This window comes from Nannobrachium achirus, assembly GCF_963921795.1.
Source record: "Nannobrachium achirus genome assembly, chromosome: 4".
Lineage (NCBI taxonomy): Eukaryota > Metazoa > Chordata > Actinopteri > Myctophiformes > Myctophidae > Nannobrachium > Nannobrachium achirus.
This window is the reverse complement of record NC_137813.1, coordinates 65,372,103-65,499,022: the sequence shown is the minus strand read 5'-3', so window position 1 is coordinate 65,499,022 and position 126,920 is coordinate 65,372,103. Positions and strand designations below refer to the sequence as shown.

Below are 126,920 nucleotides of genomic sequence, written 5' to 3'. Positions count from 1 at the left end.
TAAATCAGCCATGCCCAAATATAGATTTTACGGGTTTACATGCTTACTCAGTTATTCGTTATGTGAAAGTCCTATGACGTCTATGATATCTGACATCATCATACATACATTCCCTTTTATGCCCATAAATGGAGATCCCCTCTGTAGAACCAGCCACTGACATCACTGTAATGTCAGGGGAACCAAATCCCTTTTATGCCCATATATGGAGATCCCTGTGATGCCAGGGGAACCAAATCCCTTTTATGCCCATATATGGAGATATGGAGATCCCCGTGTTGCCAGGGTAACCAAATCCATTTTATGCCCATATATGGAGATCCCTGTGATGCCAGGGGAACCAAATCCCTTTTACGCCCATATATGGAGATCCCTTATGTCATCAATATTAAGCCCATATCTGTGAATATCTTTGGGTACCAGATGTCTCCATATATGGTTAAATGGTCCGATATACATCACTGGCCAGAAGACCAAGAAATGGTGCAACCTCGCCCTTTGCTTTTCTCCCTATAGGCATCTTACTGGTAGGTAGTTTAATGAGGAATGCAGTATGGTGGTAGGTAGGTAGTTATGGCCTTTGATGTAAGATTTTCACTTTCTAGGATAACTATATTTGCTATTCCCAGATGATGCCCTTTTAGGGTACCCCTCATGCCCATATATGGAGATCCCCAGGCTTTACTAATTAACATAAGTTTTATGCCCATATATGGAGATCAGTGTCCCAATGTCATCAGATATATGGGCATAAATGGACACAGGCAAACTAGATGGGCTGTATGGATATCCAGATGTGTGATGTAAGTGTTTTATTCCAAATGTGGCACCCCACAGACATATTTCCAGAAACAAAATCCCTTTCATGCCCATATATGGAAATTTCTGATGTCATCAATCCCAGGCCCTGTAAAAAACATGGTTGCTATGGTATGAGCAACTTATGTCTCCATATATGGAGATTCAACTTCAATGAGTAACCATGGCAAACTGTCAACTGCCCGTATGTCTTGATAATTGGTAAAACAAACTTTTGGCCTATTTGTGGAGATAAGCGACCAACGGTCGCTTATCTCCCGATTAGGGAGTCTTACTGGTGTATATAATATTGGTGCACATTAAAGGGGAACACACACCGGACGGCGGACGCGGCGCGGAAGCAGTGCATCAAAACATACCAACGGCCCCATTATTTTCAATGAACTAACCCACACCGGCGGCTTCAGACGTGAGCAGCCGCGGGTCTGCCGCCTCGCCTGCCGCGCCGATACGCTGCTGTTCTATTTTTCCAGCGTTGCCGCGCGGTGAACATGTTCTCCCATGGTTCTCCCCACCGGGGGAAAAAGATGTGCCGTGTGGCAGCGCGCCGCATGCAGTTGGGGTTACCACGCGGCACTTAACGTGTGTCAATACTGCGACGTGACGCTGCGCAGCCGCCCGCGTCCAGTGTGTGCTCCCCCTCCCCTTCGGCTAACCAGTTTGGGAACCAGAGGCCTGTATCTAGCTCATACATGGGCAACTGTCGGCCCGGGGGCCACATGCGGCCCCCACCTTTACTTAATGCGGCCCTCAGGTAAATACCGGAATACTGATATTATAATTGATTTCAGCTGTTGCAATTACAACCATGACCTGCTTTAATTCCATCAGTCTATATTAGTAGCTTAATGACTAGTATAGTAGTACTAAAATGTATTTTTTTATGTCCAATGTATTTGTATCTAGGTTCATAAAGTTAACATGAGTATATCACTAAATGTGTTTGAAATTAAATGAAAATGTTACATTTCAGGATTCCAATTCAAAAATAACAAAAGATTATTGCTCAAAACAAAACGCATGTAGCAACGCAATGTAGATTTGCTATTTTTGCTTCTTTTGTATGAGATACTAGAATGACAAAGTAGAACGTAGCAACGTGCAATGTGGCCCTCTGGAGTGAAGGTGGAAATATAGTGGCCCTCGCCATCATCAAAGTTGCCCACCCCTGATTTAGCTTGTCCACCCCCCAAAGTCATTGTATCATCATAGAGATCATAGAGACTATGTGTACAACAAAGAAAGTACTTGTGTACAACAAAGAATACTTGTACTGTTCTACTCTTTTGTCTAATAAAATTATCCATACTGTAGCTTGCTGCCAAGTAGAGTGAAGGAAAGTGCCTTCTGCTATCTAAAACAAAAGTACAGTACTTGAGTAAATGTATTTACTTCACAACAATGGCATTGAGCCACGTAACGTTAAACCCCCGTAACTCTCAGTGTTACAGACCTATAAGGCAGGGGTTTTCAAAGTGGGTGTGACGGCATTCCAGGGGTGCCGTGAGATAATTTGATAGTATTTGGAATTTATTTGGAAATATTTAGTATCATTTTAAACTTGAAGTACAAAGTTATTTTCAGTCAGTTCTAACCAAAATGGCTATTATCTCAACGTTTTCCTCGCAACATAATCACTAAAATATCGTCACTGTCGGGGAGAAACCTCGTATCTCCAAATTTCCAATTTGTACGTCTTTTGGTAAAGCAAAGCCCTGCTTCATCATACAAGACTGTCACACAAAACTAGTGAAAACAGCCGATCTACAAGCACACAACGCCTCGCGATGCTAGGCGTCGTGTGCAATCAATTTAACTGAGGACCTCCTGGAACCCCCTCAAGGACCACTGGATGTCCCCAAGCCCCACTTTGAGAAGCACTGATCTACGCACAGTAAACATTTGGTTGTTGTTTAAGGAAATAGGTTACATTACCATCTGGAGGATTCTCATAACTGGGATTGCTTTCTGTATGGAAGAGAAAAGGTTCATATTATTATTGACATATTTTCAGACATTTGAGTTTGCATCCCACCAAGGGTGTCGCACCAAATTCTGGGCCCTGGGTACAAGGATTCACTGCGGGCCCCCCATGAACAGGTCCCCCTTGAACGAGTGCCGCGCTGTGAGCTTGTAGATCTGCTATTTTTGAAAAATCTTGACATTTTGTGCAAGTCTTTGAATATTTCAAATCCTTCTAAGGTTTTGTTTTTTTAAAGAAACCATGTTTCTACTAAACTTTTTCATATGAAGGACCCCCGAAATGATATGTGTTTGGTCATGGACCCCCATCTCAAAAAATATTTAGTTCCAGGGACCCCCCAGAAAGCAAAGTTTCAGTTACAAATGTTTGCTTAAAAAATACATATATTGAAAGATTTGCACACATTTTCACGGCTTTTCAAAAATAGCAGATCTACAAGCTCGCAGCGCGGTACTCGGTGCCGCGCTGTGAGCTTGTATATCTGCTATTTTTCAATAGCTAAAGTATAAAATAATTAAGGGCCCCCCCACCTTGGGCCCTAGTAACTCAGTCCCACTCCCCCCCCCCCCCCCCCCCCCCTTGTGATGCCCCTGCATCCAGCCAAACAAATGATAATCTTGAAGCAGATCACTGCAACCATATTGAAATATACCATTCAGCAATGAATGAATCGTATATTTCATAGCTTTTACAAGAAGGCGGATGTAATATAAATGTAGCTAGCAAAGAATAATAATAATGATAACTGACTTAAAGCTATGAAATATTAGCTTGTAAATTCGTTTTTTTTTCCCATGGTCATCTGAACAAGTATAAATTATGCTTAAAGCCAGAATAACGTTGTTATGAAGAACTACATACAAGTTGCTGGGGGGAAAAAAACATAGAAGTTGTTGAAAAATATCAGTGGTGAAAAAAGTAGTTTAATAGAGCTGAAATTGTAAATAAATAATTGCCTCTGAGATGTAGTGGAGTAGAAATAAGTAGGAGTATCGAAAATTGGGTCCCATCCTCTTTTACAGTACACTTTAAGACAGAATAAGACAGAATAAAGCCATAATAAGAAATAATGTGTTGGTAATTAGAGCTAATATATTTTATTAGACAGAAACAAAGACAGAATAGCAGAAAGCGAATACATTCTCTGGCACCGTCACCTGCCTCGGAACTGCAGCGGCAGACACTGCCGCACGACCGCTAGTTCGACCAGCAGTCGCACTGCATCGCCGGCGATATAGGACCAGCAGTCCCGCCAGTAGGACCGGCGGCCGCCGCCGCACGGACCGGCAGGTCCCGTAGCGGTAAACTGCCCGTCTGTGCGGTGGTGGCTGCCGCGGCAGTTACCAGCGATGCCGGTGCCAGATAATGTATTCGCTTTCTGCTATTCTGTCTCAGCCACCACCGCACGGACGGGCATGTCTTATTATGTCTTAAAGTGTACTGTAAAAGAGGATGGGACCGAAAATTGGACATAAAGTAAAGTTTGTGAACTATCCCTTTAAGCACAGTACTTGAGGAAATGTGCTTAGTTACTTTCCACCAACTGATTGCATACAAGTTGCTGAAATACAAGTTGTTGAAAAACAAACAACCCTTACCATTTTCTGTAGCGTCCACGGCGTCCCACTGCTGGGAGGGTATCCGTGCTGGGATGGAGGGTGAACTGATGGACACATGGAGCACAACGTTTAGACCAGAGACAAGTTATTAGCAGGGGTGTCGTTGGCTGGATTATTCACGAAGCTTTCCCGGAAGAGAAAGATCCCATGATTGGCCGCTAGTTGCGCTGTTTCCCCCCCACGAGGTACCAAAAAGATTTGTTCTCCACTGGACCCCATTCATTTTCCTCTTTGATTTTCTAACCTTAATAAACATCGTCATACATACTTTATGGTTCCTCTCGCTAGTGAAAAACTGCCTTTCAATTACCATGATATGCGTTTTGTGCAAATATGGTCCCATTTATGTTAAAATTGATGATAAAGTTGCGGGGGGCGTGGCCAACTAAACTGATACCAGCCGGCTGTGTTCTTCTTCGTGTGCTGTATTTCGGTAGGCTCCGACCACATTCTCCCATGTATCCCTGCGGTTGCACGTGACCGTTGGCAGCCAATAGCATTCCTTATGATTCCTGGGGTACCATTCAAACAATGATGGCGACACCCATTCAAGGGACAAAAAAGCGTAATTTTCGCCGCATAGAAACCAATGGCTTCGCACCGTCCATATTTTTTTACAGTCTATGGTTTCTATGCTGCGCAAAAACAGATTGTTTGGCCGTTGTATGGGTGACGCCATCATTGTTTTAATGGTACCCAAGGAATGCTATTGGCTGGCAACGGTCACGTGCAACTGCAGGGATAGATGGGACATTGTCTTGAGCTTGCCGAAAATAAAGCACACGAAGAAGAATCATCACAAGCCTATGATCGCAAGCCCCTCCTACAGCATACCCTGCTTTTACATCAAATCTAACATGAACTGGACCATATTTTCACAAAACGCAAACCATGGTGATTGAAACAAGGCTTTAAATTAGCGACAGGAACCATAAAGTATTTATGACAATGTTTATTGAGGTAAGAAAATCAAATGTAAAAGTGTGGGGGAAATGAATGGAATCCTATGGAGAACATGTTGTTTCTGGTGCCAGAACAGCGCAACTAGCGGCCAATCATAGGAACTTTCAGTTCTGTGTTTGCTTCATTTTAAAACCGGGACAACTACACCCCTGGTTATTACGCATTATTATTTTCAACATTCTTTTTTGCAGATACACAAGCTCACAGCGCGGCACCAAGTGCCGCTCTGCGAGATTGTAGATCTGCTATTTTTGAAACATAATGAAAATGTGGGCAAATCTTTCAATGTATCTGTTTTTTTTTTTTTTTTTAAGCGAACATTCGTAACTCAAATATTTGCTTCTGGGGGGTCCCCGATACAGAATATTTTGATGAGGGTCGGTGGCCAAATACATATAATTCAAGGGGTCCTTGACATGAACTTTGAGAACCACTGACATAGTTATATGAGATACTTAAAGTGTGGTTCCTGTGGAAATAAGCCTCGGCTTTCTAGGATCTCCTTTTAGTTGACCTTGTACCAGTGATTTGTACTGTCATGAAACTGTACTTTTTTCAATTGCAAACTTCTAATAAATTCTTCAATCAATCAAACATGCGTTTTTTTAAAAACCTTAGGAGGATTTAGAAGACATTTATAGAATCGGAAAACATTCAAAGACTTGCAAAGATTTTCACGATTTTTCTAAAATAGCAGCTCTACAAGCTCGCAGCGCCGCACCGCGCTGGTTCTCAAAGTGGATTCCAGGGACTCTGTGGGTTCCTTTAGATCAGGGGTCTTCAACAGGGGGTCCGGGACCCCTAGGGGGTCCTCCAAATCTTTGTGTGATAGTAACCTTTTTTATATTAACCACTTGAACCCTAGTGTCCAAATTTGGAGAACTTTAGCCAAAAATAGCAGATCTACAAGCTCACAACGCCTCGCGCTTGTGAGCTTGTAGATCGGCTATGTTCGGCAAAGAGGTAAAAAGAGCAGACTAAGTACAGAGTGAAAGGTCAAGTTTATTAAGTATTGACAGTTCAAGTGGTTAAATATCTGAAACACAAATTGACATGAATCCAAAACACACTGATGATCGTGCTGTCAAACGAAGAAACTATATGGAATCTATGAGAAGGTTGTGGGGGTCCCTGCTTCATCTCTCTCTCAACCAAGGAAGGGGTCCTTGGCCTGAAAACGTTGAAGACCCCTGCTTTAGATGGGTCCAAATTGACCCATACAAGTCTGTAACTCTGACAGTGTACAAAAGGGGAGACCTTGAAATGTAAAAGTTTGAGAAACAATGCACTGAAGATAACACCCCAGGTGTGTACGGTGCAAAGGTTCTTCCCAAACTTAACACCCAAGGGGCCAAACTCGTTCAGTAACGAGATAAGGCCACTAGGAGTCACTCTGCCAAAAGGAGTTGTGTCGTTCCTCAACGAGACAACAAGGGGTTAACTGTACAGCTCTGCGCGCATGCTGCGTGCCCTGTGAATGACCCTAGTCCATACGTCACACCGTAGCTCAGAGAGAGAGAGAGAAAATGGCGCGACCTGGCTGCATTGATTTCCATTCTAGGCTGAAACATAAAAAGGGCTTTATCTATCAGTGATGTTACTAGGTTTTCAATGTAATGGGTCCCGGGACCCACAGGTGGTCATTCAAATGGGTCCCAGAAAAGTTTTATGAGTCCTCGAAACAATGTTTTCGAGCGATGTGAGCTTGTAGATCGGCTATTTTCAAAATGTTTGCCTATTTCTTATATTTATTTTACAATTTGGCTAATGTTTGAACTTAGAACTAGGATTTCTAAATACACTAGGCTACAGACACCCATTTAATTATATTTATATCACTGGGACCCCAATTTATATTAAATGTTAAAATACTAGAGTACAAATGGAACAGGTCCATTTGGTTCCATTTGTTCACCGAGTTACAGACCCATAAAGTTCTATTTGGTTCCTAACTATCATTTATCTAGGGACCCCCTGGAACTCCCTCAAGGACCCAGGACCCCACTTTGAGAACCACTAGTGAAAATAGTTTATAGCTGTTCCAGGTTTAACTGATAATAAATCTTTACAGTGTTTATCTTACACAATACATTAAAAAACGAATTAAACTATCTAAACTAATATAGCAACTTAAGTAGAAGAAGTAAATTATTTTAACATGGACTCCAATGGAGGTCCCCGGGACCCCAGGACCATGACATGAATGAGTCCCTGGGCGACTTGAATGAGTTTTTGATGCGGGATGCGCACGTAATGACATCACTGAGGTGCAAAGAACGCCAGGGAAGCAGAGATCTGATTGTTTTCACGGCGACACTTTACCACGATGGTCGGCCCCAGTTTGGATTTTAGTTTCGCGAGCGTTTGTAAACAAATGGATTTTCTTCCTCAATCGTCAGTGGACACTCACGTGCACACGCACAAAGCTTCCGAGGCTCTTCAAAATTAAAGCGTGAGTGAACGGCGGCAGCAGCAACAGCTAGAAATGTTAGAAACCTTGGCTTCCCATGAGTTAAAGGCCCAGTTGACCTCTGGGACAACCGGATCTTATTTTATTGTTGTTTGGGACAAGATCAACAAAATCCTGAGTTATTTTTTGTGTTCAATCTGTGTTTTGAGATATTTTAGTATTTCAGCATGACTAGTGATGCATTTTGCATCATCAGTGATGCGTTTTGGCATCGTATGATCACTAGTCATGCTGAAATACTAAAATATCTCAAAACACAGATTGAACCCAAAAAAGAACTCAGGATTGTGTTGATCGTGTCCCAAACAACAATAAAATAAGATATGGTTGTCCCAGAGGTGAAGTGGGCCTTTAAACTGTTCAGGCTGGTCGCTGTCGGTGGCAGAAACCAGCTAATGCATCTCCATTTTTTAACTTTTATATTTATTTTTATATATCAGTGCTATTGAACACTCTTTACGTCTGTGTGTGTGTGTGTGTGTGTGTGTGTGTGTGTGTGTGTGTGTGTGCGTGCGTGCGTGCGTGCGTGCGTGTGTGTGCGTGCGTGTGCGTGCGTGTGTGTGACTCACAGTATGGGGTGAACTTGAAGGGAGGAGGATGGATGATGGATGGATGAATGGGCCGGGTCGATGGAGTGTGGATCTGTCGAGGGAAAAAAGAAAACGCCATACAAATGACTTACATCATCACCTTATCTAATGCACTGGTCCTCAATGTGGGGCCTGGGAGTTACATACAGATAACTCTCAAATACCTGGAACGCGCCCGAGTCTCGTTAGATTTGAACCACTTTGACCATTATTTTATGCTTTAACTATTGAAAAATAGCAGATAATATACAAGCTCACAGCGCGGCACCGAGAGCCGCGCTGCGATATCTGCTATTTTTTTTAAACCGTGAAAATGTGTGCAAGTCTTTGACTATCTTTGACCCGATCTTTGACCCGAGTTTGGCCCGTGTTTGGCCGCGGACCCCCATCTCAAAATATGTTGTTCCAGGGACCACCCAGAAGCAAATATTTGAGTTACAAATGTTCACTTTTAAATAGATATATTCAAATACTTGCAAAGAAATATCATGATTTTTCAAAGCAGATCAGATAGCAGATCTACAAGCTCGCAGCGCGGCACTCGGTGCCGCGCTGTGAGCTTGTATATCTGCTATTTTTCAATTGTTAAAGCGGTCAATAACCCTAGGCCTAAATGGGTTAATACAATATACACTATTTGAAAACAGCAGATCTACATGAATACATGTTTTTGTTTTTTTTTGTAACTCAAATTTTGCTTCTAAATATTTTGAGATGGGGGTCTGTGGCCAAATACCTATCATTGTGGGGGTCCTTCACATGAAAAAGTTTGAGCACCACTGACATAGCGTCCAAAAAACCGTAGAAGGATTTGAAATATTCAAAGACTTGCACACATTTTCACGATTAAATAAAATAGCAGATCCACAAGCTCGTAGTGCGGAACTCGGTGCAGCGCTGTGAGCTTGTATATCTGCTATTTTTCAATAGTTAAGGCACATAATAATTGAAGTGAATCCTTTTACATAGGGCCCAGAATTTGGTGCGACACCCCTGTCAGAACCATGTTCTAATTTTTTTATACTCACATTGATGGATGACCCTAAAGTTGGGTGACCTGCGTGAAGGAGAGAAGAAAGATGACTGTTATCATCTGTTATCATGTGTACAAGTGTTTTAAAAGCTTTAATAGGATCTAAAGCTTTATTCAGTATCAGCTACAGACGATTCAATGTGCAGCATTAGACACATGGCATGGACACATTTTGCATTGGGTAAACTCCCTTTTAATTAAAACAAGATCAAATTAAAAAAGATCGGATTTAGCGATCGGGTAATTTGTCCAATCCCCAATCGGGTCATTCGATTTTGAGCTAGTAGAGTGTGCTTGCTCGGGGGTTGAATTGAATCTTGACCATCAGGTCAATGTTTGTGTCTGTGAGACCTGACCTTTGACTTCGACACAATATATGTCACGGCCAGAGTTTCTCCAGTTTTAACCGTTTGTCCAGGTTGCCACTGTGTGTTTGGATTAATTAGATCCAAGGTGCCCAAGTGCCCAAATAATAGTGCTTCCGGTTTGGACCAATTGGATTTTTATCGCTGTCTTTTGTAATCGGCGAACCGACTGCGGCGTGCGTGCGGATCGTGCGCCAATGTGCATGCGCCCACGTTAAAAGGTATGAAAATCGTGGCAAGGATTTTTCAATAGTTGAAGCACAAAAATGCCTCCCTGTGAAGAACATTCATGGGGGGCCCGCAGTGAATCCTTATACCCAGGGCCCAGAATTTGGTGCCACACCCATGGAAGTGAGTTTACAGTCTACAGTTTAAAGTTTAGGCATTTAGCAGACGCTTTTAATCCAAATCACTATAATAAACAAGATAACATGTCAGAACATCAACAACAATATAACAAATGCATTTGAATATCAATCTATAAAAAACTATATAATCAGTAAAGAAAAAAGGATTCTAAAAACCGGAAAAAACTAAACAAATGAAAACCAGCTTCCTGTAAACACATTTCATCGTGAAATAAAATGGCATATAATTTATTAGAGGCAAAGCAGCAGTGTCATCCTATAGCTGGCTGACCTCCAATAGAATCCAAATGACAAAAAAACAGGCATGGCGACTGATACTTCTCCACATAATATTCCCAAATACAGGTTCCCAAACGTTTTAGCTTGAGACCAAGGGATTAGATTTTTGCCCGGGACCCAAACTATAGTGACAACAGCAGATCTACCTGTACAAGCTCACAACGCATAGCGAGCTTGTAGATCTGCCATATTAAAAATGATAGATATTTTGTATTATTCAATAAAATCTTGTTTTGAAATTTAAAACATTAAGGGACCACCCAGTGCTTGGAAACAGTGCCATATAGTGAAGTCTTACGTTATGTACTCCTCTGCATCCGTGGCCTGGCTGATGGAGGCTGTGTGAGGAGACAGAGGGAGAGAGGGAAGATGGCATTGTTTAAATTTGATACATTTTTCTTATTAACTTTTTTTTTAAGTTGCTTAAGTTGATTCAGTATTTATTTGATATCCATTTGCTCAGACACGGCCCCCTACACAACCATTGTGACTTCAAACTCCATTTGAAACATGATAGATTCATTGAAAACACACCTCCTTACTTCTGGTTCTAATGCGTGAGGGGGCCTTGTTTTTCCCCAAATCCCAAATTATTTTGGGGGGTCCTCAGATGATTAGCTCAATGTGCAACGTTGTTTTCTCACTCAACAGTAAACAAAGCTACATACAGTGTATTAGGGATGGGACGATACACAATATTATCGTTTATCGTGATAAAAAACACTCGCGATAATCGCATTGCGGAGAATTAATTTATCGTGATATCATGCTTCGTCACGCACTGGGATCAATTCACCTTTTATTTGCCGAGCTGCATATCCGGTACCATTTATTTGAAACCCTCTATAATTGGTAAAAGGTACTTATACGTACTTGATACAGTTTTTCTTTTCACTCTCTATCAAAGGTCTTTGCCAAAAAGTAGCCGATCTACAAGCTTGCGGATCTGCTGTTTTTTGGCAAATGTTCGTGGAAATATTGCTTTTCGAATGCACATCATTTCGACAAAGGAGCATCGGCAGGTAACGCTACTCACCCCACGGAGGTTAGGGTTAGGGTTAGGTTTGGTTGTCAAAAAGATGACTTGTAGAAATAACGACACGCTCCCAAATGTTTCGCCCCAGGATAATGGATCTTGATTGTCGCGATAATATCGTAAATCGCGATTTCTTTTGTCAAAATAATCGTGATATGAAATGTTCATAATCGTCCCATCCTTACAGTGTGTACAGGGTATCTGCACATTTCTGAAGTTACAATTGAATGACCTTTAAGACCTTTTCAATAACAAATTGGCGTGTGTGTGTGTGTGTGTGTGTGTGTGTGTGTGTGTGTGTGTGTGTGTGTGTGAGTGAGTGGGTAAATGTGCTGTGAGCTTGTATATCTGCTAGGACATTCACAAATAGTGATTTTTAGTATTCAAATTATTCGACCTCAAAGTATTCGAATAGTCGAATATTTGAATATTCGACAGGACTGGCCATGAGGCAAACATTGTGAAAATAGCAGATCTACATGCTCGCAACGCCTCGCAAATATTTATCTGCGGAACCGAGTTGCATTAAATGAAATACCTACAATTCCAAGTGCTTGTCAGGGTGGGGGTCCCCAGTTCAAATATGTTTATTTTGGGGGTCACTGCCTAAAAGGTTTTGAGAACCCCTGGTATAAAGCATTAGACAACTCATTCTTATGACTTCCTATCTAGCCACGCTTTATAAACTATATATTCTTTAAAGAGAAAATGAAAAGAAAAAAGAAAAAAAAAAGCGAATATTCGACTTGAACAACATCGAATAGTGACTTTGATATTTGAATATTTGAATATTTGGTGAATGCCCTAGTGTGTGTGTGAATGGGTAAATGTGCTGTGAGCTTGTATATCTGCTATTTTTCAATAGCTAAAAGTATAAAACAATTAAGGCCCCTCCACCTTGGGCCCTAGTAACTCAGTCCCACTCCCCCCCCCCCCCCCCCCCCCTTGTGTGTAATGTTAACTCCATAGACACATACAAAACAGAAAAGGCACCGCCTTTTTACAGCACAAAATGGTTGTTAAAGTGGGTCTATACTCACCCAGTGGGCCCTTGGTTCCACAGTGGAGGCAGAGGGAGGCGAGGACCACAGCGCAGACCAGGACGGCTCCACCCACCACCAACACCAACCACGCGCTCACCTCCATGGTGGCATCCACCCAGCTGCTGCAACCACACAGTTCACTGTTTATTGCGACCATTAGGTCGCTATGTAGCTCTGGTCCATAGCGTTAGTGGAGTTCTCCCTAACGCTATGTTCCTCTACCTCTGTATTCCTTGGCAAAACCGGAAAACACCGCCATCTTGTCCGAAAATAACAAAAACTGTTTCGCCCCTCACCAAACCGAAGGTATCAGTGGACAGTTGAAAGCTTACTCTACTTCATGCATGGGCAACTGGTGGCCCGGGGGCCACATGCGGCTCCCACCTTCACGTAATGCGGCCCACAGGTTAATATCGGAGTACCGATATATAATTGATTTCAGCTGTTGCAATTCCAAACATGACCTGCTTTAATTACTTCAGTCTATATTAGTAGCTTGATGACTAATGCCTCATTCACACTATATATAGTTGAACGTTTTGCTTGGTAATTCAATGTAATCTCAATGGAAACCAGCTTTAAAGGCTGGATTCCAAGGACAGCCGACACGCCCAGCCTTTAAAGCTGGTTTCCATTGAGATTACATTGAATTACCAAGCAAAACGTTCAACTATATATCTGTAGTGTGAATGAGGCATAATAGTCTTTTTTATGCCCAATGTATTTGTATTTAAGTTCATAACGTTAACATAAGAACATACAGTATAAATGCATTTGAAATTAAATAAAATGTTACTTTTCTGGATTCCGATTCAAACATAGCTCAAAATAATTCTGCATTCCAATTAAAACGTAGCAAAAATAGCAGATCTACAAGCTCAAAACGCGTCGCTGAGCGACGCGTTTTGAGCTTGTAGATCTGCTATTTTTAACTGTATGCATTATGGCCCTACGGAGTAAAAGTGAAAATATAAGTTGCCCACCCCTGCTCTACTTAGTGGATGCGGTCTGAGCCCCCCACCACACGATTAAAATACATTTATAGAGCGAAATGAAAAATAGTCCACCTCTTCCTGGTTGAAGACTGTTTTTACAAAACAGCGCTTCCAATGTCGCAGAGCTGAATAACACCCAACGAGACTAATGCTCTGTTAATGAGGTGCATTTCGGTCCTCTGACCTGCGCGGCAGTAGTGAGTTGGTGCCGCGATGGTGACGACAAATAGTAAAAAAACTAGAAGAAACAGAGTCTCCATCCGGTGAAATATTTTTCATTTTGCCCTAGAAATGTATTTTAATCGTGTGGTGGGGGGCTCAGACCGCGTCCACTAAGTAGAGTAAGCTTTCAACTGTCCACTGACACCTTTGGTTTGGTGAGGGGCAAAACAGTTTTTGTTATTTTTGGACCAGACGGCGGGGTTTTCCGGTTTTGCCAAGGAATACGGAGGTAAAGGAACATAGCGTTAGGGAGAACTCCACTAACGCTATGGACCAGAGCTAAGGTCGCTGTTACTATCAAAACCTCCACCGGCTGTCAGTCAGTCTGTCCGTCTGTCCGTCATGTCACACCTTTCCCCTACTCATATCTCCGCCACCGTTGCCCCTATCCATGCCAAACTTTGCACACACACCCCTTGGCTCATTTCTCACATGGCCCTCTTCTAGCCAAGTCTTGCAAAACACATTTTTGGACACTGGTCCTACAGATTTTGCCCTAAAATCACGCAAAGCGGTACACAGTATCTCATCACAGTCATGACATCAACATGGATCTGTCCCATTTCCCATATTCCCTCCTGATTGGCTACCATTGCCTTCTAAGGTTTGTGTATGCGACCTGACGGTCGCTTATCTTCCGATTAGGGACTCTTACTAGTTAGTGTGGCCGTAGGGCAACCAGACTATGGTTCTTCTTGTCTATTTTTCCTCATCATCATCTGATGTAACCCTTCAGACATCACAGCTCCCATTAGACCAGGGGTGGGCAACTTTGATGATGGCGAGGGCCATTATATTTCCACCTTCACTCCAGAGGGCCCCAATGCATATTGCTACGTCCTACTTTGTCATTCGAGTATCTCATACAAAAGAAGCAAAAATAGCAGATCTACAAGCTCAAAACACGTCGCACTGCATTTTTTTTTTCACTGCGTTATCTTCGGAGCGTCTGAAAGTGAGTTTTGTTACATGAAAATAGACAATAATACGTTGAGAGCTTGTAGATTGGCTATTTTGTTGGGGAGCAAAACTGCCGTGCGAAGAAGTATGATATTTTCTTAATTATAAATGAGTTTATTATTATTTATTTATTTTGTAGCAGATGTCACATGGTGGAAACCATGAGCTCCGTTTAATTTCCTCTGTCAAAGCCAGGGGCGTCAATTGGGTATGGCAGGGGTATGCAGCTGCCATACCCTGGGTCCAGGGGGGGAAATAAAAGTTACCTTTAAATATAAATCCATGAATGTCTCTTTGTCTATCTGTATTATGTTGTTAAATTACAGCACAATAACTACAAAAGTTAACAAAATGGTCTCTTTAACAAGGTATTGTCTCACGTTTAACATGCCAAGTTTAGCTGCACTTGAACAACCATTCCAGGCTGCCATATCCAGACCAAGAAACCGTAGAAACGGGGGGAAATAGAATGTACTTCTTAAGGTATGGCATGACTGGTGTCTTGCACGCGCGCAAAGGCGCGCGTGCAAGACACCAGTCATGTTGCCAGTCATGTTGCTTAATTATAATACCTGGTTAAAGTGACCATTTTGTCAAATTTTGCATTTGTAGTTATGTTAGTGTAATTTACCAACATAAAAACCCGCACAGATAGACAAAGAGACATTCATGGATTCATATTTAGAACTAACTTTTATCTCCCCCCCTGGACCCGGGGTATGGCAGCTGCATACCCCTGCCATACCCAATTGACGCCCCTGCTGCTTCTCAAACCCCTAAACAGCTGCAGCCTCCGCACGCACGCACGCACGCACGCACGCACGCACGCACGCACGCACGCACGCACGCACGCACGCACGCACGCACGCACGCACGCACGCACGCACGCACGCACGCACGCACGCACACACACACACACACACACACACACACACACACACACACACACACACACACACACACACACACACACACACACACACACACACACACACAGAGCGCATGGATTATCAACAAAAAAGGATCTATTTAACGAGAAATAAAGTAGGCTACAGACACTATTGGTCTATATTGGTATTTGCAGTATGAACATAAAATGCTTATTTGCGTGGCATAATACTCATAATACAGTTTTGAGGTATTTGTACTTTATTTGAGTATTTCCAATATCCAATACATTCACTTCTACTCCACTACATCTGGGATCCAAATATTGTACTTTTACACCACTACATGTTTTTGAAAACTATAGTTACTAGTTACTTTGCTGATATAAATTATAATATGTTAAAACATACATACTGTAAACCACTTTAGCCCTATTGTATACCTTGTCTATTTGAAAATAGCAGATCTACAAGCTCACAACGCGTTGCATCGCGACGCGTTGTGAGCTTGTAGAATCTGCTATTTTCAAACATTCTGTACTTTTACTTTTAGTACTTTAAGTACATTTTGATGCCTATATACTTTTGTACTTTTACTCAAGTACATTTAGAATTCGGGACTTCTACTTGTAACAGAGTACTTCTACAATGCAGTATTGATACATTTACTTAAGTAGAAAATGTGTGTACTTTTTCCACCACTGTTTGGAGCCAACATTCAACAAGAAAATGGTTGATCTACAAGCTCATAAGCTATAGTGTAGGTCGGCTGTGTTCGTCGGAAATATTTAGTGTAGAGCCTTGTGGGGAATCCAGCCAGCTCAACTCAAAGCGCATAGGATATAGAGCAGTGAAGTCATGACGTGACTCGCTCATCCCCCGGTTCACGGAAGTCATTTCTCTATGGAGAATAACATTGAGTCATCTTAAAATCGTCTCATATAAGCATTGTGGTCCAAAAATAAACAAACGGTCTGCGTGATATTGTCGGCGAGGTGGCTCTGTATGGTTTATGTAAGTTAGTCAATTTGATAAAGCCTGTTTCTAGGTTAAATGTAACTGATTCAGCGACAGTAACATTAGCGTTTTCTCACCATCAGTTGATTCTTCATATCCATATGAGTCAAACCGCTGAGATAATTTCTTTATGTTTGGAACACAGTTCATATATGACGCGATATGAAAAAAGACAATGATGATCGAAGGGGACTGTAGTGTACATAATATGTTCCCCAGGTTCTATGTTCCCCACTTACCCCAAAAAGGTCCTATGTTCCCCAGGTTCTATGGTCCCCACTTACCCCCACAAAAAAAGGTTCTATGTTCCCCGCTCAACTTGAAAAAGGTTCTATGTTCCCCACTCATCCAAAAATGCAGGAAACATTCATTTCTAATTATTAATAACAACTCAAAACACACAATAATGGGGAGAAATTACGAATACTAGTGGGACAGGGGTACCATGGACACCATACTTTTGTTAAGACTGGGCATCTGGACGAGTGGGCACCTGGACATCTGGGCAATAGGGACACGTGGGCATCTGGATGAGTGGGCAGCTAAACAAGTGGGCGCGTAGGGGTGGAGACATCTGGGCACCTGGGCAACTGGGCACCTAAATTAGGATTGTCCACATGTTCTTAGTGCCCAGATGTCCCACCATTTCCTGCATTTTTGTTTGTTTGTTTTTTGGTGGGGAACATACAGTAGATCCTTTTTTTTGGTTGAGTGGGGAACATGGAACCTTTTTGTGGGGAGGGTGGGTGGGGAACATAGAACCCGGGGAACAGAGAACTTTTTTGGGGGGAAGTGGGGATCATAGAACCTGGGGAACATAGGGTGGACCCCAACATGCAAGGCATACACGTCGACAAAGACAGCTTGAAATCAGGTATTGGTGTATGTATCAAATTAATTAACCCATTTAGGCTTAGAATTATTGACTGCTTTAACCAGTGAAAAATAGCAGATATACAAGCTCGGTGCCGCGCTGCGAGCTTGTAGATCTGCTATTTTTGAAAAAGTCGTGAAAATGTGTGCAAATCTTTGAATATATGTATTTTCAAAGCGAACGTTTGTAACTCAGATTTTGCTTCTGGGTCCGTGGCCAAAATAAATATCATTTTGGGGGTCCTTCACATGAAAAGGTTTGAGAACCACTGACATAGTAGTCTCTCGAGAACAGACTAACTGAGCTCCAGTCAAGTGAAAAGGACCTTTTCTTTGACGATGGCTGGCCAGATTGCTGACATAGAAACATAGGTTTTTCAAAAAAAACTTTAGAAGGATTCAAAAGACACTTATAGAATCGGGTCAAAATTCTAATTTTCACGATTTTTCAAAAATAGCAGATCTACAAGCTCGCAGCGCGGCACTCGGTGCCGTGCTGTGAGCTTGTATATCTGCTATTTTTTAATATTTAAAGCATAACATATTGCGTCATATTGTGTTCAGGCCTAAATGGGTTAATAAAATGGGTTAATACACACTATGCAGGCATGTTATTTCTTATTGTACTGTGCAATGTCCATTCATGGATATGCTATTCATCATCTGGGTCAAGCAGATCATATTGATATCGAGGTATTCAACAACGTCATCGAATAGCGAAGGTTTTCCTTATATTGCCCAGCCTTAATTCACAGCGTTAAAATGGCGAGCCATTTGTCAGCCCTGCGTTATTATGGATTGCACCGACGTTCTATAGGGTAGACCCGCCTTACCGCTGTCCGATTGGCTTCCAGTGGCAGGCATAGTTTTACTGAGGTTAGGGTTAGGGTTAAGGTTTAGATCAAGGGTCTTCAACAGGGGGTCCGGGACCCCTAGGGGGTCCTCAGAGTTACTAAAGGGGGTCCTCCAAATCCTTGTGTGACAGAAACCTTTTTCTCCTATTTATATTAACTGCTTGAACCCTGGCGTCCATATTCTGAGCACTTTAGCCAAAAATAGCCGATCTACAAGCTCACAACGCCTCGCGCTGCAAGAGGTTTGGTGTAGAGGGGAAAAAGAGCAGACTAAGTATGGAGTGAAGGGTGAAGTTTATTGAGTATTGACGGTTCAAATGGTTAAATATCTGAAAAACACAAATTGACATGAATCCAAAATGTGCTGTCAAACGATGCAGCCATATGGAATCTATGAACAGGTTGTGGGGGTCCCTGCTTCATCTCTCGCTCAACTAAGGGGTCCTTGGCCTGAAAACGTTGAAGACCCCTGGTATAGATATCGTTTTTGTGAGGTTAGGGTTAGGGTTAGGCATAGTTTTATCGAGGTTAGGTTTAGGGTTAAGGATAGGTTTAGGCATATAGTTACACATAAAAAAACGCTACTGCCAATCACAGCGACTACTGGCCAAACACATCATCCCTAAAAAAGCGGTGGGGGATCCATAAGGGTCGTGTCAGGCACGTGTATCAAAACAGCATTCCGATTCCAACAATGGAAGCTTGTGATTGGCTGAACCGGAGGTAGGGAGCGTTCCGTTGTATTCGCCTGGACCGCGCGGAGGTGCCGAGAGCTCACTCGTGAGTCGTGTATAGGTTATAGGTAATATAATAGGCCTACATGCGATGTTTCATAACATATAACACAAGAAATAATCATAAACATTCTATATTTATAAGGTCAAGTATTATAGGCTACTTAATAATTGGGACTTACAAGAAGTTAAGAACCATTATCATAGTTATAATAGGCCTACATTTACAGTAGTTTAGGCATTTTGGTTTGATGTGAGCAGAACAATTTGTCCTTTTGTTATTTGACTATTTTTACTAATCAAAGACACTTCATAGTGAATTAGTGATTATAATAAATAGCCTATGTCATGATTGTTGTTATAGCTAGATCAGATTGTGTTTATAATATAACGCCGGCGTGCCTCCGCCATCTCCACCGAAAACCAGTGAAAAATAGCAGATATACATGCTCACAGCGCGGCACCGAGTGCCGCGCTGCGAGCTTGTAGATCTGCTATTTTTGAAAAAGTCGTGAAAATGTGTGCAAATCTTTGAATATATGTATTTTCAAAGCGAACGTTTGTAACTCAGATTTTGCTTCTGGGGGGTCCCTGGAACTAAATATTTTGAGATGGGGGTCCGTGGCCAAATAAATATCATTTTGGGGGTCCTTGACATGAAAAGGTTTGAGAACCACTGACATAGTAGTCTCTCAAGAACAGACTAACTGAGCTGCAGTTAAGTGAAAAGGACCTTTTCTTTGACGATGGCTGGTCAGATTGCTGACATAGAAACATAGGTTTTTCAAAAAAACTTTAGAAGGATTCAAAAGACACTTATAGAATCGGGTCAAAATTCTAATTTTCACGATTTTTCAAAAATAGCAGATCTACAAGCTCACAGCGCGGCACTCGGTGCCGCGCTGTGAGCTTGTATATCTGCTATTTTATATCTGCGCTTGTTTTTTAGAAAACAAGCGCTCCCCCCTTGTTCCATTGTCGGAACCGGGATGCTGTTTTGATTCACGCGTGTCGGGCCTGAGTGGCAGGCAGCCATCTTGTCTGTGCCCCTTGACATTTTGGTCGGGTGCGCCAATGGCACACAATGAAAAGGTTAGAGGAACGTGTGTGTGTACGGTACACGGCTCTCTATAGTAAAACTAAAGGAAGATTATCGTAGAACGACAACAATTACGACCGCAAATCAATGTTTCAAGAAGGGATTCGAGAAAAAAAAGTGTGACCCAAGACAAAGACAAGACTCGAGAAACATTTCGCCATTTCAATTTGGTGCTTTAGGTTTTCACTTTGAGGCATTCGCCGGGTGGAAACATCGTACAGTATGTCCAAAACCGATACTTTTTCGGGGTTCAAATTAAAAAATAGCAAAAAGTAGCAGCAGATCTACAAGCTCAAAACGGATGGCCTCGCGGCGCGTTTCGAGCTTGTGGATCTGATACTTTTGATACTTCGTGTGACGCTGTAGCAGGCTGTTCATTTGGTAAATTTACTGGGAAAAAAACAACAAAATATGTCCAAATATGGAGTTAGGAGGTTTCTGCCCCGACAATACGGCAAAACTCCCCGATTAGAACAGTGAGAATTAGCACTTACCTTCACCTCACGTTAAAACTAGAGCAGGTTTGGAGCCTCCCTCGGCCCAGCGGGCCCCCAAAAGCGATGACAACTGCGCCGTTAAAAAAAACACCTAATGTTTCCTCCAAACGTCTGCCATCACCGTCTCCTCCTCAGTCTATAAGATCTCTCTCGTGGCGACTCTCCGTCTCTGAACCCGAAAGAAAGACGGAAAGAAAATCGAGGTAAAAAGTGTTACTCTCAAGCCTCTCTACATTTCCCCTCGTCGCCGTCTGAGCCCGGTGTGTGCTTGCTACCCCTCCCTCCTCCCCCCGTGTCAGCAGAGGATGCACACCCAACCACCAAACCAACCACCTCCAATCGGGCTGAACTCACTTCTTCTCATGCAGTCAGTGGCGTCAGTTCGGCGAAAGCTAGGGTATGGCAAAGATGGGAGTCCTCGTGGAAAAGAGGCTTTACTTTTTGTAAAGCCTCGCGCTGCGAGGCGTTGTGAGCATGTAGATCGGCTATTTTCACAATGTCTGAAAAAAAAATATATATATATATATAGTTTTGTCCGTTTTTTTACACAGGTTTCTAAGGTTTCTTGGGCTGGATATGGCAGCCTGGAACGGTTGTTCAAGTGCAGCTAAACTTGGCATGTTAGTAAACGTGCCACAATTAACGATACAAAAAATGCATTGCACCTATGCAGCTGACCTGCGGAACCTGGGAATATACCATTCTGTCAAGATGGGGAGAATAAAAGTGTGGAGAATACAAGTGTGGAGAATATGATTATAATACCTTGTTAGAGTGACCATTGTTACATTTTGCATTTGTAGTTATTTTAATGTAATTTAACATAACCAGCACAGACAAAGAGACATTCATGGATTTATATTTAAAAGCAACTTTTATTTCCCCCCCTGGAGCCAAGGTATGGCAGCTGCATACCCCTGCTGCCATACCCAATTGACGCCCCTGCATGCAGTCATTTCACCTCCCGCCACAACAGTGGCGTCAGTTCAGCAAAAGCTAAGGCATGGCAACAGGCCTGGTGCCTTTGCGCGCGTGCAAGACACCAGTCATGTTGCCATACCTTAGCAATAGGCATGATGAATGTATTCTAAGAAGTACATTTGATTTTTTACCCCTGTAGCCAAGGTATGGCAGTTGCCATACCTTGCCCATACCCAATTGACGCCTCTGCGCCACAACATTCTTCTCAGTCCCCACCTCTCCTTTTTTTTCTTTTTCTTTTTAAATCGCCTTAACTTAATTCTTAATTCGTTAAGACCCGAGGCCGATTCTACAAATTCGACAATTCTACAGATTCTTTTTTATTAAAAAATGACAGATCATATATTTTCGGTAAAGAGTTTTTGGTGTAGAGGGAGGTGAATGAAAGCAGACCAAGTGAAAGGTCATGTTTACTATATAAGTATTGTGGGTTTAAATGGTTAAATGTCTGGAAATACACATTAGCATGAGTCCAACATACATCATTCAAACAGGTCTACGGAAGCCAACTATGACATCTATGAAAAGGTTTAATCTGCAATACAAAGTGTAGTGGGGGGTCCCTGGCCCTGCTCCGTCTCCCCCTCAGCTAAGGGGTCCTTGGACTGAAAAACATTGAAGACTACAGCAGTGGTTCTCACACTTTGAAATTGGAAGGTCAAAGAAAAGATGAGTGTTAAAATGCTTTCATTTACCGCTTTCTATCGTTTTAGCGATTTTAGTGTTTTGATTTCAGTGGGTGGGGGCAGGCGTACAAGTGGCTAAATATGTCTTTTTAGACACAATAAGCCGGCAATTTCTTTGTTACTACAGTATTTACACCAGCCCCCAAAAGTCACATCTGCCCATGAAAGATTGCGGTGCATCTTGGGAATGGGCTTATTGTGTCTAAAAATATACATATTTAGCCACTTGCAATCATTAAAATCACTAAAATGATAGCAAGAAGTAAATGAAAATATTTTATCACTCATCTTTTCTTTTTTTTCCTCTAATGACTATCTAAACTAAGAATGAACCCTTGTTGTAAAAAAAAAACAAAGTTGTCCTTTAACTTTGACAGTGTACGGGTCCATTTGGTTCCAGTTGTACACTGTCAGAGTTACAGACTTGTAAAGGTCAATTTAGACCAGTGTTTCTCAACCTTTTTTCTGCATTTCTTTCATGTCCCAAGAATCCATGGGGATTAATACGGGGGTGTAAATATCGTCACTGTCGGGAAGAATACCTTGTATCTCCAAGTTTCAAATGTATATGTTTCTTGGCAAAGTAAAGCCCTGCTTCATCATACAAGGCCGTCGCACAACAGTAGTGAAAACAGCCGATCTACAAGCACACAACGCCTCGCACCGCGAGGCGTTGTGTGCTTGTAGATCGTCTGTTTTCACTAGTTTGAATCATTTTTAAAATGATAAATACAATACTGGCTTTCAAGCAGTTTCAAGGGGCACACTTGACCCTTCTCAGGGGCACACCAAAGGTCCCCAGGCACAGTGGTTGAGAAACACTGATTTAGACCCCCATAAAGGAACCTAAAGAGTCCCTGAAATCCACTTTGAGAACCATTTTGCCTGGAGTACATCAGGCTGAGATTACAACCAGCGAAGCCATCGTAACGTCATGGTGCCTGTACCCAGTGTCAAAGGTCTCCCAAAAGAGATGTTGGTAACCGCAGAAAAACAACACCATGGGTGACTAACGGATTGCCAGAGAACGTGCCCACTTCTCGAAAAAAGGTCAGATTTGTTGGTGTGCTGCCTCCCGAAACGCCCTCAGTGTGATGCACAGATTCTACTATTGCACCTCTGAGCAGGGGTGTCGCACCAAGTTCTGGGCCCAGGGTACAAGGATTCACTCACATTCTGTGCTTTAACTGTTGAAAAACAGCAGATCTACAAGCTCACAGCGCGGCACCGAGTGCCACGCTGTGAGCTTGTGGATCTGCCGTTTTTCAAAAACCGTGAACATTTGTGCGAGTCTTTGAATATCTCAAATTTCAAAGGTTTTTCAAAAAACGTATGTTTCTATGTCAGTAGTGCTCAAATCTTTTAATGTGAAGGATGCCCAAAATGATATGTATTTGGCCACGAACCCCCATCTCAAAATATTTCCAGGGACCCCCCAGAAGAAAAATTTTGAGTTGAGTTTGAGTTCGCCTGTTCGCTTGAAAAATACATAAAATCAAAGATTTGCACACATATTCACGACTTTTCAAAAATAGCAGATCTAGGCCCCTCTCCACCTTGGGCCCTAGTAACTCAGTCCCCCCCCCCCCCTTGTGACGCCCCTGGGTGCACATTAAGAGCGAAAAAAGGGTTTGCTGCAGAAGCGGCCTTCGAGCAAGAGAAAGAGAGAGAGAGAGAGAGAGAGAGAGAGAGATAGAGAGAAAGAAAAAGCGTTTGCTGTGCCTCCCGTCTCGACGTGTCACATCCTCCCACATACAAACAGGAAACCGCCGCACTTGAAGGAAGCTGCAGCACTCCTGTATCTGTATCTGGAGGGGGGGGGGGGGGGTCGCACAAACGACAGGAAGAGACGAAGAAGCAGTGAAATCTAGGGGTGTAACGATACATTTTAATAGCGATTCGATACATATCACGATACATGGTTGACGATACGATACATGGACGATATTGGTTCATTCATGGTGATACGATACGGTTCGATTCAATGATTTAAAATCGATATAGTAACTATTTAGCAAAGAAATTAAATCTGTGTGAAAGGTGTGGATAGTGCAGGTTTTTAAGGGAAACATGTATTATTATGGATACAAATAAGTAAACACAGTGATAATCTGCCAAATAGGACTTTGTATATTGACAAACCTTTATCGATAGACCAGTGATAGCCATATGGAGAGAAAACCCCTCCTTTTAAAATGTTCTTCTTAAAAATGCAAAATACAATCCACAAGTAGGTAGTATCCTTTGCACTGCCGATTCGATACGATACAAAATAAAACGATATGATCCAATTTTAGCTGTTTTCATTTCGATATACTTTTTATGTTAAAAACGATATTTCGATACAGTTACTATATTGTTACACCCCTAGTGAAATCCCTAAGTTAGTAGAGAGAGACAGAGCGCGTGCACGCACGCACGCACACACGCACGCACGCACGCTACTACACTATTCTCTGTGTCAGCAAATAATCTATAAAATAATAATAGTCAAGATAAGCGCTTATCTCCACAAATAGGGCAAAAAATTGTTTTTCCAAAATCTTCCTGATCCATGTTGATGACATGAGTGTAGACATACTGTGTAGTGATTTTCGTGATTTTAGGGCAAAATCTGTAGGAGCAGTGTCCAAAAATGTGTTATTAAAAATCGGCCTGAAGGTGGCGCTATAGGGGACAGATTCATGTTGATGGGATGAGTGTAGACATACTGTGTAGCGATTTGCGTGATTTTACAAATTAGTAAATAGTAAAAATATTCAAGGGCGCTGGGGCCTTTTGGCCCCAAAAGTTCTCCTTTGCCTACAAAATGATGTCAGACTTAAGAGCCCCATACTGTCAGCTTTATTGCGACCGTAGGTCGCAGTTTAGTATGTGAACGGTCACAGCTTGACCGTATCTCTGTCTGTCTGCTTGTCTGTCTAGAACGCCTGACACTGTGGTTCCCCTGACACACCACTGCAACATCACAGGTGACATCACAGTGATGTCAGATACTCGGAGCAGGGATCTCCATGTTATGGGCATAAAATGGATTGTATTTGCGATGTCATAGGAACCACTGTAAAAGAATCCCTTTTATGCCCATATATGGAGATCCCTGATGTCATGGATATTAAGCCCATATCTAACACGACTTCATATGGGAATGCCCATATATGGAGGAAGACAGCCCATATCTGTGTGTGGCTGGTTCAGACAGGGATCTCCATGTATGGGCATAAAGGGATTGTATGTATGATGTCAGATGCGATAGACGTCATAGGATTCTCACATAACAAATAACTGAGTGTGAGGGGGCACGGTGGCGCAGTCAGTAGTGCTGTCGCCTCACAGCTAGAAGGTCCTGGGTTCGATTCCTGCCGGGGGACGCTGTGGGTGCTGGGGGCGTGTTCCCTCCTCCGCGTCATCAGTGCCCACACCCTAGGTGGGGTTGGCAAAAAGGGCCTTTCTGTGTGGAGTTTGCATGTTCTCCCCGTGTCTCCTAGGGTAGATACCCTCACAAAAACATGCAGTAATCCTGGTCTCTATAATGCCTCCCCCTGGCCAGCCGGGGCGCCTGATGGAGGGGAATGTAACTGGTTGGAATAACGTGTTCCTTCCACGCGCTACGTCCAACCGGGGAAGCTCCCCCTGTCAGGTGACTTCCTCATGCACTGAAGGAAGCATGAGGTCAGTTCGGGGCCCTCCCCAGGTTGGCAGAGGGAGAGTAGAGCCCAGGATTACAGCTTAGGCAATTGGCACCGGGTGAAAAAATGGGTTACAAATATCGTGGGATAAAAATTAAAAAATAAATAAAATGAAATAACTGAGTGTGAGCATGTTTGGGATCTCCATATCTCCATGGATCTCCATATATGGGTACCAGGGGTCTCCATATATGGGTAACTGGTCCGATACACAACACTGGCCAGATGGCCAAGACATCGCCCTTTAGGGCAAGGTCGTGTGTCGCCCTGAGGCGTCTTACTAGTTATAAACTGTATGGTACTTAGTAATAGCCTGTTTATATTTGTCTCCTTTTAGGGAGCATCTCTGAGTATAAAGAGGTGTTGAAGACGACAACTGAAGGCTTTGAGCACAGAGGGGGTCTTTCGACTCCCGTGAGGCCATGGAGAGACAGAGGACTGGGCGAGCATGCCAGTCTGTTCTGTTTTGATCATGATCTTTCAATAACACTCTGTGCAACATATACACTAATATATGTTTCTGCCATATCAATTTGGTGTTTTAGGTTTTCATTTATAGGCATTTGCCAGGTGGAAACCACAATGTCCAAAACTGATACTTTTCAGGATTCAAATTCAAAAACAGCAAAAGTAGCAGATCTACAAGCTTTGCAGGCGCGTTTTGAGTTCGTTGATACTGCTACTTTTGATACTTTTTGTGTGACGCTGTAGCAGGGCGTTAATTTAGTCAATTTACAGAACACATATATACAATATATAAAAATATGGAGTTAGGGGGCGCCCGCTGGCCTGGTGAAGGCGCATACCATATACTAGGCTATGATGCCTGCTGGCGTCGCCGGTTCCATTCCCGATCTGGACGACCTTTGCCACATGTCATTCCCCTTCTCTCTCCCCATTTCCTGTCAGCCTACTGTCCTATCAAATAAAGGCATAAAAAGCCCAAAAACATATATATATATAAATATTATTTGGAGTTAGGAGGTTTCTGCCCTACATCGACAAAATATGGCAAAACTCCTCGATTAGAACAGTGAGAAAGCGCTTACCTTCACCTGATGTTGTGACGGCTCACGTTGAGAGCGGGTTTGGGGCCTTCCTTGGCCGAGCGTTGGATTCCCCGGCCCCAAGAGTGACGACAACTGCACCGTTAAACACCTATTGTTGCCACCAGATGTCTGCCATCATGGTCTCCTCTGTTTATGTTCTCTCTCGTGATGCGTTTGGAGCTTGTCGATCTGCTACTTTTGAATTTGAATCCTGAAAAGTACGTTAGACATAGCGAGTGTTCCACCACCCGACAGATGTAATGTAGACGCCAACCTGCCAAAATTGCAAGAAATATGCCCTCCGCCAGCAGTAGTGTAATCATAACTATACGTTTGATATGTGCAATAATTCAGACCGCTTGAAAATCGTGCAGACACCTCATGCTTGAATAGACATGGTACACATATTATAGGCTACTGTATGGGGCATGCATGCATTAGGACAGTGGTTTTCAACTAAATTATTTTGGAGGCTCCGCAGATGATTAACTTAATGTACAACATTGTTTTCTCACTCAACAGTAAGAGGGTATCTGCACATTTCTAAAATGAAAACTTTAGGACTTTTTCATACCTCTAAAAAGACAAATTAAACACTGGACAAATTGTCAAATATTAGAGGCTGAAATTGTGAAAATAGCCGATCTACATGCTCATGAATGTAGATCGGCTAATTTCACAATAGAACCATTATACAAAACGTAATGCTCAATTCTTAGTGCTCGTTGGGGTGGGGTGGGGGCAGTTAAAACATGATTATTTTTGATGATTATATAAATTAATTGGACATTTCTTACCAGAATTGTTCTCTTCTGGCGGTACCTGGCGCAAAAACTTTTCAGATGGGAGTCCTCGTCCAAAAATATATACCAGTAACACTCCCTAATCGGGAGATAAGCGACCGTAGGTCACTTATCTCCACAAATAGGGCAAAAATGTGTTTTGCCAAAATCTTCCTGATCCATGTTGATGACATGAGTGTAGACATACTGTGTAGTGATTTTCGTGATTTTAGGGCAAAATCTGTAGGAGCAGTGTCCAAAAATGTGTTTTTAAAAATCGGCCTGGAGGTGGCGCTATATGGGAGAGATTCATGTTGATGGGATGAGTGTAGACATACTGTGTACCGATTTGCGTGATTTTAGGGCAAAAATTGTAGGAGCAGTGTCCAAAAATGTGTTTTGCAAGAATCGGCCTCATGGTGGCGCTAGAAGAGGGCCATGTGAGAAATGAGGGGTGGGGTCTCCGCGCCGGCAAGGCGGACGAATAGGTACCGGCCCCGGCTGTCCCGGTCGCTCCTAGCCGGAGTTACGGCATTTTATGTGAGCTGCAGTGTAGGGGGTCCTCCACTGGGGGCGCCACCACTTTTGCATCCGTTCTGGAGCACCAGGAGTGGGTGGTCCCCGGGAATTCCCCGTGAGCAGCCCCGTGGGGGTGGTCATTTGGTCAGTTTAGCACATTTGGTCATTTTTTACATCTGGGGGTCCCCCAGGGACCTGGGGGTCCCTGGAGCTCCGGGGGTCCTTGGAGGTTGTAGTTTGGCAGGTAAGGAAGGTGTGTGCAAAATTTGGCATGGATGGGGGCAACGGTTGCGGAGATATGAGCAGGGCAAGAGTGTGACGTGTGAGGTGTGACAGACAGACTGACTGACTGACTGACGGACTTACACTTTGTGCAGGGTTTGATAGTAAATGCGACCTATGGTCGCAATAACTTTAATTACATTAAAACAACTTTTTAAATCAGGTTTAATTGAGGCTTAGACCAGGGTCCTTCAACAGGGGCTCAGGGACCCCTAGGTGGTCCTCGAAGTTAACTCTTTCAGCTACATTCACAGGGTCATACTGTAGGTAGGGCTGTCACCATTAGGACATTTTACATGACGATAGTTGTCACTTAAATAATTTGCGATTAACGACTGAATTGTGTTTTTGTCATTGTGACAATTACATTTCTGTTTGGCTTGTAGGCTTGTGCCTAAGTTGCACATAACTGGTAAATGGTGCTGTGTATAGATTGTACATTACATTCACCCATTCTCTCTCATACACACACACACATACATTCACCCATTCTCACACACACACACGCACGCACGCACGCACACCGATGATGGAGGAAACCATGCAACAGTTTAGGCACCAACCTCACCGGGAGAAATTAGGGGTTCAAGTTTTGCTCAAGGACTCTTCGACACCAACTCTGGGGGAGCCCGGGATCGAACTGGGAACCCTTCGGGAACCCTCCGTGTTAATGACGGTTGCTCTACGCCTGAGCCACTGCCGCCCCTGCATCGCAGATTGCAGATCCGCCCCCACATGGCAGATATGACACATAACCTAAATATACAAAGAGATGACTGACTTTGACAACTTTATACTTATAAAAGAACATTGATAGTGGAAATACAGTAGCCAATCTACAAGCCACAACGCATTGCATCGCGTTGTGTATTTTAACCCGGCATTTAGGCCTAGAATTATTGAATGCTTTAACCAGTGAAAAATAGCAGATATACAAGCTCACAGCGCGGCGAGCTTGTAGATCTGCTATTTTTGAAAAAGTCGTGAAAATGTATGCAAATCTTTGGATATACTGTATGTATTTTTAAAGCGAACGTTTGTAACTCAAATATTGCTTCTGGATGGTCCCTGGAACTAAATATTTTGAGATGCGGGTCCGTGGCCAAATACATATCATTTTGGGGGTCCTTGACATGAAAAGGTTTGAGAACCACTGACATAGTAGTCTCTCAAGAACAGACTAACTGAGCTCCAGTTAAGTGAAAAGGACCTTTTCTTTGACGATGGCTATAGCCAGATTGCTGACATAGAAACATTGGTTTTTCAAAAAATCTTAGGATTCAAAAGACACTTATGGAATCGGGTCAAAATTCAAATTTTCACGATTTTTCAAAAATAGCAGATCTGCAAGCTCGCTGTGAGCTTGTATATCTGCTATTTTTCAATAGTTAAAGCATAAAATAATGATACACAATAATGTGTACCCGTTCTGAATGGGTTAATGTAACCGATTTTGACGATTATGACAAAATAATTGCGATTAGATAATTATGTAATAATTGTGACAGGCCCAGATGTAGGCCTGAAAAACGTTGAAGACCCGTGCTTTGTTTAGACATCCCCATGTGCCGCCAAGAGTTTAGATCAGGGGTGCCCACACTTTTTTGACTTGAGGGCTAGTTTTAAAATGACCAGCTCGACATGATCTACCCACCCCAATAAAGATGTACCTGAGGTGGCTTTGTAATAGCGGCAATGGCGTTACATATAAGACAAATGTACTTGGTTAATAGTGGGGAAAAAGGTCGGGAGCGTGTCGCTGTTACTACATGTCATCTTTTCGACACCCGACTCTAACCCTCACCCTAACCTTCGTGGAGTGAAGTGAAGTCATCCCGTTCTGTATGGAAGTGGTATGTTTTGGGGGTTATTTGTAATGCTACTGACTCTTGAAAACAAAGCATTGGGTGGTTTGCTTACTTTAGAAGCCATGAAGGGAGCTGACAGGCCCCTTTTATGTCAATCAATCAGTCACCTTAAGTGACAGATGTGACAGAATTGTTCATAGATATTTTTCTTTACATTTTAATTAATATTTTTTAGGGGATGTCATGTGATCTACCTGCACAGCCTTTGTGATCTACTGGTAGATCACAATCTACCTTTTGGGCACCCCAAGAAGCAACCACAGGGAAAGCAGATCCACACACGAGCCAAAGTCATTTCTTACAATCATTCCCATTGTTTATTGTACACAAAAAAATGATCTAAAACAAATAAGAGGTTAACAAACAAGATCAAATATTAACAACTGGCAATCATTTAAAAGTTTTGTTTTATATAGAACATAAGCATATTTTTTTACATAACCATTATAATACATGTTTTAATTTTATTTTATGTAGAATGTACCCTAAATGTCTTCACTGGAGTTGACAGATTCTCCTCAGACAACTTGAATGAAGCAAACTAAAGACTAGAGATGGGACAATATGAACATTTCATATCACGATTATTGTGGCAAAATAAATCGTGATTTACGATATTATCGCGATCATCAAAATCCATTAGCCTGGGGCGGAACATTTGCCCAAAAATTGCAGATCTACAAGCTCACAACGCGTTGCGTTGCAACGCGTTGTGAGCTTGTAGATCGGCAATTTTTTGGGAAAGATATTTGATAGAGAGTGAAAAAAGACTGTATCAAGTACATATTATAAGTACCTTTCACCAATTCTAGAGGGTTTAAGTGGCACCGGATGTGCAGCTCGGCAAATAAAAGGTGAATTGATCCCAGTGCATGACAGAAGACGATATCACGATAAATAAAATCTCCGCGGTACGATTATCGTGAATGTTTTTTATCACGATAAACGATAATATCGCGTATCGTCCCATCCCAACTAAAGACCTGATATAACCGTCATCAACATCTCAAAACCTGGAAAAAGTCAAACGAAACCTGCAACAAAATCTACTTCTGAAAACCCTTTTTTTTGTATCTTTTATGAAATGTTTGAAGCGCTTTAAAGTGCCTTTAACCAGCCGGGTACATTTCACCGCCCCGCCAAGTCCAATGTTCTTCATGAAACTGACATAAACCTACAGTTTGCACACTTGTCATTCTCCAAATATTGGAAATTATTTTCGATTATTTGTGTCCGAGATCAAATGTTCAACAACAAAAGCCCAACCAGGATCAATGGCTGAAAATGTAAAAGTATGTGAAAAAAAAAAAGAAGTGAATATAACTTCATGTTTAGTTAAGAATGTTTGACATTAAAGGAGTAGTTTTTTCTATTGATAACTCATGCCATGGAGACTAGAGTTCAATAATATTTTTAGTTTTTTGTCGCATTCCTAAGACAAAAATTTGAATACATTTACCCCCATTCGTTCCGGATGGGGACCCGTTTCGAAACAGGTCCCCATCCGGAATCAATTGGGGTAAATTTACTCGAATCAAATTTTTGTCTTAGGAATGTGACAAAAACCAAAAAATATTATTGAACTCTACTTTATTGAACTACTCCTTTAACTCTTGTTACTTTCTGTATAATGGGTTTATGGTTAAAAACTGTCAAAACAATTGTACAACGTTGCTGTCAGACAGAAACCTAATTCGTTTAATTTCGTTTTTTTCGTAAATAAATACCGTAGTTCATCATACAGAGTGAAAAGTGAAAATTGCTGATCCGCTATTTTCACGATTTTCTTATTTTTCTTAATAAAAACAGTTTTGGACATACGTATAAGGTTTCCACCCGACAACGACGATATCTATTGAGGCTTAAATGTTGTTAAAATGAAGGAAAAAAACGACCTAAACACATACAAACATCGTTTTAGAAAGGAAATAATGATATAAAACTGCTTAAAGACAAACAGATACTGCAAAAAGGTTATACTGGTGATTACATGGGTTATTTATAGTAATTTATATCAACCACCGAAAACACCCAAAAAAGAAAACACATTCAAAACCGTTTCGACGATAGTAGATCTACACGCTCAGGGACGCGTCGCACCGCAACGCCTTTCTTACATCCTGAACACGAGCGAGCTTGTAGATCTGCCATTTCAGAAAGACAGAACGAAAACAAAATGATGTCCATGTTTGAATGTAATAATAAAGTTAAGAGGTGTCTCCCACAATGTCAGCATGTTTAGGGGCGTTCCCGTGTCAACACAGTGGCCAATCACAGCTCCCCACTGCGTCCTTACAGAGTCAGCATACTGGAACCCCAATTTACACTAAAAAAATTCCTCCCTTAAAGGAGAATTTCGGGGGAAAACAACCTTTAAAAGTATCTTTTTAGAACCTTCCAGGATGGTCCAGCAGTTATTTGTTCCAAAGAAGCAATATATTCAATTTTTTATCGCATTTCCTACCCGACCACGGCTCCAAACACAGGACCGCTTTATTCAATCATTAATCGCTCAAACATATTTTTTTTCCCGCTCCGTGTCAGCCACAAATACTCTTACTAACACAACCAAGCACTAGCATGTTCAGGAGCTCATTATTGTTTTGGAAACGGAACTTTCAGTTTCAACCCCCCGTCTCTCGCGTTACTTCTGTTCTCCAATGCAAGTGGAAGGGACGCAGACGAGCAGCGAGACTTGGCGAGTTTTAAGTTCATAATAATGGCCGCCTCCTGAACATGCTAGTGCTTGTTTGTGCTAGTAAGAGTATTTGGGGCCGACACGGAGCAAAAAAAACACACTTTCGAGCAAGAAACATACCTGGATTAACCATAGACCCGTTTCTTGTTTACAAACATTGAGACTAAATGCACAGGTGACTGTATCATGTAATCAATTCCCACCAATCCCCAAACCTGTTGTTTTGGGGAGCGCTGGTTTCATTGGCTAATTTTGGTACCGACCTGCGCGCGCATCTAGTTCTTATCAGTGTAACGTGGACCAGAAATGCGTCTATAGGCTGTATGCGCAGCAGCCATTTTGGAGAGAAGTTGGGTCTCTTCTCACTTCCTTCAAAGGTGTTACCAATGATACTAATGAAGGCTCTGTTCCATTTCATGTAGCACGGTGGTTCTCAAACCTTTTATTTCAAGGACTCCCATAACTCCGAGAGCATACAAATGGAACCAAATGGACCCTTTACGGGTCCATTTGTATGCTCTCCCTCCCTCAAAAAATGTATATATTGCTTCTTTGGAACAAACAACTGTTGGACCAACTTGGAAGCTTCTAAAAAGATACTTTTAAAGTTAGGGGGGTCGTTTTTTCCTCAAAATTCTCCTTTAATTGAACTTGTACAAATTGAACTAAATGGACCCTTCACTTGTACACACTCAAGAGTTACAGATCCCTAGGCGTCCATTTGGGCCCCTGGTGCCGTAATGAAAAGTCTCTCTTCCGTATCGGATATAAAGATAAACAGAGCCAGCAGTAGGCGCTATTCTGCACTTGTCAGCGAGTGGCTTCACCTTGTTAAAAAAAAAGAAAAGAAAGTGTCTATCACTCCGTCTATCGTCCACTTGTTGGCCAGGCTCTGCCTTTATGTCTCCAAATGGCCACCGGCCATGCTCTGCTCTGAAAACTCCCCCTCTGAATATTATTGGCAGGAGGCGGCAAGGTAAAAAAAAAGAATCAATAGTCGACTTGAGCGTTTAAAAATAAATAATCATAAAAACTTCTCTGGATGACTGGGTGGATGTGAGGGTTCCCGACGTTGTCCGCCCGTCCTTGAAAAAAATGCAGCCGCCTGATTGGCTGTGCGGAGCAGTCACTGTCCAACAGGAGCCCTTGGAGCGCGCCGTCTTCCGTCAAATCAGAACGCTCGACACTGGCACTCTGGTGGACCTGCCGCTCTTTGGCACCACGATTGGCTCGTCATCTGTCGAAAGAATAAATCAAAAAAAAGATTAACACTTTTAGTGCTATTCGTCGTCCAGACCCCATCCTCACAGCGAAAATGCGGCTAAATATAAGCAGACAAAAGCACAATTTTTTTCCGGTTCCAAAGTTACTTTTTCCTTCATTGAAGAGGGGCGACAATAACAGAAATCCACCAAACCAGGTAGGAACAATCATGATAAAAGGCAAATTAAGGGGGGAATATGGTTTAGCCTGGATGGTTTAGCCTAGAATTATTGAATGCTTTAACCAGTGAAAAATAGCAGATCTACAAGCTCACAGCGCGGCACTGAGTGCCGCGCTGCGAGCTTGTAGATCTGCTATTTTTGAAAAAGTTGTGAAAATGTGTGCAAATCTTTGAATATACGTATTTTCAAAGCGAACGTTTGTAACTCAAATTTTGCTTCTGGGTGGTCCCTGGAACTAAATATTTTGAGATGGGGGTCTGTGTCCGAATACATATCAGTTTGGGGGTCCTTCACATGAAAAGGTTTGAGAACCACTGACATAGTAGTCGCTCAAGAACAGACTAACTGAGCTCCAGTTAAGTGAAAAGGACCTTTTCTTTGACGATGGCTGGCCAGATTGCTGACATAGAAACATAGGTTTTTCAAAAAACCTTAGAAGGATTCAAAAGTCCCTTATAGAATCGGGTCAAAATTCTAATTTTCAAGATTTTTCAAAAATAGCAAATCTACAGATTAATAGCGTATATCTGCTATTTTTCAATAGTTAAAGCATAAAATAATGATACACAATAATGTGTACCCGTTCAGTGATGTTACTAGGTTTTCAATGTAATGGGTCCCGGGACCCACAGGTGGTCATTCAAATGGGTCCCAGAAAAGTTTTATGAGTCCTCAATACAATGTTTTCGAGCGCTGTGAGCTTGTAGATCGGCTATTTTCAAAATGTTTGCCTATTTCTTATATTTATTTTACAATTTGGCTAATGTTTGAACTTAGAACTAGGATTTCTAAATACACTAGGCTACAGACACCCATTTAATTATATTTATAATATCACTGGGACCCCAATTTATATTAAATGTTAAAATACTAGAGTACAAATGGAACAGGTCCATTTGGTTCCATTTGTTCACCGAGTTACAGACCCATAAAGTTCTATTTGGTTCCTAACTATCATTTATCTGGGGACCCCCTGGAACTCCCTCAAGGACCCAGGACCCCACTTTGAGAACCACTAGTGAAAATAGTTTTTAGCTGTTCCAGGTTTAACTGATAATAAATCTTTACAGTGTTTATCTTACACAATACATTAAAAAACGAATTAAACTATCTAAACTAATATAGCAACTTAAGTAGAAGAAGTAAATTATTTTAACATGGACTCCAATGGAGGCGCATCCCCGGGACCCCAGGACCATGACATGAATGAGTCCCTGGGCGACTTGAATGAGTTTTTGATGCGGGATGCGCACGTAATGACATCACTGCCCGTTCTAAATGGGCTAAGGCAAGCCTTAAGAGCCTCACACACTAAACGCGATGTTGGGTAGGATCAGATGTCGTGCCCGGGGGTTTATCGGTGTTCATTTCAAACGACAGCGATCCTCTGTCTTGCGATCGGGCCCGGTATATCCCGCTGTGCCAAGTGAAATATCTCAGACCATTACAAATGAGACCGACGTCTCGCGATTCTAGCCACCCACGATCTCGGGGGGGGTGGTGCCATGAGAGACGCGACTAGATGAAAATTCCGCCCCCTCAAGAGGGATAAAATCAAGAGTGTTTTTCTCTCTCTCTCTTTCTTCACTCACTTTTATTTTTTCTGGCAGTTGATTGAATAAAGAAACAAGGCTCCAGCCTCCACGGATTGAGAAAGTGGCAGCGGTTCTCAAACTATGTGTCCCGACCCAACGTGGGGTCGCGGATGGTGCCATGGGCTCGCACATTGCCGACCAATAGAATAAAAAATAAAGAATGAATAGGTCTATAACCAAGAAACGCTAAAAGTGAAGTCGTTGCGACCAGCGTGAAACGGACACGTTACCAGCCTACATATAGACCTACTGTGTAGGCTATAACGTGTATTTGCCCCTTTGCTTTTTTTTCCTTTTCTTTGTTTGCGCAGCCTCTTAAAGAGTTTTTTTTTTATATTTAATGGGCCCAACCACCCTATTCTATCACCTCTCAAAAAAGCCTTTCCCCACACGTGGGGATATATAATATCGTTATTATATTTATATAAGATAGGCTAATATATTTGGCTTGGTCGGAGTCACAACGGTGAGGTTTGGTCTGACATTTAATTACCTTGAGTGCTGCATCTGTGATGTGATGTAGTCCACATTTTGAAGAATTAATCCGGTTTTAGGTGATATGCAATACCCTGACAGTGTAATGGAACTAAATGAACCATACATGTCCATTTTCCTTTTTGGACAGTTGGTTGAAGGCTTGGATGAGGCGGTGGACCGACAGAGTTCAAGTTTATTAATCTCTCTCTCTTTTTTTTTTTTACTTGGCCTTTGAGCACGGAGAAAGGCTCACCTGAAAGCATTCTCACTGATTAGGCCTACTTTTACCATCACTGCTCAAATTAACTGTTAATCAGCGTGAATACTTTCAGGTGTGTATCTGATCAATAGGAAATTGCGCATTACATTCTGCATGACATCAAAGCGACATGTTGCGTGAGAGTTTGAACTTGAACATGAACGACGCGTCCTCTCCCTTTCCACACACACACACACACACAGACACACAGACACACACACACACACACACACACACACACACACACACACACACACACACACACACACACACACACACACACACACACACACACACACACATCTAGGTCTGTAGTCAACGAGCCAACGACCCAATTAGCGCAGAAGTCCTGCAGCTGCGGTGTTCTGACTCGCTGACATGACCACTCCACTATCCATTCCTGACATTAAACCATTATAGTATTGAGCCTTCTACATTCCCCTTGCACCTCAAAATAATGGATTACTTCTTCAAAATGCGGACTGGATAAAAAGAGGCAGCAACAGGTAATGAGTTATTCTGATCCAGCAGTGGCAGAGAGCAGCAGACTCCTCTCTCTTTTTTTTGGAGTCCTTTGGCAATCTGTTCCCCGACGCACGTCTGACTGGGCTGGGCTGGGCAGCATATACATTTTTAGAAGTGTCTGTCCACAGGGCTGTGAGCTTGTAGATTTGCTGTTTTCAGCGCATGCAACATATGACCCTAGCGACGCACAGTGAGTGCGGTGCGTTGCACTTGCAACGTGCTGTCACAGCACTGCTGTGAGCTTGTAGATTTGCTGTTTTCAGCGCACCACTGCCATGCAACATAAATGACCAGTTAAGTTGAATAAATAGCAAATAATACCAAACAACCAAACAAATAATAGCCCGGGCTCTTATATAAAACATAATAAGGATAATATTAATTGCAAATAAGAAATAACGGCCCAGGCGCTTGAACCGTGCGCTTATTTGAAACAGGCGTTTCAAATGGTGATTAATATTATCTTTTATAAATATAAAAAATATATTATATATAGCCTATATGGGGAAAGGCTTTCGTGAGGCGATAGAATGCACTGCCTTGTCGCCAAATGACTGCGCAGAAGAAGAAAAAAGAACGCTATAGGCTATAACGTTTTTGAACAAGTGATTACAACATTTTAGGGAGAGAGTAGGCTAAAGTAAAAAGTAAGTAGGCTAATAATAATAATAAAAGTGTAGGCTGTTCTATTGTGAGGTGACCGAATAGCCTACACTCTGCGCAGCCTAAAAAGGGAGGAGCTGGCTTCATATAATCTGAAGCAATCCCGTGAGCTCATTCAGACGACAATAACTGTAAAGGATTCCTACCCGATGACCCGACAATATCAAGCTTTTTTGATATTATCGTGAGTGCTCCCGACGAGTCCCGAGGTCATAAAAAAGCTAATTAACATAATCCGATCGTGTCGGGGTACTGTTCAAGCCCAAGACCGATTCCGGGGCCGACCAAACGATTTTCCCGGGGGGTCCTCCCGAAATCTTGTCGGGGATCCTCGGCCCCGGGTTCGGCTCATTGTGAACGGGCCCTTAGGGAATGAATTGGACGCTTCCCTTTCCACCATCCTCCCCGGGTAATTACCGGCGGTAATTAGGGCTGTCACGATTAGGACTTTCTGGAGACAATTAATCGTATACAAAATAATCGCGATTGACGAATATATCGTCTTTTTTTTCCTCCTTCATTTTATGCTACTATGATAGTAGGCTATGAGCTTTACTCATACTGTACACCTTGATGAAGAAGAGCAATGCTTTTTGAACATCAGTTCAGTGGTGTAAAGTAACTATTAAGTACATTTACGTGCAAACTTTAGCCCTATTATACAGTGGCTATTTGAAAATAGACGATCTACAAGCCCACAAATAGCCGACAACTGCAAAAATAGCCGACAACTGAAAATAGCGACAATAGCCCATGTTTATCACAATCCAACATCGTCGTCTGTGTGTGATCATTCATCATCATCCCCCTCCAGAAAAAGAGCAGCAGCGCTAAGCTAAAGCTGCAGTATCCAGTCCTCTGTTTTGAAACGAAAGTGAAAGCCTTTTTCTGTATCATATCAAAAGGAATATAGTCCCGGGATATGTATGGTACATGTGTCTGTACTTCCGAGCTTGGATCGGTTGAAACAAACTTTTTAAGCATGTTTAGGCCATGGCTACACGGAGCTGGATATTTCTGAAGCTTTTTTTGTGCTGTTGGGGCTTGCAGCCACATGAAGCTGGATATTTTGGCCGCGAAGCTGGATATTTTTTAAACCGGATAAATAAGTGAAGACATTGAAAAATATCCGATTCATTGGATCCGTGTAGACAGGGAACCTGGATACCTCTGAAGACTTTACTGTGTGTGTGTGCTTGTTAGACCTAGATATCTTTGTCGTGTGGACCTAGATATTTTTCTATATGGATATCTAAAAAACCTGGATATATGAAATATCCAGCTCCGTGTAGCCATGGCCTTAGTTAGCCAGCCAGCCTGCCTGTGTGACTGAATAGTGTGCCGTGCTGCTGTTGACTCTTGACTCTGACTGAGGAGTCGAGGACGAGCATTGCTGCGTTCACGGGGACGTGAGGAGGCGCGGAGGCGCATTCAAGAATGCACGTGTTGACGCGAGGACAAGGTTTAACACATTGGGTGCCCCTGGATTGAGACCCATTTATCCCCTCTCGCTGCCCAGGCCCACCACCATTGTATTGAATCCGGCCCTGCTGCGTCAATGCATGCGTCATGACGTCACTTGGTCACATGAGCGCAGACAGGATGTTGTTGTGTAACTTTCTGTATGGACCAGTGTTGATCATAACTGTTCATTGATCAAAATTTGGACATTTTGCCGCACCCCGCCACAGTTTTAGCCATAAAACAAACATCAGAGATAAAGGGCGTTAAAGATGGGGAAATGCATTGGAGTATATGGAGAAAAACGGCCGCGCGATGCTCTCAGCGTCGACTCGAAGCGACCAGCGGCTAATGGGCTGCATCCAGGCGTAGCCCCAACCTAACGGTGAGATTTAAAGTCGATACTGTAAATACAGTAAACACGTCAAAACGTCGTGGGCCTCCAGCGACATCAAAGAGTTTGACGCGTGGGCACCCGGTGAGTTAAGAATGGTGTTATTGTCAAAACCCACTACTTTTTAATGAAATTGGATAATTGACGATAATCGCGAATATCAAAAAATATTCGCGAATATGAAAAATAATCGCGAATAGACGATTGTGTATTAATCGCGACTGCCCTAGCGGTAACAACACTGTACCCCAATTTCGGCGCGTGCGCTTCGCCTCACCCGAGGGGACGTAGTTCTCGGCGCGGTGGCGGTCCTTCTCGATGAAGAGGGCGGTGGCCAGGAAGAAGGCGCCGCCCACCACCGCCACGAAGGAGCAGAGGAGCAGCGAGAGCTGCAGCGAGCGGAACTGCCACAGGTACGAGTCCGTCTGCTTCAGGCGGTCCGACACCTGCAACACACACACACACACACACACACACACACACCAAGGTTATTATAGTAAACGAAAACTAACTAAAAAACGAAAACTAGAATGGAAAAACATAAAAATAAAAACTACGCTTTTAAAAAAAAAACTAAAACTAACTGAAACGGTATTGTGTGAAAATGAACTAAAATTATAGAGAAAATCTCCTTAGTTTTCGTCTTTTGTGGAAATAAAAAATTAAAAAACACCAGTTGGTGAGGTCAAAGAGAGAAGTTGTATGTCTCAACATTCCTGCCACTCTCAACAATATGATGTTTTGTTGATTTTCTTTATTAGACAATACTTTTTTCCGGAGTTTTTTAATCTCACCCCTGACAAATACCCCATATTAGGTAAAAGACTAAAACTAACACTAAAACTAATCAAAACTAAACTAAAACTAAGCATTTTCAAAAAATAAAAGCGAAACGAAACTAGCAACCTCACTTTAAAAACGAATTAAAACTAAACTGTAATTGAAAACAAAACCTCAAAACTAATACAAACAAATGGAAAAATCCAAAATGACCAGTGTTGATTTCATCGACTGCGTTTTTTTCACTGACGAAAACAAAATAGAAACGAAATAAAAACTAAGCTGTGATGATTAAAACTAAGACTAAATGTATTGAAAATTTCGTCAACAAAATAAATACTAGACTAAAACGTTAGGGAGGGACTAGTGGAGAAGAGAGTCAGTTTATGTTTGGTTGCTCTCAGGTGTTGCGTGCTGAAAATAGCCGATCTACAAGCACACAACGCGTCGCGCTGCAACGCGTTGTGTGCTTGTAGATCGGCTATTTTCAGCACGCAACCAAGCATAAAATCAGCCATTACGATGCCATCAAGGCCTGCCAAAATACATTTTAGTTGACTAAATCAACTGTAGATTTAGTCGCCTAAAATCTTATCATATTTAGTCGACTAAAATTAGACTAAAACTAAAACTTTTCCTGACTAAAACTAAAATACATTTTATTTAAAAGACTATGACTAAAACTAAATCAAAATTTGCTGTCAAAAACAACACTCACACACGCACGACGCACGCACGATTATTGTGACCAAAGAAATTGCGAACATCCATTATCCTGGGGCGGAACATTTGCCAAACAAATTGCAGATCTACAAGCTCATAACGCGTCGCAACGCACCTTGTTGTGAGGTTGTAGATTGGCAATTTTTTTGGTAGAGTAAAACAAAACAAAACAAAAAAAGACTGTATGAAGTAAAATTGTATTCATTTATTTTGAGTCCTAACATGTTAGTCCATCAATGAATATTCTGAAGGAGACATTGAGACTGAGACTGTGTGTGTGTTAGGGATGTTCCTAGCGGTTAATTTCACCGACGTGTACACAACATTTTTCAAACCGAATATATTCGTATATCCGAAAAGTATTTTTTAATTGAAATGAACACCCATAAAATAGCCACAACTGAGCACATTTCGATTTATTAGGCCAAGCCTCATTTGAAAAAATATCAAGAGTATATGCAAGCCCTTTAAAAATGTTTATACTACTGGACTCTTGCTTCAAAATAATTAATTACATCTTGCCAGAAAGACGCAAATGTCAAGCTACCTGCATGGTGCGTGCACTGAGCGCAGGTCAGCGCGACCACTGACCAGTGGTTTACAAGCCGTTTATACGGATATCCGAATATTCGCGCACATCCCTAGTGTGTGTGTGTGTGTGTGTGTGTGTGTGTGTGTGTGTGTGTGTGTGCGTGCGTGCGTCAAACGTACCACTCCTATGAGGTAAGGGCTGCCTGCGTCTCCCAGCAGGTGCGACAGAACGATCTGGAAGGCCTCGGCCGTGGACCGCCGCGTGGGGACCACCACGTACTGTCAACACACAGAGAGGACCACACACAGCTGGTCACGACTGAACACTCACTGAACCAACCACGACAAGCATCAGTCAATCATGCAGGGAGTCCTTTAAAGGCAGGGTAAGTGATTTCACTTAAAGGCCTAGTTCACCTCTGGAACAACCATCTTATTTTATAGTTTTTTTGGGACAAGATCAACACAATCCTAAAACATCTCAAAACACAGACTGAACACAAAAAATAACTCAGGATTGTGTTGATCTTGTCCCAAACAACAATAAAATAAGAACTGAGCCTTTAAGTTTCAGTTTTCATGTAGGTGACAGGCGGGGGGGATTCCTCCAATCATGATCGATTGGAGGAAGGCCCCGCTCTATCCTGATTGGAGGAAACAGTTTTGGTGGAGCAACTGCAACTGCTTTTTTCTCCTCACAGGAGATAAGGCTGAAGTCCAAATATGGACTCTACAGTAACTAGTACTATCAGGACATAGACCCATTTTGTTATTAAATCACGTTTGCGCACTGCTGCCCGTTTCGTATTTATTTTCGGACCACTGGGTCCCTTGCTCTCTCTATCTCCTTGCCCTGACAACGCATTTCGCAACAAAAAAAACACAGCAGTGTGCAACCAGTTTTACCCTAACCTTTAAAAACCAAAATGTCTTGTCGACACACCCCAAACGTAATGTGTAATCATTTACAAGGATCCCCAGTTTTATATTCATCACTGACACACTGGCCTAAGTGGGGGAGGATTTTTCTTCAATTAGGCCTAAATGAAGTCCCCTCACATCTTGCAAATCCTTGCACATAATTCTACTCATTCAAACTCTGAACTCTGACTGGGGAGGGAGTCTGGCACATAGGTGGGTTATTTCTCTGAGTCTGATGAGCATTACATTCTGAATTATTATCTTTCATGATGATAAAGTAATATCATCATATTGCACAGACATTGATACATTTCAGATATGATCGGGGGACGTCACAAGGGGGGGAAAGTGGGACTGAGTTACCAGGGCCCAAGGTGGAGGGGCCTGGAATTATTTTATACTTTAGCTATTGAAAAATAGCAGATGTACAAGCGAACATTTGTAACTCAAATTTTGCTTCTGAGGGGGTCCAATGAAACATCATATTTTGAGATGGGGGTCCGTGGCCAAATACATATCATTTTGGGGGTCCTTCACATTAAACAGTTTGAGCACCACTGACATAGAAACATAGGTTTTTAAAAAAAAACCTTAGAAGGATTTGAAACATTCAAAGACAAATTTTCAAGATTTTTCAAAAATAGCAGATCTACAAGCTCACAGCGCGGCACTCGGTGCCGCGCTGTGAGCTTGTGGATCTGCTATTTTTCAATAGTTAAAGTACCCAGTACACCCCAGTACTATGGTCATGGCAGCCCACTGTGAGAAAGCCTGCATTTGGTGACAACTACTGACCAGCAGGATGTCTGCTACGATGGCCCAGTTCATGGACAGGAAGGTCTCCCCCAGGAAGATGAACACCTGAACGGACACAAAAAAAAGGACATGTCACACAGTGTTTTCATTGACAAGTCTTAGTATTAAAAACACACAGACACAAAAAAGAATTAGAAGTATTTTTAGTCAGATTTTTGTCATCTGAAAAGTTTACGTTTTAGTCGACTAAATATGAGATTTTAGTTGACTAATCTACACTTGATTTAGTCCAGTGGTTCTCAACCTTTTCAGGCCGCGACCCCCAAAATAATCATATTTTAACTGGGGGACCCCTCCCACCCTGACGAGCACTAAGAGTTGAGGCATTACATTTTGTATAACACGGTTTTAATGTGAAAATAGCAGATCTACATGCTCAATGTAGATCGGCTATTTTCACAATTTCTGCTTCTGGAGGTATTAAATAGTCCTTAAATGTCACTTTAGAAATCTACAAAATCCCGCTATACACTTACATTTTATGTTGGTTTATTTACTGTTGAGTGAGAAAACAATGTTGCACATTAAGTTAATCATCTGGGCACCCAAAAAATAATTTGGGGGTCCCGACCCACAGGTTGAGAACCACTGATTTAGTCAACCAAAGTTTATGTTGGCAGGCCTTGAAGGCGTTGTAAGATTTATACTTAGCTGTTCGGAAGCATGAAATGACTTGAACAGTGACCCTTGATTTAAGTTATATGCACTACCTCTTTCAGCCAGTAGGTGTCCTACCAGCCCACAGGATCTAAATATCTCAATACACTGCATAGTGCATTAATGTTCTGTTGTGAGCTTGTAGATCTGCTAGTTTCACTATTTTTCCACTATGTTTGAAAATATGTGAACATTTTTCAACATGGAAACGATTATGACGATCGTGACGATTACTTCAAAATAATGGCGATTAGGACGATCATGTAATAATTGTGACAGGCCTACTCACGTATGTGGCGATGGTGCTGGCCTGTGCGAACACGATGGCCAGGTAGAGGAAGGGGGCGGAGAGCAGCAGGCCGGCGGCGCACACCAGCGGGTCGGCACGGGGCGTGCGCACCCGCAGCCAGCGGCTCAGCTCCACGCCGCTCCACACGCCCAGCACGCCCGTCACGCACGTGATGATGCCGAAGTACAGGCTGAAACCACCACAAGAAAAATACGATTAGCGTTATTTCAACATCTTCTTTAAACCAGTGGTTCTCACCAGGGGGTCCTCAGAGTTACTACAGGGGGTCCTCCAAATCTTTGTGTGATAGAAACCTATTTTTCTCCTTTTTTATATTAACCATTTGAACCCTAGCGTCCATATTCTGAGAACTTTAGACAAAAATAACAGATCTACAAGCTCCACAACGCCTCGCAGCGCGAGTCGTTTGTAGCTTGTAGATCGGCTATTTTCGGTAAAGAGGTTTGGTGTAGAGGGGATAAAGAGCAGACTAAGTACAGAGTGAAAGTTCAAGTTTATCAAGTATTGACGGTTCAAGTAAATATCTGAAAACACAAATTGACATGAATCCAAAATAGAGTGAAGATTGTGCCATCAAACGATGAAACTATATGGAATCTATGAACAGGTTGTGGGGTCCCTGCTTCATCTCTCTCTCTCAACTAAGGGTTCCTAGGCCTGAAAACGTTGAAGACCCCTGCTTTAAACCATTAAGACCGCATTATTGCATTAACCATTGTTTTATGCTTTAACTGTTAAAAAATAGCAGATATACAAGCAAGCTTGTAGATTTGTGAAAGATCGATAAAATGTGTGCAAGTCTTCGAATATATTGACCTGATTCTATAAATGTCTTCTAAATCCTGCTTCTAAATCAGTGGTTCTTAAAAATGTCGAGGACCCCCCAAGTTACATGTATTTGGCCGTTCGAGAGGGCCCCCCCATCTCGAAATATGCTGTTCCAGGGACCCCCAGAAGAAGATGTTTGAGTTACAAAAGTTTGTTTGAAAAATATGTATTCATGGGTTGCATTTGTAGTCCTAAATGGCCATGTTGAGGACCAACACAGGTTTTTCAATGTGTCTGATTGGCATAGAAATAATGTTCTACGCTAATCAGAACACCTGTGTTGGTCCTCAACATGGCTGGTGTAGGACTACAAATGCAACCCATGGATTCAAAGATCTGCTTCGATTTTCATTTGTTTTTCAAAAATAGCAGATGGTGCTGTGAGCTTGTATATCTGCCAATTTTTCAATAGCTAAAGTATCAAATAATTCCAGGTTCATGTTTTTTATTCTAGTGTGAGTGTTAAAATGTTTTCATTTATTTTAGCGATTTAGATTGCAGTGGGTGGGGGCAAGTGTTAGACACAATAAGCCAGCGATTTCTTTGTTACCATTTGCAGTAACAGTATCTGCCCATGAAAGGTTGCAGTGCATCTTGGGAATGGGCATATTGCGTCTAAAAAAATCATATTTAGCCACTTGTATGCATGCCCCCACCCCGTGAAATCAAAATCATTAAAATCGCTAAAACAATAGGAAGCAGTAAATGAAAACATTTTAACAATCACCTTTTCTCTATTTACAAAAAACAAGTTGTCGCTTAATGGGTCAAAGCAGACCATGTTTGCATGTTTGGTATTGTGACACTTGTCGTGTGGTGACTGGCTGGCGTTGTCTCTCTTACCTGTCAGAGTTGTCGCAGGGTGACTGGACGCAGGGGGCCTTCTCCCCGGTGAAGACCGCTGCCCTGAAGAGGAAGGCTGGGGCCCACAGGGCCAGAGAGCCTGTCACGAAGGCCACCGCCGTGAAGCCGAACGTGGACAGCACGAAGCTGGGGCTGCGAAAACACACGCACACACGGACAGAATGACATCAGCAGCATGATCTATTCTATGATCCATTTCCCATACAGTGGGTCGGGGGTAACATTAGAAAAATAGCAGATCTACAAGCTCACTGCGAGCTTGTAGGTCTGCTATTTTTGAAAAATCGTGAAAATGTGTGCAAGTCTTATGAATATCTTTGACCCGATCTTTGACCCGACTTCTAAATCCTTCCTCTAAATCAGTGGTTCTCAAACTTTTTCATGTAAAGGACCCCCAAAATTACAGGTATTTAGCCACGGACCCCCATCTCAAAATATGTTGTTCCAGGGACCCCCCAGAAGCAAATATTTGATTTACAAATGTTCGCTTTTAAATAGATATATTCAAAGACTTGCAAAGAAAAATCATGATTTTTCAAAAATAGCAGATCTACAAGCTCGCAGCGCGGCACTCGGTGCCGCGCTGTGAGCTTGTATATCTGCTATTTTTCAATGGTTAAAGCAGTCAATAATCCTAGGCCTAAATGATCACGAAGCTGGGGCTGCGAAAACACACACGCACACACGGACAGAATGACATCAGCAGCATGATCTATTCCAGGGCTTTTCAAAGTGGGTGACGGGGCACCTTGGGGTGCCGTGACGGCAGTCCGGGGGTGTCCTGCGAGATCAGTTGATAATATTTGGAATTTATTTGGACACTTGAAAAAATATTTCGTATCATTTTAAACTTGAAGTACAAAGTTATTTTCAGTCAGTTCTAACCAAAATGGCTATTATCTCAACGATTTCCTTGCAACACAATCACTAGAATATCGTCACTGTTGGGCAGAAACCTCGTATCTCCAAGTTTCAAGTGCGTGCGTCTTTTGGTAAAGCAAAGCCCTGTTCATCATACAAGACTGTCGCACAGAACTAGTGAAAACAGCCGATCTACAAGCACACAACGCCTCGCGATGCGAGGCGTTGTGTGCTTGTAGATCTGCTGTTTTCACTACTTTAGTTTCACTACTTTAGTATTTTATAGATGATAAATACATAACGAACGGTTTTGGACATACAAGGTTTCCACCCGACAACGACGATATGCTATAAATATATAATGTGCTGGGAGTGAAAATGATAATGTAGGGGTGCCTCGGAAAAAATGTATGGGGTGCCCTGAGACAAAAAAGTTTGGGAACTCCTGATCTATTCTATGATCCATTTCCCATACAGTGGGTCGGGGGTAACCTGGTGTTGCTCATACTATTTCCTCACTACGTATCGGATATTAGTCTGGACTCGCGAGCAGAATGTACATTTCCAAGGGGTGGGTTAAAAAAAATGGCTCTGGACACGATTGGTTAGCCCAGACCAATGCTGGGCCCTGATTGGTTCCCCCATATTTTGGGGGAGAGGAAATGGATTCACAATTGAGAGGGGCCAGGCCCATATTCACCAAGGGCAAGTTTTCTTTTGCCCAGGCGGATTGGTCTGGTTCCAGGCTAGGTCGGGGGGCCCATGTGGGGGTCACAGTAGGGTTGCAACGGTATGAGATTTTTAACACCGAAAATATGTCAATGTGTCAACACCGCGGTTATCGGTAACACCGTTTCAACCACCATTGCGTGTCTTGTCGTCTTGTGAGCACTCAGTAGCAGCCAATGCTACCTCAAGCTACAACAACAACCATCCGACCATATCAAAAATTCAGCCTTGTAAAAAAGCAACAACACTGTAAGTGTTACAACAGCCCCGCGTTTTCTTGTTTGGCTCATCGTTGTTTTTCTGCCTACTGCGCGCTGTGACATTATAAAGCCACAACTAGTCTCCTGGAACGCGCCCTGCGAGTGGGGACGAGACATCATGCAGTCTGGTGGGCTGTGCCTCGCCCCGTGGACGATCCGTTGATTCTGGATCTGTTCTCGACACTTCCACACAAGGAACGGCTCCCGGCCTCCCGCGATTGAGAACCGAATCCCATCGTTCATTTAAAGGAGCTGTTCAAAAGAGCGGAATCGTTGGCGAACGTCACATCTCTACAGCGCTCCTCGGGGCAGAGAAGAGCAGCGGCTGAGTTTTCTTTTTATTTAACGGTGCAAGTAAAGTACCACTGCAACCCTAATAGATGATGAATACATAACGAACGGACATACAAGGTTTCCACCCGACAACGACGATATGCAATAAATATAAGGTGCCTAGGATTAAAACATTTTTTATGGGGTGCAGTAAATATCGGGGTCGGGGGGCCCATGTGGGGGTCACAGACCAATTGTTATGGGTCAAGTCTCGATTTTCTCTTCCTATGTTAAAAATAAATAAATAGATTTCAAAAGATTAAAACATGAAAATAAATTAAAATTAAATAAATAACAAATAATAACAATATTAAAAAAAAACATAAATAAATATATAATAGTAGATGTGCCGCATTGTGGGGGGGCCCTAAAAAATGATCGGCTACTTTCATCGCGAATCACAGAATAGTAAATACATACATAAATAAAACACGTCGCTTTGCACAGCATTTCGAGCTTGTAGATCTGCTACTTTTGTGTGATGGGCGTGATGTGCAGGGCATTCATTTAGGAAAACACACAAAAGTTCATGGGTTTCTACCCGACAGTGATACGATCTCGTCACTGTCGAGCAGAAACCTCGTATCTCCAAGTTTCAAATTTGTTCGTTCTGTCGCAAAGTAAAGCCCTGCTTCATCACACAAGGCCGTCGCACAAAAGTAGTGAAAACAGCAGATCTACAAGCACACAACGCCTCGCGGTGCGAGGCGTTGTGTGCTTGTAGATCGGCTGTTTTCACTAGTTTAAAAATTTTAAATGATAAAAGCAAAACGAACGGTTTTGGACATACAAGGTTTCCACCCGACAACAACGATATGCTCGGTTTTACTTGGTGCTCATTGGACACACACACACACGCACACGCACACACACACACGCACACACACACACACACACACACACACACACACACACACACACACACAGTCTGTAATGAGTTTAAAATAGACCTAAACATCTGTTCCCAGGAAGGCCAAATTAGCGACCTAATTAAAAGGACAACGTTGCAGATTTTTGTATTCCATCCTTGTATTGCCAACGGTTCCTAAGCACTCACAACAACGCGTTGCATTACGAGGCACTGTGAGCTTGTAGTCCAGATAGTTTCACTCTGAATATACAGGTGTTCCTTGAGAGATGGTTGACTTAAAGGGGAGTTTCGGTCAAAAACGACTTTCCTACCTTTGAAATGATGATCCAGGAAGGCTCTGGGCTGATCCAGGTGTTGTTTTACCCAAAGCAGCATTTTGTTCATTTTTCGATTTTCTCCCCTGCACCCCACGGCTCCAAAACGGCACCTTTTGGGTCAACCCGTAATCCGGTTATTATTCTCGCTCAAAATTCACTTTTCTCGCTCGGTCTCAGTCCCTCATACTGTAGTTAGCATATCCGAGCTACATCAGCTCCTGGTCGCCGCCATGTTTGTTTACAACAAGCTCAACTCTGAACTCCCAGCCCAGGAGAGAACACTGGGAAATCCCGTTTTGTATCGCATGACTCCCCGACGCGCGACGAACAATAAAACACAAAAATGCTCTTAGCCAAAGAAAAAAGATGTAACTATGTCGACAAAGTCTGCAGAGTGATGTATGGTGTAGCCTCTTGTCTGCCTCAACAGGTAACAGGCTGTGGGGGGAGGGAGGTGGAGCTGTGAGAGCAGCAGCAGCAGCAGCAGCAGCAGCTCATGAACGCGCGTTTCCCAACGGGAACGGGATTTCCCAGTGTTCTCTCCTGGGCTGGGAGTTCAGAGTTGAGCTTGTTGTAAACAAACATGGCGGCGACCAGGAGCTGATGTAGCTCGGATATGCTAACTACAGTATGAGGGACTGAGACCGAGCGAGAAAAGTTAATTTTGAGCGAGAATAATAACCGGATTACGGGTTGACCCAAAAGGTGCCGTTTTGGAGCCGTGGGGTGCAGGGGACAAAATCGAAAAATGAACAAAATGCTGCTTTGGGTAAAACAACACCTGGATCAGCCCAGAGCCTTCCTGGATCATCATTTCAAAGGTAGGAAAGTCGTTTTTGACCGAAACTCCCCTTTAACAATTGGTGTGCCTTGGGCAATGGGCACAAAACCTTATAATCAGACATCATCAGACTTATACAGCGCTTCCGAGTTTGTAGATCTGCTATTTTCTGAAATTTTGTACTTTTACTTTTGGTGCTTTAAGTACATTATGGTGCCAATACTTTTCTACTTTTACTCAATTTTTATTGTTGTTTCTATGTTGCAGTATTGACACTTTTACTGAAGCAAACCATTTGAATAGAGGTTATGCGCGTGACATCATCATCATACCCGGAAGTTCTTCGGGTACGCCTACTGAGTGGCAAAACGCTACTTTCTGGCCTTGACAGCCCATACATCCAAACAGAAAAGTCCTACCTGATTGCATTAAACAACGTTAAACTCACTTTGCCACTCGATTTGCCATTCACTTTGATTTTGTAACCCATTTTCATGTAATCCTGGGCTCTGCTCTCCCTCTGCCGCGCCTGGGGAGACAACGGACTGACCTCATGCTTCCTTCAATGCATGAGTAGTCCAAGTTGTTTCTTTTCACCTGACAGTGGGGATTTCCCTGGTTTGGACGTAGCGCGTGGAAGGAACACGTTATTCCAACCAGTTCCTTTCCCCTCCATCAGGCGCCCCGGCTGGCCAGGGGGAGGCATTATAGAGACCAGGATTACTGCATGTTTTTGTGAGGGCATCTACCCTAGGAGACACGGGGAGAACATGCAAACTCCACACAGAACGGCCCTATCACCAACCCCACCTAGGGTGTGGGCACTGATGACGCGGAGGAGGAACACGCCCACAGCGCCTACAGCGTCTCCCGGCAGGAATCGAACCCAGGACCTTCTAGCTGTGAGGCGACAGCGCTACCAACTGCGTAGCTCTGGTCCATCGCGTCACCTCCAGTGACGCTCTGACAGACCCGTCGGAAATGAATAGACCGCGTTTTCTCAGCCCCTACCAGCGCTCAACTTCAGTCAAAATAAACAAAACTACTTCACTACTCACCAAACCAAAGGTAGTTTTGCGTTGTTGAAAGTGTATTCACCACGGTGGTTAGCCCCTCAGCACCCCACCCAATCTGCAAAATACACTATTTTTGGCATGAAATAAAGTGCATCCGACTCGATCGCAGCTTATTTCCGGGTTGTGAACCATTGTATCTGCGGTGGCCGCTGGGTGGCTCGAGGTGGGTGCGTTTTATTTCATGACAAAAATAATGTATTTTACAGAGTAGGTGGGGTGCTGAGGGGCTCACCACCGCGGAGAATAGACTTTCAACAGCGCAAAACTACCTTTGGTTTGGTGAGTAGTGAAGTAGTTTGGTTTATTTTCATTGAAGTCGAGTGCTGGTAGGGGCTGAGAAAACGCGGTCTATTCATTTGCCGACGGGTCTGTCAAGGCGTCACTGGAGGTGACGCGATGGACCAGAGCTACCAACTGTGCCACCGTGCCCCCTGCCCAGGGGCGTCACAAGGGGTAGGAAAGTGGGACTGAGTTACTAGGGCCCAAGGTGGAGGGGCCCTACTAACTTTAGCTATTGAAAAATAGCAGATATACAAGCTCACAGCGCGGCACTCTTGTAGATCTGCTATTTTTCAGGGGGGGGGGGGGGGGGGGGGGGTCCCCTGGAACTAAATATTTTGAGATGGGGGTCCGAGGCCAAATTCATATCATTTTGGGGATTTTTCACATGAAAAAGTTTGAGCATCACTGACATGGAAACATGGGTTTCTTGCACACATTTTCACAATTTTTCAAAAAAAAAATAGCAGATCTACAAGCTTGCAGCGCGGCACTCGGTGCCGCGCTGTGAGCTTGTATATCTGCTATTTTTTAATAGTTAACATTCATGGGGGGCCCGCAGTGAATCCTTGTACCCAGGGCCCAGAATTTGGTGTGACGCCCCTGCCCCCTGCCATTCACTTCATGCATGCGCATGCCCTCTATACTTGTTCCACCAGTGAACCTACTTCCTGACGAGGGCCTTGATGTCGGCCGTCCAGCTGGTCCCGTGCAGCTGGTGCTCGGGTCGGGCCTCTATGGCGCCTCTCTTCGGCTCCTTGACCACCAGCATCAGCAGGACCACCGCCACCAGACCCAGGGCAGGAGTCACCTGAGGAAAGCACACACAGCACATGTCAGGACACTAGGGCAGGGGTCTCCAACGTTTTCAGGCCAAGGACCCCTTAGTTGAGAGAGAGAGAGAGAGAGAGAGATGAAGCAGGGACCCCCACAACTAGGGCTGTCACGATTAGGATTTTCTCCAGACGATTGTCATACAAATAATCGCCGATTGACGAATATATCGTCTTTTTTCCCCCCTTCATTTTATGCCACTATGATAATAGGCTTTGAGCTCATACTCATACTGTACATTAATGAAGAGCAATTTAATTGCTTTTTAAACATCAGTTCAGTGGTGTAAAGTAACTATTAAGTACATTTACTTGCTAACTTTAGCCCTATTTTATACCGTAGCTATTTGAAAATAAATAGCCGATCTACAAGCTCACAACGCGTCGCGGTGCGTTCTGAAAATAGCCGATCTACAAGCTCGCGGTGCGTTGTGAAAATAGCCGATCTACAAGCTCACAACGCGTCGCGGTGGGTTGTGAAAATAGCCGATCTACAAGCTCACAACACGTCGCGCTGCGTTGTGAAAATAGCAGACAACTGCAAAAATAGCCGACAGCTGAAAATAGCGACAGTAGCCTATTAGGCCTAATGTTTATCACGACCACGATCCAACATCTATAGTTAGTCGCCGTCTGTGTGTAATCATCATCATCCTCTCTCTCCACAGCAGAGCAGCAGTGCTAAGCTAAGCTGCAGTAAAGGCACTGATTCCAGTCCTCTGTGTTGAAACGAAAGTGAACGCCTTTTTCTGTATCGTATCAAAAGGAATATATAGTCCCGGGATGTGTATGGTACATGTGTCTGTTCCGACCGTCTGGAAAAAACAAACTGTTTAACCCATTTAGGCCTACGATTATTGACTGCTTTAACTACTGAAAAATAGCAGATATACAAGCTCACAGCGCGGCACCGAGTGCCGCGCTGCGAGCTTGTAGATCTGCTATTTTTGAAAAATCATGATTTTTCTTTGCAAGTCTTTGAATATATCTATTTAAAAAACATTTGTAAATCAAATATTTGCTTCTGGGGGGTCCCTGGAACGCGACTCGGGCGCGTTCCAGGTATTTGAGAGTTAAGCATTTTTAGTTAGCCAGCCAGCCTGCCTGTGCTGTGTGACAGTGCGTGCCGCGCTGCTGTTGTGTTGACTGACTGTGACTGAGGAGGACCAGCATTGAGCGTTCACGGGTCCCCGTGGCAACAAGGGGGAGGCGCGTTCAAGAATGCAAGTGTTGACGTGAAGTTTAACTTGTTTAAGAATGGTTTTATTGTCAAAACTCACTACTTTTTAAATTAAATTAGATAATTGACGATAATCGCGAATATGAAAAATATTCGCGAATATGAAAAATAATCGCGAATAGACGATTATGTATTAATCGTGACTGCCCTACCCACAACCCATAGATACCATATCATTTAATCGTTTGACTGCACGATCATCAGTGTATTTTGGGTTCATCTAAATTTGTTTCCAGATTTGTAACCACTTGAATTGTGTGGTGGAATTCAGATCAATCAATAATCATGAGAAAATGAGGAGACAAGACAATTATTATTAGGTGGTGGTGTGGCAGGTTTATGTAACATGATATCATGGACAGAAGTACAGTTTAACACTCTGGGCAGTGGTAAGGTAGTTCTGCCAAGAAGAATGGTCAGACACTAGAGTTATACTGTGTGGCTTCAAGGCCTCTGGGACGAGCTGTACCATAACAAGATAGGCTTTACCAAAACAACAGTTACTGAGGCCTACTGAAGGCCTCTCTACTCCTAACTATCAGGTTTAATATAATCAATGAACACATGATCTACTCTATAACGTCACACATAATCAATCATGATAATCTCTAATCTACTGCAATCGTCAAGACCTTTCACTCTGTACTTAGTCTGCTCTTTTTCCCCTCTACACCAAACCTCTTTGCCAAAATAGCCGATCTACAAGCTCACAACGCCTCGCAGCACGAGGCGTTGTGAGCGTGTTTTTTTAGACTCGGCTACCAAGTGTAAAATCAGCCATTACGATGCCTCCGACTAAAATCTAGTTGACTGAAATTAGACTAAAACTAAAACAGTGCAGATGACTAAAATATGACTAAAACTAAAGGACTTTTATGCGAAAGACTGACCGAAACGAAATCAAATGTTGCTGTCAAAATCGCAACTGCAACGGACCACAATGGATATAAGTAGTATGCAGTTTGTTAACAGTTTTGAAGATAGCAGGCTTGTCAACAACGTGTTTAACTGGTTTGATTTTCACCCTTTTCCTGCTGGTAAATAAAGATCAGGAAGCAAAAGCAAGCATCAGCCACATACTGTACTGGGCGATTACGATGAGTCAACGTCATAACTTCATTATTGCGCATTCCATTTAAACCTGTGACTGATACTAGGTACTGTATCAGTGAGTAATCAATAGAAAAGGTCATTTTGGGGGTAACCTACTCCTTTAACCTGTAAGAGGGCCTCTCCTTACTATACTAGGCCCTCTCTTTCTCACGTCTAGTCCTTTCCCCCTCCGTTTATTAGTAGGAATGTTTCAGAGAAGTGAATGAACCTACCCTCAAAGCCCAGTGCCAGTCCTTGAAGAGGGTGTCCACCTTCGACCCCACGATGTAACCGAGACCGCTGGGGGAAGAAATACTTATTTATGTTATCCTGCAAAGTGATGTAAACCTCTCCAGATGGTGACATGACATCCACCAGCGGTACAGTGTGGTGAAATTCAGATTAATCAATAATCAATGAAAAACAGAGGAGACAAGACAATCATATTATAGGTGGTGGTGTGGTCAGGTTTATGTAACATGATATCATGGACAGAGGTACAATTATCACTCTGGGCAGTGGTAAAGTAGTTCTGCCCAGAAGAATGGTCAGACACTAGAGCAGGGTCCCTCAATTAGTTTTCCCGAAGGTCCGAATTATGTCTAGGGTACCGAGCCGAGGGCCACGACATTGCAGGGGGCGACGGTGGCGTTCCCACTACTCCAGTTCAGACATCTTCGTTATCGGGTGAAAATCTTGTATGTCCAAAACCGTTCGTTTTGCATTTATCATTTTAAAAATGATTTAAACTAGTGAAAACAGCCGATCTACAAGCACACAACGCCTCGCACCGCGAGGCGTTGTGTGCTTGTAGATCTGCTGTTTTCACTACTTTTGTGCGACGGCCTTGTATGATTTGCAAAAGAACGTACACATTTGGATACGAGATTTCCCCGACAACGACGGTATACTAGTGTTTTGCTGCTCTTATACCACCATTATTACTGGGGTTGGTGTGGGCCAGACAGTAGCCGCCCGGGGGCCGCAAATGGCCCGCGGGCCGCCTATTGGGGAACCCTGCACTAGAGTTATACTGTGTGGCTTCAAGGCCTCTGGGACGAGCTGTACCATAACAAGATAGGCTTTACCAAAACAATAGTTACTGAGGCCTACTGAAGGCCTCTCTACTCCTAACTATCAAGTATTAGTATCATCATAAAGACCTAGATATTAATATAATCAATGAACACATGATCTACTCTAGAACGTCACACACAATCAATCATGATAACCTCTAATCTACGACAACAGCCAGATGCTATTTAAATGTGTCCACACACACACACTGTATTGACGAATAGCTTTAGTAGACTAACCGATTAGTGTGGTCAGGCTGATGCTAAAGTACATTATACACACATCCGTATCACTCACTCACACACACACACACACACACACACACACACACACACACACACACACACACACACACACACACACACACACACACACACACACACACACACACACACACACACACTCTCGTGCCGTGACAATTTGTTGTGTCTATAGCGCCTGGTTTATCCTTGAATAGCCATCTTGTCATGAATTGACTATAGCTGATCTACAAGCTGTGAGCTCGTAGAAGAGCTATTTTTAGCGCACGACACCCAAACAACTAGGGGCATGTTTCACAAAGGCAGAATTAAGCAAGCCAGGATTTAAGCCAAATCGTGACTTGACAAAGCCTCCTTCGTAAAGCCTGGTTTATTCCGTTCCACTAAGGCCAAGCCAGGCTGAGAAGGAGCGACTTTGTCGAGCCAGGATTGTAAAGCCTGGCTGAATGCTGCCGTTCTGGCTTAACATATCCAGGTTAACTGTTTAGGCCAGGGGTCTTCAACGTTTTCAGGCCAAGGACCCCTTAGTTGAGAGAGAGATGAAGCAGGGACCCCCAAACCGTTTCATAGATTCCATATAGTTTCATCGTTTGACAGCACAATCATCAGTGTATCTTGGATTCATGTCAATTTGTGTTTTCAGACATTTAACCACTTGAGCCGTCATTACCTAATAAACTTGACCTTTCACTCTGTACTTAGTCTGCTCTTTTTCCTCTGTACACCAAAGCTCTTTGCCAAAAATAGCCGATCTACAAGTTCACAAGCTATTTTTGGCTACAGTTCTCAGAATATGGACGCTAGGGTTCAAGTTGTTAATATAAGGATTGGAAGATTTGGAGGACCCCCTGTAGTAACTCCGAGGACCCCCTAGGGGTCCCGGACCCCCTGTTGAAGACCCCTGGTTTAGGCTAATCTGCCGAGATAAATCAGCTTTCATGAAACCGATTGAGCTCTGATCCCGGGCTAACTTAAGCCAGGACATCTGATAAATTCAGGCTTCATCCCTAATCTAGGTTTGGTGAAACAGGCCCCTAGTATCACTATCAATCAGGCTTTTTACTGTGTAAAAAAACAACTATCTGCATTGGCAGAGACACAGAGGGTTATCTGTGAGTTAGCGCTCTCTCACCTGCCCACTGGGATGGCGAAGTAGAAGACGGACAGCATGCGCGTCCTCTTCTCCCGCACGTAGAGGTCTGCGATGATGGTGGGGGCGATGGTGGAGTAGCTGGCCTCGCCCACCCCCACCAGACCTCGCGTCAACAGCAGCACCCAGAAATGCTGAGAAAACACACACACACACGATTTATTTATGGTCAACATGAGAGGATTACACATGTACAGAGAAGGGATGTTAATAAACGCATTATTTGCTAATCAACGCGTCAAGGCCGAAAATCGACACGTCGATCAACTTTAACTTTTTTTCCCGCTAAGCAGCAGCTGAGAGGAGAGCACAACAGTGCATTGCTTTAAGCAACACAACTTATGCTGCTGCACCCATCAGAACTTGCATCAAAGCCCTAATAATAATTATAATAAATAATTGCTCTTTCTTGCGTTAGCATGGAGTCTGTTCTTTAGAGACTAGAAGCGGAGTGACAAAGTCCATGGAAAGTAGTGGGAGCGCTCTGGCTGGCACTCCAGGCTAGTGTATCAAATGTGGAGCTTTGGTCTGCCTCGCTCTCCCCCCACGACCGTGTCCACGGGTGTGTCGCATTAACGACGAGGTCTGCCTCGCTCTCCCTCCCCGACCATGTCCACGGGTGTGTCGCATTAACGACGACTCGACGAGTAGTGTATTTTGTGTTGTTTTATTGTCAATCTTGACAAAATCACTGCACACGAGGCGACACTGCCATTAACAAGCGAGCTTTCTTGTCAAGCATGCATGCACACAGGCATGTAAACAAAACACATCCAGTCAGCGCGCACTGCTATGACGCGTGCACGCGAACAGACCAGCAGTGTTTCTCAACCAGTAGTCCGCGGACCTGACTAGCGCCGCATGCATGCGATTCTGCGATGCATGCATGCACAACACAGACATTCACTCGTCCCCGACACAGACACACACACACCGGTCCTCTCACATTTGGAAAACATTAACACTTATAACATTTTTGAACAAGCGATTAAAACATTTTTTTGGGGAAAAACTTTAGAAAAAACATCCCTAGTACAGATACACAAATATTGCTGCAAACCACGAGCGATCCCAAGATTCCAGAAGAATACTGTACAACCTGAAATGACATCATCTAAAAAAAGAATCCAGCCCGGCTCTAACTTTAAATTCAGTTTATCTCTGATTTCTTTTCCCAGATTGCATTTTTGCTTGAACAAGTTATATACAACTGCTCATGACTTTAGAGCAGAAGATGGCGGTTACGATGTTATTTCTACGGTGGAAGGAAGAGAGACGAGTCAGTCCAACGCCACATCTTCGTATCTCGAAAGACAAGGTAAAATCGGTCAAAACACTGGCAGAGTAGCGCTTAATAATAGCCAGCAATGAATGTGTTACTAACATATTCGACTACAACATCTCAGAATTTTGCAAGCCGTTTAGCTGCTTTTTTGGGGGTGACTGTTTGAGCACTATGGCTGACCAACAGAACATTACAAATGTTAAATATTGACTATTACACAGCACAACATAGAGTGAGGTTATGGGTTAGGAGGCTTCGTTATAAGCACTGCCCGTAGTGATAACGCCGAGATAACTCAAAATGGAACCAAATGGACCCCGAAAGGGGTGGTCCCCAAATTATTTTGGGCGGGCCCCAGATAATTAACTTAAAGTGCAACATTGTTGTCTCACTCAACAGTAAACAAACCACCATAAAGTTTAAGCGTGTGCACATTTCCAAAGTGACAATTTAAGGACTTTTTAATACATCTAAAATGACAAATTAAACATTGGCCAAATTGTCAAATATTATATATTAAATATAAATTGTGAATATAGCAGATCTACATGCTCACAACGCCTCGTGTTGCAAGGCGCTGTGAGCATGTTGAACCGTGTTGTACAAAATATGATGGGGGTCCCCAGTTAAAATATGATGGGGTCACAGCCTGAAAATGTTGAGAACCACTGGCCTATAGTAATGGTAAACAACGCATAATGATTTTTGGATTGCAGAGGGGCAGTAAGCAATCTAATTGCACAGCCATGATTCCAATAACCAGGATAAAGCATTGACCTCGAGTCTGTCTCATTGCTTAATCACCGTTTGGCAGCTGCCCATTTGGCAGCTGCCCGTTTAGCAGACACTGTCCCCAATCAGACACCGTCCCAAACCATTAACTCAAAAAGGAATATTATTATTATTGCTAAAATTTGTGTTAAATAGCACTAAATGTATTCAGATAATCGTTGCTATAGCGTGTTCAGTAACAGGGGTCCGCCTGTCTCTCCATTTGGGTCCTCCCCGGTGGGGGCTCCTCACGGGCATGTGAGCCAATAGCAGCGACAAAACAGCAGTGACGACACGCAGGAATGCATGTTGGGAGGAATCAATAGGCTATATGCACAGCAGCCATATTGGAGAGAAGTTGGGTCTCTTCTGACTTCCTCCAAAGGACCAGTGATACTAAAGTAGCACAGTGGTTCTCAAACCTTTTATTTCAAGGACCTCCCCATAACTCTGGGAGTGTAAAAATGGAACCAAATGGACCCGTTACGGGTCCATTTAGTTTCATTTGTACACTCTCACGCCCAAAGAGGTGAGCACCCTGACTCTGTTTGACCAGAACGGAACCTTCATTAGTATTATTGGTAACACCTGCGAAGGAAGTGAGAAGAGACCCAACTTCCCTCCAAAATGGCTGCTGTGCATATAGCCTATTGCATAGACATAAAAAGGTAGACGCCTCCTTCGGCTCTGGGGGTGTCCGTCTTGTTTGATAGGCAACTTTTCCAAGACTGTATTGCTGCAGGCGTGGACCATAAGAATAGAGAGGACACCAGATATCCCTGCCCGTCCACTTGCATTGAGTTGCTCACCCAGCGCATGAGGCGTTTTCACCCCTCCCTCCGCGTAGTCAAACCGTGGCGTAGTGGGGCCACTGTGACGCATTTTTCGTCATAGTTTGTGTTCATGGACGCGCTGGGGCTCAAATTCATGAACGAGCTCTTCCGGTATGAACGCGCGTCAATACAAAGAAGCCTATGCGCGTTCATGTGGTTAGTAGACCCAACTGCAGTACCTCAAAATGGCCACCATGTCCATTTGGTTTCAGGGCGCCCCCAGGGTTCTGGGGGCTTGGCGTGGACGCTTCCACGTGTGTCACAAAAGGGGACGTTCGGTTGAATTGAAGTCCCGGAAAAGTGTGCTGCGATTGGCCAGCAGTCACACTGAGTGGCAGCGTGCTTTTGGCACCTTCGCACTTCTGCCTATCAAGTATGACGGGTCGCTCCAATGAACTGTAGTGGCGCAAGAGGTATCTAGCTTTTTATATCTGTGGCCCATTGGACAGAAGGGGATAACAAAGGACTCAATGTTTTTTTTGGGGACGCGGCACTCACCTCTTTGGGCGTGTAGGAGCTGGCCAGCGTCACCAGCGACCACAAGGTGATGCCCACGCTCATGATGACCTTCCTGTTGTAGCGGTCACCCAGGTAGCCGAACAGCGGAGCCAGGAACATGTAGCTGCTGATGAACACTGCGTGGGGGGGGGGGGGGGACAGTGTTCATTCCGTCAGTGGTGGAAAAAGAACTAACATTTTTTTACTTAAAGACCCGCTGTCAGCCCCGAAATTATAATAGTATGATACAGTAGGTCACATGGTCCATTTGAAAACACTTTGAATTAAAATGTCCCATCGCCCGCAGCGTAGCTCCCTCCACTGCCCGCCTACGTGCGCGGGGAGGAGGAGGAGAAAGAAGACAGACAGACAGCCTCTTTACTGGTCTGGAGAAATGCAGATAAACACGGCGTTTCTATTTCATCAATTTATATATCCTTCTTCAAATCACTTACTTAGCCCAACATCGTTCCTTATATTGAAACTATTAACGTTACGGAGAACGCATTCTAACGCGCGTGCGTGTGTGTGTGTGTGTGTGTGTGTGTGTGTGTGTGTGTGTGTGTGTGTGTGTGTGTGTGTGTGGCGCCGTGCGAGGTGACTCAACGAGCGTGTGAGGACAGCTAGCGGGGGCTACCGGCAGCGGGGGGAAAAGTGGCAAGCCCCCCGCATTTAGAGCCCCGCTGCCCCGGCGAGAGGCAACATCCCCTCTCGGTGAAAACATTGTGTCCGCCATTTCAACAATTAAACATAAACAAGCATATTCACATGAACAATGCAAGTAACAACCAGTGTTGGGGGAAATATAATTTTTATATGCACAGATTTATATGTAAATTTAGCTTTAGCTTCAGTGCTAGCCCAGTAGCCCAGTGGGAGCAGAGAAGTTAATATATTGACAATTTTGTCAACAGATAAAAGAGACTAAAATGTTAGGGAGGGAACTAAAAGACAAGTCGTTTTATGTTTGGTTGCGCTCTGAAAATAGCAGATCTATTTGTTATTTTCAGCATGCGACCAAGTTTAAAATCAACCATCAAGGCCTGCCAAGATGCATTTTGGCGACACAACCAACTGTAGATTTTGTCGACTAAAACTAGACTAAAACTTTTCAGATGACTAAAATATGACTGAAACCAAGTGAAATTGTATTCAAAAGAACTGACTAAAACTAAATCAAAAACAAAACCTTGCAAGTATGATGAAAAAAAAAAAAAAAAAAAAAAAATCGCAAAGCCAGTTGCAATGTCAGAAATGAAGGGAATGTGCATGCCACACCTGTTTGGAGCAAGCCGGACTTCTCGTCATTGATCGAGAAATACCTCTCAATGTCTGGAAGAACTCCTGGGAGGGTGAAAGGACATAGAGAAGAGAGATAGAATGTATTAAATTGTATCTATATAATAGATAGATATGTATAATGATTGCTCATACCAGTGGTTCTCAACCTTTTCAGGCCGCGACCCCCAAAATAATCATATTTTAACTGGGGGACCCCTCCCACCCTGACGAGCACTAAGAGCTGAGGCATTACATGTTTTAATAACACGGCTCTATTGTGAAAATAGCAGATCTACATGCTACATGCACATGCACAACATGCACAACATGCACATGCACAACGCCTCGCGATGCGAGGCGTTGTGAGCATGCAGATCGGCTATTTTCACAATTTCTGCCTCTAATATTTGACAATTTGGCCAATGTTTAATTTGTCATTTTAGAAGTATTAAAAAGTCCTTAAATGTTCACTTTAGAAATGTGCAGATACCCTCTATACACTTAAACATTTTACTGTTGAGTGAGAAAGCAATGTTGCACATTAAGTTAATTGTCTGGGGACGCCCCAAAATAATGTGGGGACCCCCCAGGGGGTCCCGACCCACAGGTTGAGAACCACTGCTTTAGATTATACGCTGTATACTTAAAAGAGTAGTTCACCCCCAAAACGACTTGAGTTCAATAATATTCTTGGGTTTTTGTCGCATTTCTAAGACAATAATTTGATTACAATAAATGTACCCCCATTGATTCCGGATGGGTCCCCATCAATGGGGGCACATTTACTATATTTTTTTGCCTTTTGGAATGCGACAAATACAAAAAAAATATTATTGAACTCAAGTCTCCATGGCATGAGTAATCAATAGAAAAAAAGTCATTTTGGGGGTGAACTACTCCTTTAAGACAAAGGGCCATCCATACCAAGGACAATAACTATAATGACTAGAAGAGAAAATTTCTAAGAAATTTTAAGTGTGCCTGCAGCTCGCTAAGTCTGTGCAACCTTGTGTAGCGGTTGGTGTTAGCATTAGCGTTATTTCATTTGACGCAACCCGCGTGTCTGTATGACAAACGGTTCACGAGATCAAGGGTCACTTCCTGTTTGGTGAGGGGCACTTCCTGTTTGGCGAAATAGGCCCCAATTAAGGTCATGGACGATTAATGAATTAAAGCTGCAAGCAGCGATGACCAGGCCCTCGCAGCTCTACCCACGTCACAAGGCCAGCAGCCAATCAGAAACCAAACAGGAAGTCAGCCATTTCGACTAATTAGTGGCGTTTTGGAGCATTTTTGGCCGTTATCACGGGTCGCACTTTAACGACAGTTTTTTGAGAAAAAATTGTTTTGTGAGAAAAAAAAATTGAGAAAAAAACTTTTTTGAGAAAAAGAAATTTTGAAAAAAAAATTGTGAGAAAAAAAAATCTTGAGAAAAAAAAATGAGAAAAAAATTTTTTGAGAAAAAAATAATTTTGAGAAAACAATTTTGAGAAAAAAAATTTTTGAGGAAAAAAAAATTGAGAAAAAATTTTTTTGAGAAAAAAAAAATTAGAGAAAAAAATTGAGAAAAAAAATTTTTGAGAAAAAAAAATTTGAGAAAAAAATTGAGAAAAAAAAAATTTGAGAAAAAAAAATTGAGAAAAAAAAATTGAGAAAAAAAATTTGAGAAAAAAAAATTTTTGAGAAAAAAATTGAGAAAAAAAAAATTTGAGAAAAAAAATTTTGAGAAAAAAAATTTTTGAGAAAAAAAAAATTTTGAGAAAAAAAAATTGAGAAAAAAAAAATTTGAGAAAAAAAAATTTGAGAAAAAAAATTTTTGAGAAAAAAAAAATTTTGAGAAAAAAAAATTTGAGAAAAAAAATTTGAGAAAAAAAAAATTTGAGAAAAAAAAAATTGAGAAAAAAAAATTTTAGAAAAAAAGAAAAGGTATGACACCAGCCGCAAGTCTGTACGACAAACGGTTCATGAGTTATAGAGGCACTTCCTGTTTGGTGAAGGGCACTTCCTGTTAAAGAGGGGGCGAGGCTTAATCAATTACAGCTCATCCCTATTGGTCGGAAAAAGACCAAAGTTGTGTGAGCATTTTACATTTTAAATGACGTTGCTAGGCAAAAGTATGGCAGAGTTATGTGGCGCCAAAGTTCCTGGTTTTTTTTCGGAGTCCCCCATTCAAAGTCAATGGAGTTTTTGGGCGTTGTTTTTTGCGAATTACATCGCAATCGTAAAGCGGATCGGAAAGAAAAGTAATAGCACACCATTCCCGGCCGAGCCGCACATTTTGATGTATATATTGCGGGGGTGGCGTAAATCGTGCGGCAGTTATTACGTGCCGAAGTTTCCCCCATTCTAAGTCAATGGGGTTTTTTGGCGTCGTTTTTTGCGAATTACGTCGCAATGGTAACGCGGATCGGAAAGAAAAGTAATAGCAACCTATTCCCGGCCGAGCCTCACGTTTTGATGTATATATTGCGTGGGTGGCGTAAATTGTGCGGCAGTTATTACGTGCAGAAATTTGTGGCGAAACTATGGACTTAATTAATTAAGTATGGCGGATTACAATAAGTGTTTTGCCATTGCGTTGCATGGCAGGCACACTTAAATAACACTGAATATAATGTAAAACATTGACATCACACCTGTCTATAACCAGTGGTGGAAGACGTACTTAAAGGGATATTTCACTTTAAAAAAAACCTTTGGTCATTTTATCGTCTAATCAGGCTTTTATGAACACCCTGGACAGTTTTAAATTTGCTTGGTGTAATACCTACAATTCCATGTGCTTGTCAGAATTCTTATGATGATGGGCTTATTTGGTGAATGCCCTAAGCCCTAGAGACATTATTAGTGTTCATTGTTCAAAGCATCTGAATATCATAGTCAAGATACCATGGCACACTGGCCTGATATATCTGGTGTTTTGGGTACGGCTTGGGTCTCGTGACAGGAGTAAGTTCCTCTCTTATCTCTGTAAATAGCAAGGCTTTCTCCTCGCTTCCCTCCAGAGAACTACCGCACCGCCACCCTGTATGCTTAACCCTTTAAAAAGATCTCTGGCTAATAAGTAGGGTTGGGTATCGTTTGGATTTTTACGATTCCGGTTCCGGTTTCGGTTCTGCTTATCGGTAACGGTTCCAAACGGTTCCTATTTCGGTTCCAAAATGGTTTGGTTTTTACACAAAAACTTTTTTTTTTTTATTTAATTTTAATGTTTAATTTACAGTTTTAATGAATCATTTAAAACATATATTTTTTAATTGAATTTGAATGTTTAATTACAGTTTTAATGAAATATGACAAATGAAATCATATTTCAATGTCTTCAGCGATACTCTTATTCTGAAGAGATTAAGAAGTCGACCATCGTCTGGAAGGATTATTGCATTACGAAAAAGACCACCGCCTGGAAGTCTTATTGCGGCTAGCACAACATCTTATTCTGAAAAGATCGGCTACCGGAAGTGTTAGATTTGCCAGCTTAGATTTGACAAAATAACACAGCTCAGCTCAGCGAGCGAGCGAGCGACAGACAGAGCTGAGCCCGCAGTCTCACCATAACCCAGAGAGACACGCGGGGGTCCGCAAGCACTGTTGCCGTTGCCGTACAGTCTTCAGATGAATGCCACGCTGTTATAAATGTTTCGACTCCATCTCACGTCTCTCTGTGGCTGTGCAGGGCTCAGCTGTACTGGATGGGCTGCTAATTTTGCTAGCATCGCTGTTGTTGTTGACTGACTAGACTGAGTGGCAAAGCAGTTGTTCCCCGATTGTGTGTGCGCTTGTGTGTATGTGTGTATGTGTGTTGGAGGAATACAAGAGCCGCTTCCCAATTCAGAGTGTGCGCCCTTCGTAGTGTAGCCCGTGTAGGGCTTGTCCTGTGAAGTGCACGTAATGTAATGTAGCCGGATGAACGGATAGCACGTCTTTTTTACTGGTGCGTCTAGGAACCGATAAGCGGTACCGAAAGTAAATATTATTTTTGGGTACCCAGGAACCGTCATGTCCTTATCGGTTCTGTCCCGGTACCGAGTTTCGGTACCCAACCCTACTAATAAGCCAAATATGCCTTAAAGAGGTGGTGCCATATCTACCACAGATATTTGGCAAATATTTTTTTATTTATCTGTATCTACCATCCACTTTGAATGGAAAAATATCTGGGGAAAGAGATTTTTTTATCCGTTATCTGGCCCAGTGGGAATGGGCCTTAAGAAAGGCCCATTCTACAAATGCCTTCTAAACCAGTGGTTCTCACCCTAGGGGTAATGAAAGTGAAGTGGACTTCACTTTAAGGACTTTTAAGACCTTTCTAATACAAAAAAAAAAATATATATATATAAGAAAGAGGCAAAAATAATAAGTTAAAGCTGTGCGCTTGTACATGGTTATAACCCAGTAGTATACCTGCCACAGTTTACCTATTATGTAGTTGTAACACAGTAGTTTAACTGCCACAGTTTACCTATTAAAGTATGTAGTTGTAACACCGTAGTTTACCTGCCACAGTGAAGCGGTCCATGTAGTTGAGCAGGTTGATGTAGCAGAGGATGCTGACGGTGAGCGCCGCTCGGACGTTGGACACGCCGCTGGCTGGCTCCTCCTCCCGCTCCTCCTGCTCCGCCCCCTCAGCGTCGCTCTCGTCCGACAGGAAGGGCGCCGAGTCCGACGCTGGGTCCCCCACGGACATGATGGCCGGCGCTGAGAGGGTGGCGGGGGAGGGGAACAAGTACAGGGAAGGTTATTTATGCAGGACGTCAGCGAAATGACTGAATGTCACGGTCGTCGAGACACGTGTTTGCCAAGACTGATCAAACTTCTACAATAGGACAAAGTAAAAAGTAGTGCTTTATTTTTGGAGGATGAATCCAAATCCGGGCTCAAATCCGGGGCAGAGGAGGAAAGTTGTGCAGCTTTAACCCACTAAGACCAGGGAACTTATCTGTGTCAAATAACCACTTTAGCCATAATTTGTTATACTTTGGCTATTCAAAAATAGCAGATATACAAGCTCATAATGCAGCACAGAGTGTCATGTTATGAGCTTGTAGATTTGACATGTTTAAAAGAAAAAGTTGAAAATGTGTGCAAATCTTTCAATATATATATTCTTTTAAAGCGAACATTTAACTAAAATCTTTGCTTCTGGTCCCTGGAACTAAATATTTTGTGATGGGGTCCGTGGTCAAATACATATAATTATAGGGGCCCTTGACATTAAAAATGATTACCACAGATAAAGAAACATAGGTTTTTTTAGAAGACTTTTTGTTTGCTGTTGTATTGTTCAGGTCTTAATGGGCAAGTGAAAATAATTTGTCCATTTGCGTTACTTTCCGTTAAGTATAACATATCCCTTACCTTCTGTGAAAAAGCTTCCCTCTATTCGTAGCAGTAGGTGTTAGGTCATGTCAGTGTGCTCAGCTGACAGGAAATATTCACTAGCCTATTTAGGCCTGAACACATTATGACGCAATATTTTATGCTTTAAATATAAAAAAATAGCAGATATACAAGCTCACACTGCGAGCTTGTAGATCTGCTATTTTTGAAAAATCGTGAAAATTAGAATTTTGACCCGATTCTATAAGTGTCTTTTGAATCCTTCTAAGATTTTTGGAAAAAACCTATGTTTCTATGTCAGCAATCTGGCCAGCCATCGTCAAAGAAAAGGTCCTTTTCACTTAAATGGAGCTCAGTTAGTCTGTTCTTGAGAGACTACTATGTCAGTGGTGCTCAAGCCTTTTCATGTGAAGGACCCCCAAAATGATATTTATTTGGCCACGGACCCCCATTTCAAAATATCTAGTTCCAGGGACCACCCAGAAGCAAAATTTGAGTTACAAACGTTCGCTTTGAAAATGCATATATTCAAAGATTTGCACACATTTTCACGACTTTTTCAAAAATAGCAGATCTACAAGCTCGCAGCGCGGCACTCGGTGCCGCGCTGTGAGCTTGTATATCTGCTATTTTTCACTGGTTAAAAGCATTCAATAATTCTAGGCCTAAATGGGCTAGAGTTCAGTTTAGGGAACGGGAGATAATGGTGTTGGAACTTGGAAGAGCCAAGTCAGGAAGGGGAAGTAATGACGGCCTCTGTCTCTGAAATAAATGTGTTGACTTAGTGAAACTAACCATAGGTCATGTGGACACTGGACTGTGTTCTCGTGTAGAAATCAAATAATAATACACCTATGCTGATGTGTATGCTTTTACAGATCAATGAATCCACATGATGTGTATTTAGTGACTAAGCTGTGTTGTATGCTTTGCCTCTTTCTCTTAGGACAGGGGTCTTCAACATTTTCAGGCCAAGGACCCCTTAGTTGAGAGAGAGATGAAGCAGGGACCCCCAAAACCTTTTCATAGATTCCATATAGTTTCATCGTTTGACAGCAAAATCATCAGTGTAATTTGGATTCATGTCAGTTTGCGTTTTCAGATATTTAACCACTTGAACCGTCACTACTTAATAAACTTGATATTTCATCATGTACTTAGTCTGCTCTTTTCCCCCCTCTACACCAAACCTCTTTGCCGAAAATAGCCGAGCTTGTAGTTCTGCTATTTTTGGCTAAAGTTCTTCGAATATGGATGCTGGGGTGTAAGTGGTTCATATATAAAAGGAGGGAATCACAAAAAGATTTGGAGGACCCCCCAGACCCCCTGTTGAAGGCCTCCGTCTTAGGAAATCAAATTGTTTTCTCACTCAACTATAAACACACCAACATACAGTTTATGTGTATACAGGAGATCTGCACATTTCTAGTAACAATGTTGCACATAAAGCTAATCATTTGGGGACGGCCCAAAACATACCGTAATTTGGGGACTTCCATGGGGGCCCCAACCCCCAGTTTTGGGAAACACTACGTTCTATGTCATAGCATAGCCTTTATGGTAAATTCCACATGCTGATAGATTTATTGTCCTTAAATACTCGAGTTGTTAAACATTAATCTGGGGGAGCTAGAGTCACCTGAGTCTAGCAGCCTGTATCAAATCCTGACAAGGACAACTTTTTTATTTTTTTTACAAGGGTTCATATTTTAGATTGTAATTAGAGAAAAGAAAAGATGAGTGTTAAAATGTTTTCATTTACTGCTTTCTATTGTTTTAGCGATTTTGATTTCAGTGGGTTTCAAGCAGGCCTGGAATTTGGTCATTTTAGGGGCGTGGCCACTTGGTCTTTGGTGTTGTCCATTTTTTGAGGGCACAAAGGCCAAACGCCAGGGCAGGAAGGCCCTTAGTCCATTGAAACAATGTGTTGAATTTAAGGGTTATGGATGATAACCTGCAGTGAAATAGATACATTATGGTATTTACAATCTGAGCCCTGCACCAATCAAAGTCGCTGGATTGGTTTAAAGATGGGGAATCAAGATTTCAGAATCTCAACAAAAGACACTGGTGTCTAGTCTACATGACGAGAAAAAGACATTGTGTACTGTCTACATATAATGACAAGAAAGGAGAGACAGAGGAGGAAGTGGTACAGTCAGCTGGGGCATGAAAGGGATATTCCACTTTCAAAGAAACGTTTGGTCATGTTATCGTCTACTCTGGCTTTTGGGAACACCCTGAACAGATTTTAATTTGCTTCATTCAGTATTTAGATATTTGATGTACATGTTACCATGCCCTCCTCCTAAAGGACCTTTCCCCATACACACCCATTGTAACTTCAAACTCCATTTTAACCATGATAGATTCATTAAAAACACCCATTATTGTTTTTCTGGTGATTCATAATACCATCCTAATACGTGAGCAGACCGCATTTTTTTCAATATTTTTTTTTCAATTGCATTATATATTTTTTTTCCATTTTCCCCAAAGATTATAAAAAATAATTGAAAACAGTTGAAAAAAAAAAAAAAAAAACATGGCCTGCTCACGTATTAGTATGGTATTATGAGTCACCAGGAAAAAAAGTAATAGGTGTTTTTAATGACTCTATCATGGTTAAAATGGAGTTTGAAGTTACAATTGTGTGTATGGGGAAAGGTCCTGGAGGAGGAGGGCATGGTAACATTTACATCAAATATCTAAATACTCAGTGAAGCAAATTAAAATCTGTTCAGGGTGTCAAGCCTGAGTAGACGATAAAATGACCCAAAGTTATTTTGAAAGTGGAATATCCCTTTAAGGCCGCTGTGGCCTCAGGTCATGCCATTTTTTGGAGGAGCACAAAGGCCAAACTGAGGGGCAAATTCCTGCCATGGTTTCAAGTGACTAAATATGTCTTTTTAGACAAAATAAGCCCATTCCCAAGATGCATCGCAATCTTTCATGGGCAGATGTGACTTATGGGGGCTAGCAGTGTTACTGTAAATAGTCATAAAGAAATGGTCAGCTTATTGTGTCTAAAGAGACATATTTAGCCACTTGTACGCATGCCTCCACCCACTGAAATGTTTTTGTTTTATTTTGTACATTTCAAGGACCACCATATGGAACCAAATTTGGTTCCATTTGTACACTCTCAGAGCTACAGACCTGCAAAGGCCCATCTGTACACTCTCCCCAAACTAACACACACACACACACACACACACACACACACACACACACACACACACACACACACACACACACACAGCTGCACCAAGGAAGAAACGTTTGATATTGAGCACCATTACATTTGCTCTAAAGATAAAACTGTTCTTACATGTCTGTTAGCTAATTCATCATTCTTCATATCGGGATTTATATTTGTCTATATTCGTTGTCATGTGAGGCTGAACCAGTTGCATGACAGGTGTTTATAGCTTACTACTAATACACTTGAATTAATATAATCATGGGTTATACATATACAGTATGTTTGTGGTGCGTCTGCCTTGCATTTAGATGTTGGTGTTATGTGTTATTAGTAACATAGCAATACTGTAATATTATTGCAGTAATACAGTAATTTGCTGTGTGATGATGTATACATTATTAGTAACATAACAATACTGTAATATTATTGCAGTAATTTGCTGTTTTCTTTTTTTTTTTTTTTTACTTTTAGACACATTTTATTCAAGTAGGTCTATTGTTGACTATAGAAAAACAATACTATTGTTGTTGTCATTATTATTATTATCATTATTATTATTAGTGTATATTTGTATGTCACTTTTGAAGGAAAACCAGAAAGAAATTGCTTAAAAAAATATTCTAGCTACAGAAAATACTGTTTGTGTGCAGGTTGTTTACCTTCAGAGAGGATGAGTCAGGACTGAAGTCTTCTTTTTTCTCTCACAATTCCAGCGTCGCTCTGCTCTGTTTAAATCTCTATTTAAAAGCTCATGTCGACAATATTCTAATTAAAACGTTCCTGGTAAAAACACAGAGCGCTAATGACGACGACGTGTTGTCTGTAATTATCACAACAACAACAACAACAACGCACTTTGGGTGTTCATTCTTCTCGCTGCCACCGCCGCCATGATGGATCCAAAATGAAAATTAACTTCCGCGTCGCATCTCACGTGACTTCTGTAATGAAGAGCTGCCCTCTGCGGGCGTCACGCCGAAATCGGTGACCTGGCGAATTCTGTGCCTCCGGTAGAGGTCGCTGTTGTGCCAAGTTCCTTTTACTGTAGGGGTCTTCAACGTTTTCAGGCCAGGGGGGACACACAAACTAATGGGGAGATTGAGCAGGGACCCCCTACCACCTCGTAGGGTGGGGAGGTCGGTGCTACAACATTTGTATTTATTTTAAACGTGCATGTAGCAGGGCTGGCCACTACAATTTCTAAACATACTATACTACTTATTAACTGAGAACCAATGTCAATACTATCACACATCTGTTAATTGCACAGTAGTAATCATATATGCAAGCTATTCAAAATGGACAGAATCATGATTTATTTTTAACATAAATGTGGAAAATGTTTAAAAAAAGGTCCTATGTTCCCCCGCGTCTGTGTTCCCCATTTACCCCCACACAAAAGGTTCTATGTTCCCCTCTCAACTAAAAAAAAGTTCTAGGTTCCCAGCTTATCCAAAAATGCAGGAAACATTCATTTCTAATTATTAATAACAACTCTAAACACACACAATGGAACATAATGGTGAGAAATTACGAATAATACGGGGGGCTCTATGGACATCACTAGGAACATGGGCATTTGGCGAATTGGCACCTGGACGAGTAGGCACTTAGGGTGGAGACATCTGCGCAATAAGGACATGTGACTGGGCACCTGGACAACTGGGCACCTAAATTAGGATTGCCCACATGTTCTTAGTGCCCAAATGTCCCACCATTTCCGACATTGGAATTGGGAACATAATATACTGCACCTTTTTTTGGGTGGGGAACAGATACTTTTTTCGGCTGAGCGGGGAACATAGAACCTTTCTTGGGGAGAGGGTGTGTGGGAAACATAGAACCTGGGGAACATAGGGAGGACCCCCTTTTTGTGACGATACAACATACATTCAAAAATAGTGAAAAATGTGACATTTTACCTTTTATAATGCATTGTTTAACTACTTTTTATTTTCTCCTTTCTGCATAGCACTGTGTTATAGTCATTCTGTTAACCCAATTGAAACAAGCCCAAAGGATTTTTTGAGGTATCCTTTTAGTTGAACTGTACTTGTGATACTGTACGTGTACTGATACTGTACACTTCTAATAAAGTCTTCAATCAATCAAACCATGGTTCTCAAAGGAGGGGTTTCCAACTTCCAAGGGTCCCCAGAGAAATGGTTTAATTTCGATTATAGGACCTGCAGTGAACCCTCTCCTTATATCTCCCCACCAACAGTAAGACCCGTGATTTGCAACATTCTTTTATTTCAAAGGACCACCACTCGACTTGGAGTAGAACCGCTGCTCCTACACTTGGAAAGGAGTCAGCTTAGGTGGTTCGGGCATCTAGTACGGATGCCCCTCGAGCACCTTCCTAGGAAGGTCCTCGATGAAAGTCCCACTGGGAGGAGACCCCGTGGCAGACCAAAGACCAGATGCTATTTTTTCCAGGACCTTCCAGGACCCTTGATCAATTCCAAAACTTTTCCAGTACTGGAAAAATATTTTTCTAATTTCAAAATATTTCCAGGAATTTCATGACCGTGGGAACCCTGATTCAAGGAAACGGAGCAAAGAAACAAGGGTCCAAAGTAGCAAGTTATTTGGCCACAAGCTCTTGTTAAACGTGCCCAAAGTGCCCATATGGTAGATCCGGGCCTGCATTTAAAACATATTCTACATTATAACGCTTAATCACAAAGAACAGCAGCCACAAACTCAAAAGAACAGTTTATTATACATATTATTTTCTATAATAATTTTAATAATTAAAACGTAAGTGCAACAGTTCCAAAATAATAATAATAATAAAAAGAAACGCTGTTAAGCCATTTAGGCCTAGCATTATTGAATGCTTTAACCAGTGAAAAATAGCAGATATACAAGCTCACAGCGCGGCACGCTTGTAGATCTGCTATTTTTGAAAAAGTCGTGAAAATGTGTGCAAATCTTTGAATATATGTATTTTCAAAGTGAACGTTTGTAACTCAAATTTTGCTTCTGGGTGGTCCCTGGAACAAGGGTCCGTGGCCAAATAAATATCATTTGGGGGTCCTTTACATGAAAAGGTTTTACACAAAGGATTCAAAAGACACTTATAGAATCGGGTCAAAATTCGAATTTCCACAATTCTTCAAAAACAGCAGATCTACAAGCTCGCAGCGCGCTGTGAGCTTGTATATCTGCTGTTTTTCAATAGTTAAAGCGTAAAATAATAATACACTATAATAATGAGTACCCATTCTAAATGGGTTGAATATTCAGGCCCACACGTCGATGACGTCGCCGTCCTCCATGTCGAGCTGGGAGGGGGTCTGGTTGGTTGTGATGGTGGTGCCGTCGAAGCAGAACACCACCTTGGGCTTGCGCTTGGCGTTGGGGTAGGTGGTGGACAGGTACTGGCGGAGCACCGAGCCCAGGGCGGCGTCCTGACGGAAACACACAGGAACCGAGGCAATGTTAGACTTTTTTTTTCTTTTTCCTCACCCAATGTCACTTATCTACTGTAAACCTGGGCGCTACACTCCCTCTGCCAACCCAGGGAGAGCCACGGACTGACCTCATGCTTTCTATGCATGAGGAGTCCACGTTGCTTCATTTCCCCTGACAGGGGGAAAGTTCCCCCCGGTTGGACATAGTGCGTGGAAGGAACACGCTATTCCTTTTTTCTTTATTTTTGTATCCCACGATTATAACCCATTTTTTTCCCCCAGTGCCAATGCCTAAGCTGTAGTCCTGGTTTCTGCTCTCCCTCTGCCACACCTGTGGAGCCCCGGCTGGCCAGGGGGAGGCGGTATAGAAACCAGGACTACTGCATGTTTTTGTGAGGGTATCTACCCTAGGAGACACAGGGAAAACATGCAAACTCCACACAGAAAGGCCCCTTTTGCCAACCCAACCTAGGGTATGGGCACTGATGGTGCGGAGGAGAGAACACACATACACCCCCACCCCCCCAGCGGGTTTTTGTCTCATTCCTAAAACAATAATTTGAGGAGACTCCATAGGGAACAAAGCAGGCTCTTTGTGTCCCCATAGGGAACCACTGCTGGTCATCAATTATTGGCTCAGGAATCCGACAAAAACTGTGTAAAAAGTGTACAAATGGATCCATCTGGTTCCATTTGTACACTCTGTCACTCTGAGTTATAGGGCTCCTTGCAAACAAAATGTTTGAGAACCACTATTATGGTCAAAACAAGGACAGTATAATTGTGTGTAAATCAGAAAATCTAGAATTTGCCATGGACAAGGACAAGTGTTTGCCACTGACACGTTTGTCTGCGTATGATGACCCAACTGTTTCAAAACTAGTAGGTGAGGTCAGGGTCAGAGAATGTTAGAATTTCCAAAAGGGCCTTTTGGTGGAAGTACAGAAAATAGCAGACGTCCAAGCTGTCGCGCTGCGACACGTTGTGACTTGTGAGCTTGGAGGTGGACTATTTTCGGTGTGGCATAATGGCATGGAATTCTACACAGAGAGGGCAATTCTTTCAACATAAGATGCTGCATGAGGGTTTTGACAAAGCAATTCTATTGAATGCTGCCTTCAGGAATGGCATGGAATGAGGGCAGGTTGTACAGACGGATAAAAGGGCAGGGGCTCAAGCCCCCTTTGATGTCTATGTGTGCACGTGCCTAGGTGAGGTCGATACTCACTCTGTGTAGGGAGTAGGTCTGTGCTGCGCTCCTCTCCTTGTTCTGGATCCTGATGCTTATCATCCCATCATCATTCTCATCCGCTTCTTTATTCTCCTCTTGGATGATCACACAGTCTGAGATGGCAAAAAAGAAAATCACAGTCTCATCTTTTGTCATATGTAAAATTAACTATTGAAAAATAGCAGATATACAAGCTCACAGCACGGCACAGAGTGCCGGGCTGCAAGCTTGTACAGTGCAGATCTGCCATTTTTGAAAAAGTCGTGAAAATGTGTGCAAATCTTTGAATATGTTTTTTTCAAGCGAACATTTGTAACTCAAATTTTGCTTCTGGGTGGCACCTGGAACTAAATATTTTGAGATATTTTGAAAAAACATTTAATTTTGGAGGTCCTTCACATGAAACAGTTTGAGAACCACTGACATAGTAGTCTCTCAAGAACAGACTAACTGAGCTCCAGTTAAGTGAAAAGGACCTTTTCTTTGATGATGGCTAGCCAGATTGCTGACACAAAACATAGGTTTGTCAAAAAGACAGGATTCAAAAGACACAGGTAAAAATTAAAATGTTCACGTATTTTCAAAAATAGCAGATCTACAAGCTCGCAGCGCGGCACTCGGTGCCGCGCTGTGAGCTTGTATATCTGCTATTTTTCAATAGTTAAAGCATAAAATAATGATACACAATAATGTGTACCCTTAACACATTCCCCGCCATTTAACAATACCTTCGTACTCTACCATGCCTCCAGTCTCCATAGACTTCCATGTAATTCATAGTGCACGGATCATGCACACCCATGCCTAGATAATGCACCACGTGTGTCCACATTGCTCACAGCTTTCAAACAAAAAAATCCGAATGGAAATCCGTTCAGGCATTCATGAGATAGAAGCCATTATGTTTTCCTAAAATGTAAACAAAGATGGCTGCCATGTTTGATAGATGGGGTTGCTATGGGGCTTAAACATGCAATTTCGCGATTTCTATCATGCCTACTACATTTTTTGGGGTCCAAAAAAAAATTTGATTTTTTTTTTCTTCAAAATGGCGGAAATTCTCGGGACTATCGGGCCTGGCAGGGAAAGACATTGAAATAATCTCGGGACTATCGGGCCTGGCATGCAATGAGTTAATAACCAATGCCTAATGCCTTTCTCTTTTATTGTTCTGTAAAGACGTAAGGCAACTTACTGTGCGCATTGAGCGCGACCCACCTATGATGTCGGCGATGCCGAGGCCGAGCTCATTGGCTGTGGAGTCGGTGGGCAGTTCCCTCTCCTTCCTCAGCAGGAGGATGCGGGAGGGCGGGAGTTTGATCTTGACGGACAGCTCCTCCACCGCCTTGCTCAGCGGCGCAGACTGAAAACGCAAAGTGGGTGTTCAAATGAGGGCACAGAGCGAGAGCATGCTGCGAGTTAGTGAGAAAACTATCGTTGCTGTCCGGGGGCATCTCCATATTGTCACTTGTTTTCTTTATCCAGGGTTCCCACACATCTTTACCAATTAATTTCCAAAACGTTTCCAAAACCTTTCCAGAATATTTAACCCAATTTCCAGGACTATATAAGAATAATTCAGCTCAATAACGAGTAGCTTACTCCTATGCACAATGCCCAAAGACAGGTAGTGTATGCCAGTGGTTCTCAACCTTTTCAGGCCGTGACCCCCCCAAATAATCATATTTGAACGGCACCCTGACGAGCACTAAGAGTAGAGGAATTTTGTATAACACGGTTTTATTGGTTGCGAGGCGTTGTGAGCATGTAGATCGGCTATTTTCACAATTTCTGCCTCTAATATTTGACAATTTGGCCCATGTTTAATTTGTCATTTCAGAGGTATTAACAAAATCAATAACCAAAGACAATGCATAGACATTTTTTCCAGGACCTTCCAGGACCCTTGATGAATTCCAAAACTTTTCCAGTACTGGAAAAATATTTTTTCAAAATATTTCCAGGAATTTCATGACCGTGGGAACCCTGTCTTTATCAACGCCCTAACGTCACATAAAAGCATCAAAAGTAGCAGATCTACAAGCTCGAAACACGGGCACGGCAGCAGTGACAACTCACAGAAATGTGTGTGAGGAAATAGTTTAGTCTGGGATCCAGCCTGCTTGGTATGTTCAGCGCAGACCCCTAGAGAGAGAGTTATGACACTTACGTCGACTCCCATTGTAAGCGTGGAAAGCCTATTTACTCTATGGTGGAAAGCTAGCTTAGCCTAGCTTACTGGAGCCTGTTCTCATTCTTAGCGAGCCTTTGCTGCTCTTCAGCCCCGTCCGCCCCCATTATAACCGAGGCATTTTCACTCGCTGGTAAGTAGACTAAATCATGTCTTTTTCCCCCTTTTAATAATGTTGTCTAACTTGGAGAGGAGAATGAGAACAGGCTCCATGCGACGCCACTTCCGGTCTGCGGCGAGATCAAAGCGTGTCGCCACTCTGCTTACACTGCTCTGGCTCAGCGTTTAGTTTTTCTCACTTTACAGTCTGGAAAGCCTCGTGTCTCCGTGTCCAAATGAGTGCAAACGGCTTGTGGCTTCTGATGGGGTGTTGACCAACGTAAAACCCAAATCCCTTCCTGACTTGCCTACGTAATGGAAACGCGAGTCGAATGGACCCTGGAAAGACTGAGAAGTGAGAAACAGATGAACGCAGCGAATAAGGCTGGGGATGCCAAGCTAGAAATAATTGGCATAACAACTAAATTGGGGAGAAAAGGGGGGCTAAGAAACAATTCACACTCTGCACTTTACACATGAAGATGACCACGAACTTCCGCAAACTGTGTGCAAGCAAAGATGATGTTGATGGCCAAAACACAAAACCTCCACAAAACATCTGCAAATTTCATGATTTTTGGATTTCACTTGAAATGAGGACGACAGGCTATGCTGCACATGCAGGTCAGTCTGTCTGCAAGATTGTTCTGCCCCTCATTTTGCCAAAAAATGTCATGTGACCAGAACATGACATTTGACAGGTTTGCAAAAGTGGCAAAATGATGAAGCTCAAAACCTCCTATCTGCATTAACTTGTTGATTGCTAATGATTGGTGTCAGGTGGTGAAACTTGATAAAAAATGTTAATGGTAATACCTGTAACTAGGGATGTCCGATATTATCGGCCGATATTAGCATACAAATTTATATCGGAAAATATTGGTAAAAAACCCCAAAGTGGGGTATGGGGACTCTCAGGGGGTCCCCAGCTAATGTTAGATATTTAGCAACCAAATGGACCCTTACAGGTCTGTAACTGAGTGTACAAATGGAATGAAATGGACCCATTCCATTTGTACACTCTTAATATGATTTTATAATGTAAATTGGGGTCCCAGCGATATATAAATGCCATTAAATGGGGGTCAGTAGCCTAATGCATTTCAAACTGGGAGTCCTTGAAATTCAAATGGTTGAGAATCACTGCTAGATATTATATTAGCATATATCGGTATCGGTATAGGTTAATATCGGAATCGGAAATTAAGGGTTGGATATTATCGGTTATCGGTAAAAAAGTAAATATCGGACATCCCTACTTGTAACAAACCAGTAGAATATCTTGATCTCAATGAAGTGATTTAAAAAGCGTTATTTAGCAAAAAAATAGCCTAACTATTTCTAGGTAAAAACCTCCTATCTGCATGTTGTCGACTGCAGATAGGAGGTTTTTACCTAGAAATAGTATATAGGAGGTTTTTGGTGTTGAACACACATTTTCTTTTTCATTTTCCCAACAAGGTGAATTTTTCGGATAGGAGGTTTTGCGTTTTGGCCATCGTGTGACGTACAGATGGCACCGTGACTTTGTGCAGGACAGAGCGCCAGCGGAACTTCAGGGTGACGTCCCGGTCGCCCTCCTCTTCGTCCTCGTTGAGGCCGCACCCCGCGGTCGGCGTGGACGGGGTGCTGGGTTGCCTGGCTCTTTTCAACGGGGACGTACGGAGACGGGAGCCCAACGCGCTCAGCTTTCTGTTCATGTCACTGACAAAGAGACAAGAGGGGGAGGGAGAGAGAGACATTTTGTAAATGACAATTGATTGACCTTTAAGACCTTTTAATACCAAATTGGACAAATACGGGGTTAAGAAAGAGGCAAACATTGTGAAAATAGCCAATCTACAACCTCACAAGTTGTACCCAACTTTTTAAGTTATATTGTATTATTACCCGGCTTGTTTGGATGCTTGATTCTGATTGGTCGAGCGCTGAAATCAGCGGTGAATTATGAGCGTATAATGACTTCGCTCTATAATTCACCGCTGCCTAATCGACGGCTCAGAGCAGCGGCTGCATTCAGGCTGAGCTGTGTGAATTTAGTGCCGTATCCAACATTTCTACCATGTAAACAAACACACAGTGTCATTTACAACCAAACCCTGCCCTTGCCCTGAAGAATGTCTTTAAAAACATTTTAGGCGAGAAATAGACGACGCAGTAACAGAAAATGGATTCTATTTGACCAGCACTTCCTTGTTTTCCAAGGCGACCGTGTTACGCTGGGGGACGCACTTTCAGCCGTCTGTAAACAAGGAAATACTTTGTTGAAATACTTTGTTGATATGCCACCGACGCTTCGCGTCGGTGGCACATCAACCTGTCGGGCTCCTATCACTCGATAATGACTGCTGAGCGAGATGTTATCCCTTGCTTAACATACTCATCGATAGACTGGAAAATGACATTGTATTCATTTAAAAAGACAGTTACATAGTGAGCCTTTAACTTCCATTATTTAAAACAATGTAATGCATGTATATAAAAAGTGACTTCCTTGGTCTATCGCTGACCAGCGGCAGTTTGTGAGTTTAGTCACGGGGTGATGCAGAGACAGACACATAGAGAGAGATAGCACAGAGTCATATCTAGACAGCTCGCCTCCTACAAAGGCACAGCGTATAAACAAACAAGATGGCTTCCTTGTGGATCTGTGACTTCCGTCCAAGATTGACCCTGGACAGACACACACACACACAGACAGACAGACAAAAAAAATATGACCATATAACACCCATCCTCCGTTCGCCTCACTGGCTCCCCATTGCCTTCAGGACTGAATACAAGATTTCCCTCCTCACACACCAGTGCATCTATGGAATGCCTCAAAGTCAAAGAACTTCTCAAACCAAAACCAGCCACTCGAAGCCTCCGCTCTTCCAACACCATCCTCCGCACCATGGGCGACCTATCCGAACACTTGAGAGCACCACAGTCCCCTCATGATTTTAAAACCGGACTGAAAACGTACCTTTTTAACAAAGTGTCTTCTTAATTATTCCTGGGCCTTGTCCTTTCATTCCTTTTTTTGTGTTGCTTAGTTTTAAAGCTGACCCGTTTAGTATAGCCAAAGTGGGTCCCCTGTAATTGATGTTTTGCTGTTTTTATGCCATGCGTTTAACCCTGTACCACTTTGAGATTAGCAAGAATGTAAAGCTCGTTAGAAATAAAATGCATCATTATTATTATTATTATTATTAAAAGAAGCCCTTCTGTAGAGCCAGGCTGTACAAGGTAGGTGTGTGTGTTGTCTGTGTGTGTTCACTTGCCAACACCTTCCAGTGGATGTCTTGCAACCTGAAGACCCCATCCAGAAATTAATGCAGAAACAAAAACATGTGGTCTAACAAAGGTGGTTCTCAAAGTGGGGTCCAGGGCCCCCCCAGGGGTCCCCGAGGGAGTTTCAGGGAGTGTACAGAACCAAATGACCGTTCCATTTGTACTCTCTCAAGTTAAATTATAAATTGGGGTCCCAGAGACAGAATGGGGGTCCGAAGCCTAATGCATGTCAAAGTGGGGGTCCTTGAAAATGCCGTAAAGATCTTCTCTTAAAGGGGTTCTTGGCATATGTTTTCCGTGGGCTAATAAGTGTCATTATGGGGGTCTTGACATGAAAATGTTTGAGAACCACTGGCCTATCCTGTGGAGCTCTGATGTCATCATTCTTGCCCAAATATGGAGGGACAGCACGACAGCAGTGAGATTGTGAATTCACAAAATGTGAAAAAAATATTCAAGGGTTGACTTCCTTGGTCTACTGGCAACGCACACACAAAACATTTGTCTACCGGTAGTTCATACATGGGCAACTGGCGGCCCGGGAGCCACATGCGGCCCCCACCTTCACTTAATGCGGCCCGCAGGTTAATATTGGAATACTGTTATATTATTGATTTCAGCTGTTACAATCCCAAACATGCAAAATTTTAATTAGTAGCTTAATGACTAGTAGTAGTCTTTTTTATGTCCAACGTATTTGTATTTAAGTTCATAAAGTTAATATGAGTATTACTAAATGCATTTGAAATTAAATCATAATGTTACATGATTCCAAATAAGAAATAAAAAAATCACACCCGTGTGAACTGAGCGGTGGTTTACTGTACCTAACTGTACTGTACTGTACATATTCTGTGTTCTATATCTATGAATTCTATGTGTTCTAGATCTATGAATTCTGTCACCCCCCCCCCCCCCCCCCCCCAGGCTAGTCTCAACAGCACCCTCTTACCCACCCTCTCCCCCCCCCACCCCCCTCCCCCCTTCCCCCCTGTGTGTGTGTGTGTGTGTGTGTGTGTGTGTGCGTGTGTGTCTGGCCTGGCCTGGCCTGAAAACAGCGCCCCTCCCTTAACATGTGTGGTCATAAAAGGTACTGTAGGCTACATACAGACAGACAGACACGGACGGACGGACGGAGACAGACATACCCACACACACGGCCACGTATAGGAGCGCTGTGACCACCGCTCAAAAATAATAATTCAGGATTCCAATTCAAAAGAAGTAAAAATAGCCGATCTACAAGCTCAAAACGCATCGCAGCGCGATGCGTTTTGAGCTTGTAGATCTGCTATGTTTGCTTCTATTGTATGCGATACCAGAATGACAAAGTAGGACGTAGAATATGCAATGTGGCCCTCTGGAGTGAAGGTGGAAATATAGTGGGAGTGGCCCTCACCATCATCAAAGTTGCCCATGCCTGGTCTAGTGCATGGTTGCTGGTTTAAGATTACATTTAATCCCCGTCTGACTACGCCAAGCAGGGCAGGGAAAATCACCCACTGGTCAAACCGGACGGTAGATTTCAATGTCAAACACCCACTGATAATATGAATCCTTCATGGGACGCCACTGGTAAATGACATTTAGACAGGAGTCAAGTCAAGAAGTCCCTTCTCTTGTGTCAGCTTATTGTACAGATCGATCCAGGGATTTCTCCAAAGAAAATGTGACGATAGAGGGTTTTTTGTGCCTGCCGCTCCCAACATTTGACAGAGTGTGTTTGTCCATTATGAGCACGTTCTTCACGTCCATATGTATGAGCACGGCAACAACAGCTGCAACCACCGAGCGGTGCTGTTGAGCAGCATTGACATGAATAGACAAGGATTTAACATTGTTCGGCTTCATGAGCATACCGAATCGTACCTTCTTCTTTCGTGTATCATCCTCTTAATGTCCAACTGAGTATTGTGTAGCCACGCCCTTGTCTCTGGTCCCACTTGGAAGTCGGCCTCCGAAGGTGGTCCGAAGGTGGCTTGGCATGTTGCACTGTCTGCCAAGCCCCACTTCTTCATCGCTGATTTGAAGCAGCCGACTCCAGTGCACAGGCGGTTCAATATAGGGTCCATTGCTGGCGTGGTCCTCTCCTTCCACGCCAACTCCCGGGTCCCAGATGTAGCGGTGGATACAGGAGGGCCCAGCATACTCCCACTCCTGCTTCCAGGATGCCGCCAGCCATGCACTTCTACGGGACCCATCGTACGATACGGACTGGACTCGGACAAAGCAGTCTGCGTTGGAATGATATTTAAAGCTTACTTAGCTGCCGAAAAAAGAGGATGGGCCTCCTTGTCAACTCGACTATGCCATACAGAGACCCATCTAGGAACATAGAAGAACACAAGTCCGATTCTTTACACGTGTGTACGGGTTAGTCGCCACTCTTCATGGCGGTGAAGTGGGATCCTCAATCAAGAAGTGCTGAAAGAACTCCAGGGTCTTCCTCTTCTCCGCCAGGTCCTGCCTGGTAGGGGACCGCAGAAGCAGAGGAGCAAATATGGCGGCCAGAATGTTGGCGTCGAGCCGATTGAACGCAGAGTTTCTCAGCAGCTTGCGGAGAAAGGCGGCCAGATAGCTGAACACGTTCCTATGGGACCGAGGCAACGCGGAGACGACCTTCCTGCACTCGCTGACATTAGAGCAGCACTCCAGGCACTGCCGGTAGAAAGAGTAGGGCACCACAGGCTCCGGGAGGGCGTCCAGGAAGAGAAGCAAGGCCTCGGCTACCGAGTGGTTGCTGCCGGGGAGAGAGTCAGGCGCGCCCGTGTCGAGGCTATCCCTTATCTCCCGAAACTCCCGGCGGAGCCCCGGCTGCTGAAAGAGGTCCTCCTGGTTGAGGGCGCTGCGAAGCAAGCGGTCCACCATCGTCCTGAGTTCCCTGGGAATGTCCGGAGGCTTGTCGGTGACCGCGGCGCTCCCGTACACTGCCGCCGCCGCCGACTCGCTCAGTTCGCGGATGGTCTCCCGAGGCACGCGCTGGATGGGCTCCGTCAGCTGGCACAGCGTGTGGATGGGGCTGCCGTAGCAGCTGGGCAGGTAGTTGCCGGACACGGAGACGAAGTAGTCCTGTCCCCTCTCCAGGTGGAGCACCAGGACGTCTTGGATCTCCTGCCGGCCAGAGTTGAGCTCGGGAGCCGTCGACCGGTTGACGAAGACCTCCAGGTCGACGTCCATGCGAGCGCCCTGAGCGATGAAGCCCTTGTGCGGCGTGGCAGTGAGCCAGGGCTTGCAGTAGGCGGGCTCGTCTAGCTTCGGGATGAACTCAAACTGACACGGGACCTGCCCGTTGTTGTACAATCTCAGCGTGTCCACCTGGTGCTGCATGTATCTCACGTCCTTGAAGTGGAACTCTTGCTTGGACACGGTCAAGGACGGAGTGCACTCCGCCTCCATCTTGTCGATGGCGCGTACGATCTCTTCAAAGGTCTTCTTGTGGGCCTCTTCGTCCACTACCTTGATCCCGATCTCGAGCAGGGAGCTGACTGGCTTGTGATCGCTGACTTTCAGGGTCATGTGGCTCTGGTACTGCAGTTGTCTGATGTTCTTCCCCCGCCACAGGATCCGATCGCACCAGGCGGGCACTCGACATTTCTCGCTCGTGTCCCACTGGTCAGAGCCCGTGTTGTATTTGTAGGTGGGCTGGAAGTCGATTGCACCCTCCGCGAAGCCGCTGAACGCGGCCTCCTCGTTGATCTGCCTCTTCAGCTGGTCATAGTTATGTAGCGTTTCAAAGTCCTTCTTGGTGATTAGATTCTTCACGTGTTGGACATCGAGGTCACTGATTCTGTAGTTGAGGTCCCCGACCCACAGCACCACGTTGTGCTTCATGATGGAGAGGGGACCCCGCGTGGGGTCCAGGGGGTGAAACTGGAGACGGCTGCAGATGTCCTTGTAGTCTTGGTTGCGTCTCTCGCACTCGATGTGGGCCGATAGGTGTGAGTTGACCACACAGATGTTGGAGTTGTGAAAGCGAAAGTGTATCGCCACCGCTCCCTTGTTCCCCATTCTTCCCATGATGCCGGTGCCCACGGACTCGGCCTCCACTTCAGAGATGAACTTGGCGTGTTCTTTCTTCGCATAGAAGAGCAGCATCATGCCGACCAGGCGCACCAGCTTCACTAAAACATACTTGGCTTCCGGGTGTAAAGCCTCGAATACCGCCGTCATCCACTCAGGCTCTCGCGGCGTGTCGTTGAAAAAGAAAGCCGCCTTGCTCAGGTCCAGCTCCTGGAAACCGATGCCGTACATGTCGGGGGGGACAGGGCTGCAGCCGAGCCAAGGGCGGAGGCTTTCCCTCGGCGACTGGCCGTTCACATTGTACGTACCAAGGAAGAAACTGAAGTTGTCCAGGTACGTGTAGCTCTCTTCTTTCTTCTGCAGCTCGCACTTTATGAGGCTGTTGCGAAAGCTGCTAAACCGTGGAATGCCTAGCATTTGGGCTTTAGACGACGTGTTGCTGGCCGGCGTGTGGCTGGCCGCCGGCGCAAGGCTGGACGGTGTGCGGCCCGACGCCGCGTGGCCGGACGAGCGCACCGCGTTTCCCCTGCTTTCAGGACTCCCTTTGCCCGAGCTCTCCGGACTGGGCTGCTTTGCTCCGCTGTCGGCGGCGACGACGTGCTCCTTTAGCGACTCCCTTTTGTCCGTCCTCGATGGGCTTCCCGTTTTCCGGTGCTTGTTGATCTTGGTCAGAGTCGCCCCGAGGGGAGCGAGGGCCTGTTTGAGCCACTCAAACATCGGCGGCTGCGACGGGGACTTGCAGACATCACTCCAGGCCCGGCTGACTACGCCGAGTCTGTGCGCTAGCTCCTCCTCCCGGAAGCCGTCGCTGTCACCCGCGATCTCTAGTTCATCCGACTCTGATTCTTCCACAATAGCTTCGTAGGATATCGGAATGATGTCCTCGAGTGACGCGGCGGTGGCCATCCTCCTGCGGTTGCACACAACAAGCCTGCGTGCGGGGAAGTGGGGAAATAGACGGCCCTTTGTGTCATCATCAGACAAACATCGCCTGTAGTTTACCACGCCTGGTGTGAATGACCGACCTCCGCAAAGACAAAGCAGTTTTCTCTCGAAGTTCCTCACAGCCGCACGCCTGCCGCGACTCTTTTTATTCCTTGGGCATTAGGGGAGCCAATAGGGGAGTTTGGACTGGGTCATGTTATGACAATACCGATGACGTCAGTTGTGCCCAAATATGGAGGCACGGCAGGACGATGGACGATGAATTAAAAAAAAGTAAAAAAAAAAAAAAAAAAAAAAAAAAAAGATAAAAATAATAATTTGCACAAAATGTAAATAGGTACTACATGATTTAATTAATTATGTTAATTAGAATGTAATACAGTATGTGGAGGGTTAGCTGGCTGTTTGTAAACTTAGGTTTCAAAATTAACAACTAGTGTATTAAACTCATTTACTGCCACAACCTGAGAATCCAGAGTAAAAGCTGTTACTTGGTCCAGACTGCCCCACCTAAGAAACCAGAGAATTTATTTTGACTTTATAAAAACAATCCAAAATCGGATCGCCGCCATGCGGCTCCTAAGTACCCTTGACCTAAGTCCGTTCATGTGGTCGGAAAAAAAAAAGTTGTGTGCCTATCTGCCTCTGTAAGGGCTGTGTTTCTGCTTTCTTATACGGTGTTGGAGGCGGAGCTGAGAGTGCGTGTGTGTGTGTGTGTGTGTGGCGAGGCGGCAGCAATCAGTGCCGAGCGGCCCAGCTGACAGAGGTGCAGCAGCGTTCGCAGCTGAGCTGTGTGTCAAAGCCACAGCCTAGCGCGACGGTAGCGTGACGGAGTGACGGGCGACCGGTTGACGTTTTCATAGTAACTGCGCCCTGATGGTCGCAATGACCTTCAGCTTTTGGATGTGAGGCCTGTGATTCTCTATACCAGGGGTTTTCAAAGTGGGTGATACTAAAAAATGTTTAGTATCATTTTAAACTTGAAGTACAAAGATATTTTCAGTCAGTTCCTACCAAAATGGCTCTTATCTCAACGTTTTCCTCGCAACATAATCACTAAAATATCGTCACTGTCAGGCAGAAACCTCGTATCTCCAAGTTTCAAATGTGTACGTATTTTGCTAAAGCAAAGCCCTGCTTCATCATACAAGACTGTCGCACAAAACTAGTAAAACTAGTAAACTAGTAAAAACAGCTGGTCTACAAGTACTGTAGACCAGTACACAACGCCTCGCGATGCGAGGCATTGTGTGCTTTTAAATCTGTTTTCACTAGTTTTGTAAATTTTATAGATGATAAATACAAAACGAACGGTTTTGGACATAAGGTTTCCACCCGACAACGACGATATGCTATAAATATAAGGTGCTGGGAGTGAAAATTATAATGTAGGTGTGCCTCGGATTATTCATGGGGTGCCCTGAGACAAAAAACGTTTGGGAACCCCTGAGCTACAGCACATAGAATTACCAAAACAATGGCAGCCCACGTGTTAATGGCAAACCTACCGAGATATTTGACATAAATATCAAAGTATGACATATTGAATCCATATTGTGCAGCTCTGGCATGTGTGTGTGCAGAGTGTCAAGCCTGTCCTTGATCACTAGAAATGTCCACAAGAATGAACTCCAGCAGAACGGAGGAACTCCAACTCACCTAACCTTCCGCCGGCTGGCCCGTGTGGAGCGTGTAGCGGGACTGCCTATGGGCGGTGGTGGAGAGGGGGAGTGGATGATAGTGTTTACCCTGCAAAACCAGAGAGAGAGAGAGAGAGAGAGAGAGAGAGAGAGAGAGAGAGAGAGAGAGAGATGCTGACAAATTAGTGTTAGCTTAATACTCTTCATGCCTTCAAAGAAACCAGTTAGGCTGAACATTGTCTGTGGTTAATACTGTATATGCTTGTTATATAAATGTATATAGTTTTCTTTGTTATTATTTTAAAAGATAGAAAAAACAAACTCACAATGGGCCACGATAGGCTATTTTCACAACACTTTGTGAGACACTTTTGTATGGTTGAACTGCTATTTCTGCTATTTAAAATCAAATAGGTCAGTAATCTGCCCTGTGCAGTTCGTGATTATGAAGCCTAAATCAAGTATGTATTCATTATGTTCCAGTCTTCAACGACAAAAACACAATTAAATCGTTAATCGCCATTGTTTGTGTGACAATTAAGCGTCAATTTAAATGTGTTATCGTGACAGCTCTAGTCAGGGTTAGGGCCGTCACGATTATGACATTTTACAGGACGATGAATTGTCACTCATATAATTGCGATTAATGATTTAATTGTGTTTTTGTCGTTGACAATTACATTTATGTTTGGCTTTTAGGCTTTGAAGTTGCACATGGCCGATATGACACATAACCTAAATATACAAAGAAATTACTGAAATATTTGACAACTTGATACTTAAAAAAAGAACATTGATAGTGGAAATAGCCGATCTACAAGCTCACAACGCGTCTTGTAGATATGCCATTTCCACTATTTTCTGAACATGTTTGAAAATACACAAACATTTTTCAATGTGGAATCGATTATGATGATTATGAAAAATATAATTGCGATTATGTCAAATAAATGTGATTAGACGATTACATATTATTACGTATTAATGGTGACAGACCTAGTCAGGATGAGGCTCCGTGGTATTGAGAAGATAAACTGTACTCACGGTTGGGCGGTGACTTTCTGCGGCTCCTCGTCCTCAGAGTCTGTGAGGTAGACGGAGCTGTCCCCCTGGGCCGTGGGCACGGGCAGCACCGCCGCATCAGCACACTTGGCCACGGCAGCTGGACACAGGGTTCAACCAACAACACATCAACCCATTTAAAACATTTGAAAACATATTTAGTATCATTTTAAACTTGAAGTACAAAGTTATTTTCAGTCAGTTCTAGCCAAAATGGCTATTATCTCAACGTTTTCCTCGCAACATAATCACTAAAATATCGCCACTGTCGGGCAGAAACCTCGTTATCTCCAAGTTTCAAATGTGTACGTCTTTTGCTAAAGCAAAGCCCTGCTTCATCATACAAGACTGTCGCACAAAACTAGTGAAAACAGCTGATCTACAAGCACATACGCCAATCCATTATAGAAGTATCTTCTGAAGTTCTGTTGTATTCTATTGCTAGTCTGGCCAATTCAAATACTCATATCTTGAAATTATATCCATTCCAGAGATAATGGCCAAAACATCTTTAAAGTGGGCATTGAAATCGCAGATTCTTGCCGATTTATTAAAAAGAGAAAGAAATGTTATGTTGTGTGTGTTACTATATTGAGGACTGTTATTGCGGGCTCTGGGCAAGAGGGGGCACAGTACACCAGACTAGGGCACAAGGTAGCCAGCAGGGATCCACCTACTGCAGGAAGTGTACAAGCAGTTGGCGCGCGCACGGAGCCGGTGTGTTTGACTGAAGCAATAAACAGAAGCTTATGATTACAACTGAAACCGTGTCTTCACTATTCCATCTACTACAAGAAGATTCAGCAAATTACTTTGATTATAAATGATGTAATTGACAGAATATAAATGGAATTCCAAGCCATAAACAATGCACATTGCACTTGTCTTAAGTGATGTGGAAATAAAGCAAATGAAAGAGAGAAGTTATCAAGTAATGTCATTTTATCAACTGGCCCGCGGCCCCTTGACATTTTTCTAACAAATTCAGAAGTTTGAGTACTTAGGATTTAGAACAGTGGTTTCAAACAGTAGTTCTCAGAAAAAAAGCAGATATACAAGGCAAGCTCACAGCCCGACACTTAGTGCCGTGCTGCTTTCGACTTTTGTAGACACACGTTTTGTTTGTGTTGATGAAATCCTTACCTGTAGTGTCGTTCTTAACCAGCGTAGCGGGCATCTTATTGAGATTCAAGCAGCTGAACACCTGGAGGTGAGAACAGTCTACTGTAAGACTTTGACACGCATTAAAAACATTAAATCAGGTATTATAGGGACTCAGTTAGTCGCTCAGGAATACTGAGCGTTCTAGGCCTGCCCTAGCGTCCAGCAAACAAAACAGCCTTGATATTTACTTTGGGTAGTTCTTTTAACCCATTTATGCCTATAATTATTGAATGCTTTAACTATTGAAAAATAGCAGATATACAAGCTCACATAATCGTGACAGCCCTAGTCGTGACCCATACAAATTGGTCCGTGACCCTGACCACAAATGCATCCCGTACCCACACGTGTTTTACAGTACCTTGTTGGAATATATGGGCACCGGGGCGATGGCTGAAGGGTCAATCATGCGGCGCCGCTTGGGCGGGGCGATCACTGGCGCCGCCTCCGCGTCGCTGTCGCTGTTGACCTCCACATCGCTGACAGGCATCTATGAGGGCAGGGACGTGCAGAGAATGTTAGAGAGGCAGGGGCTGAAATTCCTAAAAGGGCCTTTGGGTGGAAATATTGAAAATAGCAGACCTCCGAGCTCACGACGTGTCGCGCTGCGACGCGTTGTGAGCTCGACGCGTTGTGAGCTCGGAGGTCGGCTATTTTCAGCATGTGATACCACACTGAACTAAGCATAATCGAGTTAATTCTAGAGATGTGGCGTGACAGATTTCTACACAGAGAGGGCAATTCCTTCAACATACAGTATGACGCAGGAAGAGTTTGGACGAGGCCATTCTCTCTTCTGAATTTTGCCTTCAGGTATGGCATGGAAAGAGGGGCATTTTACATTTCTTTCACTATAGTAAAAACTGCATTCATGGTCTGGAGAGGGCACTTTTTACAGACGGTTAAAAGGGCAGGGGCTCAAGCCCCCTTTGGGGAGATGATAAGTTATACCTAGGGTTATGCCAATGTCCAACTAGGGATGGCACATTTCATGTTGCGATTATTGTGACCAAAATAATGGCGATTTACGATTATCGAGATGATCAAAATATCCCCAACGTCCATTATTCTGGTACAGAATGTTTGCCAAACATAGACAATCTACAAGCTCACATTGTGTCGCAACGCAACTTGTAGATCGGCTATTTTTGGCAAAGAGATATGGTAGAGAGTGGGGAAAAAAAGACTGTATCAAGTACATTATTTACAGGTTTGTTTTTACCAATTATAGAGGGTTTAAGTGGTACCAGATATGCAGCTTGGCAAATAAAAGGTGAATTGATCCCAGTGCATGACAGAGGACAATTTCATGATAAATTACATATCCAGGTTACGATTAGTGTGAATGTTTTTAATCGCGATAAAGGATAATAACGATTATCGTCCCATCCCACAGTCCAAGCGTCACTCCCTACCCTACCTCAAAATCACCATAAGAGAGCACCAGTCTGATATAACTACTGGACCTAGACAAGTCTTCTAGCTTGCCAAAAGAAATTTCCCAGCCACTGTTTTTTTGGTTAATCTACTTGGCTTCTACTGCTCCTAATATTGATGATTTCTTGTATAGTATGTAGGGCTGCATGATATGGACCAAATTTCATATCTCGATATTTATGCCAAATATTTCGACATCGACATACAATATTACTATACACATTTCATATTCAATATTTTAATTGTTGCAATAGTGAATGAAAACTAAGCATAATAAGTCAATAGCACTCTTGATTTTAAGTGCTATTGGGTTCCCACACTTGTTATTTTGATATAAGTGTAGCAAAAGGCAATGATATGGGCAACGATATAGGCGATGTGGACAACGATATGGACGATATATTGCCCAGGGCGATATATCACATTATCGTTGCCTTTCGCGATACTGATGTGCATGGTCATATCTCGATAACGATGAGATAACGATACATTGTGCAGCCCTAATAGTATGTCTTTATAATTATGTCTTGGTCAATTGAACACATAGGACCACATTGGAGATCAGCCCCCCGGGCTTTTTGTGTTGTACCTGTACCTTTTGTGAAGTGTTAATAGAGTTTGATACGGGCACCGGGTCAATAACACGACGACTGCGGCGTTTGGTTGGGGTTCTTCTCACTGGGACCACCTCCTCCTCGCTGTCAGATATCTGTGATTGAGAGAGGGAGATGTACAGACTCAGTGACCACCACCTGGCCATAGAAACAGGCAGACACATACAGACCGAGTGCCGTACCGCAAGCTTGTAGATCTGCTATTTTTGAAAAATCGGGAACATTTGTGCAAGTCTTTGAATATTTAAGTTTTTTAGTTTTTCTGTTTCTTAACTATGTTTCTATGTCAGTGGTGCTCAAACCTTTTCATGTGAAGAACCCCCAAAATTATATGTATTTGGCCACGGACCCCCATCTCAAAATATTTAGTTCTTGGGACCCCCCAGAAGCATAATTTTAGTACAAAAAATACATATATTCAAAGATTTGCACACATTTTCACGCCTTTTAAAAAATAGCAGATCTACAAGCTCGCAGCACGGCACTCGGTGCCGCGCTGTGAGCTTGTAGATCTGCTATGTTTCAATAGCTAAAGTATAAAATATTTTTTACTGCTCCCAATAATAGGAAGGCAATTGCATGGATGGCCCTGAATGGCATGGCCAGTAGGGATGTGCGCGATTATTCGATTATCCGATTACACGGGGCTGATCCCACTATTCGGTTTGTAAATAAAATTCGTTTAATCTATTAAATATATTTTTAATTGTTGAGATATGAACTTTATTCAAAATTTGCATCTTGCACCCATATTAATGTCATTTCTTAATAATACAAGTTTGCTTTAATAAGTAAAATAAGCAACTTAAGAATTACCATGGGTGATTTGCGGAGCCTGACTGTCACACTGGTATAAGTGGTCACAATGACCCAGAGCGGGTGCACCACGCTGACAGCAGCATTCAGCGGCAGCAGCAGCAGCAGCTGTCTGTCTGTCTGTCTTTCTGCTGCTTAAACATGAGTATAGGCCTACATTGAGTGATTGAGCAGCTGCAGCATCATTCATCATTCATTACTGTTAAAACTTGCTACGATGTAAAGTTTGTCTGAGTGATGTGATGGAGAAATCAAATCCAATAAAGGCGACTGGATGTGAATCACCGTTACCTCGGCTTGTTACCTCGGCTCGAGTATAGGCTATTGCCTGCTGCATCAGTGTGATTCGCTCATCTGAAGAATAATCCATTTTGAGGTGAGAACATGGAGAAAGTAGTCTCAATCATAAGTTGGCTGCGAATGCCATAAATAATTGTTTAACGTAACAGAGATGAACAGGTCGCTTCACCAGACGAGACGAGGCCAGTCAGTCCAGCTGCGGTGCGCTGAGCTGCGCTGCGCTGTTAATTGGTAATTGACCTACTTAGGGTTACGTCTCTCACTCACTGCCACTGGTGATGTAATTAATTATTTTGGAGCAGATTCCAATAGTATAAACATTATTAAAAGGCTTTCATATACTCTTGATATCTTGTTCAAATGAGGTTTAGCCTAATAGATTGAAATGTGCACAATTTTGGCTATTTTCTGCGTGTTAATGTCAATAAATAAATTCATCAATTAATTTTCGTTTATCCGAGTATTCGGTTACAAAATTGTCGTGTACACGTCAGTGAAATTAGTCGCTAGGAACATCCCTAATGGCCAGTGTATGGAACTCCAACCTCCCCCGACAAATCAAACTCAGCTTCTTCTATGCGACGGTAGAGTCTGTTCTCCTATATGGCAGTGCATGCTGGACCCTGAAGCCAACTCTGCAGAAGTCTCTAGACTGGTGCTACACCAGAATGTTACGTGTAGTGTGCTCAACATCAGCAAGAGTACGCATGTCACCAACAAGAATCTGTATGCTGGAATATTAAGGGTGAGCGATAAAATAGCAGCCAGGAGAATGAGACTTGCGGGACACTGCCAAAGACACCAGGAGCTGCCAGCCAGTAAACTGGTGCTGTGGGAACCAACACATGGGCACCGGTCACGAGGACGTCCCACACTAACATATGTGGATGTACTGAAGAAAGACGCAGGAGCGCAAAGCACCAACGAACTGGCCGGATGTATGGAGAACCGGGATGACTGGAAGCGACGATGGAAAGCTCGTCCGAGGACAACCTAGAGAGAGAATGTTGATGATATCTTGTATAGCATTATTGTACAACTGTACCTTTTGTGAAGGTACAGTTATACAATCCTCTTCGCTGTCACTGTCAGATATCTGTGAGAGAGAAAAGAGTAAAGCACATGCTTTATCGCATGATGGTAGCAGACACACAAGCTCACAACATGTCGCATCCAGTGACACGTTGTGAGCTTTCTGACAGTTTTCTGTTGATTTTGCCATCCGAATTAGTACGAAAGACCCGGACTGAATCAGTGGATCCGGATCTTCATTGAGGAAAATCTCTAAAAAGGTATCGATGAGTTAGAAACGCCCATGGACGCAACACCAAAGGGAGCTGTATAACTGTACCTTTTGTGAAGTGTTAAGAGAGTTTGATACAGGCACCGGGTCAACACCACGACGACTGCGGCGTTTGGCTGGGGTTCTTCTCACTGGGACAAGCTCCTCGTCACTGTCAGATATCTGAGAGAGAGAGAGAGAGAGAGAGAGAGAGAGATGTACAGACTCAGTGACCACCACCTGGCCATAGAAACAGGCAGACACAAACAGACCGAGTGCTGTGAGCTTGTAGATCTGCTCTTTTTGAAAAATCTGAAACATTTGTGCAAGTCTTTCAATATTTCCTTTTTTTTCCTTAACTCATCCAGTGCCCAGAATCTCCACTAGAGGGCGCCCAGTGGCCAGAGAATCCACCATAGACATACGCTGTATATGCACAAGCCGTGCGCAGCCATGACGCGCCTGAACACTTTCCTTTGTGTCATGAACAGGAACAGGATGAAGTTAGCTTGAAGTTAGCTATTGGCTACCACTCATTTTAGAAGCCCAATTTTCGGCGATTTAGCCGTGATTAAACCTTGCGCCGCTCATAGAAAGGCATAGAACAGAGAAAATGAGCTCCAAAGATCCTGGATTGCATTGGAGTGGACGGCAAATATGGGCGGCGCGACGCTCTCGCGGGCCGATGTAAACAAATCGCGGCCGGCGGCCGGCTCGAAAATTTAAGGTAAGGCCTCTGGGTGTTTAAATAATTTTATATAAAAAGCCGAACTAGTTCGGGATCCGCACCCCGGACGATAAAAAGGCAGAAATAAAGCCGAACTAGTTCGGGATCGGCGCAAAAAGAGTTAAACTGTGTGTCAGTGGTGCTCAAACCTTTCCATGTGAAGGACACGTTGTGAGCACCAAATCCAACACCAAAGGGAGCTCCCCTCATCCCATTCCCCCAGCAGATTTGTCACAAACATGGGCATGAATAGGGCCGTCACAATTATTACATAATACATAATCGTAATAATCACAGTTATTTTGGGTAATCGCAATAGTTTTGCATAATCGTCATAGTCGTTGAGACATGTTAACTTCTTCAGTGCCATATTTAAAGTGGGACCTCTTATATTGCCGGTTCGCCAACAAAGGGTTAAAAAAATAGTGTGCACGCTGGTGCACACATTCGTGCACAGATCATGCACTATGCATGTGCATGCTTTTCACAGCTTTCAAACAATAAAAATCCGCTTGGAAATCCGTTCAGGCATTCAGGAGAAGGCAGCCCTTATGTTTTCTTCAAATGTAAACAAACATGGCTGCCATGTTTGAAAGATGGGGTTGGTATGGGGGTTAAACATGCAATTTCGCGATCGCGATCATGGCTAGTACACTGTTGGAGGTCCAAAAAAAAGACGTCCAGAAGACGTCTGGCAGGGAGGTCCATAGTTAAAAAGACGTTTTTATTATAGAAAACGTCTTTTTTGGCAGGGTATGAGTTAATGTAGTTTCAAACACTTTCAAAAAGTAGTAGAAATAGCAGATCTACAAGCTCACAACGCGTCGCGACGCATTGTGAGCTTGTAGATCGGCTATTTCCACTATCAATGTTCTTTTTTAAGTGTAAAGTTGTCAAATATGTCAGACATGTCTTGGTATATTTAGGTTATGTGTCATATCTACCATGTGCAACTTCAAAGCCTACAAGCCAAACTGAAATGTAATTGCCAACGAAAAATACACAATTAAATCGTTAATCGCAATTATTTGAGTGACAATGAATCGCCATGTAAAATGTCATAATCGTGACAGCCCTAGGCATGAATTCATTCTACTGTTATGCTAACATGTGGAATGCCCTTACCAGCAGCCGTCAAAAAGAGTCACTCCCTACCCTCCCTCAAAACCCCCATAAAAGATCACATGTATGCAATTTGCAACTACTGGACCTAGACAAAAGAAATGACCCACCCACAGTTTCCTGTAAATATACTTTTACTGCTCCTAATATTGATTATATCTTGTATAGTAAGCGCTCAGGGCTTTTTGTGTTATCATTTTAGCATTATTGTATACAGGGTTCCCACGCATTTCTACCAATTAATTTCCCAAAAATTTCCAAAACTTTTCCAGAATATTTAACCCAATTTCCAGAACTATATAACAATAATTCAGCACATTAACAAGTCGCTTACTCCTATGTGCAATGCCCAAAGACAGGTAGTGTATGCCAGTGGTTCTCAACCTTTTCAGGCCGTGACCCCCGAAATAATCATATTTGAACTGGGGACGCTGACGAGCACGAGTTGAGGAATTTTGTATAACACGGTTCTGTTGTGAAAATAGCCGATCTACATGCTCACAACGACTCGCGTTGCGAGGCGTTGTGAGCATGTTGATCTGCTATTTTCACAATTTTTGCCTCTAATATTTGACAATTTGGCCAATGTTAAATTTGTCATTTCAGAGGTATTAACAAAATCAATAACCAAAGACAATGCACAGCTATTTTTTCCAGGACCCTTGATCAATTCCAAAACCTTTCCAGTACTGGAAAAATATTTTTCAAATTTCAAAATATTTCCAGGAATGTCATGACCGTGGGAACCCTGGTTATAACTGTACCTTTTGTGAAGTGTTAAGAGAGTTTGATACGGGCACCGGGTCAACACCACCACGACTGCGGCGTTTGACTGGGGTTCTTCTCACTGGGACCACCTCCTCGTCACTGTCAGATATCTGAGAGTGAGAGTGAGAGAGAGAGAGAGAGAGAGAGAGAGAGAGAGAGAGAGAGAGAGTAAAGAGATGCTTTATCGCATGATGGTGCCGTGCATCGATAATAGAGCAGTGAAGTCTGACGCCATTTACCCATCCTACCTGGTTCATGTTTTTTTTCCCCCATTCTGAATTCCCATAGACTTTTTTCATATCGCCGAAATAGTTACATTTTCGCTAGAAACAGGCTTTATCAAATATGAGTGAATGACTATCATAAACCATACAGAGCCTCCTCCGCGACAATATCGTGCAAACCGTTTGTTTATTTTTGGACCACAATGCTTATTGTATATGAGACAATTTTAAGATGACTCAATGTTATTTTCCATAGTGACTTCACTGCTCTATAGCAGACGTACAAGCTCACAACGTGTCGCTAGGCATGTCACCATTATTACATAATCGCCTAATCGCAATTATCTGACATGATCGCAATTATTTGGTCATAATGAACTACCGTCAAACTCGTCACGTGGCAGGCAATGAGTTGATATGAATCCAACAATCTATGAAATCTATGACAAATTTAATCTGCAGTAACAGTTTTATACAATTATGTAGTAGGGGGTCCCTGCTTCATCTGTCTCTCAGGTAGGGGGTCCTGGGGCTGGAAAACATTGAAGACCACTGATTTAGTCCATATGGCCCAGCCCTACAGTACAAGCACGTCAACAATATGGACTCAGTCAGCGAGAAATTGTTTTACGCCTGGCCCCAGAAAAAAGAAGAACAAAAAAAAAAAAGTCCTCAATTGCAATGCTGTTTATAACCATTGAATGAATGTTCCCTACAGCAGGGGTTTTCAAAGTGGGTGACGGGGCACCCTGGGGTGCCGCGACGGCAGTCCAGGGGTGCCGCGAGATAATTTGACACTTGAAAAAAGAATTAGTGTCATTTTAAACTTGAAGTACAAAGCTGTTTTCAGTCAGTTCTAACCAAAATGGCTATTATCTCAATGTTTTCCTCGCAACATAATCACTGAAATATCGTCACTGTCGGGCAGAAACCTAGTATCTCCAAATTTTAAATGTGTACGTCTTTTGGTAAAGCAAAGCCCTGCTTCATCATACAAGACTGTCACACAAAACTAGTGAAAACAGCAGATCTACAAGCACACAACGCCTCGCGATGCAAAAATTATAATGTAGGGGTGCCTTGGATTAAAAAATGGGGTGCCCTGAGACAAAAAGGTTTGGAACCCCTGTTATAGAGCACAGAGCAATGAAAGCATTGATACTGTATATGTAGACATAGAGAACGTACTGCACTGGCTGCTGCTCATTCCAACTGGTGAGCTTCCCGTCCTCCTTCTATGCCTGTTATGTCTATACTGAGTTATGCTTCGACGAACGACGATGTCGCCGTATCGGCGATTTACAAGCCCACAACTGTGCTTGCAGATCGGTGATGTTTGACGCGCGATAACTCTTTCTTTCTGAAGGTCTGAACAGATATACATGCGGTTTGGAACGTTTGAATGATACAGTATTGTTTTGGTACCAATACTTTTGTTATTTTGAAGTACATTTTTAATACAAGACTTCTACTTGTAACAGAGTATTTCTACATTGCAGTAGGCCTGATTGTTTTTCCACCACCGAGTAAAGGTTAAGCCATAAGGTGATAGAGTCATGGGTTTGAGGGTTAGTTTTCTGTCTCAGGTTATGAAGGCACATTTTATTTATTATGATGTATGCATTATGTGTGTACTCTGTATTTTATTTACAAAAGAAAAGCCTTCCATTGAATGTCATCATCATGTATTTATCAGATAGCAGTAATACAATTAATTAATTGGGAGTTATGCAGTGATGATACCTTAGGCTTGGTGCATGTTTGCTTGAGTTTATTTATATTTTTTATAGTGTGGCTAGCGACCCCCCCCTGGAGAAGAATGTACCAGCCGCCACTGAGTCTGCCTAATGCCTTTCCACTCCAAAAGCTTTCTTTTAGCTGTTGAGCAGAGCCTTTACCTGGTCTGTATATATAGGCACCCGGTTAATACTACGAGGAGAGCGGCGTTTGGCTGGGGTTCCTCTCACTGGGACGAACTCCACGTCGCTGTCACTGTCAGACATCTGAGAGAGTGAGAAAAGAGTAAACCCATTTAGACCGGGTACACATTATTGTGTATTATTTGTTTCATGCTTCAACTATTGAAAAATAGCAGATATAGCTTGTAGATCTGCTATTTTTTATTTTTTTTTAAACCTATGTTTCAATGTCAGCAATCTGGCTAGCCATCATCAAAGAAAAGGTAATTTTCACTTAACTGGAGCTCATTTAGTCTGTTCTTGAGAGACTACTATGTCAGTGGTTCTCAAACTTTTTCATGTGAAGGACCTCCAAAATGATAGCTATTTGGCCACGGACCCCCATCTCAAAATATTTCGTTCCAGGGACCACCCAGAAGCAAAATTTAAGTTACCAACGTTCGCTTTAAAAATACATATTCAAAGATTTGCACCCATTTTCACGACTTTTTTCAAAAATAGCAGATCTAAAAGCTCACAGCGGGGCACCAGTGCTGCGCTGTGAGCTCAGAGCTTTGCGCTGTGAGCTTGTATATCTGCTATATTTCAATAGTTAAAGCATTCAATAATCCCTAGCCTAAATGGGTTAAAGCACATGCTTTATGCGGCCCGAGGACACATTTTATACGGACCGCAGCTTCATTCATTCCTAAATTGTATTATAAACGGCCCGCCAGCACCATCAAACAAGAATATTTTATAAATTGTCAGGATTCCTTGTTCCCTGTTGTCTCATTTTGAAGGGGTCAAAAAAAGGCTATTTTATTGTATTTTCTTTCTTTGGTGGGTGCGTAGCATTGTTGCAATGCGTATGTATGCGACATTGTTATGGTCCGATCGCAATTGTGTTTTAATATTTTCTAAAGTGGCCCTCTTTGAAAAAGGTTTGGACACCTCTGCCCTACTTGATCACATTACAGCGTCACACAGAAGTGTTTTGAGCTTGGGGATCTAGCTGCTACTTTTGCCGTTCTTGAATTTGAATCGTGAAAAGTAACAGTTTGTGGACATTTCCACCCACTGACAGAGACAATATCTGTATTCGAAAAGGAGTATGGCTGGCTCTTTATACTTTTTAACGAAGCTGACATTCTCTAGGATGCGGCCTGCACCCGATCTACATACATTTGAGCAGTTCGTAGTTCTATCATAATCGCACACAAATTTTTATTAACTTAGCAGTAAAGTCATTATACAGTTCTGCAATTAGCCATTAATGGTGTTGTGGTCCACTGGTTCTCACCATGACGGCGGAGGAGACGCTGTACCGAGGCTCGGAAGGGCGATTGCAACGCGCACAAAACTCCACGATATTGTTCCAAACTTCCATCCCGGGCCATCCAAATTACTCCCCCCCCCCCTCCTGTATTGCAGAGAGGGGCATCTATCTGCGTTTTTTCTTTTTCTTTGTTGTGACTCGACACTGGTCGCTTATTTTTTGCACAGACTTTTGGACACTTTTTTTGGCTCTGCACTTTTTCTTTTATTTAGGCTAAGCATTATTATTATTGTCTTGGTGCAAACAGTAAACACTTATGCATACTGTATCCACGAGTTTCCAACGCCCCATAGTGCATTGCGCAGACGCTGTACCGAGCTTCCGGCGCCGCAGCCGAGTGTGATTTACAAGCACACAACAGGCTGCATCTGCGACGTGACGTGAGCTTGTATGTCTGCTGTTAAACCGGAAGTGTGGTCGAAATAATCTCCAGTCGCCTACAGCAAACTCCCGCGGAAAGAGGTGGATATATGTGTATTTTTTTGGCACTATGTTGAGAAGTAGTTCCTAATGTTTGAATGACTGGACCATAGTACGTTCTTTGAGGTTGCAATATGCTTAGAAATGTCCCTTAAAATTACAATCCTTTACAGAAATGTTAGTACTACTTTTTTGTTTTTGTGTTGTGTTTGACACTTTATGTATATGTTTAACTTAATTGCTGCTGTATGGTAGATTCTCCTGTATTGTTGATTCTTCTTTCTTGTTTGTTTTTGTCGCTCGGCTGTACACAACAGTCCTTTTCTTTTTTTCTTACTGTCCTGTAACCTTAACTGCTGTACCTATCTATAACCTGTGGGTCCCCAAATTATTCTGGGGGGTCCCCAGATGATTAACTTAATGTGCAACATTGTTTTCTCTCTCAACAGTAAACAAACCACCATAGAGTTTAAGTGAGTGTTAAAATGTTTTCATTTACTGCTTTCTATTGTTTTGGTGTCAGACCGCCATTCCGAAACACCTCCATTCCGAAACAGGGTTAGGGTTAGGGTTAGGGTTAGGGTTAGGGGTAGGGTTAGGGTTAGGGTTAGGGTAAGGGTTAGGGTTAGAAGTCAATGTTCGGAATGGCGGTGTTTCGGAATGGCGGGGTGTAACCATTGTTTTAGCCATTTTAACATGTTGATTTCAGTGGTTGGGGCATGCGGACAAGTGGCTAAATAATATGTCTTTTTAGACACAATAAGCCAATTCCCAAGATGCACCACAATCTTTCATGGGCAGGTGTGTCTTATTGTGTCTAAAAAGACATACGCACTGAAATCAACATCGTTAAAAATGGCTAAAACGCAATACATTATCATCAAAGTGTGTCTGTATCTCCAGCTCTTAAAATACATTTTCAGAAGTCATATGCATGTACAGTAGGCCTATACACAGGATAAGTCACTTATCTTCTGTATCTGCATGTTTTGTTTGATACCCAAAAATTGAGCAGACAAATTGAACACTCCCGCCTGAAAATGTATTTGCTCTTCTGTTAATTAAACAGCAGTGGAGACTGGAGAGACGGGGTGACCGCAGTTAGGCTACTGAACAAACACTATACTTAGCAATGATTCATCAGAAGTTATCTTTAACAATGTGGTGAAAATCGTTTTGTCTGTGCGTGGCAAATGTCTGATTTCCTTTTTTACACAATTATAATGACCCAGAATGTCAAGTCCCCAGCTTCTCTTCAGAACTATGGCACATTAGGAGTCCGGCTACTAGTAGTTCTCAAATGTTTTATTTGCAAGCCAAGGATCTCCAAATACCAAATACATCCAAATGGACCTGTAAGGGTCCATTTGGTTCCATTTGTACACAGACCTGTTATGGTCATTCGTGGCTAGCTAGGTGTGTGTTTCTGGTAATATTATTGTATTTTTGAATGTCTGAGGCAAAAAAAAAAAAAACTGAACATCACTAGCAGCTTTAACCAAAAAGTGTCAAATGTGACTCATGATGAGTCCCATTGCTTTGTAGAACCAAAGGGACCATGTGTAAATGTAAAATTAAAATAGTGTGTAGATTATTGGGGTCCCAGCGATTAAAACTGGGGTCTATTAAACTGTGGTCCTTAAACATGAATTAAGGGCCATTCACATTCACACACTGAGCATTATAACTAAACTATAACTATACTATGTTCCTGTGGAAATAAGCCTAGGCTTTCTAGGATCTCCTATTAGTTGACCTTGTACCAGCGATTTGTACTGATGTCATGAAACTGTTTCATGACAACAGCATCATGACAGCAGCATTCTTTTTTTCTATTGCAAACTGCTAATAAATTCTTCAATCAACCAATCAGTACATAGGCTACACTATATGGATAGCAGTGTTTACAGTTCACACCAACTATAACAAAATGATATACAATGGTGAACCATAGTAGTTATTAAGGCTGAGAATCAATCACTGTTGTCCACAATACATTGTGGAAAGTGGAAGTGGTCTATTTCATATGATATCAAACTATAGAATAACAGTATGTCCTCCGTTATTGTACAAATATCGTTGAAAAAATAATAATATAAGACAAACAGAACAATTTAATGACAAATAAAGACTCACAGTCAGGTTAGTTGTGGTTTGTGTCCCGTGCAGGTCATAAAGGCGCCGCGCGAGATGTTTATAAAGCTTTGTTATTTACTTATGTTTCACTTCCGGGTTACAATAGACTTGGGATGAATCCGCATTGGGTATTTGCATATCCGGTCTTGACCGGATACGAAAACGGTCCGTCTGCGTTCATGTTGAGCGAGTAGAAATGACCGGATACAGTAGGGCGGGCTTTACACCGGATCTGAGCACTGAACGGTGAACAGAAACAGCTGCTTTCTGCGGGTCAAAGTCTGGTCAAAGTAGGTGACGCGCGAGCCTAGTCCGATATGTCGTGTTGCGCTCATTTTAATCTACTTTTAATTAATAAAAAAAAAAAACATATTTACCTTCGTGCGACGATGCTTAAATTAAACATAATATAATGAATGATGTCGGTTTGTGACACTGACACAGTTCACACTTCACAGGGAAAATTCCAACTCCATGGTGGGGAGAACTCTTTTATACTCTATGGGAGAACTGCTTTAGAAGTTTCAATGACGGAAGATAAAACAGCATTGGTGTATTGCGCCCTCTGCTGGCAGTTTGATATAGGCCGCCACAACCTTTTAGCTAGATAGATAGATAGACCTTTATTATCCCAAGGGGGAAATTCAGTTGTCCAGTTGTAGCACAGCAGTTTACAGTTATTTACAAAGTTACAGAGAAGTAAGAAAAAAGATAGATAAGAGGAAAAAAAACAAGAGCAGTACAGTAGGCCTACCAAGTTTTACAAAACACAAGATAAGATGTTAATTTCCTTTGTGCAGGCACATGCGTGTGAGAGTGTGTGTGTGTGTGTCATCTTGGTGGTGAATGACGGATGCAAGGGAGGGGGGGGGGGGGGGGGGGGGGGCTGGGGTTAGTTTTTAATCTAGGACGCATCATCAGTAGTGTTCCTCCAGGTTTTAGGGTGTTTCGGCCATTATACACTATACACCCTCTCCGGAGGCGGCCAGCTCAGGGTCATGAGTCCCGAACTTGCGTCATTTCCAATTAATCATGAGAGTATCGTTCATCTTATGGATGGCAGACTTCTCATGGGACTGTGCAAGGCAGGGGCGTCCTTTTCCCTGAGTCAAGCCTATAGGCTGACCGCATACCTCCTGGCTCCAGTTTAGGCATTTAGCAGAAGCTCAATGCCCAAACTGGAAGCTCCAAATCCAAGCGACCCACAACAAGCAAGGCAATACAATAAGCAATACGCAATACAACCATCAAAGTGATTAAGCATGAGGATAGCGTTATGCCACCTCCTCATGGGACTTAATCAACATCAATACCCAAACTGGAAGCTCCAAATCCAAAGCGACCCACAACAAGCAAAACAATACACTAAGCAATAAGCAATACAACAATCAAAGTGATTAAGCATGAGGATAGCGTTATGCCACCTCCTCATGGGACTTAATCAACATCAATACCCAAACTGGAAGCTCCAAATCCAAAGCGACCCACAACAAGCACAGCAATACAATAAGCAATACAACACTCAAAGTGATTAAGCATGAGGATAGCGTTATGCCACCTCCTCATGGGACTTAATCAACATCAATACATCAACTGCATAGAGATATCAATCCAGAACAAAGAACAAATCGTATATACCTATACGAACGCTATCTAGCTTGGTTACTTTGGGGCCCAGCAAGGGTCCTTCCTCCTCATAAAAAGCCACTGGCTGCTTCTTTCGGCTGCCTCCGATGCAGCTTTGATGGCTGAACGCTGGCTTTGGCCTCTAATTCCCAGGTCTGCAAAGAGCCTGGTTGTAGATCTTGCCACAAACCCTCTGCATCCCACCTCCACTGGGCGGACTTCAGTGTTCCAGCCGCGCTGTTGTGCTTCAGCCACGAGCTCTGCATACCGTAGGTGTTTCCGCTCGTAAGCCTCATCCACTGAGTCCTCCCAGGGCACTGTGAGCTCAATGATGTACACCTTTTTTAGAGAAGGGGGCCAGAGCACCAAGTCAGGTCTCAGGGTGGTTGTAGCGATCTCTGGAGGAAACACAAGTTGTCGGCCAATATCAGCCAGCATCTTCCAGTCGCAAGCCAAACGTAGTTGGCCTCGCTCAGATGGTGTCAAGCCACTCCTGGTTACCTTTGCCCCCTCACGGACAAAGGTGGTTGCCTGTTGGTGGTTGGATGCTGGTGACGGTAGGGAGTTGGTGGCAGCTCGTTTGTCCTCCAAGGTGGAGGAAAGGATCTTTAGGACTTGGTTGTGGCGCCATGTGTAACGTCCCTGGGCGAGACTGGTTTTGCACCCTGATAGAATGTGCCTTAGGGTGGCTGGAGTTGAACAAAGGGCACACCCCGGGTCTTCACCAAACCACTGGTGAAGGTTGACTGGTGTTGGAAGAACGTCATATGTAGCTCTTATGATAAAGCTCAACTGCCTCGCTTCCATGGCCCACATATCCTTCCAGCTGATCTTCCTCCTCTCCACACTGTCCCATCGTGTCCACTGGCCCTGTTTTGCAAGAGAGACTGCCTTGGCCCATCTTCCAGCCTCCTCCTGGTGGCGTACTTCCTCCACCACCATCTTTCTCCGTTCTGGTGCTGCTGCCTTACTCCAAGCAGGGCGAGTAGCTGTTAACCCAAAACAATAAAGAGAAGGTGCATCAATAGAGTGGGAGGGGGTGAATAATATAAGTAGGCCTATATATACATAAAGTGTCTTACAAAAAGAGACCGTAGCAGTCAATGCTAGTTAGTGCTTTACTGAAAGGTAAGTACCTTTCAGTAACTGCTTTGATTGAAAGCAGTTAAAGGTGTGAGAGTAAATCATTATGATAGTTTAGTAGGCTATATTCGTACGGAAACGGCCTAATTTCAGGTCCGAGAAATGCAGAGCTTCCATAGATTTCTTCCAGTGGACAGTTACTTAATTGACAGCTAACTTATCAGTATTTATTGGAATTGTTTGTGTGTGTGTGTGTGTGTGTGTGTGTGTGTGTGTGTGTGTGTGTGTGCGTGCGTGCGTGCGTGCGTGCGTGCGTGCGTGCGTGCGTGCGTGTGTGTGTGGACATACTGTAGATGCACACTGTCTGGCCATGCAGGGCTAGGTGCTATAAGGAGCAGACACCGCTCCTTAGTGTAGGTTGGGTGTATATTCACTGTAGGTTGAACATACTGTAGTCTACCTCTTCTTCAGTGCCCATGATTGCTCATGTCAGGTTAAGCTGGTCTGCCGTGAAGGCATGAATGAGAAATCTCACCTTTGGCTGTTTAAGGCCTGAGACCTCGGATGATACAGCCAAGAGCCAAACCATGGAGCTTGACAACATCATCATCCTGGCCGGGGGAAAAGAAATAGACCAGTCAAATGCAATAGTGTCCCCAATATAGTGAGGGGACTAGGGATGCGGTACCGGTACTCGCAGTATCGGTACTCGCCCCGATACCGGCCTATTTTGCTGTAGCCTACTCGTACTCGTCCGATATTGCTCACGGCAGCGCCAGATACCATTTTGTTTCATTAAATATTATGTTGGTAACAACATATCAAAAGTCCTAAGACACACTTTTGTGTGTGTTAGTTCAACTAATGAACAGTGTTTTCACCTTCTCTCACTCTAGGCATGACAACATAATTATTTAAAGCATTTTATTTTGGAGCGCCACTATTTAAGCACTTGTACAGAGTACAGACACAGTCACTTAACTTACAGTATCGGTATTCGATATCGGCAAGTACTCACTTGGTCAGCAAAAAAGTCGCAACTGCTAAGAACCTTGGTGTGGTCCTGGACAGCCGGCTCTCATTCAAGGCACACATTGTATAAAGTCACCCGATCCTGTAGGTTCTATAACATCCATACTCACCCAGGGGTCAGCCCAGCTCCTCCTCATCGGATATATCAAAACTGGACCACTGTAAGGGCCGATTCATACTCCACTTTGGGAGCCAAATTTATTTCGGTCCAAAATCTCGGTGGCACCGAACAGCCTAAATAATTTGGGGACCCCCCTGCACATCTACAGTTTGGGCTGACAATGATTGGATCACTGATCACTGAACAGTTCTGGGAAACATGCAGACAAGCAAAGGAGTGCTGCCATACAGACAGAGGAAAATCACCTTGTGTTCATCTATTCCAAACACATGAATGTCAAGTACTGCTGTCTGGCAGAAATCTAGTAGGCCTATCTCCATATTTCAACTTGTTTAATGTCTTATTTCTCATAAATGAATGCCCTTATGCCCACTTTCAGGGACGGTTCCAGGGGGGGCTAGGCCTAGCCACCCCTAAGCCCCCCTCCCCACAAGCACAATTGTGATGAAAAATATTTATGGAATAAATAAACGAAATATATCTGAATATGTGAAAGACAACTGACTGACTTCAATGTAAACCATACTAAATGGGCAGTTTGTTCTGCATATCACTATGCTGGAAAGTGTCTTCATTCAGCCTCACAAAAACCCTATCCGATCGCCTACAGTCCACAGATTTGGAGCTGGCATCTGCCATTGATCTGGTCTGTTCAGTTATCCATACCCGGCCTAAGCCAGTGATTCTCAACCAGTGGTCCGGGGACCACCTGTGGTCCTTGAGGGGGTTCCAGGTCGTCCCTAGCTTGAATGATGGAGAGTTGGTAACCAAATGGACTCTTATAGATCTTTAACTTTTGAGGGTGTAAAATGAAACCAAATAGATCCTTTATGGGTCCATTTTGTTCCATTTCACGTTCTCAAGAGTTGCATTATTGTTAAACATCTGCATCGCTTACAAGAAGTATACACAATTAGTGAAGGTAGAAGAATTGTTATTTTGAACGACGTCTGCCTGTTATCTCTCCTATACATGGCATCAACATCAATACAGCATGGTCAAAATCTTATCCCAAGGATCACGACATATTGCAATGTATATATATATATGCAGAAAAAAAAAGAAAAAAAAGAAAAAAGAAACATAATTCATGAGAAATAAGAACACAGGGAATGGAGGGGGGAAAGGAGGATCTATTCTTATTTAGAAGTTCCGGTATGTTCTGCTTTATCAGACTTCATTATCTACTATCTAGTTATTATAATTAGTGTTATAGGCAACACACTATTGTAATCAGTCTGAGAATCTTACAATACATACATTCATATAGAAATGGAATATATAAAGTTAATCAAAATGAAAGTTCATCTATTATAAGTCACACTTCTCCTAACTCATGCTTTATAAAGATTACAAAATATCTAATAAAGCACCATTCTCATAATGTATCATTTAAATTGATTTATTTTTTTTGATTTATTGAATATTTTACTAGACAAAATGGAGAACGGTACAAGTATAGTCAATACAATGAAAAAATGTAGTACAGTTAAACACCCAGCCTAAAAGGAACATCCCAAATACCGGTAAGTCCTTTTACGGTCTTGTTCATGTTGAAAGTTCAATTCATGGACAAAATCATATATTTCTCTCAAATCATGATACAAAGGACAAAATAAGGGTTTTGTCTGAGCCATACCAATCTACTTCAAACATGAATATCGGTCTGATATGCCCATATGGAGTTGGAGTCCAGGGCTGCTTTCCGACTGTTACCCGTATAATACTGTATATTGATTACCTCAGGGATCTATGGGCTATAGGGATTCTCCATAAATGGGCATGAATGGGACACAGACAGACGGGTACAGATATTGCATAACCAGGTGGAGTTTGCCCTCTCAACCTGTGTTGTCTGTGTGTGTTTGGTTTTTAAGCAAGCCCTTAAATGGATGGGCTGAAAACCTTCCTTAGTGGTGATAATCTGGTGGAAGGGGCCATGGGCAATGTTTTGAAATGTGTTTGTAATACGTTAATGCAGGGGTCTTCATGCAACGTTTTCAGGCCAAGGACCCCTTAGTTGAGAGAGAGATGAAGCAGGGACCCCCCCAACGCTTTTTCATACATAGATTCTATATACGGTAGTATCATCGTTTGACAGCACCATCATCAGTGTATTTTGGATTCATGTCAATTTGTGTTTTCAGACATTTAACCACTTGAGCCGCCATTACATAATAAACGTGACCTTTTACTCTGTATTTAGTCTTCTCTTTTTCCCCTCTACACCAAACCCCTTTGCCGAATAAATAGCTGATCTACAAGCTTGTGAGCTTGCAGATCTGCTATTTTGGGCTACAGTTCTCAGAATATGGACAATAGGGTTCAAGTTGTTAATATAAAAAGGATTGGAAGATTTGGAGGACCCCCTCTAGTAACTCTGAGGACCCCCTGTTGAAGACCCCTGCTTTAATGATTAACATTTTAGCACTTTTTAGCACCAAAGTTATAGAGAAACTCGAGTCTGTTTGCATTGGGGGGGACATGTACTCAGTCCACGTACTCCCACAGGTCATTCTCATAGCCTTCGTGCACATGCTGTATCAGCGCGCGCCGCCTGCTCTCACAGTATCTGCCCTTATCCTGTACCTTCTGCTTCATGTGCTGCAGGGAATCCTCCGAGATCTTCCGCTCCAGGTAGCCGGACAGCACGTCGGTGGCGTTCTCCAGATCCGCCTGGTTGTTCTCGAATATAATGGACTGGTTGTTCTTCCTGAGGTAGAAGGCAAAGGCGTAGGTGTACATGAGCGTGAGGCGGCACTTTCCCAGCACGTCCACGGCCGTCCTCAGGAACTTCAGGTCGATCCAGGACTGGTCGCGCTGCTCCGCCTCGATCGTCCGTTTGGTCTTCGCGTAGAGTTTGTGCTCTAAGCTCAGACCCTGCTTGTGGTTCATGTAGCGGTTGAAATAGAACAGGTACCTCTCCAAGGCGGCCCTGGATTGACTTACCCTGGCTGCCTTGCTGCCGTCTTTATAACTATTGCACTTGTGGATGCCCACGGCACTGTGTGCCATCTGACGCAGGCAGACCCAGCAGAACTCGAATCTGCAGCTCTCCTTCCCGCACTGGATCCAATTGCAGCCGCCGTTCTTCTCAATCGGGTCGTGGCATTTCGGACAGTCCTTGGTGTTTGCCGCGATCCAGTTGGAGGTTTCGCTGTCATCGCTGCACTTCTTGTTCCATTTCTTCAGCCGACTGCACCGGATAGGATCGTGGTTGCTCTCCCCGCAGCTGAAGCAGAACTGATGGCTGCACTTGCACCTCACAGGCCTCCCATCCGGATATTGGACTTTGATGACGTTATGGCAGCCGGCTGCAGGACACCACTTTAGCAGCCGGTTACACTCTACGAAACTATTCGTGATTAAATGCTGGTACTTCAACTTCACCTTTGGATCCGTTATGAGACGCATGACCGCGTTGTCGTCGACCAATATGTCACATCTGTGAGAAGGACAAGAGATGGTCTGTCCCTTTCCCTCTTTCACGATCTTGTCGGTCAAGTAATATCCCCAGCACTCCCTGCAGAAGTTGTGTCCGCACTCCAGGCCAGTGAAGGAAGTGTTGGGGTAGTCCAGGTAGCAGATCTGACACGGGACGTCCCGTGCAGTTGATGTCGCGTCGATCGGAGGACGGGTCGGCGAGTTCTTGCTGGGATCGACCACGTGGCATTCGGTGAACAGCTTGTCCAGGTCTCCGCCAAAGTACCTTTCCATCAGCTTCTCTTTGTCCCAGTTGAAGTGACTGAGGAAGATGCGCGTGATCGTCACAGGGTTCTGGATGACCTCGTTGACCTCCTGGATACAATCCAGCATATGTTGGACGAGCTGCTCGGTGGTCAACACGTCGTGACGGTAGTCCTCCTCCTCGTGGCCGTTCCCGCGGGGATCGCCGCTCTCGTCCTCCCATTCCCTCGCGTCCACCATGTTGCCGGTGAGATCCGACTCTTCGAGCTCCGCCACGTCTTCGTCGTCCATCTCCGCCTCCTCTTCCCGGATGAGTTGACTCGTCTCCTCCCACTTGTTCCTCATCTCCCTCCTGACTCCGTTGAGGCCTGCGATCATCTGGTAGTTTGCTTTGTCCTCCACTTCCTCCATTTTCGGGATTGCTTGCGTGTGCTCCGAATCCCTTAATGGTCTCTTCTTGTGAGACGAGAGTTTATGACTCGCTAAGTGTGGACACGTTTATTTATATATCTCTGAACGCTCTGAAGTCGGTGCATCACAGCTGCAGTGCATGCTGAGTGGAAAGAGCATGTTGATGACATCGTGATTGCCTTGGTAGAAAGTTTCAAGTTGGACCCCTGACGTCACACTCATGTAGCCATAACTATATAAGGAGTTATCAATGCAGCTATACGCCCAAATATGAGGTGTGTCGTCTAAACTCAATGTGCCGTCACGGCATCAGGCACAAACAAATCAGTCAGTTACATAAAATGGACAAGGAATGACAGATACAGAGATCTCCATATATGGGCATATCAGCATGTCCATATACAGTATGGGCATATATACTGATAACATCAAGGATCGCCATATGGGCATGAAAGGGACAAGAACTGTCGGATTGGCGGTGCAACGTAGGTGTGAGGGTCACGTAGCAGGCCAACCTCTAGTATCGATAAATCCACAAATCCCTGTGTATGTCTGTGTGTGTGTGTGTGTGTGTGTGTGTGTGTGTGTGTGTGTGTGTGCGTGCGTGCGTGCGTGCGTGCGTGCGTGCGTGCGTGCGTGCGTGTGTGTGTGTGTGTGTGTGTGTGTGCGTGCGTGTGTGTAGATGTATATGGGCTTCATAGCGGCCTGAACCTCTAGTATCCAGCCTACTACTAGCAGACAGAATGTGTTTGTTTATTCATGAATGAATAATTTTGTCAAAAGCGGGCTACATTTGGTTACCTATCCAATATGTATTCTGTCGCGTGACGCGTCCTGCAATGCATACTGTAGGTACTAGGACACAGCTCTTCCAGATGACTAACCATAAGGAACCATATGCGCTGTAACAACCTACCGTTTCAGTAGCCGCAGATGCACACCTTTGCCTGCGATGCATGCGAAATGAAGAGAGGCAAGAGATGAGTTACTGAAGGGCTGAACCATGCAGAATTGATTGCCTTGAAGGACAACTTTGTTTTTTTACAACATATTTTAGATAGTCATTGGAGAAAAGAAAAAATGAGTGTTAAAAAGGTTTTCATTTTCTTCTTTTTTTTTTTCACTAACATTTTTATCCCACAATTTTGTAACCCATTTGTCACCCAGTGCCAATTGCCTATGTAATCCTGGGCTGCGTCCGAAATGCGGAACACGTTCCCTACTACCTAACCCTAAATGAGGGATCCAGATGTAGTGTACTACAGTAGTGAACAAATCAGCGCATTTCGTACACTACTCGGTCGCCATCTGGTTGCGTCATCGCTGTCGCACATTTAAAACGCTCAGAGCGCTGGCTTTTGGAGCAATAAATAATAGCCGATCTACAAGCTCTCAACAGGGGGCGAAGCGACGCGTTGTGAGCGTGTACATCAACTCCCCAATGCTTGTGGATTGTAAATAACATACCAACATGTTGCGGTGTTATTATGAGAAATAGGCCAAATATAATAGTTTTTATTCATCACAATTCAATAAAATAATGTTAAAAAATATATAGGCCTATATATATATTTTTAAATTGTATTCATTCATTGGTGAATGAATGAATAGTTTATGCCACATTCATTTGTCTCACATGCAGACATACACCCATGTTTGTGATAAAATAGGTTATTCTTGCTAATTTAAATAACATTATTTATCATGATTATTATCAGCTGTGGAAGGTTGGGAAGAAAAGATCGAAAAACAAAAGCCTCCAGCGTCTATTCTCGTATATTCTCTTCATAAACAACTTTAGAGCTGTTTTCATCATTTGTTCTCTGGTGACAAGGCTGTGGACATTTGTACGAGTTGTTTTCTTCCCTGCTAGAAAAACCAGCACAGACCAGCACAATTTTCACCCAGTGCCAATTGCATATGTAGTCCTGGGCTCTGCTCTCCCTCTGCCGCGCCTTTGGAGACAACGGACTGACCTCATGCTTCCTTCTATGCATGAGGAGTCCAAGTTGCTTCTTTTCACCGGACAGTGGAGATTTCCTTGGTTTGGACGTAGCGCATGGAAGGAACACGTTATTCCAACCAGTTCCTTTCCCCTCCATCAGGTGCCCCGGCTGGCCAGGGGGAGGCATTATTGAGACCAGGATTACTGCATGTTATGTTTTTGTGAGGGTATCAACCCTAGGAAAAGTTTATCGGTTACATAAGTGATAACCGTTAAGGAAATGTGTTTAAAAATGCGCGATTTTACCCAATTTTAAAAGGGAAAACACACCAGTTTTTTCCTCATAATAAAGCTCCCTATTTTCATTACATTAAAAACAACAATACAACGAGGAAGAAGAATAGGCTATGATACAAATGTTTTCTATATTAAAGAAAGTGTTTTTTTGCAGACATCATGTCTATAATGTAACACATCACAACAGCAGCAGCGTGATCACAAGCCCTATATAACAGATTAACTCCCAAGTCCCAGTGTACTGTACACGCAAATGTAATAGTAGATTTTATAGTAAATAATTGCACTGCAGTGCGTCTGATTTAACGTTCCACTCATACAACTCAGACAACTATGCGCGACTACTTTTGAGCTTGCAGATCCGATATAAACTTGTCTTCATCAACACCAAGACGACGTAACCCTAGCAAGTTGGTTTTAAGCTCTTTTTTCCTCTTTAAAACGGGATCGACGCTGACGGGGTCCGTTTTGTAAAATCCAATTTTCGCATTTTGTTCCCTGTGGAAGAACAAGCTTCTGTGACTGTATCTGTCAGCGTGCGTGTGGAACTTATGGATGTTACACCGACACTGGTTTGGCAAAGAAATGTGTGACTGCATCGCATAGTTGCATTGGGTAATGTTACTCAGACATTGGTGTCATACATTTCGGTTCCAAACGGATGTCGGTGTAACATCCATGCATGCGGTGTGACAGCGCGCTGTCTTTTCTTTTCTTAATCGGCGACCATTCTGATGGCTTCATGCTTGCTCTTGTTGTTGTTGTTGGCTTGTTAATATTAACACGTGTGTGAGAAGGAGGTGACACTATCACGCTGGAGTGGAGCGAGACTCACCGGCCCCCCCAAAGGACAAACGGCTGCGGCCGACTCGTTCTGCTCAGTGACGCGGACATTCCCAACACAGCTAATGCGCGCTGATGAGACCCGTTAAGAGAATCGGACCGGCAAAAATGATTGACCCGGTTCTGGACCCGCTATCATGGAACCGGTTCCTAAAAAGAACCGGTTTCTGGTCCCAACCCTATTTGTCATGATGCTGAATCCATTGCAGGCATTTGTTTAGCACAAAAAACATTCTGTGGGCTAGAAATGGCCTCAGAAAACAATACACGTATGGGTGAGTATTCATGTTAGTCGGAGGCCTTAGGGTTTTTTTTTCTCGTGCTAATCAGTCTAAAAGTGCAACATTTTGCACAGATGTAGCTCAGGGAATGCTCTAATGATTTAGCTAGGGCGCCCGAGTCTGCAACATTCGGGGGCGCCACAGCGGCCAAATCAAGTTGGGCTCCCATCGACTTTAGTGATGAAAAGTGATGAGTCAGAGTTTTGTGGGTGCTGTGGTGACCCCGAAGGTCGCCGACTCGGGCGCCCTAGCTAAATCATTAGAGCATGCCCTGAGCTACATCTGTGCAAAATGTTGCACTTTTAGACTGATTAGCACGAGAAAAAAAACCCCAAGGCCTTCGACTAACATGAATACTCACCCATACGTGTATTGTTTTCTGAGGCCATTTCTAGCCCACAGAATGTTTTTTGTGCAAAACAAATGCCTGCAATGGATTCAGCATCATGACAAACCCCTAGTTAGACCCCTCAGATCCTCCTTAAATACCCACAAAAAAAAAATCTTTTTCTGGGTATTTTCCTCCTGGGTGGATTTCTTGTGTTTCAGGCATTAAGGGGTTAATAATAAAAAATGCTCAATGGATATCACTGGTCATCATCTTGAATCCTTAAGAGGTGACCCCAAGCTACAAGAATCAGTTGAGAAAAAAACTTTTACAGGCGAATCCACGTTCAGCCCAACGGCTCCTGGACTTAATTCAATTCTTCTCTCCTCAGGGCATGTGGGAGGGTGGGTGGGTGCAGATTGGGGTCTGTTTAGTTTTATTGCATTTTTTATATTGTATTGTCATGCATGTTTGTCCCGTATTTTAAGATGGATAAATGAATAAATAAGAAAAGATTATGATGACGATGTCGATGATGATGATGATGACGGTGACGACGGTTGATGAGGAAGGTGGTGATGATGTAGCCTGATGATTATTGAACACATGGTTTTATGGCGATGTGAGTTGACTTATATAAAATGTTTCATCTGTGAGTTGACTTTTATAAAATGTTTAATCCGTAAGTTGACTTTTATAAAATGTTTCATCTGTGAGTTGACTTTTATAAAATGTTTCATCTGTGAGTTGACTTTTATAAAATGTTTCATCTGTGAGTTGACTTTTATAAAATGTTTCATCTGTGAGTTGACTTTTATAAAATGTTTCATCTGTGAGTTGACTTTTATAAATCCGTAAGTTGACTTTTATAAAATGTTTCATCTGTGAGTTGACTTTTATAAAATGTTTCATCTGTGAGTTGACTTTTATAAAATGTTTCATCTGTGAGTTGACTTTTATAAAATGTTTCATCCATACATCCATTCATATGTTTCATCCATAGACTGTAAAAAATATGGACGGTGGGAACCGACACGTGACCCATGGTTTCTATCAGAGCGAAAATGTTGCCCTTGTATGCGTAACACCATCATTGTATTAATGGAACCCAGGGAAGGCTATTGGCTGCCAACGGTCACGTGCAACCGCAGGGATACTTGGGAGAATGTCTTGAGCTTGCCAAAGATAAAGCACATCATGGTGATTGAAACAAGGATTTAAACTAAATCAAATGTTTAGTTTAAATGTTCAGGTGAAAATTAATGGAGCCATATGGAGAACATATTGCTTTTGGTACCAGAGTAGCGGCCAATCGTATAGGAACCTTTAGTTCCGGGTTTGATTCATGTTAAATCCGGACAACTGGACCCCTGGTTTCATCCAACCATCATGACATACAGTAGGCTACTAATTCACAAGCTGTTGTAGGAATAGTCCACTAGGGGCCGATGTAGACAGACAGTCTTACTGTTGATTGATACCAGTCTGGATGTAAACACACTGACACACAAGTTTATTACTGGAAGTGGTCTACTTTAAATCAGCTGTTTTTGGTTTATTAGTCAGAGGATACATGAAATGAATATCCTAACTGTGTAGTTTTCTTTCACTCTTTACCTCATCCCTCTGTTTCTACCCTTCACTCATTTCTTCTGTAGTTCAAGGTTCAAGGTTCAGCTTTATTTGTCTCCCAAAGGAGAAATTTGTCTTGGAGACAGAGTCACAGCTGCATACATATGAACACTTAACAGAAAATCTAAAAAGAAAACACACACAAAAAAAAAAACAAGACAGAAAAATTACATAGGCCTATACACCCATAGAGTGCCTCTCCTCAATTAATTATTAGTCTATCATTTAACATTCTGATTGATAGAGGAACAAACGAGTGCTTATATCTGTTATAATGGCATGTTGGGGTCTCCTGCCAGATGGCAATGGATCGTACGCTGGGTTCAGAACATGCAAGGGGTCGGACAAAATGTTCCGAGCTTGTCTTACTACTACTTGCTCAAAGATGGCCTGGGGGGAGATCAGCCTAGCTATTTGAGACTTGTATTTAACACTGTCAGGTTACCAAACCAGATCACTCTATTTTACCTTTGTTTTGGGTTTCTTTTGTATAATAACATTAATTCTGTTCTCTATTATGTGTTTCTCTAACTTCAGTGTTCTGGATATTATCAATAAAATAACTGGTACAACAGATAGGCCTACATCTCATATTTCAGAACCCCATTGTGTCCTTGCAAGCTGGCCGGGTTTCCCAAAGCAATTTTAGCCCTTCGTAGCTCACGCATGGTCATAGAGAGCAAGCCCTGACCGTCATGTTTCCGGGTTTACATGGGTTGGGGCAGAGCGACTTATTTAGCCCCCTGCAACTACACCAACATTTAGATTTCACAAACAAAGTGCTTAATAAAGTCTCACACCTGTCTATATACGGTACGGCATTCTATAATTACCTGTATCCTCTGTGTTCTTTAATTAGAAGCCTTGTTATCCGATTGTCCGATCGATCCATGTATGGGGTCGGTGTGAACACCAGGAAATATAAGGAAACACAGAAAACGATCGGATGAGTGAGCTACGATGGGCTAAAACCTCTTTGGGAAACCCGGCATGATGCTGCTACAATTCTTTATTTTAAGCAGAATTAATAAATGACATGTTGAATATTCTCTTCATGTGTCAAACTTTATTTCATTTTACATTTTAGAAGAAGTCATCCAAACCCAAAGATGTATGTAAACGTAAAAAACAAACAAACAAATGCAATTTACGGTAAGCCTGAACATTAATCATATAATATGAAATATACAACACCACACAATCCAATATTAAAAATGAAAGATCAACTCAAAATGAAAATTAAACATGTTTGTTATATCATCATTATTAAAGTTCAGTTGTACAGTAGATTTCTACAACATTATTGTGAAATATTTGTCCTGAATAAGTAGATACTTCTATTCATCCTGATAAGTAATAGGCCTACAAGGCACAATATTCTCTGCAGCTGAAGCTGATTTAATTACAATGTTTGAATTTGGTGTTGAATGCAAAAGTTTAATTTTGAACATAAAACAGGCAAAGAACAATAATCTAGGTCTAGGTTGATAGCAGAATGTTTAAATACAGAGTTGTGAAACTCTTTACAAAAACACCCAAAGTCCACACAATTCAAAATCCCAATACGGATCTTTGCTTTCACACACAAACAAAAAAAAAAGAAAAAGTCAAATAAACAAGTGGTTTATGACACATACTGTAGAATCAATCAATCAATCCAGTCCAGTCAATGTGAGAATCCAGTCCAGGTGTTAGTGTTGGTAAACAGTGAGCAGAGTGGATATGAAGATGATTTGATGACAGACGACTTGATGATGAATGAACACTTTGATAAATGATCTTATACAGTACAACACTAATAGACGACTGTCACTGATGATGAATGGAAACTTTGATGAACAGAATACAACACTAATGAGCTGCTATACTGCTCTCCTGAAATGAGAGTGTATCATGCACTAATGAGAGAGTTGCTCCACTGATCCTCTCTATATCTGAAAAATAGAATGACAGATAAACTAAGAGGAGTTTATTACTTATTCCCTGTATTCTCAGTTGACTGGAGTCTCCCAGGGTTCTGTAGGTCATCCTCCTTTTGTCCATCAACACCAAATAGCTGATCTACAAGCTACCTACTGCTTGGCTATTTTCACTGAATGTTTGTCCCCAGAACAGGGACACTAGGTTCTATGTGGTTGAAGTGTTGTGTAAATGTGGGTTTCCAGACACACGCACGCACGCACGCACGCACGCACGCACGCACACACACACACACACACACACAGAGAGAGAGAGAGAGAGAAGTCACTTTAACATCCCAAAGAGGGATGCGTCAACTTGGCAGATTTTGATATCAGCAGTTGTGTTATCACCTTCCTTTCCAACAGATATGAATGGGTAGAGTTTCTCAATGAAAGTGTCTTTATAAGTGTAGATGTGAGTCATGTCTTCAGGGTCGTAGAAGGACATGTCACCCCTGTCATAGTCCAGCTGGACTCTGATCTTCTGAGGATTTCTCTTCAATGGAAGGGTTTTTCCACACCCATTAGTGTACTCCCCACTTCTGTGCAATAAACACCAGAATCCATATGATGTTGAGAGATAGATCTCTCCCTTCCTGTCAACAGACTCTTTAGCCAAACCTACACCCCAGTCAGTATGCTCTCCAACTTCGACCTCCCAGCTGTGTTTTCCTGAACTGAAGCCCTCTGAACCCAGAACATGGGAGTACTTAGTGTTCCTCTCTGGGTTGTCAGGAAGCTGCTGCTTTGTGTCTGCACGTCTCACACTGGTCAGGTCTTCAGACAGACAGAGCACAGGGTGTGCTGTGTTTGGGTCTAGAATGACAGGAGTGAACTTGACCTTCTCCTTCATCTTCTCCCACACTCTGAAGGTCAGGTTTTCCAGGTGTTTGGCCGCGTCTATCAGAGCTCCAGAGACCAGCTGTGGTTCTGACAGTTTACACTGGACTCTGGCGCTGGTCTGAGTGTGTTTAAAACTGCTGAGAAATGACTCCCTGGTTTTCTGTAGCTCTTGTTCTACAGCAGAGATGCTGTCTGAGAGAGAGGAGATCTGCTCCTGAATGATCTTCATCTCTCTGCTGACAATCTCCCCCTTCTGCTCCTCTTCCTCCCTCAGAGCACCCAGTCTGGTCTCCTCTTCCTCTCTCAGGAACTGGTGCATCTTTTCAAACTCTGCTTTGATCTGCTTCTCTGTGGTCACCACCTGCTTCTTGTTGTGTTGAACCACTTCATTGTATTTTTTAGCAACATTTGTGTATGTGTTCCTGTTGTCCTGTAGAGACTTGAGGTCCGACTTCAGTTGGTCGTTGGTCTTCAGAAGAGGAAATAGTTCTGTTAGTTTTGCATCTTGTAGCAGACACAAGAATGACCTGCAAGTTGTCTCCCCCTTGAATATCATCATGTCGACCAGTTCAGTGGCTGCAGGGTATGGGTCAGAGATGTTCTTCAGTTTGGCATACTCACGGGACACCACAAGCTTCTCTTCAAATACACACTGTATGACAAAGTTAATGTTTGGCATTAGAATGTCTTGAAGAGTTGTCTTGTTCCGTGTGATAACCTCTGTAGCCTCCATGGTGATACCTGGAAGAGAAGAAGGAACAGCTTATTGATTATGGACATGAAATGTATTGTGTACTGTACATGAATGAATGTGGAGGTGTATATATTGTATAGGTATGTGTGTACTGATACACAGTAGCCTATATACAGTAAATATGTATGTGTGTAGCGGTCCCCTCATGGTCATGAATTAAGGGGAGGGCTTTTGAGTTCTTTTAAAAATATTAACTTCCGATTAACTCAGTTTTAATTAGCTTGGATCTCACAAGCAGTTTTATAAAGTCATAATATCAATGAAATGAGTAAATGACCAAGTAGTTTTCAGCCCCAGAAGTATTGTCAAATGAGCATTACTTAGCTTCAATTTTTAACCAGTAACCTTAACTTCTAGTCTAGTAACCAAATGGACCCTTTAAAGAAAAGGCACACAATAAATCCACACAACTCAGTTATAGAACAATAGTTCTCAATTATTTAGTTAGTTTGTGCAATGATTGTGCAAAAATGGTAAGTAGAAATATGAATAGAAAATAGAATGAATAATACAAATGTAATGTAAATGTAAACACTATTTAGGTTCAAACCCTTGAAATGTGAAATACCCCTCTTCTTTCAGGAATACTGTCACTACTGTAAGTGCAACACATACTATTACCTTCTCAAAGTTAATATTCAAGCAATAAAGACCTTTTAGATGTCACCCTTTAGTCACTTAAGGACAATTAATAAGTTGGCATTGTGAGTTTGTAGATCGGCTATTTTTGTCCAAGGTTAACACCAGAATAATGATGCAAGGTTCGTGCTTGGGTTAATTATTATTCTAAAACGGCTCCGCCTCGTGTTTCCCAGCGCCTCTCAGCCGGAAACAACTCGCCTCAATTGTGGCTTATTGCTTTAATAAACAATTATATTGAGTTGTTAATCCTTACTGTTTGATGCCATAACACATCATTGTAATATCATACAGAAGTTATAGCCTATATAGGATTCTTATACTTATTTATACATCATATTTATATTAGTGTGTGTGTGTGTGTGTGTGTGTGTGTGTGTGTGTGTGTGTGTGTGTGTGTGTGTGTGTGTGTGTGTGTGTGCGTGTGTGTGTGTGTGTGTGTGTGCGCACACACACACACACACACACACACACACACACACACACACACACACACACACACACACACACACACACACACGTGCGTGCGTGTTATGTATTGAATACATAGGACCACAATGGAAAGTCCCCAGGACGTTTTTATGTTTTCCTTTTAGCCTTTTAGCCTAAATCAATTTTATGACTAATAAAGTATTCAATCAATCAAGTCATATGGATGTGTGATATAATATTCAGTTTACTAAATAATTGATGTTCCAGGTAAAGGAAAATCACTTTCTCAAAGGGCAGAGCAAGTATTCTCCTGTTTCTGGAAAAAGCTATAGCCATTTCCATTTCTGTTACAATGAAAATAAACAATTATCATCATAGACTTTCACGGAAATATTTATAAAAATGATGTTAAGCCTAGAACCAAGCCATTCAGGATTGCAGTGAATCATGACCATAAAACCTTTATTTCTATGAAGAAAAAATAAACATTTTGAAATCGCAATTTGAAAAATGGTAGTTATTAAATGCAGTATATCAAATAATGTAATATTAAAATATGTTTTCACATAGGATCAAAGGTTTTATAGTCATGATTCACTGCAATCCTGGATGGCTTATAGGGGTGGGCAATTATTTTTTCCATGGGGCCACATGAACAACAGAAAATATTGTGGAGGGCCGGGCCAAAAGGCAGTGCTCCCCGCAAGATGTGCTCCCCGCCAAAATAAACACACGGCTTTACATCCGACTTCAGTAAATAAACACTTAGCAGTCCAATTTAGTTGAAAACAAACATTGACATTGACCTTTTTTAAGCCACTTTAGCCATTTTTGTTGGGTAAGGTAAGGCAGGTGGTCTTGTGACCAGTCTGATCACCTGTTTGTTATTGAGACATCATCCAATGATCACACAGATGTGCTGATGTACGCATCACATTGCGTCCATATGTACATGAATAAAGAAACTTCAAAATAAAAGAAATGCAGCTTTAGTCCATGCATGAGGTAAAATTAGAAAATGTTTATTTTGTAATTTGCCATTAACCCTATAAGGGCCGGTCAGAGTGAACCAAGGGGCCGCATACGACCCCCGGCCGTACAATGCCCAGGTCTGGCTTATAGACGGGTTTCTGGTCCACGTTACACTGATAAAACTAGATGCGTACCAAAATTAGCCAATGAAACCTGCGCTCCCCAAAACAACAGGTTTGGGGATTGGACGGAATTGATTACATGATACAGTCAGCAGTGCATTTAGTCTCAATGTTTGTAAACAAGAAACCCGTCTATAGGCTTAACATAATTGTTATAAATATTTTTGTAAAAGCCTATGGGGAAAATGAAAGGGAGATTTTTTAGTGGGACCAGTAAATCACTTCCGCTGCGATGCACACACTGAGGTCATCTGAACTCTTTGACTTCACATAAAAAGTACTAAATGTCCCCAGTCATAATATTTACAGTGTATTTCAACACATGTTCTTTTTTTTTTTTTTTGATCATTAATTCTGCTGTCATGAGCATACCATGTAGTTGTAATGTTGAGAGACTCCACTAGATGGCGGTCATTATCAGCCACCTGAGAGAAAGAGAGAGAAAGACACAGATAGAATGGATGAAGACAGTGTGAGAAATACAAAGTTACGGTAAACACAATATGCATATGTAATGTATTCTAATTGGAGGAAAACACTAGAACTCTGTACACAATATCAACCTATGGAGTTTCTGGTTCAGGACCATAAAGGACACCAAAGGAAACAAGTCCCTATAGGGCTTTTTGTGTTCCTTTTACAGTAACAATCATTATACTGTTAGTAAAGTATTCAATCAAAAGGGCTACTGTGTCTTCATGGTTCTTGTTACTAGACTATGATGAGCTTTAATTGTCAAATATATTGTAGTTGAAATGTAGTCAGCGTCAGATACAAGTTGATAATCATTAATATGTTTTTATATTTCCTGGGCTAGTGGTGAGCTCAGCTGGGTGGGAAGAGAGAGAGAAAGAGAGAGAGAGACGTGTGTGTGTGTGTGTGTGTGTGTGTGTGTGTGTGTGTGTGTGTGTGTGTGTGTGTGTGTGTGTGTGTGTGTCAAGGTTATTATAGTAAACGAAAACTAACTAAAAAACGAAAACTAGAATGGAAAAACAATAAAAATAAAAACTAAGCTTTTAAAAAAATCGAAAACTAACTGAAACGATATTGTGTGTTTACAAAACTAACTAAAATAAACTAAAATTATAGTGAAAATCAACTTAGTTTTCGTCTTTTGTCTTTTTTGAAAAAAAAAAACACCAGTTGGTGAGGTCAAAGAGAGAAGTTGTATGTCTCAACATTCCTGCCACTCTCAACAATATGATGTTTTGTTGTTTTTCTTTGATCTCATCCCTGACAAATGCCCCATATTACGTAAAAGACTAAAACGAACACTAAAACGAATAAAAACTAAACTAAAGCTAAGCATTTTCAAAAGATAAAAACGAAACGAAACTAGCAACCCCACTTTAAAAACGAATTAAAACTAAAATGTAATTGAAAACAAAACTTCAAAACTAATAAAAATAAAAACTAATGGAAAAATCAAAAACTATTATAACCTTGTGTGTGTGTGTGTGTGTGTGTGTGTGTGTGTGTGTGTGTGTGTGTGTGTGTGTGCACGCTGTTACTATTAGACAATTATTATTACACAAATTACTACTACGGGTAATAATAATAATACTAATAATACGGGTAATAATAATAATAATAACAACAATAATGATCATCATGATTATATTATGCCAAATGGGTCAAAGTCTATGGACGGGTGACAATTCATATCTCAATCTGAATTCTCTACAATTGTCTTTGATTTTTGGAAATTATCTTTAAATAATAAGACTCACCAATTCAGATTCCACTTCAACTCACTGATTATGAGTCTCCAAACATGTACTGTTCCGTTGATGTAACACACCTTGTGATGGCGTCGCAGTTCTGTTCAAAAATGACATTTACTTTCTATTTCAAATGCTCTGTACTGCTCCTGGGAACAACAAGGTGTCAACTCCTCCTACTGACTAACAACCTCTTAACATAATGTAGAGCTCCCTTATTTTAAGTTATTACTAAATCAAAGATAAATCATGGTAGTGTTGGAAATGTAGAAGACATACTCTTCTGTACTGTTTAGTGACTAATGACTATAATATTTGTCTCGTGTTTTCATTCTGTCCTTTCTCAGTGTAGATTGAGATCATAATGGGGGTGGGGGGGGGGTGAACCTGGATGAGCTGAGAGAAGCACTATAGCCTTATTTGTATGGAATGGGATCTACTGGTGATCCACAGGGATCCACCAGCTGTGTAACAGTATGGCAGGAGAGTTAAACAGTAGCTGGAAAATGGGAATGTCAGCTTATGTACTGAAGTGACTGTTAACTGGGGAAACAAATACAGTTTTAATCATAAAACAAAAATCACACGAGTTCCGACAAGATGGCGACCGAGTAGGACGCGTTTGTTGAGCTCTGTGGAGGTGCATAGTTTTCACATTTTTTAAGCCCATTTTTTACTGCCTTTATAGTTCTTTTGAGACTTTAAACGCCCAAAACACTGGTGAGCGTCTGTTTTTGCAGTTGTTTCGTGTTTCATGCCGAATACGATTAACACGAGGTCGAGGAGTACCAGGTCTCCGACCGCAAACGCCGACAACATGGCCGGCGCAATGCAGGGCGACGCTGACGCTCCGGTTACAAAGAGCATGCTGCGCGAGGTCCTCAAGGAATCACTGAAAGAGTTTATGGATGGTTTTATTCAACCCATGATGCTTGGCTTGGAGAAGAAATTACTGAAGAAGATTGATGACTTCGGAAAGGAGCTGCGTCCTGCAGTCGCCACGCTGAACACGACCGTGGCTGAACATGGGGAGGCCATTGAGAACTTTGGTTCCTCCATGGACAGTTTGCAGATGTGTATCACTGAATTGGAGAGAAGATGTGCTAATCTGGAGGAGAAGCTCGTCATAGCAGAAGACCGGAGTCGTAGGAACAACATAAGAGTGATTGGGATCTCTCCTGGGCTAGAAAAGGCTGACCCAGTGGCCTTTATCCAGTCTTTTTTGCAGAAAACATTCCCCGACGAGTTTCCCGACTCCCCCCCGGAGGTGGATCGTGCTCATCGGACCGGCAATCCACGTTCTGATAAGCCAAGGGCTTTCCTGGCAAGGATCCATTTTTTCCGGGTAAAGGAACGCATACTCCAGCTCTCCAGGAAAGCAGGCCAACTGACATACAATGGCAAAAAGGTGTATATTTTCCCCGACTGGTCTGCTGAAACATCAAAGAGAAGGGCAGCTTTCGGGCCAGTAAAGGAATTCCTACGTTCCATCACCGCGGAAGGAGTTAAATACGGAATAAGGCACCCGAGCAAATTCTGGATAACCGTGGATGAGGCGACTTCTACTTTCAACTCACCCAAGGAAGCTCTGGCCTTTTGCAAGGATAAGTTCAAGACTCCAGGTGCTGCGGACGAGACTCTAGCTACGCAGGATGATGAGACGACAGTTACAGAGAACTAACTTTTACCAGGGACACTTTTGCTTTCGTGATCGCGTGCTTTCAAACACATTCTGCCGATGTGATATCCTTTTGCCTTTAATGGACTGTTGGTAAGCTGGCTGGGACTTTGGAGATGACTTTTACGCAGCGTCTTTCTTTCCTCACTCTCTCCTCCTCCTCCTCCCCAAAGGGTGAGTTGTTAATGTAAGCCTACTTATTGTTTTGGACTCATCATCTGACTTGACGTTGTGTTTTCAAGTGTTTCGTTTCATAATACCTATTTTATTTGTTTTATTTTTTAACAAGATCTGTAAGCAGATGGGTGTTACTCGTTTTAATTTAGGTTACCGCAAGGAGAGAGGATTTAGGGCTGCTAAAGCTATAAGCATAATTCACTGTCTTTTTTGTTTGAATATAATGGACATTGTTCTTGTTATTATTGTATTCCTTTTCTTTGCTCTTATTGAGCGTTGTGCTGCTTACTATATAGGTCTAGAGTGTTTTATCTCTCTCTGTTAAGCTTTGTCTAACGTGTCGCGGTTCGGACGGAGCCTGCTCTCTCTCTCGTCTTCCCTATATGTCTCTCTATCTATCTCGGCTTTCCCTCTCTCTCTCTCTCTCTCTCTCTCTCTCTCTCTCTCTCTCTCTCTCTCTCTCTCTCTCTCTCTCTGGCTCTCTCTCTCGCTGTGTGTGTGTGTGTGTGTGTGTCTTTCTCTCTCTCTCTCTCTCTCTCTCTCTCTCTCTTTCTGTTAGGTAATGGCGGCTATGTTGGTTGTTAGTTTATGGTTCGTTTATGCCGCCTAAAACGCTACTTTTTCGGGTAGGAGGGCGAGACTGGGCTTTGGCCTTTGTATTGAGTAATGTAGCCTACTGTTTAAGGTGAAACAGATATAAATAATATGGTCTAAATTGTGAAGGCTCCGCGGGTCCAGAGACCACTCGCTCTCCCGCCCTTTCTCTATGTCTCTCTACCTATCTCTGCTTCTCCTCTCTCTCTCTCTCTCTCTCTCTCTCTCTCTCTCTCTCTCCCTGGCTCATTGACTCGTTCTTTTTTTTTCCTTTTTTTTCTAATCTTAATAGCTGGCGGATGTACGATCTCGTGGCGCGTTGGCTCTACGTGCTTGTGGATCCGCTGTCTGGGGGGGGGGGGGGGGGGTAGTTATTTACCTACTTTACTTGTTGTCTTCTAAAATGTTAATTTCTTGATGGGGGGAGAGGGGAGCTCTGTATTGGGATATTTATTTTGTAGTCGTGATTGGGTAGGTTCACTGTTTGAAGTATGGTAGTTTACTGTTTAAGACGGAAACAGACTTAACTAATATGATTGACATTTATCTAAGTTTGCACTGGCCTTTTGGGCATGTACAGGGAGCTGTATATGGCGCAGTATGCATTTGTGTGCTGTGTTGTATATGGTTTCCTGATCATACATAACTGTGTTTTATGTAAATACTTAT

The 126,920-nt window shown here is 42.9% G+C and overlaps 4 protein-coding genes and 1 pseudogene across 9 annotated transcripts in view; all 5 read right to left on the bottom strand.

Moving 5' to 3' along the window:
- Positions 1-31,295: 31,295 nt before the first annotated feature.
- On the bottom strand, positions 31,296-71,766 carry spns1 (SPNS lysolipid transporter 1, lysophospholipid). 2 transcript variants are annotated; one of them, XM_080723841.1, is made up of 13 exons: positions 71,542-71,766; positions 66,835-67,035; positions 62,335-62,400; positions 61,057-61,193; positions 57,652-57,803; positions 55,416-55,482; positions 52,686-52,828; positions 46,490-46,642; positions 44,798-44,987; positions 43,831-43,896; positions 42,295-42,393; positions 40,328-40,526; positions 31,296-34,498 (listed from the first exon to the last, which is right to left on the bottom strand). In XM_080723841.1, exons 2-13 carry the CDS (start codon positions 67,022-67,024, stop codon positions 34,428-34,430), a joined length of 1,533 nt encoding a protein of 510 aa, XP_080579967.1. In that variant the 5' UTR covers positions 67,025-67,035; positions 71,542-71,766; the 3' UTR covers positions 31,296-34,427. The 2 variants fall into 2 exon arrangements, with proteins under 2 accessions (XP_080579967.1, XP_080579968.1); XM_080723842.1 differs by having other exon boundaries at positions 40,358-40,526.
- Positions 71,767-73,655: 1,889 nt separating this feature from the next.
- Positions 73,656-103,462, bottom strand: nfatc2ip (nuclear factor of activated T cells 2 interacting protein). 4 transcript variants are annotated; one of them, XM_080723844.1, is made up of 14 exons: positions 103,390-103,462; positions 99,118-99,222; positions 96,992-97,105; positions 94,448-94,561; positions 94,142-94,192; positions 91,962-92,075; positions 90,291-90,419; positions 89,909-89,969; positions 88,748-88,865; positions 87,723-87,812; positions 79,334-79,526; positions 76,751-76,895; positions 75,530-75,645; positions 73,656-74,298 (listed from the first exon to the last, which is right to left on the bottom strand). In XM_080723844.1, exons 2-14 carry the CDS (start codon positions 99,220-99,222, stop codon positions 74,131-74,133), a joined length of 1,518 nt encoding a protein of 505 aa, XP_080579970.1. In that variant the 5' UTR covers positions 103,390-103,462; the 3' UTR covers positions 73,656-74,130. The 4 variants fall into 4 exon arrangements, with proteins under 4 accessions (XP_080579970.1, XP_080579969.1, XP_080579971.1 ...); XM_080723843.1 differs by lacking the exon at positions 103,390-103,462 and adding an exon at positions 103,013-103,073; XM_080723845.1 differs by lacking the exons at positions 94,142-94,192; positions 103,390-103,462 and adding an exon at positions 103,013-103,073.
- LOC308284198 (type II inositol 1,4,5-trisphosphate 5-phosphatase-like) lies at positions 83,487-86,024 on the bottom strand (the record flags this gene model as incomplete). Its single annotated transcript, XM_080724746.1, has 1 exon — positions 83,487-86,024. The coding sequence occupies one exon, from the start codon at positions 86,022-86,024 to the stop codon at positions 83,487-83,489; it is 2,538 nt and encodes an 845-aa protein (XP_080580872.1).
- Positions 103,463-109,364: 5,902 nt separating the features above from the next.
- Positions 109,365-126,920, bottom strand: part of LOC308283111 (E3 ubiquitin-protein ligase arih1-like) — a gene marked incomplete at both ends in the record, with an annotated part of 62,896 nt that continues 45,340 nt past the window's right edge. The window contains one exon of the mRNA XM_080723494.1: positions 109,365-110,769. Within this exon, the coding sequence (XP_080579620.1) occupies positions 109,365-110,769 (1,405 nt within the window). The remainder of the gene's footprint in view (positions 110,770-126,920) is intronic.
- Positions 118,543-126,920, bottom strand: part of LOC308284197 (zinc-binding protein A33-like) — a 38,186-nt pseudogene continuing 29,808 nt past the window's right edge. The window contains exon 2 of the transcript in view: positions 118,543-119,012. The product of the transcript in view is annotated as a zinc-binding protein A33-like (transcript). The remainder of the gene's footprint in view (positions 119,013-126,920) is intronic.

Coding starts and splice junctions, on each gene's coding strand:
- spns1 (XM_080723841.1), bottom strand. CDS start 67,024: ATGTCCGTGGGGGACCCAGCGTCGGACTCGGCGCCCTTCCTGTCGGAC. Junction 62,401..66,834: donor GGACCGCTTCACTGTGGCAG/GTAAACTACGGT, acceptor TCACCCTCCCAG/GAGTTCTTCCAGACATTGAG. Junction 55,483..57,651: donor TTCGCCATCCCAGTGGGCAG/GTGAGAGAGCGC, acceptor TTCTTCCCCCAG/CGGTCTCGGTTACATCGTGG.
- nfatc2ip (XM_080723844.1), bottom strand. CDS start 99,222: ATGTCTGACAGTGACAGCGACGTGGAGTTCGTCCCAGTGAGAGGAACC. Junction 88,866..89,908: donor GGTTAAGAACGACACTACAG/GTAAGGATTTCA, acceptor CCCTGTGTCCAG/CTGCCGTGGCCAAGTGTGCT. Junction 74,299..75,529: donor AGACCTACTCCCTACACAGA/GTGAGTATCGAC, acceptor TGTTTCCGTCAG/GACGCCGCCCTGGGCTCGGT.